Genomic DNA, 116,239 nt, shown 5'->3' with positions numbered 1-116,239 from the left:
AACGGTTTTAGAGTAAGATAATTTTGCTTTGACACCACATAACAAATTTAGAATTGTTTGTGAAGATTTCATGATTATGTGTTAATCCAATGGCGACGTCGAAAATTGCGATATCGCTTCCACCACCGCCTGTAATTGCAGTAAGATACACTGTACGTACATGTAAAATTAACTTTATATTAATTATGAGGTATTATCACAATATTACAATTTCATGTCTATTCAAAACAAAAAAAAAGAATCATACTGAAATATAAAATAATGAAATACAACAATAATAAAAATCGCACAAGGCATTCTTTTGGGATACGTCAACATGTGATGCAGACAACAAAAGGTATTAATCCTTGATTCAGGGACTGCCTTTTGAGGAGAGTGAGAGCAATTGCTCTTTACTGCTCTCCTTGATAAAGGAGAGTGATTTTTAGCTCTGCTTGTTTGACCATTCTCTCCTTACATTCTATTATAAATGCTCTAAACAGCTCTCCTTGAAGGCTCCAAAAGAGCTATTTAATGCTCTCCTGCAAATTCCAAAAGACAGTTCCTGTTGATTAAGTAGACCAGAAGACCTCATACTCAGGAATGTGTGCATTGTTGCTCATAGCGGGAATAATGTGCGTATGTGCTTTTTGCCATACACCTGACAAAGGTCTATTATTTTCATTTTATTTCCAATGGGAATATATTGGGTTGCGACAATTACGTCCACATGCAAAGACCTTTTTAAAGCTAGTATCACTTATAGTCAATTATATATCAATTATAGTTTGATAGGTCAATATAAAGCAAATGCCAAAGGTCACTGTAATTAAAACCAAATATCCTAGCGCCCAAGGATAGATATTGAGGTCTTCGGTCTAATTTCCTAACACAAGACCCACTATATATAGCCCGGTTGGATCGGACCGCTACACATGATATTGTAGGTACTAACATTATTTAGTAATATTATCAAATTAAAAGATGATGTTATTGAACAAAAATACTGATTCAGAGCTTGACAATTCTTGAATTGAGCAAAAGAGTTTCAATGCAAAACCGCTATGAAATAATGTCGGTCCAATACCGAGTTTAATAACATATTCCCTGCCATTTCTCCCCTTTCACATATTCCCTGCCATTTAATTTCCCCCTTTCATATACACTATTTCAAAGTTGTAGCAACACTGTAATATCCCTGTGTGGGAAAGTTGAAATCCATACACCCCCTATGGAAGGCATGACCTTAATCTTCCACACAGGGAATATGATTTTCAAATGGGGTAACCTGAATGGGTGACTCAATTTGAAGTCTATACTCCCTCTGTGGAAGATTAAGGTAATGTCTTCCATAGGGGGTGTAAGGATTTCAGCTGAAATAGCCCAATGGGAGTGCGCTGACCCACTAACTGTCGTCCTCTACTACACCCCTTGAACTCAATGCCGTTGTGATACGCCTAGTAGCAGGCTGTATATGAGGGAACTCTTGATTCAGTCTATCGACGATGGTGGCTATGGAATGCATGCGATCTGTCTGTTTCTGCATCTCGTTATCGAGGGCGCTTTCCGCCTTGCATAGGAGCGTGTATCGTTGTCTTTCAAGGCTTGGTAATATTTGGATTTTTGTTGTTTGGCGACGATGTCGTTCAAATTCTGATGAGAGAAAGGAAGGAAATCATGTTGAGTAAAAAATCATTTATCTCCCTGCAGACTACTAGTAACAAATAGACACAAAAATATCTCTACTATATAATGGTTCACCCCAAGTTCGGTAGTAAAGTCAATGCTTTTTTGCATTTGGACCGCAAATATGACGGCAAACCACCTTTGCCAGCGTGTGTGTATGCTCTGCGCAATTAGCGGTTTTGTGTGTGATTCAACTAGCGAAATACAGGTATGAGAATTGTAATACATTCAGCTGATTTCAGACCTTTCCTTTTCTCACTGTAAAAAAAGCACAATGAACATGAAGTTTTCCCAAAATTTCCAGACTATTTCCCCAACATTTCAGACTTGGTCATTATGAAATACTCTAATCTCAGCTCATCGTTCTGATAAGTAGAGGGTTCATACCACAAAATAGCTCCAATGCCATAAGATTTTACGTACAAAATGAGGGTGCTATTATGGCCAAAAGTAAAATTGCCTCTTGTTACCTCACTTCTGATTAGTGAGTCTCCATATTCACAGACACACTGGCAGAAGATATGTTGGGAAAACAGGATTAAAACCAGAGAACCTGGACTCCCTATGCTGCCACATACAGTAGCGATGGCAGCTATGGGGGGTATTCTGGTCCTTGCAAGCGGTGCACAGGAACAAACAAAAACAATTCTGCATCTCAAGCGTTTAGGTATCGTGTGCAGGTTGCATCAAGTGCATTGCCCAAATGCTCCATGTGGGGGTCGAGTCCTGGTTCCCTGGTTTTAATTCTGTGGTTGGGACTGAGCTTTTGGCCTGATTGGCTAGCCTTGAAATGGAAGATTCATCCCTGCTGTTCATTGTCATCTTACCATCTGTTTAATTTCCATCAGCCTCTCCAGGTCGCCATCTATGGTGTCGGCAACACTCTGTAGTTGTTGGAATTCTGTCTGCTTACCCTCCAGCTGTTGACTCAGCATCTGTTGATGTGATCTCAACTCATGGATGTCTTTGTCACATCCAGCTGCATCCTGAGAGTGGGGAAATACATATAATAATACCAAAAAGATGATGAAATGTAATATTTGATAACTCATAACCTTAGACCCCAGGGGGTACTTACAACAAATGCCTATTATGGGAACGTGCCGCTGGTTAGGGTCGCAAAATCGGCTGTCTGGTATAACAATGGGTCCTTTTTTAAACTGGTATAATAATGACCCCTTTGTTTTCACATAATAGTGGTATAATTATCGGTGTTGCTTTGTTTTGGTTGGTATAATTTTGGCTACATCAAGGCCTGACTTGAATCCCGGAATGCAGCCTTGCGCTGAATTGGACATCGTATTGCCAATTGCATGATTAGCATCCGCGAGTTCGTAAGACTTAGGCTAAAAACGGAAAAAGAATTTGATTCGCATTTGATGTTGATTCTTAATGATGGTATAAGTATGGGTCATTACGTGACTATTGCCACTAGGAAGTTCATTTGTCAAGATTTAGTTCAGATTCGGACATTTTCTGACTATTTCTTAATTTTTCTTAACTATTTCTTTACAATTTAAATAAATTAAATTATTTAATTCTCTCCCTAATAAAATCCTGGGTATGTGTCTGTCAAACTTCTTCAGTTTTCCGGAAGGCGGCACTTCCAAGTTTTAGGTGCTTCAGCTAAATATAGTTATCTCATTAACTTACCTGCTGTGTCTGTTTGATCTTTTTCTTCATCTCCGCCAGCTTCTTCTGGAATGTGCCTTTCGTCTCCACCTTCTGTTTAGTTTTAGTATTCAGTTTAGCTTGAGCACCTCCTCTTATTACGATCGTATCTCGTCGGGACACGGCCTTCTCCATGTCTTGTATAAGCTTCTCCTGCAGTTTCATCAGTTGAGTGTAGCGTACTTCCATCCGGTGTATCTCCGACGTCATGGCTCGTATCTCGCCCTGTCCAACCTCGGAGTCCACTGTGGCTTTCGCCTCTCGCGCTAGCTGTGTTTTCTTCTCCCACAACATGATCTGACGTCTGCAGAAGGAGCAAGGGAGAAATGGTCACTGAATATAAATTTGTACTTGCCCAGAAGTCCAGTTGTATATTTAAGCCTAGATGTATAATGTCAACTTAAGGCACTCATTAAAGAACATTTGAATGACTTATGGGGTGACCCAAATAGCAATGCTAATCGTAAGGGCTCCCCATGAACAAACCAGGACAAATTTGGAACAGCCAGGAGTAACAAAACAAAATAATACTCTTTACGAACTGACTGCGATATACAGGTATTATACTCCATATAATTATACAGGACTGACAGCTTAACATCCCCTCTGAAGGGCAGAGCACTCTCATGCTTCATTTATCCACTTCTACATGAACCATGGGGGGAGCTGAAGTCTAAATTTAACCTACAGATGTTGACAAATAACTCTCCCCCCCCCCAAGTCAATACCCCAGCAAGTTACCACCACCGGGAATTGAACCTGTGACCTTATGCACAAGAAGCGAGTACTCTTACCAATGCGCCACATTCTCCCTCTTCTAGTCTAATGCTCAACTTATATAATCCATAATCATGTGACAATATACATAACCCTGAATCATTCCCTCCCACATACATTTCTATCACTAAATTCTACTTACTCTGCTTCCACCAAGCTGTTCAGAAGTCTCTCTTTCTCCTCACCAAGCATCTCCAAATCATTTTGCATTGTAAGGGATTCATGCTCAGCTTCCTAAAAACCAAACATGTCAATTATAGTTGGTTATGGCTGAAACTTTGCATACACAAAATAGATTATACAATTCCTTAACAGAAACAAAATAGTCTACTCATTTTTACCATTTTTGGTGTACCAAAATTATGTTTTTGATCAGAAATCCTCCAAAAAAGCTGAAAAGACATAGGACATATTAACACCCATTTGTGGATAGTTTTAAGATGTAAACACTGGGCTATTCCATTCAAAATACACACATCTCCTTTGAATAATTTCACTGCCATATCAAATTCCAGCTGCACATCTTGTTCGATCTATCTGGAAGTTTTTGCTAGTTTTTATGTTAAACTAGCGGGAGACCCGCGCTTCGCGCGGGTCCCCGCTAGTTGAGTAAACGGGAGCGGTTAGTAAACGGGAGCGATTAGTAAACGGGAGTGGTTAGTAAACATGGTCAACGGTGATGATAATCATGGTATCTTGGTGTAGATTATTCATCCAGTATAGTAATGAGCATGTTAGCTTGATAATCATATGTTAGCTCCTGTCATATTAAAGAAGCTAAACTTGAATATCCAGACGTGAATATCCAGACATGTGATAATGTTGTTACTCACTCAATCCCTCAGATTTCTTTTGAAACAGCTCGTGACAAAATGGTTGATTTTTACTTTATCCCAACAAACATAAAACATTAAGGGATCTAAAACGAGCGTGTATTGCGTTTCGACAGTATTTTTTGTGGGACATGAGAGCACCTCAGACCTATCGAATTGCATTCTGAATACGAAGCATGTCTTTCTGATACCAAATAATTTTCATTTTTTGAAAATCACAATATAATACAAATTTTATGTCAAATTATAAAATTTGATATTTTTCAAATTTTTGATATATAACAGTCCTCAAGTAAATTATATAAATCTAATGTTATATTCTTAAAGTATATAGTAGTAGGACGAAAAGTCGACGGTCAATTGAAAATTTTGACATTTCATTTTATGGATATAAATTTAAATCCCAAAAAGACCTTTTTTTTTTTTTGGTGTGTTTGGGAAAAAAATCCATATCTTCTTCAATACGAAAGGTCAAAATTTTCAATTGATCGTCGGCTTTTCATCCCACCTACATACACTTTAAGTATAAATCATCAGATTTCTAAAGTTTACTTCAAGTACTGTTAAATATCAAAAATATCAATTTTTAATGATTTGCCATAAAATGTGTCTTAAATTGCAAATTTCAAAAAATCAATCTTATTTGATGTCAGCCTGACATTCTTCGTATTCAGAATGCAATTCGATATGTCTGATGTGCTCTGATGTCCCAAAATAAATACTGTCCAAACGCTCATACCCCAGCCCTTAATGTTAGAAGAGGTTGCTAGGGAAAAAAACGTTTCAATTTCGGGTTATAATGGTATAAAACATGTAAGCAACATGTTTGCTAAAAGTTGCAGCAAAACATTTTAAGCGAGCCCGTGTTGTTAATAGCTAGGCCTACATTAGAGCCAGGATTTATTTGCGGGGCCGCAGAATGTGGACTTTCAAGTTCCACTAAAGTGGGCTCATCCACCCCCTAACATTTAACCTCAGTTTTCGGGCTATAGGCCTACTGAACAGTTGCACGACTCTGTTGGCTACATTTTAACATTCCCTCTGAAAAGTGGACTTTTTTGTAAATCTGTCACCCAATTACCCCCCATTTCATCAGCTTAACACCCAATGATCCCCCCAAAATTGCTTCAAGGCCTTTGCTTTGACCAAGTTTCCAATTCTGAGGGGACACAGCCGGCTGCACGGCGAGCGAAACAACATTATGGTGCTTCGTGGCCATTCAAAAAGGTGGCGACAAAAAACTTCCGAGTGTGCCCCTTCCCAAATTCCAGGATCCGCCACTGACTCAGAGAAGCAGTCAGTCACGCACACATACTGTCTGGGCGCATACATACGTAGGCCTACTCATGTAAGTCAACATTAGGTGCGTCCATACCATGCGCCGCAATGCGCGGAAACCATGTCGCCAAGCAGGTGCGTGACTCGCCACTTACCGCTGCGTGTTGGACATCGCTTGCATTTGACGCGTATGCTGTAATAACCTGACCCATAAGGTTATTCACCTCAACGGCCTAGCAACCCACCATTTTTTTTTGTTATTTCCATAGTGATTGAATAGTTTTGCAAAAATGAACGTCAGATGGTTTAATGGCAATATGTACCCGATCAATGTACGAATAAATCAGAGCTGAAAGTAAAAGCATCTCGGAGCCTGCTTCTGGACAAGATTTAGCGACTTCCTTTTATTTATATAGATTCAGTTGCAAAATGTTGACATTTATAAAATCCAGTTGAATTTGCACAATTTGGCCTAAAATTTAACAACATTGTCTGGAATTTCAAAATCTTCCATACTTTTCCCACTACTTACAGATGAAAATTGTTGGATCTACACAAATGTAAACTGTTGAATTTGGCTCAAAATGGAAAAGCCCATTTACAATTTAACGAAGTTAAAGTCCCATTCAGTGACCTCAGCAAAAGTGTATACAAAATTAAAATTGTTCATAATTGCTTAAAAGTGAAGGATAAGTCATTCAAATTGTCATTTGGTATTTTTGAAATACAAAATTTGGCAAAAAATGAAGAAAGCAGCAGTATTAACTAAGTTGAAGCCCCATTCAAATACATGTAGCTATTGTTGGTATATAAATTACAGGTTCATGTGAAATGCCTCATTTTGTCTTAATAACATACCCGTCTTTCGGCTGAAGCACTAGCAGGTTATGTTAGGACGTCTGACAATGACAGACAAGGTACCAAAATCGGAATTTTGATGATTTTTACGATCGTCCGGATGAGCAAATCACTGAATGGGGCTTTAAAAAAATATGAAGCTGAAATTCTTGAATGTACCTGTTCCCATAACTTACCTTGAGACCTGTTACAAAGTCATTCTCCATGAGTATGTTGTCTTGTTGTAGTCCTTGCTTCATTTTGCCTTCCTTGGTCAGGAGTTGGTTGAGTTTCAGCATGTCATTCTGCATGTTACGGATGTTCCTTTCCACGTCTGTTTGCTCATTCAGCTGAGAGTGTATATCATCTGCAAGGAAATTAAATAACAGAAAGATTTGAGTAAAAATAAAATAGCACAGCAACAAAATTGAGGCTTGTTCAAAATTTTCTATTGCACTCATTGGACTATTCCAATTGAAATCCATACACCCTCTTGTGTATGACATGACCTTACTCTCCCACACAGGGGTGTAGATTTCAAATGGAATTACCAAGTAACCCCATTATGTCCTCCAAAGGGGGTGTATGGCTTTCATTTGGAATAGCCCATTGATATGAAATGGCATGTGAGATTTTCTCCAAACCTGAACCTGATGATGAGATTCCTCTCTCCATTGATTAATAAAACCAACAGACTACTCCCCCCACAGAAAATTTTCAGGGATAAAATGGGGATGCCAAAGAGTTAAGTGTCCTTAAAATGAATTAAAATGGGATCAAAATTGGCTTTGCCCTCTCACACTAAAATCCTGGATAACTATGCTACTGCAAAAAACTTTTACATACTTTTAGAACATTAACTAATAAAACAATGAAGGTAGAAAAGACCCCCAGTTTCTCCCATAACACGTCATAGCTGCTAAATTGTTGGTCTAATTTTGACCAACTTTGAGAAATTTCACCAAAATGATTGAAAAATGCTAAATTTTGCACAAAAAAAAAAAAAAAAAAAAAAAAGCCTGATTTTTGCCCAAATTTCAACCACTATTTTTGGTGAGGTTGATCAAAATTCAAAAACAACAACAAAACAAAAAACACTTCCTAGATATTTATGTCTAGTTTTAAAAATTCTTTAAAAAATAATTTTACTGAGAACTTTTTTGTTTTGTTGCACAAAAAAATTTGGGTAAAAGCATTTTTAAAAATTAATTTGACCTCACAGATGGATTTGTCAAGTCTATGCCATGTATACTGTTACATACTTTAGACCAACAATTGAGCAGTTATGAGGCCCCAACATCTTCCATAATTCCAGGGTTAAGACCAACCTTTACACACTTACTCTCAATCCTGAGTTTCTTCTGATGTAATATAGTGAGTGCTTTCTTCATTGTGTCCACCTCTTTGTTCTGTGTGTCCTTGTCTTTGCTCATCTTGACCAATTCACTTTGTTGACGCAACCAGAATTGCTGCTGGTCGGCTATCTCCTGTGTTTTGGTATCGATGGATTTCTGCAAAGCGTTCACTTCTTGCTCCAGTGGGCCAAGTTCTTCACCCTATGTGCAAAGGACAGGTAAATTGGTAATTTCATAATAGAATACATTCAATTATAGTAATTGTGAAAATATGTGGCTATGCCGGGTGACCACTTGTATTGATTATGTGCATAACAAGACTTTTAAACATTATCAACAATAATGATATCACATCTTGTGTCACTAATCAAATTATCCCAACCTAATAGCCACATCACAAAGTGAATAAGGTATGGCTTCAAAACCAGCCACTGGTTGACCCCTGGTGCCCTGGCTGCTAGCACTGTTGGTTTAACCGCATTCTAGTCACCTATTTTGTAAAATCCCATAAGCCTTTGCGGGTAGACCTCTTGATGTCATCACGCCGATGCCCACATCGTTACTGCGCACTTCACAGCTTTGAAATGCACAGTAATAAGGCAAAAAAAAAAGAAGGTTTGTCTCAAAGCTCACGAGAAATTTAAAAACAAATGCGAAATGCAATAATAGGCTATCATTTACTGAAAACACCAAAGGTCTCGTGATACTTGGTTCTAAAGTTATGAAGTTTTTTGATGTCTATTTTCTTTATGTATTTTATTGTTTTTTACTCCATATTTTTACCTTTATCTCAGTTTCAAATATGCCGCCTTTGGCCCCCATGGACCAGATCGTGTCACATATTAAAAGAGTTGTGATGATTGACACCCTGGTTCAGTAACTTACCCCTTGCTCGCTGACAACAGCCTCCACTTTCTTGTTATACTGGTCAATCAACCCTGCTTGCGCCAATCACGGCATTCCTCTTCACGATCTCGCTCGCTATGAGAGATGATGTCGTTCTTCTCGTGGATCTCCTTGTCGAGTTCCATCAAGGATTTCTTCAGTCGCTCTACTCTCGTCATGGTGTTGGAGAGTTCTAGGGTGTCGCGGGAGATTTCGTTTTCTACTTTGGCCCTCGCTGCTTCCTGTTAAAATAGAATTGAAAACTCTTTGCTTAACAGATTGACTTGCAATGTGGTCTTGTGACAGGGGCAGCCACTTGCTTCCACACCCACCAACTGCTCTTTTAAAGGACATCAGAGATACATCACTCCAACGCTATTGACCCTTTGTTGACCCGTTATTTTTGGCAAATCCTACACCCAAATGACTCCGGGTTTTTTTCAGTAGCCTACAATGAATGACCCCCCTTTTTTGAACAATTAGTCCTCAAAATTTAAATTTTGGTGCGCTTCACATGCATTTTGAAAAAAATAAATGAGTGTTGTCTATTTTGTACTGTAAAATTGGGTAAAAAGCTAATTTTGATTGTTAATGATGTGAAATTTTGGGCGCTCCCATACAAAATCACCCCATTTTTGACATTGCCAGCACTGAATGACCCCCTTTTTTCTGAAAATTTCTACACTGTCAGACCCTTAGTTTTGTACGCTGGTGGGCACAGGTACGTCACTTTCATATCCGAGTGCCCCCCGGGTTGTTTCTGTACAAATGGCGTGGTATGATACTGAACACATGGTATTTTCCAGCCCAAAATACCTAGAAATACAGGACTTTATATGTTTCTAAGCAGCTGGGTACCATACCAAAAATATAACCAATCTGTAGAAGAATATCCAGCCAGCACCTTATTTGTAAGAATATTTTGTCATAATATATTCTTTCTTCCTTTATAAAGTTTTAGTTAATATTTGAAGAGCTTTGTTGCAAAACCCTTACATCCACTTGAGCAATTTTGAGAAAACATAAAAAAATCATCAAAAAAAGTACTGTTACATGGGGATTTGCAACAAAAGCAGTTTTTGGCCGGATGCTTGGGTAGGATGAGCATCCCACCACAAACTGTTTTTGTTGAAAACCCCCTTATATTAGTGATTTTTTTATTATGATTGTTTGATGTGTTCTCGAAATTCTCAAGTGGATGTAAGGGGTTTTGCAACAAAGCTCTTCATTTGTAGCCATGACTGAGATTAAAACAAGGGAAATATAATGGCGATTAAATTACATTCAAAATGATAATAAATTCAAAAAATCCATACTTACAGCTTCTGCAATACGAGTGCGGACTTTACTGGCCATCTTGCGTGCATACTCCGAGGCCTTATCCATGGTGAGTTTATTGCGCAAGGTTTCCACAATCTCCTCCTCAAGTTTCATTTTGCGCTGGAATTCTTGCTCCATTTGCTTGCGCAATGAGTTGAGCTCGTTGAGACGTAGCGTTCGGTCCTGCATGGTAGGGGAGAAGAAAAGTAAATGGTAGCATCTTGTTAATATTCAATGTAAAATTTGACGAAATTTGACAAAATTATACCAATTTTTTGGAAAATTTTCGCTAAAAAGAGTTTGGAAGTTTGCTAAAATATGATGAAAAATTGACACTTTTTTGAGAGTATTTTAAAAAAAAAAAAAACCTTTCTTAAACCAAATCATGTCATGTCAATAAACCAAAATGGCTGAAAATATGCAGCCAGAGTCTGAACTAAATGTTGAAAATGCAGCCAAATCTGCCGAACATCTCTAAACCCTCATATCTATTAAAGGGGCATTTCGTGATCCACAGCCTCATCCCCCCACTTTTCAAAAAAAAAGTTGAGATTTTTACACCACTGGATACCTCTGGCTACATAATGTTTATGTACAAAATATTTCTTGCAGATTAATTCGCTTTTGCAAAGATATCGTGAAATTTGAATTTCGTTCTGGTGCACCAGAACGAAATTACAACGCATTGTCTATGGAGCAGTGTAATACACATAATCATGCATAACTCGCAAAAACGCAAAATCGGAATCAACTGAAATTTTGGAAATAAGCTTTTTTCGTGGATATCTACTGAAAAATGTCATAAAAAGAGGATGCTAGGACCACAAAATCCTCCTTTAAGAACCTCCCCCAGCAACTATGTAATAAAACAACTTACTGTAGTAGCCCTATTAAGTGACTGTTCAGTCTCATGCAACATTCTGCTGTACGTGTTATACTTACTGTAGTAGCCCTATTAAGTGACTGCTCAGTCTCATGCAACATTCTGCTGTACGTGTTATACCTCCCCCCCAGCAACTATGTGATAAAACAACTTACTGTAGTAGCCCTATTAAGTGACTGTTCAGTCTCATGCAACATTCTGCTGTGTGTTATACTTACTGTAGTAGCCCTATTAAGTGACTGCTCAGTCTCATGCAACATTCTGCTGTACGTGTTATACTTACTGTAGTAGCCCTATTAAGTGACTGCTCAGTCTCATGCAACATTCTGCTGTACGTGTTATACTTACTGTAGTAGCCCTATTAAGTGACTGCTCAGTCTCATGCAACATTCTGCTGTACGTGTTATACTTCTGCCTAACAACTATGTGATAAAACAACTTACTGTAGTAGCCCTATTAAGTGACTGTTCAGTCTCATGCAACATTCTGCTGTACGTGTTATACTTACTGTAGTAGCCCTATTAAGTGACTGCTCAGTCTCATGCAACATTCTGCTGTACGTGTTATACTTACTGTAGTAGCCCTATTAAGTGACTGCTCAGTCTCATGCAACATTCTGCTGTACGTGTTATACCTCCCCCCAGCAACTATGTGATAAAACAACTTACTGTAGTAGCCCTATTAAGTGACTGTTCAGTCTCATGCAACATTCTGCTGTACGTGTTATACTTACTGTAGTAGCCCTATTAAGTGACTGCTCAGTCTCATGCAACATTCTGCTGTACGTGTTATACCTCCCCCCAGCAACTATGTGATAAAACAACTTACTGTAGTAGCCCTATTAAGTGACTGTTCAGTCTCATGCAACATTCTGCTGTACGTGTTATACTTACTGTAGTAGCCCTATTAAGTGACTGTTCAGTCTCATGCAACATTCTGCTGTACGTGTTATACTTACTGTAGTAGCCCTATTAAGTGACTGCTCAGTCTCATGCAACATTCTGCTGTACGTGTTATACCTCCCCCCAGCAACTATGTGATAAAACAACTTACTGTAGTAGCCCTATTAAGTGACTGTTCAGTCTCATGCAACATTCTGCTGTACGTGTTATACTTACTGTAGTAGCCCTATTAAGTGACTGCTCAGTCTCATGCAACATTCTGCTGTACGTGTTATACTTACTGTAGTAGCCCTATTAAGTGACTGTTCAGTCTCATGCAACATTCTGCTGTACGTGTTATACCTCCCCCCAGCAACCATGTGATAAAAGAACTTACTGTAGTAGCCCTATTAAGTGACTGTTCAGTCTCATGCAACATTCTGCTGTACGCGTTATACTTACTGTAGTAGCCCTATTAAGTGACTGTTCAGTCTCATGCAACATTCTGCTGTACGTGTTATACTTACTGTAGTAGCCCTATTAAGTGACTGTTCAGTCTCATGCAACATTCTGCTGTACGTGTTATACTTACTGTAGTAGCCCTATTAAGTGACTGCTCAGTCTCATGCAACATTCTGCTGTACGTGTTATACCTCCCCCCAGCAACTATGTGATAAAACAACTTACTGTAGTAGCCCTATTAAGTGACTGTTCAGTCTCATGCAACATTCTGCTGTACGTGTTATACTTACTGTAGTAGCCCTATTAAGTGACTGCTCAGTCTCATGCAACATTCTGCTGTACGTGTTATACCTCCCCCCCGCGACTATGTGATAAAACAACTTACTGTAGTAGCCCTATTAAGTGACTGTTCAGTCTCATGCAACATTCTGCTGTACGTGTTATACTTACTGTAGTAGCCCTATTAAGTGACTGCTCAGTCTCATGCAACATTCTGCTGTACGTGTTATACTCTTGTTTCAGTTGTTCCTGCTTGTTCTGGCTGTTTGTTATCAGTCTTTTCACCGTATTGATATCCCCTTCATTCTTATTCAGCAGGATGGTCAGCGTTTCATTGTTTTCTTGTTCCTTCTGGATGGACTTCTTGTAGCCTTCGATCTCTGTTCGTAATGAGAGGATGGCTTGCTTTTGTTGACTGGAATAAAGGAAAAGAGCAAAGTTAAATCAATTAACGTTTTGTAAATTTTAAGTTCCATATGAGGGCGCACCACTAAATCACTCCACGATTTATGTACCAGTGAAATTCGGTTAAAATAGTCCACCGCTTATTTCAGCTTGTTGCGGCTTTATTTTCTAAATATATTGTCAAAATTCGCACGTTTTCAGCTCATTTGCTTCCGACAAGTGTTTACAAGGAATCTGAGAAAAAATCCCAATATTTTATTTCAGAGGTGAAGTTTTGGCGCGAATTTGAACAACGTCTGGTTTCAAAAATTGATTGATTTTTAGGGTTAAATTTGCACCTTTTTTCTTTGCAGCCAAATAGCAAAAAAAGTAGATGGTCACCAATATATTCTGTTAAAAGAATAATATTCTACATGTGATAAGCTTTAATTTGATACCAAACTTTTTATCTATATTACGTTTTTGCAGTGATAAAACGCCATCCAAACGTGCGTATTTTCCTGTGTAATCCAATGGCGCAATCAATGGTGGTGCGCTCTCTTATAAGCGGCTTTTAAAGTGTGTTGCTATGTACGCGCATTTTTGCAAAAAAACATAGAATATAAAGGGCGGAAGTCTTAATAAATCATTTTATTTCATTCGCAAATGCTTGAAATAACATTTGTGATTAGTTTTAGCAATAATTTGTTTTTATTTATCCGAAAATACAAGTCTCTGACGTTAAGAAAAGCATCAAAAATCTACATATATGAGCGCTTTTGCTATAGATTTATACCAAATCAGAATAACGTATAAAACTTGTATTTTTGCTTAAAATGCCAAAATCAGTAGGCCTATTTTGAAGACAGAGAACAAGAGGGGGGTGGGGGTAATTTGACTCAATTATGTAAATAGGCCTATATTTAAGGTATTAAAAATATTTGTACACACATAAAGTACTTTTCACAATTAAAAAATTAAAATTAAAGAGTATCTTTTTGCATAAAACATTCAATTTTATGTCCAACCTCTGCAAACTTCTTAGTCCTGGCCCTAGCTAGAACCCGGCCTACACCGGATAGGGCAGAGATTTTGACACTTGATTTGGGTTATTGGACCTTTGAGGTTAACGAATCACAGAGGTGCTTTTATGGAAGCGGCTGCTGGTCGAGAAATCCAAGATGGCGCTCAAGTGCCATTTTGAAAATTTTAAATTTTAGTTTTCACTCAATATTCATGTGTAATACATCATTCTATATGTTTTTGCATACAAGGAATCTATTTCTGACATTATTTTTATGATTGAAGGTCAGTATAACATGTTTACATTCAAAATGGCCGCCAAATGGTTGCCAAAAGAGATGGGGTTTTCATTAAAATGTATTTAGACTTCAATATTTTAACTTATTTGATGTTAAAAATAACCATGGGTTGCTGATATTATGGTCAGTTGTCTATGTCATTTCTATCATCTCCTGGATATGTTTAAAATCAAAATGGCTGCCAAAATGGCCGCCAAAATCGCTCTTTTTTCATTAAAATGTGTTACAGGAGTATTATGAAGTACCAGATTTACAATGAAATGGTGCCAAACATTGTGTTCTTTTGTATTCAAAGTATCTCTCTGGTAAAGGGGTAACAATATGACATCAGCATCAATTAATATGATCTCATGGGCATGTAAACATTCAAAATGGCCGCCAAAATGGCTGCAAAAACACGCTGATATAATGTTAAAGGAGTATTTCTATCCAAATTTCTTCCTGCTCATGTGTTTTTACATTCATGAAAGAAACCTAAACCCAAATTTTCATGCAAATCGGACATTCAGTTGGCGAATTATGGGCTATAACATATTTTCAATGGTCCATAGGATTGTGTGTGATACTTTCGTTGTCGACAGAATGAAATTCAAAATCGAACATTTCGCCCGTTTCTCTAGATATAAATTATAAATTTATAAGATAAATTTTCAAGATTCCTTTTGCACATGATCATTATGCACCTAGTAAGGGAGACCGGGGCAGGTTGGCCCCTTTTTCCCCACTTATCTGGAGAGCTCAGTTTGTGGGTTAGGAGGCTCTCAATTTGATACTTGAGAGCTGTTTACTCTAGGTAAATGCTAACAAATTTATATGGCTCTGTGACTTATACAAAAGTTATAGTAGTTGTAGGAGAGAGCGAAAAGAAAATTAACCAGGCAGGGCAGGTTGGCCCACCAAACAGGGCAGGTTGGCCCTCTATGCACAACCGTGTGTTATTGCCATATTTCTTTCCAATAAAACATTCTAAAGTTACAACTGCGGTAAGATATCACCTATCATAGTTCCAAGATAATCAAAAAATAAAATTCATTTTGCGCCATCATGGGTCATTCTTGAGGAAATAGCTAAAATCAAGGAAATAACGTTAACCAATCATCTTATAAAACCCATAACGAAAAACTGAAAGGCTGTGGATAACAATTGTAGTTGACTTTTTTGTTCATTATTAACTATTCTGAGTGATGAATTACTTTTTATGTACAAATTCCCAATTATAAAGAAATATGATATTGAAATATTGCTATTTCCAGTCAAAAAGTGCTCAAATTTTTTTGTACTATACTCCGCCTTTGAACAATTTTATCCATGGAACTGACTAGTGTTGGTGTGTAAATTGTATTTTGCTTCATTTGACACAAAATGGGTGAAAATGGAGAAAGTATGCATAACTCTTGCCCATAAACACAATGGGGGGGGCAACCTGCCCCAGCACAAGTGGGCCAACCTGCACCATAGCCTATTTTTTGTTTTCCATCAAATTCCATAAAACAGAAACAGGATGGAAAGCTTTCAACTATATGGCATTTTAAGCAAGACCCATACCTTCCAGCAACTTACAATTTACATAATGTATTATGTGCAACAATAGTGCTTTCTTTCCTTTCTTTTTTTCTCCAAAATGACCATGCAAGTAGTTTTTAAATTGATAATATTATGTCTCAACTCTCAACAACATGTAATTTATCTGATTTTTTAAGGAAATGGTGCCACATGAGTGCTTTCTTCGAGAACCAAAAATATCTTTGTGGCAGAAGGGTAACGTAAAATATGTCATTCAAAATTATCCCATGGGTAAGTTCAAAGAAATAAAAGTGACTCCCAAAATGGCCACCAAAATATTATTTTTTCATCAAAATCTGTTACAGCGACACTAGGTATCTGGTTTTCAAGGGGATGGTGCCATAAAAGGAGCGTATTTTCCCACATAATCATTATAGCATAGCAGTAATAGGAAAACAGCATGGACTTATGGGTAATTGGGCATGTTTAAAATTCAACTTGGCCACCAAAATAATATTTTGGATGTTGGTGTAACAGTCATTTAAAAGAGTATATTATATTCTTTTAAATGACTGTTACACCAACTTTCAAGATACCAGTTTTTTACAGGAGATGTCATTTTTTCAGCTTCATGGCATATGGTTAACATTCTGTCGTAAAATGATTCTGCCGGCATGCTCATACCAACGGGACCCCTTATATACTAGGTGCATAATGATCATGTGCAAGAGGAATCTTGCAAATATATTCCTTTTCCAGAGAAACCGGCCAACATGTTCGATTTTGAATTTTATTCTGTCGCCAACGAAAGTATAACACACAATCCTATGGACCATTGAAATATACGGTATGTTATAGTCCATAATTCGCCAACGGAATGTCCGATTTGCATGAAATTTAGGATTTAAGATTCTTTTATGAATGTAAAAACACATGAGCAGGAAGAAATTGGGATAGAAATATCCCTTTAACATTATATCAGCGTTCCCATGGAAATATTTAACACAACATCTATTAAAATGCTGTTTTAAATACCATTTTAATGAAAAAATCATGTTTTGCAGCCATTTTGGCGGCCATTTTGAATGTTTACATGCCCATATGAGATAATATTAATTGATGCCGACGTCATATTGTTACCCCTTTACCAGAGGGATACTTTGAATACAAAAGAACACAATGTTTGGCACCATTTCATTGTAAATCTGGTACTTTAGGGTGCATGCCACTAAATCCGCGTGTGAAGCGGTTTCCGGTAAAAGTTTATCACGACTATAGTCCCAACTTTGCATAAAAAATGTGCAAAATCGGTACAATATTAACAATTTTAGTGTTGCAAATCGTGTTTTGCTAGAACTTGTGAATGTGATCTCTACTAATTTGAACAGAAAACGCGAAAATTTGAGTGATGTTTACGATGATGAGCGCATGAACACACGAGGTCAAAACAGCGTTAGCAGTCGGACGAAACACGGGAAAATCGGGTCTTTTTATATAGCGCTATTTTTCTCAAAAAGTAGACCTAAAATATGGTGTCATTTTCAGATATGTTATGCAGAATTTTGTTCTGATTAAGATGATATCAAATATATATTTCAAAGTAAGACGTAACTCGACTTATAGCCTAAAACGTGACCCCTATTTTGCACGTAAAGTCTATGGAAAGCTATTTTGTGGCATGTACCCTTTATAATACTCCTGTAACACATTTTAATGAAAAAAGACTATTTTGGCGGCCATTTTGGCAGCCATTTTGATTTTTAAACATATCCAGGAGATGATAGAAATGACATAGACGACTTATGCTTTGTTGTCACCATAATATCAGCATCCCATGGTTATTTTTAACATCAAATAAGTTAAAATATTGAATTCTAAATGCATTTTAATGAAAACCCCATCTTTTGGCAACCATTCGGCGTCCATTTTGAATGTAAACATGTTATACTGACCTTCAATCATAAAAATAATGTCAGAAATTGATTCCTTGTATGCAAAAACATATAGAATGATGTATTACACATGAATATTGAGTGAAAACTAAAATTTAAAATTTTCAAAATGGCCGCCGGCGGCCATCTTGGAACTCTCGAATTCGCAGCCGCTTTTCAAAAAAGCACCTCCGTGATTCTTTAACCTCAAAGGTCCAATAACCCAAATCAAGTGTCAAAATCTCTGCCCTATCCGGTGTAGGCCGGGTTCTAGCTAGGGCCTGGACTATCTGCATGTTGATAAACACATTGAAATTTGGGTCTTTTGGTGATTCGGAACTGATTTTTAGAGCACCGTTTCTTCCGAACGGAAAGTCGTAGAGGGATGAAATCTTGGGAAATGACTAGAAACTGTCTTTAGTTTACTTCAAAATGTAAAAAATTGGATTTTGATAACTATTGGCGTTTATAAGAGGGCGCACCACCAAATCACTCCACGTTTTATGTACCAGTGAAATTCGGTTAAAATAGTCCACCGCTTATTTCAGCTTGTTGCGGCTTTATTTTCTAAAGATATTGTCAAAATTCGCACGTTTTCAGCTCATTTGCTTCCGACAAGTGTTTACATGAAGGAATCTGAGAAAAAATCCCAATATTTTATTTCAGAGGTGAAGTTTTGGCGCGAATTTGAACAAAGTCCGGTTTCAAAATTGAGTGATTTTTTAGGGTTAAATTTGCACCTTTTTTCTTTGCAGCCAAATAGCAAAAAAAGTAGATGGTCACCAATATATTCTGTTAAAAGAATAATATTCTACACGTGATAAGCTTTAATTTGATACCAAACTTTTTATCTATATTACGTTTTTGCAGTGATAAAACGCCATCCAAACGTGCATATTTTCCTGTGTAATCCAATGGCGCAATCAATGGTGGTGCACTCTCATATCAGTAAAAAGTCTGTTTGAAAAATAAGACATTTGAGAGCTCTTCATATCTTGATACAGCTGAATTTATACTTGATCGTTTTGGCAGTGAAGCGAATCACACGCATGCTAAGTTTTCTGCAAAAGCGATCAAGTAGATTTGGCTTGATTATCTTTACTCAACTGCACACACAGACAGGTCACCTGACACTAAATAAGACCCTTGACAAGCATGAACAAGGTCTCCATTGTAATAATTTTTGACAGCACATCATACAATATTATTTGGCATTCCACGCTCACATTCAAACAGTCCATCAAGCTTGAGAACATCCAGAACAGAGCTCTGAAAATTAACCTTAGGACCAAGTATGTGTCATATGACAATGCTCTTGTTGTGTGAAATCTTGACAAGCTGTATGCTAGGAGGGAGCTGTATACCCTGAATGTTGCTTGTTCTTTGTCCAAGTCTGATCTGACCATTAAGTTGCTGTCTCAAGCAAAGGTCAGGTTCATAGAAGATGATTAAGAAACAATGCCAATTTTAGCCAGCTCCCTCCATGCACCAATAGGTTCATTGGGAGTCCAATCCCTAATTTTGTTGGGTTATTAAATAGTAACCCTATATTGTACCTCATTTCAAGCCATTTCCTTTCTGTGGGAGTGGTTTCTTTCTTTTTTAGCTGCCATGGAGCCTGACCTCACATGTTGTTTATATCTATTCATGATAAATATGCATTTTCATCCTATTTTGGCTCTTTGCTGATGATATATATCTTGTGTACAATGCAACTCGGCTCCGGGCCATGATTTTGCAAATTTGTGCAAATAAAATCATATCATATCTTCATCAAAATGGTATGATAATCTATGGTACAGGAGCAAAATCAAATTGAAGATCTATGATAAATGATTATAAAAGATCATGGCATAAGACAATGGATTATTCAGAAATTATTTCGAGGGGTCATTGATACAAAGACGTAACTCCATTTTGGCCATTCTGAGAAAAATGAGTTTAAAGATAATGATCCACATTGACTTATGTAGTTAAGTCTATGTTTCACTGGCCATTGATTTCAATGGGGTGCTAAATGGAGTTGCTTCTATGTGTTTATTGGAAAGTGCTCATGTGTCTGAACATTTTGATATCAACATCTCATTTCACAAAAAATGGAGTTAAGTCTTTGTGTCACTGACCCCTTGATTTAAGCTCTGACGAAAAAGGCAAACACAGCATAGCTTAGATTATGTTACGTTATGACCTCAGAAGAAGATCAGATCATATCTCATTTGGTAATAACGAGTGGCGAGATGAACGAGCGGTTAAGGCGTTGCGCTGTCGGCCGGGACTATACTATCAGCGAGGGTTCGAGCCTTGGGCTTGCCTTAGGTGAGAATTCTCTTCCTCTTCCAAAATGTTCCTAGTATAAGGTTGGAAATCCTACAATTGTGTTCAGTTACTTTACAGAATAAAATTGTAGAAATTCTCGCCCCCATACACTTCCTAGGTACTTGCAGGTATAGGTAGTGTGTGTGTGTGCGATGTTTTGTGGTTCAGAAGTCACGTAAAGCTGTTGGTTTTGTGTAAAGGAAGAGGCAAACCCTGTGCATGTTAAGTGTCAGAGATATTTGAAAAGAGAAGGGGGACCATCCCCGGTTCTGATATCTGCAATCAATCCTAGGTTCCAGGATCGTGCATAGGTAAACTGTGCATGTTAAGCCTGTGCGACAAAATATTTTGAGGGATGCACGTATATAGGAAGAAGAAGAAGTTACCTGAGTGCTTCATTCATAGCAGCATGTGCCTCATCTCTTCTACGCATACCAATCAGACTGCTGTTCCATTGCTGGTATAACTGCTTCCTCTCCAGTTGAATAGACTGTTGAGATACAAGGAACACAATAGTGTCATCATCAACAAAGTCAATAAATAGTTCATTTTAGGTCCTGAAGGCATCAGATTTCAACTAAGCTATATCTTCATTACTTCCATTCCAACTTGACGATTATGTAATAATGATAGCGTTCGTTTATACATCATACTGTTTACAAAAGAATTGCAAAACTTGAGTAATTTATATTAACTTTGTAAAGTCCTTTCCATCTGTTTTCATTCTTCTGCACACAGTTCAGATTTAGAGAGTCACTCGACTAGGACCCAAATGAAATTTTTGAATAAATTACACAAAATTACAATTTAGCATCCACAAAGGGTAAAACTGTAATTGTTTTTAAAACAGTTTTGCATTTTTGGCAGGAAATGCAATATTTTGGCACAAATCAAAGTGCATTGTTTGGCCTCCAAAATCGTGTTTCTTCCTTATGATCAATCACTTGGAAGAAAGTTGGAGTGCCTGTATCCAAGGACTACTCACCTCAATTTCCATGCGAGCCTCAGCAAGAGCATCTTTTGCAGCTTTGGTTTCCTCTGACTGTGCACTGCACTGAGCTTCATACAAGGCTATAGACTCTCTGAGTTTGTCTACTGTCTCTGTCAGTCTGTCCACATACAAATCCTGCCAAGAAAAAAAGTTTGATTAGAAAAATGTGCTACATGAACAAAATTATTCTTTGCAATGGGCTCTTGCAGTTGCAATCTATACACCCTATGGAAAACATGGAGTGTAGATTTCAAATCGAGTCACTCAACTTGTATTTTTAAGTCTTCACCTCTTTATTATTATTATTATTGTTACTTCTATCATTATATTTGTCACTTTCATTATCATCATTGTACTACTTCCAGTACTCCTCCCCTTCCCCTTGTAAATCATCTTGAACCTCCTCAACACCAGGGTAGCTATTCTCTTCCGACTCCTCTTTTGATTTTGTGTACCAATATTATAAACCAGCTTTGCACAATAGAATTCCCAAGAATCAATTTGTTGAATTCTCAAATTTGTTGAATTCTCACAACAGTTTAAACCCTTTGATGAAAATTGGTACCTGTATTATGTGGCACTTACCTGTCTCTGTTTTTCAAGCTCAGCTTCGGTGACTTCTGCATCTGCTTTCTCGGCTGCTCTACGCATCACGGCGATGTCACCCCGGATGTCTTCCTTGGCGTTACTCATGTAGAACAGATGCAAAGCAAGATTCTCCACTTCAGTTTGAAGTGCAGAGCCTGATAAAAAACAATTAGTCAAGATGATGAGATGATAAAAATATCCATACAAGATAATTACGACTAGACTTTTAGTGGGGTGGGGCAGGGAAGCACAATATCGAGCTTCTCTCGAGACACCCAGAGAAGAAACCTTACACTTCCCATAATGCATTTCTCCCACTTTAATTTGACGAAATGTACCGCAATGAACAGAGCACATCCTGATCTTGCAAAATATGTTTATTTCTTGACTATAGACAAAGTGAAAAACAAATGAAACCTGTCAAAAGTAGTGGGAGTATCATATGATAACATGAGGTGATATATCATGTTGCAAGGGATTCTTCTCTGAGAGATGGCGACATACTTTGTAATAGACGAGGCTAGTAATATTGTGGATTAATAAGGAATTGTATACACGCAGTTAAGCACAGCACCTACGCTAAGTGCACTCTGCATATTGTGTGACTGATGCACGTTTTGTGCATTTGCGCACACACAAAAAAAAATCGCATAATTACCAGTTGAATATAGTATACTTTTACAACCTGCTCATGGGGAGGGGGGTACAAGAGTGCAAAGGTCATGACTGAGGGGCCTTATGCTTTAGGCAGTTTCGTTGATTTTTTTACTTACTTCCAATGGGTTACAGGATTAGTGAAATGCGCTACTGGTCTTGCTTTTGTTATTTTACTTGCTATTTGCCTTGGCAAGCACAAAATGGCTTGTGATTGTAGTAGTCTCAAGCTGTCTAAATCAAAATTTACCTTGATATTGTAATGTTTATTTCTAAAATAATGCAAAATGACAAAGAATGTTACAAACATACTTGCTATAATAACATTCAAAGCATTCTTTATATCATGTGTTCCTCACCGTCTTTTCTTTGCTTGGTGATGTTGGTCTGTGTTGATTTATACATGTTCCTCACTTCATTCAGATCCTCCTCGCACTGCTTCCTAAATTGCACCAACTTAGCCATATCATCGTGCTGCTTCTCAAGCAGCATCTGCTGCCTTGCCAACTCTTGCTGGAGGCCGTAAAGGTTGACGCCCAACTCTTCCCTGTCCTTCAGCTTGTTCTTAACTGCTTCTTTGAGCTCGCTGCGCTCAAGGGTGACTCTCTCTTGGACCTTGACGAGGTGGGTTTTGAGAGCTTGTTGGAATCTTCTCATCAGTGGCTGTAGGTGTTTACGAATATGAAGAGGTTGAAATTTAATGGTTATCAGATTCACTAATGGACCGATTGGTATTACACGAAGGGAAATAGAGACAGGGAGAGAAACAAAGGTGTGTTTTCTCAAAGAAGCTTTCAACACTATGTCAAATGTAACAAGAATTACAGGGTGCATAATTTATATTAGGCCTGGCATTTTCGGGTAATTTTGTACCCGGGTACCCGGCGCATTTTTCGGGCGGGTAACCGGGTACACGAAAGTTTTTTATTTTTTTTTCGGTTTTGTAGTGTCGGTGGACCTAGACCTAAATGCTAGGATCATTCATGGTTGACATTTGAATGCAAAAAAAAAAAGAATTTTCAAGATGTTTTCATATTAAAAATACAAAACATCTTCAATTTTTTTTTTTTTTTTTTTTTTTTTTTTTAGGTCAACCATGAATGATCCTAGCATTTAGGTCTAGGTCCGGGGACACTACAAAACCGAAAAAATAAAAAACTTTTTTTTTTAAATTTCGGTACCGGGAGGGTATTTCCTGCCGGTAATGCAATCTCGGCGGTACCCGCATGCCCGCCGAAAATGCCAGCCTTAATTTATATGCCCCAAACATTTGTGATACTAACACTAATAAACTCAGCTCAACGAGTGCTATTATTCACCGTCAAAGTGATGATGTAACAGGATTAACTACCATAGCAATAGATGAATACAATTTTTGAATATACCGTACTGCACTACAACTTTCAGGTGATACCTATGCATTGAACCAAAGATTTAAAAGAACAGGATTAAAGACCTGGATCGTAATTCTATAGAATACTCATATCATGCTGATCACTCGCACCTGTATGATCTTTGACAAGAGCGGTATTGTATTCAATCTATGATCGCAGACATAATTAATTTGGCTGCAAACAGAGGAATTGATTGTTACTACCACTATATGCATAGTTTTAAAAACTTTGAGATCTTTAGTCTTCTTGATCTTGATGAAAATTCTTCCTTCCGGAGTAAAATAAGTAAAACAAGAAGTTTGTGAGATGATCAGAAATCAATATAAATTTATGTAGATATATCTTTCTTGCAGATCAACATACAACTTTCTCAAACAGTACTTACATGATCCGGATCCAAGACGACCATCTCGTCCTCATCCTCGGATCCTTCAGACCCTTCATCTCCTTCCTCCTCCCCGGAATAAGCCTGTTCCTGCTCTTCTTCCTCCTCCTCCTCTTCGCTATCTCCATACTGGTCTGTGGTTGTGGTATAGGCAGATGGTGGGAAATCTCCACCTCCGCCGCTTCCTGCCCCGGCCCACCTGTTTCCCCCACCTGTTAAGAGAACAAAAAGTTTTTTAGCAAGTGATTATATACAAAATTTGAGATGGTTTCAATTTTGTTTTATATCCTTCATACCTAAATTTAATAAAATTTCCAAGACTTTTATATTTTACAACACAACACCAAATTCTGCCATGGTTTGATTCCTTTTATCCAAATTTACTGGCAACTTAACCAGCGAGTCAATGAGGTAATGCACGACATGCATAAATTGATCTAAACAGCCTCTTCCCTGCACGTATATGATACTCTGTCTGACCAAGTAGTGTCCGCTTGTTATGTATTGTGCATCGTAAGCACCTTCTGGTAAGTGAAACTATCAAACGGCGTTGGGTGATGGTAAAAATATCAAAATGGTAAATCATCCAATAAACTGTTTAGAATTTATACGAGTGATATCATACCAACAGCTCCACATTACGAAGTTGCTTTGTAGTTAAGGCACAGCAACATCAATTCTGAGTTTCCCATTATATAATTTCAGAAAACAAATAGGGTAACTTTTTCATTATTCATAATTTTCATTATCCAACTAATTTTTTCATTAGTTATCCTGTTTGGCTAAACTTGTTTATGGCAAGTACACAAAAGCAAAATAAACACTCAACTGAGCGACTTTTGACCAATCAGTTAAAGCAGGAAACATAGCATCCCCCATTGTTCAAGAAGAATCATTCACTTGTTACTACTCGGGAAGTTACAGTCAGTTGCAGCTTCCACCTCTCAATCTCCTCTTCCCTAGGAACAAAGTTGTTACCATACTTGTTATGGCAAGTATACAAAAGCAAAAAATACACTCAATCACTGAGCTACGAGCAACTTTTGACCATTCAGTTTCCGCAGCAAATATAGCACTCCCCCATTGGTCAAGAATCATTCGCTTGTTACTGCTCGAGAGTTTACAGTCAGTTGCAGCCTCTCAATCTCCTCTTCCCTAGCAACACAGTTGTTACCATACCAACCCATCCAACAATCTCCTCACCTGAGCCTGAGCCACGCCATCTGGGCTCATCTTCGTCCACACCATCATCATCATCTGGTTGATCTGCTCCTTCACTCCTCCTGCTTCCACCTGATGCTGGTCTTCCACCAGACCCTGTCCTTGGTTCATCGGCTACAGTACCTGGTCTACCTGCTGTACCCGTCGGCACTCTTTGCATCTCTTGCTTACCACTCCCTGAATCGGGTCTCTCCTTGCCAGCAGAGCTAGCTCTCCCTGAACCAGGCCTTGATGCTGATGTAGGCCTCCCGCCGGCAGATCCGGGTCTAGCAGCAGATCCGGGGCGGCTGCCTGAGCTTGGTCTGGTTGCTGATCTTTGAGCAGGACTTCCATCTGTTGGGGTTGCTTTGCCTGATGGGGGCTTCTGAGCTGAACCGGGTCTTTTCCCTGATGGAGGACGATCGGGCATAGCATCTGATTTAGAAACTTCTGATGTATCTTTTTCTCGGAACTGAATGGAAAAGACATGATAACATATGATTGCAGGTTATAGGTTGGTCAATTAGAATATATGTCAACACCCAGTGTAGTAATATCCCATTTGACACACAAATGTTATATCAGTATTGCAGACCTGCCAACCTACCGAAGTCAGAATGAGGGACATTGAGACCAAAACCTTGCATATGTACACAAACCAGGTACCGACAAATTCAAAGACTTAAGTTGTGCAATACTTTCAGAATTCTGAGAAGTTTTGCAGGTCTGTATTTATCACAATAGACTAAAGAGATTGTTATAGCAAATTTTAAAGTGACATTTGCATCATTTTCTGTTGTTCTTACATTTAAATTTGCCATCACTGAAATTTTCAGAAAACAGGACTGTCCCTCATTTTCACTTTGGGTAAACCCCAAATGAGGGACAGTCCCTCAAAATGAGGGACAGTTGGCAGGTCTGGTATTGCAGGAGGATGAATATCTGCAATTTAACCCCATGGGACTGGCTGAATTATCAAGTTCTATAAAAGAACTATTTTAGTTGGTTACAAAGAAGCCTATATCACATATTGAGCTAATCAGAGATATGGTAAGAATGGCCTGTAGGGCTGAACAATTATACAGGGGCAAACAAGCAAAATATTCTTACTTCCTTCAGAGCGGCAGCATTTAGTTTTGTAGTCACATCAGCTACTGTGGCTCCTTTGCCTGCAAAAACATCGGAATGAATAATAATTTATATCATAACAACTGGTATGGTAAAGAAACACAAGTGCACATATGCATACATGTATCAGTCGTAGTCCTTGCCCCTATAATATACATATCTTACTTGTCACCAATGCGCTATAATTTTTGAGAAAAATGCAAAAATAGGCACAAAATTGGCCAAGGGTGCAGTACCCCCTTAAAAGGGCTCCGCAATGCTCCTTGTCCATGGGCTCCTGAGGCTCTTGCTATGCCCCTAAGTACATACCTTCTGCTTTGGTTCCATCATCAGCTGCATCCGGGGCTTCTCCTTGATCTGCTGCACTTGTTCTGTTGATTATAATACCATGTTTGTAAGTTTTTAGTTATTGTAGTAATAATATTGCTGTCCAGAGAACAATTGAAGACCTGAGCGCAAGAAGACCGTAAGTCCACTTGGCCCCTCAACATGTATACACTAAAGTTATGTATAGTTTCTTGGGGTTTTATAATGTTTAATACATGTTCCAGGGTGAAAACATCATGAAAGGTTGTGAAAGATTTGTTTTAGCCCCTGAACATGTATAAAACAAAAATACCAAACTATAGGGGCCAAGTGGACTTACGGTCTTCTTGCGCTCAGGTCTAATGTATGATCTTATAGTTATAATATGAAATTGGTTAATTTTTGTCAAACCTGATTTTTTGGCATGATTATTTGTAATGTTTGTTTACACATGTCCCAACCTACCGTATTTCGTCAAATAAATGCCCCTGGGGGCGTTACATTTTCCCAAGGGGGGGGCATTTATTCAAGGTCAATTTTAGAACAATAAAAAACGCTAAAATGACGAAATATGAACTAGAAACACTGACTTCTGGTTCATTTCCGGGTTTCCAATCCAGATTTTCGCCAATTATTGACGCTATTATCTACCATGCGGGCAACTTGGTAAGCTTACTACATAAGATAGCATGGAAATATCGGCATTTTTTAAACATCTTGGTTGAAAAAAGTGGTGTGGGCGTTTATTTGAGGGGGGCGACTATTTGACGAAATACGGTATATAATTTGATCAGCTCGTAATTGGCAGGCTTATAATATAGCGGATTAATATCAAAATATTTTATTAAATTTCCAAAATTTTTGAGAATTAATTGTCTCTTCTCTCGTGACATCTCGCCAGAAGCATCACAACTAATTATACTTTGTCGACTTTCTAAAACACACCAAATATAGACCAGACAGGCATGACAGGTCAACTAATAGCACTCTTAACGTGAGTCTACTTTTCCCGCTGATTACGAACTGATCAAAGTTTAAATGGAATCAGCCAAATTTGTTGTGTTTGTAGGTCAACAGAAAAGTCATCAACTTGTCTGACTTTGTCTTTAAGTCTACTTGTAGATCCATGTATTCATAGTCATACATTGCTTACCTTGGCTTTGTTTTCATATCATTTTTTGTGGTGAAAAATTATAACAATTGTGTAATTAATTACAATCATTTGTAAGCAAAGATTTCTTCATGCCGATGGCCAAGTACAGATGTGATGGTGAGTGCACACCAGAATGTGGTGTAATGGTGACACATACACAGCACTTCTTGGATAGGTATATTCACATTGCTTATAATAGAGGGCGACGTTCAACTCAAAAAGCTCAAATTGCGACCATAAATCATGAAATGGCTTTACTGTACAAAATTTTGAAATTTGGACCCGGAGGGAGCACTATGAAAGTTGTAAGCATCCGTGTGAAAGAAAACACAGGTTTAGGGTGGTTTTGAAAAGCAAAACGAGGATCCGCGCGTATCCGCGAAAGATCCTGCTCGATTTCTCGAAAGCATTTGATCGAGTTCCACATTTGAGACTTCTTCACAAACTTAAGTTTTATGGCATCGAGAACAGCACATATGCCTGGATTGCTGATTTCCTGAACCATCGCTCTCAGCAAGTGATCCTGGATGGAGCCACATCTAGATCATCTCCTGTCCACTCCGGGGTCCCACAAGGCAGCGTGCTTGGGCCATTGCTCTTTCTCCTCTTCATCAATGACTTGCCTGATGTTATATCACCTCAATCCACGGTCAAGTTATTTGCAGATGACTGCATCCTCTACCGCAAAATCCAGAAGGAGGAAGATGCAGCTGGTCTTCAGCATGATCTCGATCAACTGCAGAAGTGGGAGAAAGATTGGTTGATGGAGTTTCATCCCAAAAAATGTCAAGTGCTCCACGTCACCAACAAAAAGATCTACAAGATACCATATAACATTCATGGCCTTACACTTGAAGAGGCAGACTCTGCTAAATACTTGGGCATCAATATCCACCAAAATCTCACCTGGAATCCCCACATTCAGAAAGTTGCTTCAAAAGCCAACTCTACCCGTGCATTCCTGCAAAGAAACATCAATCAGTGCCCTAGGGAGACCAAAGTCCTCTGCTACAAGACACTTCTGCGCCCTGTAATGGAATATGCCGGTGTTGTCTGGGATTCGCACTCCTCTACTTACATCAGGAAACTGGAAATGGTACAACGTAGATACGCCCGCTTAGTCTTCCACGACTACAGAACTACCAGTAGTGTCTCAGCCATGCTTTACCAACTGCAATGGCCAACCCTACAGGAAAGGCGTGCCCAGGCTAAAGTGGAAATGATGTACCGCATTGCTTACGGACTTGTTGATATTCCACAGTCCTACCTTGTTCCAACTGTGATGCTACGTGGGCACTCAATGAAATATCATGTGCCATTTGCCAGGACAAATGTTTACCAACATTCATTCTTCCCAGATGGAATCAGGCTCTGGAATGCACTTCCCCAGCAGCTTGTTGACAGCACACACGGTCGACGTCCTATAGGAGAAATATAAATTGAATAATCCGTTGGTGAGCGACGGGCGAGTGGTAGTGAGCGACAGGCGAGTGGTATTTCACTGAACGCAAGAAAAGGAGTTCTATCTGATTGGCTAGCAATCGATCGCTTAGGTCGCTCAGTAGTCAACTACAAACTCATGCATTCAATTCGATTGAAATCGATTATTCTATTATTGACGAAGATAAAGAGCGTGATAGTGTGTCAATAATGTACATTGTATTGCACCTGGTTTTACCAGCATTCCTTTATAAAATAATTTTCTCAAAGAGTTGAATATTATCAAAATTTTTACAGCGGATTTCAAATGTTTTACATCAAAATTGCAGTTAAACATATCCACAGCAAAATACCGGTCCTCACCAATTAGTACATTTAATATCCAGTTAGTACATTTAAACGAAACCTGTGATTTACGTGACAACAAATAAAATTTTCTTACAATAGAAATATCATATGGGATACTGATATGGTAGGCGCGCAACCGCCACAACGTGGAGCTGCTACTGCGTAGCTGACTTTTTGTTCCGTGGAGCCAAATTGACCAATCATGTTAGAGTTTTTCATTACTCGGAGGTAAAACTGACCAATCAAGTACGACTTACTCATTACGTGAAGCTTAATTTAGTCATTAAGAATTTGCCAGACGAGCTTCACGTGGTTGCAAGATATCCTCGGTCACGATAGTTATGATTCAAAAGTAATTTATGAAAAGTACGAACCGACTTATTATTAAGATGGACATGCACTCACAAGAAACTCATACAGTATTGTACACAACTATATAGCTAGGCAGAGTGGTGGTAAACCATGCACACAATTCTGCGATCTGCAGTGTATCGCCGGGAGCTGATTTGTACATCTTATGCGCGTGGCCTGGAATTCGACCTTCAGCAAACCAGTTCGGATTTACTTTATATACTAGTAGTAGGCCATACATACTGTAGTTACGGTACTGCCCGTTTTCCTATACACACTACTCAGTGCGCTCACCATTGACGCGTGACCTAGTGTATGTTAGAAGGTTTTATGCCATTGCCTATATGAAGTCACTGTGTAAAAAATAACCAGTCAATATTTAAAGTATTCTCTGAAATTCTAGAAAATATAGTTTTGTAACATTTCCTAAATTTTAGCTAATTTAGGTGTTTGGAAATATTGGTACTTTTGTGTTTTAGGAAGGATATGTAAACGACAGATAACACCAAAAATATATGAACAAATTATTTCTAAACTGTGTTAAGTCTGCAAACCATTATGCTTCTCATTTTCAAGAACGCTGGTTAACAATAAGCAGACTATTGTCTCATTTCAAACAAAAGCCCAGACAGTATTGTTACCTTATGCGTTAAGCTTTATAATCATTCACCCAACTGAAACTATAATACCAGCTCATTGTTCATTGCACAGGTAAAACAGACACAAGTGCAGTGTGTATTTAACCAGAGAAGATCTGATGTAACATAGTTGAGCTGTTTTCATTGAGTGTTATCTTGGTTTAATAGCTTTTAATGTGGTTTAAGTCCTTCAAAGGTCGTGGTGAATTCTACTGTAGACATGACTGCATCATGATTATTTTAAAGTCAACAACATTCAACAATATGATCACCGTGATAGTATGACAGTATCAGTACCGTGGGTGTCAGTGATCCTGGCCTGACACAGTAGACAAACAAACAAACACGCCACACACATGGCACATGCATGCAAGATAACATTGACTATACACTAATCAAACAATGGTATTGATCCTGTACAACTGTTTGTGGTTTATTTACATTCGATTCATTTAAAATCCACATAGTAAACATTAATTTTGGCAAGAGTTTTCTCTCTCTGAACGATGATGCATCAACTGGCTCCAGCGTAATGAAAAGATCTAACATGATTGGTCAATTTAGCTCCTGGCGAAAAGTAAGCTACGCGTAGCAGCTCCACGCTAGGCGGTTACGGCCAGCCATATACTGATCATGCGAAAATCGTAAAACATAGAATAGAAACAGTGTGGCCGGCTCTCAAAATCTCAAATTGTATGCATAGCCTGAGTCGCACGGCCTATCTCGAACAAAATAGCTCAAAATCACCATGCGTAGTTGTTGAAAAACGTGAGGATTTATCGTACTACCACGGCAATTTTTAAGACGAAGATATAGGGATGATGATGGTGTGCAGCACCTCCCTGGAATGCTTCAGAGGGCAGGTGCAGTCCGTCCAGCTCCGCTAGACGACTTCCAGTTTTTATCGCACCTTAGATGTAGTCAGCACTGTAAATTTCCTGCACCCACCATGCAAAAAGTACGAATATACGCTATGTGCGGACTGTACTATATTGGAAGAAGAAGAGGGTCTCAAAATACTCATTTTACTGAAAGAAGGGGTGGTTTTTTTTAAGGACGATCCTCGCTTAGGGTAATTTTTTAATTACCAATTATTACGGACATTAGTGGTGACATATTTATCAAGTTATTCGGCACAAAAGAGTGGTTTCCAAGCAATTTTACTAACCAGATTTTTAAAACATCGGAGCCGACTTCCCGGCCGACTTCAACAGCGCCAATTTTAAGCTTACCGTACCGATATCATCACTGTCAATGAATGGCACTCTACCGACACACGCAACGAATAGGGGCAAATTTCAAACCAATTCCTCACTTTTACGAGGGGGTATCAAAAAGTTTTAGAAATCGCCCAGAAGTGAAAGAGCTATATCAATGAAATTTTGTTAGTGCAATCACTGGTCCTTATGTACATTATGGTGCAAAAATGGTCTCATAGGTATGTTTACTTTTTTTACATGTGGCACTAGATGCCAATAACCTGCTGCCCCAGTTACTGCAAATAAACTGCAAGATTGAGAAAATTGAGGCAAGCAGCATTATTAAGATCCTGCTTTTGAAGGGTTGCATACGGACTTGTTGATATTCCACAGTCCTACCTTGTTCCAACTGTGATGCTACGTGGGCACTCAATGAAATATCATGTGCCATTTGCCAGGACAAATGTTTACCAACATTCATTCTTCCCAGATGGAATCAGGCTCTGGAATGCACTTCCCCAGCAGCTTGTTGACAGCACCTCCCTGGAATGCTTCAGAGGGCAGGTGCAGTCCGTCAGGGATATAAAGGGATAGGCATCGTAGCTATTACGTAACACACCGAATGATGTAGTTTAACTCCAGACAACGATCATGCGTTGATATTTACAAAATGGCGAATGATGTAGTTTAACTCGAACAATAGCGTGACGTAGTTGGTGGCGCTGTTCCTATATGCACTTTCACCCTCCTGAGTCCGTCCAGCTCCGCTAGACGACTTCCAGTTTTTATCGCACCTTAGATGTAGTCAGCACTGTAAATTTCCTGCACCCACCATGCAAAAAGTACGCGATATACGCTATGTGCGGACTGTACTATATTGGAAGAAGAAGAGGGTCTCAAAATACTCATTTTACTGAAAGAAGGGGTGGTTTTTTTAAGGACGATCCTCGCTTAGGGTAATTTTTAATTACCAATTATTACGGACATTAGTGGTGACATATTTATCAAGTTATTCGGCACAAAAGAGTGGTTTCCAAGCAATTTTACTAACCAGATTTTTAAAACATCGGAGCCGACTTCCCCGGGCCGACTTCAACAGCGCCAATTTTAAGCTTACCGTACCGATATCATCACTGTCAATGAATGGCACTCTACCGACACACGCAACGAATAGGGGCAAATTTCAAACCAATTCCTCACTTTTACGAGGGGGTATCAAAAAGTTTTAGAAATCGCCCAGAAGTGAAAGAGCTATATCAATGAAATTTTGTTAGTGCAATCACTGGTCCTTATGTACATTATGGTGCAAAAATGGTCTCATAGGTATGTTTACTTTTTTTTACATGTGGCACTAGATGCCAATAACCTGCTGCCCCAGTTACTGCAAATAAACTGCAAGATTGAGAAAATTGAGGCAAGCAGCATTATTAAGATCCTGCTTTTGAAGGGTTGCAGTGCCTAGAAAATTGATGACGAAATGAAAGTTATCTTCGGTGGTGATTGTGATATGTCACTGTCGCTTTTTGGAAAAGGAATTTTTATTTTATCACAGATTTTCTGGGCACTGTAACCCTTAAAATGGAACTTAATCAGGCTGCATGCCTCAATTTTCTCCATTTTGCTGGTTATGCGGTTACATAGGCAGGTTGTGACATCTAGCTCCTGTAAAAAAAGTACACATACTTATATATGAGACCATTTTTGCACCATAATGTACATAAGGACCAGTGATTGCACTGTCAAAATTTCATTGATATAGCTCTTTCACTTCTGGGCGATTTCTAAAACTTTTTGATACCCCCTCGTATATTGTCTGTCCTTGTTTAGGGGTAAAATTTCAAACAAAATCTTAGCTTTAATAGGGTGTTTTTATTTTGGTAAAATCCTTGTTTAGGAGCCAATCTCCCTTATTATGTACCCATCTGTGATACAAAAAAAAATAGAATTTTCTCTAAAAAATAATTTTGGTACATATTAGCACCAACAACTCACATGTAAAATATGAGCGTGCACAGCGCCTCGCTCAGCTTGAAAAATTCTTGAAATTTCAGCCTCTCTGAGCCTTACTTGCAAATGGTAAACTTTGGAGGTGCATAACATCGTGCGCCATCATCATCCCAACCTGCATTTTGCATTTTTTTAAAGTACCAAATGGTTACATTACAAAAACCAAGAAAAAATATTGGGATCTTGATGGCGCACAAAATCAGCAAATCCAATGATTTGATGAAAAGCGCCCTCGTGCAAACTTCAAAGCATCATAACGGGCTGCGCCATCAAGATCCCAAGTCCGAACAAGTTTGAAATTAAAGACCTCCATGGCAAGTTTCATTTTTCAGCAAAATTTTTGGGATTTCGTTTGGCGCACCGAGTTAACAGAGGTCAAAGGTCAAAATTTCCTATTTTCGCACATATTTGCACGCCTGTATTATTAAGCCAACGCCACCTGACTCTCCGAATAGCATTTCATCAAAGAAGAAGTAATTCTCTGCAAGAACTGAAAAAATTAGCTTGGGATCTCCTGATCTTCATATTTTTCTGATTTTTTGAAAATGGACTTTTTGGAGGTCAATTTGACCTCTTTTTCCACTCGCTGCACAATGTGGGCTTTTTACTGCATCACAAAAAGATGCGCCAACAAGATCCCAATTTTATTAGTCATCGCTCTAGCTTCTTTGGCGACCAGTAGATAAAACACAAGCAACAGCTAATTGGGATCATGTGGGCGCACTAATATAAAAGAGGTCAAAGGTCAAGCTTTGTGCCAAAGTGATGCATATTTTGCCTATGTGCAGCACGAAAGTGGAACTTTGACCCGCAATAAAAATGTGCGCCAACAAGATCCCATCTTACTTTTTGGATGATTGGATAAAGGGGCTTATGTATAACTGATAACAAGTAAAAAAAAAAATGGGATCATGTGGCGCACTAATTCAATAGAGGTCAAAGTTCATACTTTGTGCCGAATTGGCATTATTTTGCCTATGTGCAGCACAAAAGTGGAACTTTGACCCACAATATAAATGTGCCAACAAGATCCCATCTTACTTTTTGGATGATTGGATAAAGGGGCTTATGTATAACTAATAACAAGTAAAAAAAGTGGGATCATGTGGGCGCACTAATTCAATAGAGGTCAAAGTTCATACTTTGTGCCAAATTTTTTTTTCAATGGGGATCACCAGACATGTCTCATAGAAACTTGTGTGAGTGCATTTCAGATGATGCTGATTCCATCATGGTAGTTGGTGAGAGTAAAAAAAATTTTGTCAAAATACTTAGTCATATTTTGCAAAATTTGAGTGAAAGGTTGCTAAATTTGGAAACTTTAGGTTAAAAATCGTTTAATTTTGTATGAAGTATGAACTTTGACCTCTATTGAATTAGTGGGCCCACATGATCCCACTTTTTTTTACTTGTTATCAGTTATACATAAGCCCTTTTATCCAATCATCCAAAAAGTAAGATGGGATCTTGTTGGCGCACATTTTTATCGCGGGTCAAAGTTCCACTTTCGTGCTGCACATAGGCAAAATTATGCATCACTTTGGCACAAAGCGTGACCTTTGACCTCTTTTATATTAGTGCGCCCACATGATCCCAATTAGCTGTTGCTTTTTTTTTGTCTACTGGTCGCCAAAGAAGCTAGAAGATGAAAAATAAAATTGGGATCTTGTTGGCGCATCTTGTTGTGATGCAGTAAAAAGCCCACATTGTGCAGCGAGTGGGAAAAAGAGGTCAAATTGACCTCCAAAATGAGGCTAAGTCCATTTTCAAAAAATCAGAAAAATATGAAGATCAAGAGATCCCAAGCTAATTTTTTCAGTTCTTGCAGAGAATTACCTCTTCTTTGATGAAATCCTATTCCGAGAGTCGGGTGACGTTGGCGCGCAATAATACAGGCGTGCAAAAATGTGCGAAAATAGGAAATTTTGACCTTTGACCTCTGTTAACTCTGTGCGCCAACGAAATCCCAAAAAATTTTTGCTGAAAAATGAAACTTGCCATGGAGGTCTTTAATATCAAACTTGTTCGGACTTGGGATCTTGATGGCGCAGCCCATTATGATGCTTTGAAGTTTGCACGAGGGCGGTTTTCATCTAATAGTTGGATGTGCTGATTTTGGGTGCCATCAAGATCCCATTTTTTTTTCTTGGTTTTTGTAATGTAACCATTTGGTACTTTAAAAAAATGCAAAATGCAGGTTGGGATGATGATGGCGCATGCGATGTTATGCACCTCCAAAGTTTACCATTTGCAAGTAAGGCTCAGAGAGGCTGAAATTTCAAGAATTTTTTCAAGCTGAACGAGGGCGCTGTGCACGCTCATATTTTACATGTGAGTTGTTGGTGCTAATATGTACCAAAATTATTTTTTAGAGAAAATTCTATTTTTTTTTTGTATCACAACCCCCTGATTTGGGTACATAATAAGGGAGACTGGCTCTTAGGGCTAGTTTGACAAATTTTCAACATCCTAGCTTTGGGTCATTTTTGAATTGAAAGTCAATTCTTTTGAGAAATTGCCTTGGTGCCCTTCTCGGTGTGTGTACTTTTTTTTCTCTTCACTATTTAATCATATACTACCCTGCTGCTTGACGCTGAGCGGCGTGGCACACACGCATTGCAGACAAACGGACACAATAAAGGCTTGTCATTGCCGTAGGTATGATCATCAAATTTTCAAGTATGATATTTCACATTGAAATTGATTTATTTAGAAAGGTGATTATTTAACTTAAAAAATGAGGGGTCAACCATGTCTGTAGGACAAATATTAGCGAAGTTATGGGCAAATGTAATTTTCCAAATTCTGTGACCATCATGACGGTACCTTACAATGAATTACTGTACAAACAAGCAAGTACATGCAACATTTTTCAGTATGGCGATCCATTTTACAGAAAAGCAAATAAAAAAAAAAAAAATAACTATCACTGTATGATAACTTCTGTATCAAAGTTAGGCATGTTCACAAAATTTTCAAGTAGGATATTTCACATTGAAATTATTTTGTTTAAAAAGGTGATTATTTAACTTAAAAACTGAGGGGTCAACCATGTCTGTAGGTCAAAAATTAGCGAAGTTATGGGCAAATGTGTGTTTTTAAAAAACTGCACTTTTCTGCGCCCATCATTGACATTGACAATGCCTTACACTGACTTACTCACTGTACAAAAAAGCATTTAATGCACCATTTTTTACCACGATGATCCATTTTACTGGCTCAGTTGCCAACCAGACATTATAATTACATAAGTTGCCAACCAGACATTATAATTGCCAATGAAACTTGGCTCAAACCATCCTTTCTGAGTAGTGAAATGATGCCTCCTGGCTTCAACCCCCCAATCAGAAAAGATCGCCCTGATGGATGGGGAGGTGTCTTACTTGCCACCAAATCTGATCTCGTCGATGGTGAAATCCTGCTTGAAGGTAATAGTGAACTAGTTGTCACCAAAGTTGAGATGGTAAAACAACAGCCACTCATCATCATATCAGCTTACAGACCACCAAAGAATGATCTTGCTTATGCTCAGAATTTGTGCCAGTCCATTCGTCAAATTGTCTCCAGCAATCCCGCTGCGACTGTTTGGGTTAGTGGCGACTTTAACCTCCCAGACATTAACTGGGAAAACGATAAGATCGTCAGCCATCAGTATACTATAGCAATTAATAACTGCTTCATCTCTACTTTTAATGACCTTGGTCTCAGCCAAATGGTTGACTTTCCAACAAGGCTCACCAGCACCTTGGATTTGTTCCTGACAAATAGACCATCACTTGTCACTAAATGTATTCCCCTACCCGGAGTGAGTGACCACGAGATGGTCCTCGCCATATCAGACATTCGTGCGAAGCGGCAAAAACCAGCTCGTCGCCAAATACTGCTTTGGAAAAAACCTGACATGGACTGTATCAAGTCAAAGCTAAACGAGTTTGCCGACATGTTCATCTCTTCAAACTCTATTGACACACCAGTCAATGACTCATGGACTCAAATCACTACTGAGCTGCACCGAGTCTTGGACACTATGGTCCCATCTAAGTTGTCCACCACCAGGTTTAGTCAACCTTGGATTAATCGTCACCTCAAAAGTTTGTCTAGAAGCTCACAAAAAGGCCAGTAAGTCAAAAAAGCAGAGTGATTGGACTCATTACAAAGAACTGAAGAAAACAATGCAAAGAGACTGTAGATCAGCATACAATAATTACATTGGTGATATGTTATGTGATGATGTGGATAGTAATCCAAAAGATTTTGGTCCTTCATCAAAAGCAAGCGCTGTGATAGCTCTGGTGTAGCTCCCCTTATGAAGGATGGTACTCTTCAAAGTGATGGCACAGTTAAAGCAAACCTGCTAAACAACCAGTTTGTCTCAGTGTTCACTGATGAGGATACGTCTTCCTTACCTGACCTTGGCAGAAGTCCTCACCCTCCTGTTCCATCCTTTGAAATCAAATGTGAAGGTGTGTAGAAGCTCCTGTCACAGATTAAACCACACACAGCTTGCGGCCCAGATAACCTGCCAGCGTATCTGCTGAAAGAGTGTGCAGAGGAGTTAGCTCCTGTTTTCACCCTGCTCTTCAAAGCCACGCTTCACCAGGGAAGGATCCCGAGTGAGTGGAAGTCAGCAAATGTAACACCCATCTTTAAAAAGGGTGATATATAAAACATAAGCCCGAGAATTACCGGCCAATATCACTCACATCCATTGTTTGTAAAACCATCGAGCACATCATTCACAGCCAAATAATTCATCACCTGGACAACCATGGTCTTCTGGCAGAAACCCAATTTGGATTCAGGAAGAGGCGATCTTGCGAATCACAGCTGTTGTTAACCATCAACGACTTGGCTGAAGGACTTCGTGACGAACACCAGATTGATACCATCCTCCTCGATTTTTCGAAGGCTTTCGATCGAGTCCCGCATGAGCGCCTTCTCCAGAAGCTTCACCACTATGGAGTCCGTGGTCATCTACACTCTTGGATTCGTGATTTTCTGACAGGACGTACACAACAAGTCACCATCGAGGGGAAGAAGAGCAGCCTGGCAAGCGTCACTTCAGGGGTACCCCAGGGCACTGTCCTGGGCCCCCTGTTGTTCCTAGTGTTTATAAATGACCTACCAGAGCATGTATCATCAAGTGTTCGCGTCTTTGCCGACGACTGCCTCCTGTATAGAACCATCGAGTCACAAGATGATATCTCCATCCTTCAAAATGACCTGAACAACCTTCAATGAGTGGGAGAAGAAATGGCTGATGTCCTTTAATGCCGACAAATGTGAGGTCCTGAGAATATCCAACAAAAGAAATAACATCCTAGGAGCCCAGTATACAATTCATGGGTCAGCACTTCGCACTGTAGATGAGGCCAAATACCTCGGCGTTACCATACATCTGAGTTGGAAACCGCACGTCAGCAACATCTCGAAGAAAAGTAACAGCACCCTTGGCTTTTTACGTCGTAACCTGAGGAAGTGTCCACCAAACATCAAGGAGAAGGCATATAAGACCTACGTAAGCCCTACTTTGGAGTTTGCTTCCTCGGTATGGGACCCTCATACAAAAGATCAGGTGGCCCAGATTGACATGATCCAAAGACGTGCCGCCAGATTTGTGAAGTCCGATTACAACCAAAGACACAGCGTAATGTCACAGATGTTGGCAAGTCTCCAATGGCAGTCTCTGTATGAACGACGGGCACACAGCAAAGTCATCATGCTATACAGAATCATCCACGGCCTAGTTGCCATACCAGCAGCCCCACCATATCTTTTCCCATCAACCGAATCAACCAGAGGTCATCAGCACCAGTTCAAGCAACAGCACTGTAGGATCCAATCTTTCCAGCACAGCTACTTTCCTAGTGTTATCTGCATTTGGAACACGCTACCAGCATCAGTGGTCACAGCCCAGTCCCTGGAGATCTTCAGGACCCGCTTGAAGCCACTAACTCTCCGTTAACCAGCTCCACCAGGCTTTTTACTCGCACTCTCCAGCACCAGTTTTGTTTTGGCACCTTTCGCTTGATATTTGTTCCGTGATCCAGCACCTTTGCACCCAAGTGCGACAATCCTCAAGTTGAGGGAGGTACTCACCGGCAGATAGATAGATAGGCTCAGCCTCAGCGTTTGGAAAAAAAAATAGATCAATTCAAAACTGAGTCGGAGGATTGTCCGCAATGTAATAGTGTACATGCATGGTAGGTGCAAATGAGTACATGGAATTACCAATACATCCTTGACACTACATCCTTACTTATGGATCCTGTCGAGTATCGTTGTAGAAGTAGAAGAGTAGTGCAGTACATCACTGGCACTGCACTGAGACTGACATGACTGTGCATGTGGGAGACTGAGTTTGAGTAAGCTTAAAAAAGTTTAATGTTTTGAAGACATTTTTGAGCAACCAATTAAGTATCTACCGTTACTTATCTCAGATCAAAATCAAATAGGAAAGTATATTCTAACTATAAATTACAAAATGTAACCAGTATTGGTTATAACTAGAAAAACACGCATTTACCTGTCCTCTTGGTCAGCCATAATTTATGAATTGACGTTTGTTGTTGCTATGTGTTACAAATGCATTATGGGAGTGAAAATATTGACCTCGTTCAATCATAGATCTTATATTAGTTCATATTTTACCAAATTTTCATAAACTACACATTCATTGGCATAATCTTAAATTATCAAATAATATTAATATTTTTTAAATGTCCGTAAATGTACTTATTGGGTTTGAAAAAGTAATTTATAGACATTAGCTAACATTTTAAGATTAGCAAATCATTAAAATGGACAGTTTTCGCGAAGTTGCACGGCCATTACGGTGTTTTTATACCATAAAAATCTACCTGATAAAAATATACGCAGTTAGTTCAGCTCGTCCCCGGATCGGAGCTCGTCACTCGGTACTCGTCACAGGCCTGATCGACCCCCCCCCAAAAAAACCCTACTGCTGTCAAGTGCCAGAATGAATGAACAGGCAGGGTTTTGGTTTTTTTTGTGGGGGGGGGGGGTGCTGATTCCCAAAAGCGTAAAAAGCCTGATTTTTTGCTCTCTACACCAGGGAGGTGGATAATTTACTGCGTGGGCAATTTAATTTATATTTGCCCTCAAATTAGAGAAAATAATTTACTGGGTGGGCAGCGGTAATTAATTGGATCCAGGCGTTTTGATTTTCGGAAATGTAAACCTGTTGGCGCCTGAGTTATTTTAGCTTTCATCAGGAGCACTCTATAGGCCTATGCTTGTAGACGAGGATTTACGGTATTACCAAAGTATTGCCAAACGGCACTATTTGACCAGATATTTATTAGTAGTTTCAATGTTTACAGGTATTTCCAAGTAATTTCCGGTATCAGAGATGCCACTTTTCCTTCTTTTGCATGAATTCCTTCTTTTATAAAGTCAAAATTTCCGCACTTTTAATATCTTCAAGCCAATTTTAAGGTTTTTTTTATCCAAATGGACACATTATTTCAGGCGGTTTTTTTCCCCACAAAGTTCCAGGGTTTTTGTTTTAGGTAGCCCAAAGTGGCATCTCTGTGGTATAAGTTAGTATTCCTCGGTATTTTCCACCAAGACTGTATAGAGTAAAATGAATTTACCAGAATTTGGCAAAAAATATACGGCCAACCCTGAATTATATTGACCTATTTCCCAATCATAATGAAAAAGTTTTTTAAAATATTATGTATTCTTTCAACATTTAAAGTTTAGATTGATTGCATTGTAGGAAATTATTTTCCTAATTATAATACTATTACCAATTTGTGCATACTCAAAGATTTGAAAATGAGCCAGTATATCTGGCTTAATTTTCAAATAATGTTTCAAGTCTATTTTAAAACATACCTCAGAATCCAAATTTATGGACTCAATGGATTTTGTGTGGAATAATATGAATTTCTAGCTTCCTTTATTTACCATTACCTACTGTATGATAATAATTCCTACTCCGAAGTTGTAAACATTGTAAATGAGTAAATTGGAAGATACATCACTTTCATTATTCTACAAATTAATCATAATGCAAACTTCAAGAGATGCACCATGGTACTAGTTTTATGATAATTATTATTTGGTGCCCACATTTTTGTGAGCAAAATAATTTACTGGTGGGCAATTTTGGGCAATGGGCAAGTTGAATTTACTGGGTGGGCAAAATATTTTACTGGGTGGGCAAATGCCCACCCAGTTAACATGTTATTTACCACCCTGCTCTACACTCGCGAATTGTGATATTTATATTTTGGGACTTTATATACTTTTGCAATTTTTTTTTTGGGGGAGGGTTCAAGTCGCACCCTGCGTACGGGCCTGTGAATGAATGAATGAACGAATGAATGGATGAATGAATTCAGGAATGAATGAATGAATGAATTGTTGAATGAATGAATGAATTGTTGAATGAATGAGTCCCGGCCCCCCCAACTCAACACAAAAGTTGACAACCATGAGCCTGAGTTACCAAATCTTTCAAAAGCCCCTTTTGCAATGATTTTTCATCAAATTTACCCCCTTTTTCATGCAAAATCGAGGACAAAATATGGCCAAAAACAACCCCTTTTTTGCGTTTTTTAATGACTAGAATTTGAAACACCCGCTTTCAATGATTAGAATTTCAAACACCCCTTATCAATGACACTAAATATTGACATAAAATTTCTGGATTTTATCAAAATTTCGCGGACAGTGCAAATTAAATACCCCTATTATGCTAATTTCACTGTCAAATTTCACGGACAGTACAAATTAAATATCCCCTATTTTGCCAATTTCAAGGTCCTTGCTACTGGTAAAAAAATAACCCATTTTCCGCGCAATTTGGTAACTCTCATGGTTGTCAACTTTTGTGTTGAGTTGGGGGGCCGGGGAATGAGTGAATGAATGAATGAATGAATGAATGAATGAATGAACGAACGAACAACTTGAACGAACAAACGCTTGCACGAACGAACGACTGAATGAACGAACGAACGAACTGACAAACGAATAAATGTTTTTACTGTTACGGTGGTCTTTCAAAGCATGCGGGATCTGCTTTGGAAGCTTTTGGAGCCATCTGTATGTCTCAGAGCTTTAAATGGGACACCCAAACACTAGTGCTATTTGCAAATTAGTTTCCTTAGTGTTATTATCAAGTGTAATTTCCATAGCAGGTTTACCGCTTAGGCCTAATAGCATCGATTCTGCGCCCCTCATAATTCGACCCGTATTATCAGTGGGATACATACATGACATCATAGGGCCTACATATACCATTTTCTTATAGCTACTGTAGAATACATGTAAAGTCGTTGAGATTCCAAAAAGGCTTTAATGGGCTGCCGGTAATGAGCGCGCGTAGCGCGCCAAAAAATGTATTATACACTATTTTTTTGGCCATAATCGGTGTAAAAAAGGGCTTTATTGGTGCACTATGCGTGCGTAGCGCGCAAACATTGTGTATGCTCTTGTTCTTTTGGTATTTTCTTGTTTAAAACTTTTTTGACCCCCTCCTTTAGTAACCAAAACTGTTTGACCCCCCCCAATATTTTCCACCCCCCCCCCGCCACCAAAGTATTTATGAACACTCCCTTTATAGCCCGGTAGTTAGCTTTTATTAGTTTTCTTCTGTTATGATATTTAGGGGTGGATGTTCCCCCTTGCAAATTTAGGGGGTGGTGTCTCCGCCCCTCCCGCTTCCTCTTCACCGAGGAAACCAGTCTTCTCTAGTTTATTGGACAAAAAGCTACAAAATACGTGCCATACGAGTGAGCCACGGTTTTGCCGTCTCTGTTCATTCCAGTTATTCAATCATGCCGCATACCACTTGAGAATAATTTAAAATAGCGCCCTCGATCTCTCGAATGAAATAATTATAGAAACACTAAATTTAAATGGACTTCCACGAAATCTGTCCGTTTTCATTTTGGTGAAGCCCGTTACTTTTCTTTTCATGCACAAGAAATGGGAGCTTATGCAATGCTTGGTACCATATGTGATGATCATGATTTTCGCGAAATCAATTTCCAATCTCGGCAATGCGGAACAACAACAACACCTGTTCAGAAAAGCTGCTACTTTAAACCATTCAAGAGACAATAACTAGTAAATTAACACAAGAAATCATAGGATTTCCGGAGCTGTGGTGTTCACTTTTTATTTTTGGTAAGTCGTATTCTAAGAGGAAGTTTTTCGAAGGTAATTGTGATGATTTTTGTTTTTGTAAAATTGTAAATTATTTATGGGATTGATAAATTGCCATTTTTTTACAGATTAGTACAACTTAGGAACTTATACGATGTCCTCATTCACAAACTGATACTATCTGTCCATCGTATAAGACTGTTACCGCACGGCAGCTGGTTGAAGGAATATTACACAGTCAAGAATAGGCTCCATCATTTTTTTGTTCTGATCCCTCCCAGTCTCCCAACAAAACATCAAAAGCGTTGCACATTTACTTACTTAGGGGTGGTGCAATAATTATGTGTACCCCAGGGTGAATTATAGGGGGGCAAAGATTTTTGGCAGGCCAAAGGGGGGGGCAAGCATTTTTGGCAGGTCGAAAGGGGGTCAAGCAATTTTGGCAGGTCGAAAGGGGGCAAGCAATTTTGGCACAGATATTTTGGGCACTGTTTCTATATTACGCCCTAAAAGGCGTGGGAAAAGCGTTATGAACACGTTCGAATATGCAAAATGTCCTGCTTTCGCTTTCGCCGCATTATATGTTAAGACAATTTAAGGTTTTAAATTCGGGTTCCCCAAAATCTTGCATGTGTAAGGGGGGGGGGCAAAGAGTTTTTTTGCACGTTTAACGGGGGGGCAAAGGTTTTTTAGCACGTCGAAGGGGGGGGCAAAGGTTTTTGGCACGGCCAAAGGGGGGGCAAGCGATTTTGGCAGACCATTTTGAGAATTCAAAATTGGGCAGGGGTGTAGTACCCCTTAATTAGTGAAAAATATTAAAATGTTAACGAGGATAAACCTGGAGGATAAGCGGTAGAGGATAAGCGGTAGAGGAGTATGTGCAATCTCTATGAGAAATGTTGTGGAAACATGATATCTTTTTGAATTTTAAATTTTATCATTGCCAAATTCTGTGCTATACATGCAAATCATATCTCAAATCAAAGCTTGTTCATTCATTATTCATATTCAACTATTAGTTTGATCTATTTCATGTTTTCAAGTACTCACTGAGAACCGCAAGTCACAAGATCCACAATTTTTCCCTATTCACTACACACAAATGCCAAGATTTTCAGTCACAACGGTCGTTTTGGCTTTAAATTGTTGTTACTTGAGAATTATACACCCTAAGATAGGAAAAGTATACATTTTTGGAAAGCATTTTACCCAGGGAATCCAAATATGCAGTTAAAATAAATGTAGGACACTCTAAAGAAAATATTTTCAAAAATGTAATCAACATTTGGTGCGTAAAGTTACGTACATTTTCACACCCTGTATCACCACTTTGGCCAATCATAACATAGTAAAAGTATACATTTTATTAAAGCTCATAGTGTTGCCTGCCACAAAATTAGATTACATTAGAGGTATTCCATATCAGTAGCAAATGCAATAAATTATCAATTTTCTAGTAAATTTTTTTTTTCAGGATATCACCCTATATATTTTCTTACACACCCTGTATACCAACATCAATTTTGCATTGTTGGATTCCTTGGAACATTAGCTTTCCAAAAATGTATATAGTTTTGCTGGTGTGAGATGTATAGTTTTAGACATGTATCAATATAAGTGAAAATGAAGACAAATGATCAAAATCAGTGTTTGTAACGCAAATGTGCCCCACCATATGACACGTGACCAAATACTAGAACTTACTTCGGATTTCTGGGTACGGGATGAATTGCGAATCATGAGTCTCCTCAACAGCTACTTTGGTTTCACGTCATACATTCTGTGAAAAAGCGAACCACACTAACTGCTGAGGAGACGGTAAACCGATATATTTATAAAACTTCCACGTCCGGACGTAGTGGGCGAATAGCTCAATTAGTTAGCGCATCATGCTTCACCCGTGAGGTACCCGGTTCAAAATCCGGTATCGGAAGATTTTTTTCCTCTCCATTTTTAACCAAAACCTTTTTATATATTCATTTGAAATGTACATATTGCAAGGGGAAATATATTTTGTTTCCTTTTTTTCTGAAACGGTACGAAAAAAAAACAACAAATATTTTCCGTTCAATACGGGCCGGCATTGTACAGCATGTCAGCATTCGTCATACTGAACGGGAATTGTTGTTGTTGCTTGCCTGCCCAGAATGCAATTCACGTATACCAAGGTATTGGATTGCAAATTTGGCTATTTATTCACATTTACGCTGAAAATGCTCTCGTTTTTCACAAAGCAGCATAAAGGGGCGATATTTGATATTATTATGTAATTTTAAAGACAATCCATATCCAAAACCAATAGGGTTACCCACCTTTAAGACTGTCCTTTTTAATATACGCAAAGAAAGTAGGGCCAAGCTACCTAGTCCTAGAAATGGTCAAATTTTGGCAAGAAATATCTCTGTAATCCTATGTAAGTCCCATATCACATCGTTATCGGCGATCGTGATTTTTGTTTTCTGAAGTTTGGCTGGTACCTACATTGTACTAGCATCATGCACGTGATGTGACACAGCTAAAATAATCGATCGGGGATCATTAAAACGTCAACAAATTTCAAAACACAGAAAGCAGTAAACTTAATGGCGAGCGGTCCGAATTTTGAGCCATACAAGTTTACGTGGTGAACCACGGTTGTTTGATGTATATATAATTGGCTTCATTATTAACTAAATGCAAACTATAGATGGCGCTATTTATCCTAAATCATATTTCTTTATTTGCAAAGGGTAGGTGATTAATACTGCCATTAAAACAGCTGGAATATGTGAAACAAGCAACAAGGAAATTTTATAAACATATTTTATCAAACAATAAAAGGAATTATTTGTATTAAAAACTTGAAAGAGTAATTACCAGTATCTAAATAGCGCCACCAATTTTGTCAATAATAGATACATTTTATATCCGAAAAAGCTGTAAAAATGCTATAAAAGTGAATAATTTTGTAAAAGAGGGCAAATTAAAGTTGAGAATGACTCACAAGCATCTGTATACATTAGCAAAGACTGCTTGAAATTTTCATTTTTTCCCCGAACAATTATTAACTGGAACAATTTACCTGAACAAATAACCCAAATAGAAGACATACCACAGTTTAAAGAAGCTGTAGCCAACCATATCAAAGAGAAGCATCAAGACTAACCAAGCACACCGCACGCACATTCCCTGACTGTCTGACTCCAGGAGGAGTGTTGGCCAGTACTAAATCAAGATCAAGATCAAGAGGATGATATCACATTTAGCTGTTTAAGCCTAAAATTTGGTTGTAAATGATGTTTTGTTTGAAAAACTAATAAATGATCCCATCAAACAACCGTGGAACTAAATTGCCATAGAGTGATTAGCATGCACACATTAGTAATGCTGTTGTAATTACAAATTTCGAACGTTTGAGGACTTGTTCTCAAGTTTCAGTGTTAATTGTTTTCATTATAAAATATAAATGTCACAAAATATTAATATTGACAATAATTAACAACCTGTTTGACCTCTCCAGACCATGCCTAGATAGTCTAGCCCTGGCCTAGTTCCAATAATTGGAACTCACGGCTCAGACCTTTAGTTCCAAGGAGCTACGTGTATCTGGCGCCGCGATTTAACGTGCATTCTTAGTCAGTGGGAGTGGTCTAGTTCGTAGACACATTTCTAATTGGACAATCGCATGATTTCGGTGTCGTCTATCAGGCCGTGAGACGACCCCACGCCATCATGCGCCTTGATAATGCGTAACACGTGTGTAGAGGTGCGCGTATGTATCGCGCTGGATGCATAGACTAGTGGATACCGGCTGCGGCGGCGGCATCCACTACTCAAAATATTGGACCTGCCTGTCGTCTATCACACGGGAGAGGATAGGCAAAATAAAAATTCCCATCGTTTATTCTCTAATTCATCACCATATTCACATGTACATAGTCATGGAGTGGACTTTTCGCTGCTCATAAAAATCACTCAGAAATCATCTTTTTGAATATTTCTTTGGAAATAAGAATAAGTTGAGCAATCACAGATGACATGTACATCAGTGACACATGTTTCTACACTTGAGTATTTTACTAGATACACTATTACTAATGCAAACTTGCCAAAATAAAACGCTGGAGGCACCCTACGGGAGTACCTACAACTTGAGGGTACATGCCACAAAATAGCTTTCCATAGACTTTACGTGCAAAATAGGGGTCACGTTTTAGGCTATAAGTCGAGTTACGTCTTACTTTGAAATATATATTTGATATCATCTTACTCAGAACAAAATTCTGCATAACACATCTGAAAATGACACCATATTTTAGGTCTACTTTTTGAGAAAAATAGCGCTATAAAAAGGCCCGATTTTCCCGTGTTTACATCCGACTGCTAACCACGTTTTGACCTCGTGTGTTCATGTGCCCATCATCGTTAACATCACTCAAATTTTCGCGTTTTCTGTTCAAATTAGTAGAGATCACATTCACAAGTTCTAGCAAAACACGATTTGCAACACTAAAATTGTTAATATTGTACCGATTTTGCACAATTTTTAAGCAAAGTTGGGACTATAGTCGTGATAAACTTTTACCGGAAACCGCTTCACAGGCGGATTTAGTGGTATGCACCCTTGAGAACAAGTCCTTAAACGTTCGAAATTTGTAGTTACTACAAATCGCGCGACCATGCCATATATTCATACATTGCTGTGTTTTCATATCATATTTTGTCAATTTGTGGTGAAAAATGATTACAAATGTGTAATTCGCAGTCATTTTTGGAGCAACGATTTCTTCGTACCGATGGCCAAGTGTGTATATGCACATTAAATAGGTATGAGAGGCAAACCTCAGTTAATAACACACCCGTCAGCCAAAATGGCCTAAACCGGGGCCCAAACACAAAATATATATTTGCATAGAAATTTAAGAAATTTAAAAGAACAGCTAGCTCAAGGAAACCTACATAAATATGTTGTCTGGCTCTGAAATTGGCAATTTTTGAACATCAAACTTTGCCTGTTTTTGTGCCTACATGGTTTACCGAGTCTGTTTATGTGCACAGTGATTTACATCATTGATCCTGCCTTGTTGTTTTTGCAGGTTTAGCACTTTTGTGAGCCTTGGAAAGTTTATTTTTGGCTATCGAACTTTACCTACTTCCTATGCGTACATTTGCTGGTTTTGCCCCACCCCCCTGCATATTGTCTAGTCTGTATTTTACTTGTTTCCCCACATCAAGTTGGTGTACCTTGCTCATTTTCTTTCATGTTGTCTATACTTCACTTGACCCAAATATATGATTTTTTTTGGTGATGAGTCAATCGCACATGGAATTTTAGAGGGATTTTGTTAGAAAAGCTGACTATCATCATGAGACTAAGATCTAGAAACACCACAGAAATGCTGTTTTGTTCTGCTGAATCTCTTTGATGAAAGTCAATCTTTGACAAGATGTAACTTTGCTTAGGAAAGTGCTACTTAATATAAATGACAAAAAGATTTTCAGTTTTGGCTTTCTTTACTCAAGTCAAGGGCTGTAATTTGATGTGGTTTGATGGCAAATTTGAATTCACCTGTCATACCTACATTTTACAAACACATACACATTACCTGTTGCTGTTGGAACTCCCGGTCGGAGCCGGGAGTTTCAATTATAGAGGTTATCCGTGTTCTATAAGCTGCATATCCTATCAACGACTGCTATACCTTGTTTAGGACTTTCAAAAGAAGTACCTGCATGTGCAACCATGACTGTTTCAAAATAGCCCGCCAAGAGTCATGCAGGTAACTCCGAGGTCATGAATTGATTTGTTTTGAATAAGGAATACTACGGGAATCAGCGCCTTTTCTTAGAAGTCACACATGAGTAAAGTGGATAACCTCTATTGGAACTGATAATGGCATTAGGCATTGTGCATGAAATTCAGTATGCACAATATAAAAGAGTATGCACAATCATGCAATGAGATATGCACTGCAGGTGTGAATGATGTGAATAACATTATTTCATTCATATATATTTTCATGACTAAATTAGGGGTTCATTCATATATTTTCATGACTAAATGATTGTTTATGCCCGAGGGCTTTTGAAAGTATGAAAGTCATGCTCATGAATATATTAAACCCCGTTCATACATACGCAACATTCTGCTTGCTGTTATTTTCCTCCACAACTAAAAAACATTCATAACCTCATTAATATGTGGATACGCGAAGCCTGTAATCCAATCAAAAGAAATTGATTGCCTGACCGCGCACTAATCGCGAGGTCATTAATAACTCACAATGACTCCGGACGCGCAACAATGACTTCTGCGCGCGCGTGCGTGTATAAGCTACGCGTTATGGCAATGCACACGCCTACGCGATGCCGTCACGCTTCTGTGATTGGTAGCTCTTGTTGTCGGCGCAAATGTTATATTCGCCTGGTTGATTTTTTTGTAGGGTAGGTTACAACTGGTTATATTAAACAGCGTTTTATGGCATAAAATAACAGAAAATGCCATTTTGATTTGTTCAAAATATTAGAAACGACGGTAATGAATGACAATAATAACTTTGCACCATCTATTTTGAGGTCATTGTGTGAAATTGTCGGGTTTTGTTTTGGGCCTCAGCCCAAAACAAAACCCTCCGATTTCACACAATGACCTCAAAATAGATGGTGCGCAGTTATTATTGTCTAATCGCGTACATCACTCACGCTTTGCGTAAATAGCTCGCGAGCATAGGCACGTAATATCCTACTCGCGAGCGTCCATCAGTTCTCGCACTGCTTGTTTATGACCAGATAAACGTTGTTTATGCCTGCCTATTGACCAATCATGCATGCTGTTATATACAAATGTAGCGTGTATGTATGAACAATTGTTCATACATACACGCTATGTAAATTATGATGTCTACCAACAAAGATGAACTTTCATGCTAGTGACATTAGATTCAGTTAGGAAGGACTCAGCTACAGTACTGATAATTATGAACTTAGGCCAAGCCTTCTAAGCTGCTATATCAAACTTTATAGTCTCTTCATGTAAATGAAAAATTGTTGAAAATTTATATATTTTCTTGATTTTCAGAAATTATACATGTAGTGCTTGCAAAAGTACAAAATGTATCTTCTGGTTAGACTGTAAAAAAATAGGACCAGGAGCCATTTTTTTTACAAATATATTTGCCTTGATGATGCATCAATATAACAGCACAAACAATAGTATGCACAAACTACAGACATCTGATTTATTTTGGATCAATAATGTTGACAGAATTAGCACTGAAAATCAATATTATTGGTTTTCAACTCTTTTAATAAAAACCAGTGCGCAGCATTGATTCCTGAAAGCCTTCATGTACATTTCATGTGCACTCGATTACAGTGGAATTACTGGTTATCATTGAGATTGCTTTTGTGTTAGTGTTGACCAGTACCATAGAATTGTATATTGGCTAGACTGAGTCATCCTATTGGGGGAACCAATCATTATTCTTAGTCAGTGGGAGTGGTCTAGTTCGTAGACACATAATCTGATTGGACAATCGCATGATTTCAGGCACTGAGCCACCTCTGACAAAGCACCTAACTGATGAGCAGGTTAAAGATATACATGTAGTAAATGTCCCACTATGTACCCAAATATCCATGCCACACACAATCAGTGGAAAGAGCGATAAAGTTGGTGTCTGAAGCCAGTGAGAAAGTATATGGGCAGAAGGCAAGGCCTTAGGGATGGTTACATTCGTCAAATCTGCCGATCACATGCCTTAATGCCAGTATTTGAATCAAAGAAAGACTTTCAAGTGTAGTGTCAGGTGACAATAATTTGCATCACCAGTGACATTAAACGTGTTGAAAGGTAGGCCTAAATATACAAGGATGATTTATAAGGTCCAGTATATACACATAAAAATGATTGGAAAGACTTTTGATTTCCTGAAGGTAAACAGTCAACCGCTAATATGAGTGGAATATCATTTGTCATATTTGCTAAAATTTTTGTCCATGAAAATATAAAATTTTCCCATCAAAATTCCTTTAAAAAAAAAATGTAATGTTTATTGGGATGTATCTTCAAAAGTGGCGACGTATGACGGGTTTTGTCATGATGGGTCACATATAAACAGCTACAGATTCATACCTTTTTAAGCAAGTCCGTTAATAATACATCAACCTAATTTTGTCATGGCTATGTTATTAGAAGTTACCCAGTTTTGTGTAATATTTATGCGATATTGATATAAAATTGGATCGATTGAGCCCATATTTATTGGTCGAGCTATGAGTTTTAAAATATTGGACTACGTCTCGTCCAATATGTTAAAAAACTCATTGTCGTAAAGCATCCAATTTTATCATTATTATGTGTTGGATCCAATATTTTTACACACTTGGATCCATCAAAACATAATAATGGTGAATATTGGACATCTTAGCATACAAAGTGTTATAATTTCAGAGAAAAGTAAATTGTATAGACTATTTTCTATAGTAGATGATTAATTTGTGTTTGAAAAGTGCTTCTGGGCGGATAAAATGTACGTTTTGAAGCAACATGTCCTCTCATTATGTATCTGTTCTTTGAATATCTGACAAAATGTGCTTATTTCAGTATATAGGGGAATAAGGGTGGTGGTGGGGTCTGAAGCAGGGACGGATTTAAGCAGTGGCCCGGTGGCCCGGGGCCAGTGGATTTTGCGTCGGGCCAGTAAACTTCCAACAATGCTGGCCTGGCGGGCCACTAGATTTTTGAGCCTGATGTAACACTTACGAGACAAGATATCAGCGATGGTCATATTTACACAATTTTCACTTGAAATTTATATCTTTATTCAATGATTTTTTTGTATAATATTTTAATATATTCTTATTCTTACGTTGCTAGCAAGTTGGAAATATACGGCCGCTTTTTACGATGGTAGTAGGCCTATGTACTAAATTAGCTCTTCCATGCGCTACATAATTATATCTGATGATAGTTTGAAACTTTTGGAACTAAAAAAGGCAGGACTACTGACTGAACTTGTGCTAGTGACTACACTCTCTACATTGAGTACATTCAGTACAAAACAAATTAAAATGTTAAGGTTTGCTTGACTTTAAGGGCTCGGATAGTGATGTTTCCACATATTTTTTGTGAGAGCACATCAGATATATCGAATTGCATTTTGAAAACGAGGAATATCTAATAATTTAGATTTTTTGATATTTGCGATATGATTGATACACATGCATTGTATGATGACAAATGATTAAAAATTGATATAGATTTTTCCCCCAAAGCACCGACAAAAAAGTTGGGTTTTATTTTTGCAGTAGAACCTATTGAAAAAGCTGGGCCAGTAAATTTATTGCAGGGCCACTAGATTTGCCATTTCACTGGCCCGGAGGGCCAGTAGAAAACTGAAACCTAAGTCTGTCCCTGGTCTGAAGATTATTTTTAGCTGCGGGTAGCAGCTCTATAAGTCACCATGTCTCTCCGTTAGTCCGTCCGTTAGTAACAAACGCTCAAAAATGCTGTTACGTCAACATTGTTTGTCGCATGGCTATGGTACTATATGAAATCTACATTAAAATGAAATGTATCAACTGGCCAATTTATTAAGTAGGCAATATCTGAAACATTGATATCCCTGGAATCTCAACAAGAGAGATCTAGATGTATTTTAGACATTCTCTACACTTTTACATGGAAGGAGTCACGTGTCCCATACTCAGGGGCGTAGCAAGAGCTTCGATTTCGGGGGCCCGCATGGACAAGGAGCAATGCTGGGCCCTTTTAGCATCTCTTTTATCAGCCCTATCCCTTACCCATTTCATCTTGGCTTTTGCTCGGGCCCCTGAACCCTTGGGGCCCATGGACATCGTCCACCCTGTCCCCCCACTTGCTACGCCCCTGCCCATACTTTAAGTTTAATCTACTAAATGACCCAAGGGAATAATGGCAATCTGCAATGTTAGGCATGGCAAAGTGCTTATAAGAACTCAAGTGTATGAGGGAGATTTAAGTGCGCATAATTAATGCTGTACATTTACATTGATTGAAATTCAATTTGACATTGTGAAGCATGGCTGTATAATGCTGTATTAAAACAGAGTGGCCAACCAGCAGGCTACATGCAGGCCTTGAGGATATCCAATGTAGCCTGCAAAATCATTTCTTAAAGAAAACAAACATGATGAATAAAACATGAATTGTTAAAGGGCCATTCAATGATTTCCTCATCCAGATCATCGTAAAAAATCATCAAAATTCTGATTTTGGTACCTTGTCATTGTCATTTATAGATGTGCTAACATAGCCTGATAGTGATAGTTCAGCCAAAAGCTGTGTATTTCATTTGAGACGAAATAAGGCAAATTTCATTTACATGAATCTGTAATTTGTATACTGACAGTACAGAATAAAGCCTGGTGATGCGTGGTAATCAGTATAAACATGTTACAATACTTGATGAGTTCGCAACTTATCATTATCTGTCTTTACATCACAATTTTGTCCAAAATAACTGTGTAAGCAAAATAAAACTTAATTAATAAAAATGCTATAAATAGAATAAATGGTGCGAAAAGGATGAAATGATCGCAGCTGCGTTATTAGCTGGCCGAGTGTTACATAGAAGCGGATGTTGTGTTTTATAGTATGAGTAGTTGTGTAACAGCTGTTAAGTGTGCAGGCCTATTCTAGTATAATACATGTATATCTGCAATGGCATAGAATTGACCAATGATGACCTTGTTTGGTCTACAATAGTTCTAGTGAATTCAATATATGCTAACAGACAATTAACATTAAGCTTATGATTTATTCATTTCTTTATTGTGCAGATTTAATTGTGTAAATACCAGTACTGGTGCTTGCATTGTATGGTTTGTAATAATAATTTAGATTCCAAAATGCTGCCATTTTTAATTTATGCACAAAAAATTCATGTAAAATATTTTAATTTGCAGACCATGATACAGTATTTTGTATTTTTAATAGCGAGTATCAACCTTTTTTTCAAGTTTCAAAAAATTTGATCTGCATAATTATATTTTGATTTTTTTTTCACCATGTTTATTTTGCCATATCATTTCCTTGTACCTTTGGTATTCATGTATTTTACGCAATTTTGGGGATTGTTCAATTATTTCTCCTACGTTGGGCAAAAAGAGAGTTTGGTAGGGGGAAAAGGGTGGGGGAAAAAAAGGCTTGTTCTAATGCAAAATTTCCTGCATGCAGTACAAGGCTAGGCTCGCATTATATTTTTTGATGTAGATGTAGGGTTTTATACCTTCATTCCAGATGCTATTCCTATTATGCAAATTAATGCTTTTTGAAATTTAATATGGCAATGCAATAATTTGATCTATGTCAAGAGTTAGATCAAAATATAATTTGGTATAAAAACTTGGGTCATTTGAAATTTTTGTAACGGTTATTACTATCATCAGTGTCTACTGCTAGTGATGTTCAGTGCCAAATTTAGCAGCCTTGTCGTGTGATAAGAAACAAAATATAAAACAGAACTAACAAAAGTACACATACAATTTAATTATATCTTCATTTTGGTGGCCAATTTTGTTTATATCAGATTGCTTTCTGTTTACCATTTATGTACTTCAGTATATTATTAACGCACCTTGGCTTGTTCCAAAAATGCATAATATTAATTTTGATGAATTTTGGGGTGTTCTAGTTCTGCCTTTAAGTTGATAGCCTGGTTACCACTGAATTAAATTCATTTTGCAATTTGCTGTCTTCAGTAGATAACCATTGGAGTGCAGTCTTCTGTACAAAGGACACTCAAGTCACTGCAGCTGATAGGTGTATCCCTTCATGCTCTGCAGTACCATAATAAAACTGTTTGTGCCATAGAAAGTGTACACTTCACTTCACTTCACTTCAACTTTCAATTACTCGCTTATATCAGGGGAGCTTAGACTTTTGTTTGAAAAAATATGATCTCTAAAGTATTGTGAAAATTATCCATAGCTCTCAATATCTTAGCGGCTCTTGTTTATATTTTGTATACATTTGCTATGGAGCATGCAGATATACTTCAATGCATGATGGGATACTCCCTTTAGCTGCTGTGCACTCAAGTTATTCAATAACCGTTTTGTTGCATTCAATCAAAGTTGATCAGTTAAAATGATATTGGGTCAATTTGGCCACAATCTACAATAAAAATTGTTGGATCTGGAATAATTTACACTGTTTAATTTGGTTGGAATTCCGAAAATCATCATCTGGGTCAAATTGTATTAGACCATTTCAACTAAAATGCCCTTAAAGGGAAAAAATCTATTCCTTTTTATTTATATTTAAAAGTGAAAATGATATGAAATGAGGCAGGGATGATTTTTTGAAAAACTTTTAACGGTTTGAAAATAAAGCCTTGAAAATATTCAAGGTAGCAAGAGCAATGTTTTTGCTTTTGGGGATATACATGTATGAATACAAATGTGGTTGGCATGATGAAATTGCTATGTATAATGCCTCGAGGATGGAGTATAAATTAAATAATGTTGTCACAACAGGGGAATTGTTGTATGATAATTACACATTATTTCTATCCAAGGTTATGCTTTAAAAACAAAGAGTTGCATGAATTTGTACTAAGACAATTAGGATCATAAAATAGTATTTGGACAAATCTTTCTTTTTAATGTTATCTGAAAAGGTAATACCTTAACAGTTTCATGCAAAGGGCCCTGCTGTTGGATCACATTTTTGACCTAACCTGCGCAGAACTCTTTAACCCCATGAGAACTACCTGCCGATTGGCCAAAATGAATATTGTGTCCAATTTTGAACCAATCAAGGAGGGTATTAATAAGATCATCTGCAAATGCAAGTCTGACCATAAATAGTTTAAAGCCTAGTCGTAATTGGCAATTGAAGTGAGCATTTCAAGTTATCAACCAATCAGAAATGCTGTTAGATGACCAGTAATGTCCGGGGGGGTTAAGGCTGTGATTCAGGAAATGTAAGAAGGGATCTACTGGTATGTATTACATACATGTACATAATATGTATGAGGATAATGTATGGGGTACTAGTATATATTTTATTGTAGGCTGTTCTGAAGTAATTTAATTGTGCGAGTAATGCAACCATGCGTATGGTAAGAAAGAGTTATTGATGTGGCTCATATCGATAGCACCATACACCCTAGGAACATACATGGCATATTAATTGAGTGAGAAGTAGACTACATGTGAAAGAAAATCTACCCACATGTACTCAATGCTTTGTTGATAAAAGCTCACACTTCAGCGGATCGGATGCAAACATGTAACCCATCTCATACTTCTATGTATTAAAGGGGGTATATGAAAAGATTCCATAATAAATCATGGCTTTGCTTTTGCATCTGACAGAAACTTCGTTAAGAGTTTGCTATATTGTATAACAAAGTCAAAAATTGTACAGAGCTGAATTCATCGACCAGCAAATATATGGCAGTTTTACTCTAAAAACAGTACATTGTTATCTACTGAAGATAGCAATGTACATTGTATGTACTATGTAGGCCTACTTGGAGTAGCAAATTGCTATCATTTGAGGACAGCAAAACATTCAATTGTGCCGAATTGCTTTTTACTGAAGGTAACATGGTACGGTAGTGATTTGCTAAATTAAATTTGTCGCATGTGTACTGAATTGGACATCGGGGCCTGAGATTGGAATTCCAGTTTCCTTTCTCACGAAGTAAGGGCTAAGAGTAAAATTGTACAATTGTGTTTGGGAGTGGCCTTCTCTCTTTTCTCTTTTCCTAGCTATTTTCTTCCATTTCTTGCTTTGTTTATCAAAGCTATCTAGGCCAGCATGCATATGGTCATTTTCACAGTAAAGGGTGTAACTTTTGATTTTTAGGGTCAAAATTTCAAACCACTTAAATATGTTTCTGTTTACTGAAATCATGCATAGGAGCAACTTAAATTCCAGTAAAATAATGTTTCAAGGCTTAAACCTTTTGATTTCTAATAAAAAAATTGACATTTCCATAACATTTTGGTTAAAATCTAAGAAAAAATGTGTTTTACATAAGCTCAGAAAATTATGACATGAAAGCTGGAATACATGTGAAATCCCATTCCAAAGTAAGTCAACAGATATAAGTTACATTTTATACCATGTTTTGCTATGTTTGTAATTGCAGTTTTGAAAATTTTTAACATAAAGTGTCATTTACAATGGAAATTTCCCAACCTTAAACATATTTTTTAAGTTTTAATTGGGTTCCTAAAATAATTTGAATGTAGAACTTCATGTACAAATACTACTTGATAAAAGGAACCTGCCAGCCAAGTTTCACAGAAATTGGAGTTATTTTTAGAATTGGCAATTCAAGCGATTTGTGTTTCGGAGGCTTCAGTTAACAGCACAGGTGAGCAGAAAAGTAAAATATTTGGCTAACTACTGCAAGTTGACATGAAAAAATAGGTAAAAAATATCACAATTACCAATTTTCATGCTTTGCTGAAGTATTGAATTTCAGTTGTGACAAAATTAAATTATCACAGCAAGTCATTTTTTTGTTTCGAGGCTTCATGTTAACAATGGCTAAACACTGCAGAAGTAGTTTTTTGAAAACAACACTGTTGGGATCATCTAAGCTGTTATTTTCTTGTGTGTATTGAATCAATGATTCTATCGGCAGATATTGTAGATTTATAGCATGTTAACTTTTTCACCCATTTGTTAAGTATGGTGTTTTTTGCATGTGAAGCCTTTTTGGGTATCAGTATATTTTTCAAACATTAACCATAACATCAACAATTTTTTTAATTTATGACATTCTGCACATATCAAGTAACAATTACAATGCAGATATCAGTATGAAACACCAATTTAGATATGCATAGATGATAATTAATCTTATTGTTGTTTCGGAGGCTTCATTTGTTTCGGAGGCTTCAATTGTTAACAGAAAGTTTGTATTGGGTCCCATTTTCAAACGGTGATATATATCTCCACGATTTAAAAACAAGTGACTTGAGGATCTACTTTGCTACATTTTGATAAATAGATTGGATGAGCTCTTTTATTTATATTTGCCCAAGCTTGCTGAACAGTTTGTTTCGGAGGCTTTAAAAAGTTAACGGAAAATTGGCTCTTTGAAGTAAAGATTTTATAAAAATTTTAAAATCTTGCAAATCGACTAATTTTTGTTACCCATTTCAAGTTAAGATATCAACTGTTATGAATCAAGAAGAAGTGAAGAAATAACCAAGAATTATGAACCAAAGCTATACCCACAAAGTTTGTTAACAATTGTTAACGGAAAATCAAGCCTCCGAAACGACAAATATCGAAGTCCGGTTCTCAAAAATACAGGGCTGTTCACAATTAAATCTAATGTGGCAGTGTTTACTGAACATATGACCATACTTTCAAGATAAGAAAAATTATCCATGAACTAGCTGAAGAAAACACAGGGTTTTACAAAAATGTTACTGTTTTTTATAGTTTTTCAAAATGGCAATATTAAGTACATTTAAGCCTGCTAAAACTGAACGCAGTAACTCCCAAAGATGATTATGCTACCCAAGGTAGCTGCTAACTAGATGACTTATTGTGGCCAAAAATCATGGAATTCTGTGGCTTTATTAGAACACTATGGATCAAAATGTTAAAAATCCAAAGTTACACCCTTTACCGTGAAAATGACCATATATTAGCCTACACTGGCTATCCAGGCTTGTGCATTTGGGTGTTTATATAAATATGGAGGCCAGAGTGTGACATTGGGACCAAATTTTCAAAATGGGTTAATGAGAATTTTGTTTTCATTATTTTACACCTTGAAACCCATATTTCACAAAAAAATAATCCGCTTTCATGAAACATAATCCCTATTTGGACGGCAACACAATAAAGTGAGACATAAGACACAAATTAACACCTGTAACAATGACACCAAATTGTTTATTTGTCTTGGAGCTATAACAAATGTATAGTTGAGGTATGATAATGATTTGCTGGTTTTTAACAAATGTTATCGACATCTTTACTTTGGAAAAAAAAAAGATCCTTAATCCTTTGACAATACTTATGAAAAATGTGAACTTAATGTCCCAATATTTTGTCAAATTACGACCGATTCGGGCAATTATGTTTCAAAATTACTGTAATGTATACCAAAGTATTATCCTTGCTTTGAAAAGAAGTTTAATAATCAAGGATGCATTCATTAGTGATTGGCAAGATTCAAAAATACTACTACAATGTCATAAATATATCCAATGCTCAATGTTAAAAACATTAACACCTGTAACGCTGACACTGGTGTCACTGTTACAGAGTGACATCATGAACTACATAAGCTATCTATCTACACTACCTATTATAATAGCAAGTCCAAAACTAAGTAATATTATGTGAGAAATGTGTAACTAAACAATATTATATGCTCAGTAATGTAAAATACAAACAAAGTGGCCAGAATTAACTTCTACCTGGGGATGATATAAGTTTCCAAATATTTATTCTAGTTTCCAAATATTTATTCTACAGATCGATGTATGTTGCCCTATTTATTTAACTTTGATTAAATTTCAGAATAGTTGAATACTTCAAAGATTTATTTTCCTCATTGATAAATGTATAGTTATTTTGCTCAGTTTGACTATGGTTCCTCTCAACAAGCCAAGCTATTACATCTTGTGTTATCTTTAATCACACCTGTAACGCTGACACTAAAGTAGTACCGCTGACATAATGTAGTACCACAGAATGCAAGGAAATGCGTAACCACATCAGGGCGGAATTATTTTCACAAGACTATTTTCTGACTGAGCAACATTATACATAATTTGACCTCAGGTGACCCCTGATGACCCCCAAATGACCTTACCAAAATATGGCTCTTAATGGTGACTGTATCCACCAAGTTTTATGCCCATATGACAGTTTTTACTAATTTGACCTCTGGTGACCCCAAAATGACCTTCAAAAAAAATTTGGCTCTAAATGTTGACTGTACTAACCAAGTTTCAAGTCCATATGACAGTTTTAACTAATTTGACCTCAGATGACCTCTGGTGACCCCAAAATGACCTTCAAAAATTTTGCTCTAAATGTTGACTGTATTAACTAAGTTTCATGCCCATATGACAGTTTTTACTAATTTGACCTCAGATGACCTCTGGTGACCCCAAAATGACCTTCAAAAAATTTGGCTCTAAATAGTGACTGACCGATGTGGTCATTATCTGAATCGGCCGATTGACCGATCAATTCCCTCTTTGATCGGCCGATCTGATCACACCGATCACCGATACCCCAACAGTAAACAATGGCTGAATGGACCGTGAGTAAATCTCATCCGTATGCTTACATTGAAAGGGTACTTGTACGCAATGATTTATGTATGCACTGAGCATAAAAAACACTCCCGTATTAATTTAAAGTATTTAATTCGGCCATGATTATGTTAAGTTCAATTTACATTCCCCCTAATGTTCGAGTCCGAATCAATCGATCAGCCCATTTAATATTGTGTGTATAATTTGTGTTCAAGCAAAATCGGCACGCTGCACATAGCTCTCTCCGATTTGTGACAACACATGTTTTGTACTTTGCACCGACCGAATCACAGAAAAAATGTTGACTCGCTATGTAAATTTAATATCGACCCCAGTATGATCAGGACATATGTAATCATTATTATTATCATGTTGACGTCGCGTCAGTGAGAAAAGTTTTAAATATTTAAAGAGAAATTTTAATAAAAACATTTTCTCTTGTCTTGTCCGTTATTTTGTATTTTTTAGTATATTGTAATTCAAATACTTCTAATGGAAAGGGCTTATGAATTATGTTCAGCTTTTAATTAACATTTCAAACATTAATTCATTATTATTTTGAACTCACGTAAAGGCCGAAGTTGACTGAAAATGGACAAAACATATTTTTACAGGTCCCCTCGAACACGAGTAGTGGTACAAGTACGACAGCTGATTTTAACAACAGCTCCATCGACATTATAATAATTTATGCATATATGACGTACTAGGGAATACCTAGGAATTCCCTTCGTGATTGGTTGGTTGTGCAAAGCTATTTACAGAATTCATGTGTTGGGAGATTAAGAGATGAAATCGTCCTCAACAGGATAAGCGCTTGAAAGTCTTGCGATTCCAATATGACGGTCGGACTATTTGTTTGACCGTTTGTTCCCATGGGGGTTGATCATGATCAATCAAAAAATCATCGGGGATCAGCGACAAGTTTTGCCTACTTAATATTACGAGTTCTGCTGCACGCTGTTTTCATAAAATAAAAAAAGTTGTGCATTGGCCTATATCGCGATAAATATTATCTATCAATTCAACTGTATTTCTTTAATCATGGAATGGCAGAAAGTCAGGGGAAAAATAAAATATATGTGATTTCCAACAACTTCATGTCAGAATTTCGACACGGACGACTCTTGAAAAATTTTATTTTTCCAAAAGTGGCATAAATTTTTTTTTTTTTTTTCCAAAAAAGAGGGACGGGCGGGTTACTGGAAACCGAATTTTATTTAAGTAGTAGGCCTACTTGAAGTTGAAAGGTCCACCCGGCCATAAAAGTAAAACAGGGTGGTTTTTTTCGTCGCATTATATATCATATTTGTCTAATTAATTAAATAGCTATCCATGTAGCACAATATTGTGCAGTTGTTTACTACAAAAGTGCAACTTCCACCATGGTGAACACTGAACAGGTATGCAAAGAAAACTAATGGATTTGGAAAGTTGAATTGTCATGAAGCTAAAGGGGGGGGGGGGACAAAATGTTAGAAGTTCAAATTGGATTAAAAGAAAAGCAAATATTCTTATTTGAACATAAACATGATAAGTAATAAATATAATTAATAAATAATATCAATAATTATCAATGCTTTGTAAAAAAAGTGCAGTTTCTATGCACGCAAAACAATTTACCCACCCTATCGCCATGTTTTGACAACAAACACACCCCTCTGGTATCAAATGGTCGAGTCCAAAAACGATATGGGGTCAAGGTTACGGCGTGATAAATAAACTCGGTATTTGTTGAAACTTGGGCATTTGGCTAACAGTAAGACAAAAATACATTACCCATTTCATTCAATATTAATAAAAATAGAACGAGAAAGCACTGATACACAAATACAAATATTTATCTACAAAAACCACTGTAAAATAGCTCATATCGAACACGCCGTAACTATGAGATTTGTGTTATGCCAATTTCAGTTACGGATGAAGTTTTCTGTTACCAACTAGTCCGTATTCGGCGATGATCTGGCCATCTTTCGTACTAAAATGGTGTTTCACAGAAATATTCTGCGAGTCGAATCTCATGAGTTATTCGATCATTATAAAAACAATTATGGAGGGAAATTTCCAAGATTTTTGTCAAGGGTAGCCGAGAAAAATTCAGAATGGCCACACCGTAACACTGACACCAAGTTCGTGTGTTGGAATGTGACATCTTTCTGCGATTTTCTCGAGTAATTCTTACTTCAATGCACTACAACGTTTTGTTTAAAGTCTTGGAACTAATTAAATTCAAATTTATCACTAGAAACGTCACAAAACAATAAACACACATTAAATGTTGTACACCCCGTAACACAAACACACCCGTAACGCTTTACGACACGAAGGCAATAAGCGCGTGAAAAAAAAAGGTGTCTCCACGTGGGTATTTTTGCACACGGTCGTAAGAGGTCATCATCCGGGCCTGTGTATCATGTGACTTTCATTCATAAAGAAACAATATTTACGTTTCTACATCGCAATAAAATCTCACTCCGTAACGAAAGTGAGTGACACCAAAGCCCGGTACCCCAGGTCAACATAAAAAGTGGTAACCATGTGTGTTCTTCCTTTTTTCAAAACCCCCTTTTCACTGATTTTTCATTGATTTTACCCCCTTTTTGCCAAATCACTGACAAAATCAGGGTAAAAAATACCCCCTTTTTCAAGGTTTTCAATGAGAAGATTTCCAGACACCCCTTTTCAATGACTCCAAATATTTTAATATATTAAGTACAAAATGTGCAAGTATGAACATTACTTAGTGTCTGTTGTACTCCCAGATGATCCTGTGTTATTAACTGGGGTAATTACAATGCCTGTATACTGATTGTATAGGCGTACAGCCATACTTTAATTTTGTTTTGCAATATTTGTTCGCACGTTTAACGGGTTATCTAGCCACTGTGTAGATTGAAAGTTGCAGGGTATATAGTATGTATGCGAATGAAGAAGTAGATAGATTTTCTATAATAATATGTCTTCAGGAGAGGAGATATTTCACAAAAATTAAAACACCTAAGTCCGTCAAATGCACGACTAAGAAGCTTCCAAGAATACGTGTAGTATCATAGGCCTATGCACCATTGGGAGCTATTGGGGAATTGCCGCACCTGATTAAGGTCGTTCATTTCGTAAATGGTCTATGATTTTGTGCGGTCAATAGCGGGAGATGGGTGTATTTTTTGTTTGCTTTTGTCTTGCTTTTTGGAAACGCTCACACTGCTATGTTGTGTTTTGCCTCGTTTATATGTCTGTCTCATTAAGGTGGTATTTGAGGCATTGTGGGAGTGCTCTAAGCATGTTTTAAAAATATAGACTAATTGAGTAGGGCAAAGAACACTGATCAATACGTCTTATGTTTTAAGCTAATCGGACATACTGTTTTTATAATTCACACATTTTAAATTTTTTTGTATTGTATTATTTTTATCAATTATCAATGAACCAATATGACTCGAAAGTGCTCATGAATATGTAATAACATTTTTATTTAATAATAGAATACTGGTTTCAAACTTGGTCAAAGTGTTCCTAATGACTTCCAGATAATTAATTAGTTAGTTGCCCTCTAATTTGCATATTTGCATAATTAATTAGCTAATTCTGCAAATTAGCTAATTAATTATGCAAATATGCAAATTAGAGGGCTGCTAGACAATATAATACATAAGAACATATTAGAAACACTTTGAAGGCAAAAGTCTGCAAAATAAAAGTAGCATGAACTTTCAATAGGTGGCAAATAGAAAATTGCATATTTAATGTCTTTAGGTGTTGAAAAGTTTTTCTATTTAAAAGCTGGCAGGGTAACATTTGCACTTAAACATGTTAAATTGAGAGCATTTCATTAGTTTTCGCTGAATGCCAATAATGCGCATATGCCCCCATAATCATGATAATGTCATGTATTTGTCAAGGAGACACTCTTTCCCCTTTCCCATCCCTCCCGCTGGCTGCGCTACTTTGTCTGCACTGATGATGAAAACATTACTTCTTTAGTTTTCGTTAACTATTTAGAAGCCGACAGGGCAACTTTTAAAGTAAGACTACTTAGAACATTTGCACTTGAAAATATTTCTTCATTAGGTCTAGTCAAACAAATCAAACTCAAATGATTTATGTTCAAATTACATACCTTAAAATCTTCTGAAAGTCACAAAGCCATTGACTAATTTCTAGAATATGCCTCAAATACCACCTTAAGATCTAAGCATGACGACATCATAAACTTTTTTATTGTCATTGCATGCTATTTAGCTCTTTACTGCTAGCAACATTTGGCATTTATTGAACATTGACTTCAACGTACCACACCACCAGGTTCAACTAAGTTAGCAGATAAAGGTATAACCAGTTATTGACTTTTCTCCTCAATAAGCAAACACTTATTGATTGGCTTGAGCAAATAGTCCGGGCGATTTGTATTGCACAGGGCTCAAAACTCATTAATGCTAATTGTATCTGAATATAGCTGAACGAGGCTTTGAAATTTGCGATAAAAAATGCTTGAAAATGCTGTTATTTTAATCGATAGTAAAGGAAATGTGTATGGCATTTGTTCAATATTTAATTACCTACTGAATACGCTGAGAATATCTCATCAAACTGAAAAAAAAAGTCGGGTCGGATGGGGCATGAAAAGTCGGGTATGAGAAGTAGGGTCACAAATTGTACCGACCCACCATCTTGTAGACCTATTAAATATTTCTTTAATGTGCATGCATCGTCTGAAAGTTGGAAGTAAAAGGAGGTCGGAAACCAACCATCTTGTAGTCTTAATTCTTTTGGCCAATAGAGCTAAATAGTTACTAAACACCTTCAGAAGACATGGCATGTGTAGCAGTCAGATAGTTGATAAAAAATATTAATGTGCATGAAAAATCCGCAAGTCAGGAGAAAATTATTTCGGAAACCATCTTATAGGCCTATATAATTTTTTTTAAATGCCATGCATCATGCGAAAGTCGGAGAAAAACGAAGTCAGGAACCCGTCTTGTAGGCTTATTCTTTTGCACCAATAGAGCTAAATCATGAAATAGATAACTAAATACCTTCAGAAGCATCTTCATCTAACTGCTACACACATGCTATGTCTTCTGGCGGTATTTAGTTAACTATTTAGGTCTGCAAAAGAATAAGCCTGCAAGATGCTCCGACTTTGTTTTCTCATGACTTTCCCATCGTGTATACAGTGGCACGTTAATATTTTTCTTTAACCATGCATAGAAAACTGCTATATACATACCCAGTACAGTCTTCTAATTGACATTAAACTGTTTTAATTGTTTTTGGAAAACATGAACAAAACCCGATGTTATAGGCCTACAGCAGAATATGATGCACGGTCAAATTAACTACAATGCATCTAAGGGTCAATATTACTTAACTTATGATTCTATGTCAACTCCCAAGAACATGACCTGTGCATGCTTATTATTACAAACTACCGGAAAAATACTACAGCCAATAGACCAATCACGAAAGCAATGTATCTGGTACTTTGGGATAATGAGTATACATCATTCTGCGCTTATGAAATGCATCCATAAAAGCTGAGACGAATATACCTAGGTATATTCTTCTCAGCATAAAAGTGTATAAATAGGGGCAGACATTACAAACTAGCATGCATTCACGTTTTGCAACTCAGTACAGTCTAATTCTAGCTCCGGAGACAGGCGAATATCCAGACCCTCGAACAAAAGAACCAGTACCAAAATACCTATTAGGCTAATCATAAAAAAGTTAACACAAGAAGGATACGCACCAGATAAGTGGTACACGCCGCCTCACTTGAACAAGTACATATAACATTTCCCATAGTCCACCAGTCTATGTAAAAAATCCCCTAATAAAAAAACAAAATAACGCAACAATAAACCCACAGTTCCGCCTTCTTATTGTTACACAGTATTATTGTATACATCATAGTGTACCCCTACTTGAAGCCTAACCGCGAGATACCAACGTTACAAAATAATAAAATAAACCCACTCCACACTCCCCAACCACCATCCTAGCTACGCCTATACAGGGTTCTAAAAAGAAACAAACATCTAACACAACCACGCACTGGCGTTTCACCCACTACCATACCATCACCCAAGAACCAAGAACCTTACACACGAACCGCGAATGCCGAAAACCGCGCAACCCGAGAACCGCTCTAGTTTTAATTGAAAATGAACCAAAGAGGAACAATCCCTCGAAGGATGGAGGCTGAAGACTCGGGCTGAAGACATCGATCGAACGAACCTGTGAAATACCCCTTTTTTTAAAAATTTTGCGGAGACAATGCTCAGAATACCCCTTTTTTCGCGATTTCAAGCGATCCGCGATTCAGTCAACAAAATACTCCTTTTCCGCGAAATTTAGAACACACATGGTTACCACTTTTTATGTTGACCTGGGGTACCGGGCACCAAAGTTATTAAAATCTCAATTTATCATTGAATATTTATTTGATTTGGATTACAGGCACATTCCATATTTTTTTTATGTTAAGGTACTGTCATATTTGTTTCAAAACTCAACTTTTACAATACAGAAAGCTTACGTTTTAAACTGGTGACCGATTGAAAAACTCTTTACACACCCGTAACATTGCTGACACGAAATGTTACGGAGTGGTGTGAAAATCGGCAAAAACAAAAAACACAAACTTCGGCAACATTTGATAAAATCTTGTTGATAATCATAAAAAATGGACCTCTGTTCATGTTTTCATAGCAAACAAGGTAAGGTTTTAATTATTATATGGGGGAAATGTGGAATTTAAAAAATGTCTCTTTTCATGTCACACTGTTTTCACAAAAAATATGATGACTCCATTACTTTTCGCCCGTAAAATTCTACTATGTCAACAGAAGTAAAAAAAAAAAAGTCTTGATTTATTGTATAAATACATCTACCAAAAAAACGTTGACAACGTAAAGAAATCAGCAAGTTTAAAAAAACCCACCTCGGCTCACTTTTTGAAACTTGGTCCCATTTGTAAAAGGTATTGATTTAAATTTCATCATATTTATATAAATTTAAAACATTTCCAGAAGTGTAGTAGGCTTGTAATCTTGTAGGAAACGCTGTATTATGTTGAAATAAAATAAAAACACTGATTTGCTGTTGGTATTCAAAATGGGACCAAGTTTCAAAAAGTGAGCCGAGGTGGGTTTTTAAACTTGCTGATTTCTTTACGTTGTCAACGCTTTTTTGGTAGATTTCTTTTCTTTTATGAATGTAACCAAGCAGCTCCAAGCTTGGAAAGTCATCAGGTTACAAAGTGCTCCATAAAACGAAAAATAGATGTTTGAAGTTGCTGTTCATGATTTATGACAATAAATAATTAAACAAAACTTTATCAGTCGTTTATTTTTAAAACTTGATCGTCACGCGTGACTGAGGCGTACACAATGATCAATATATATTTTAATATACTTTAATTATTCAAGGCAACGTAAATATGTACAGAAAATGTAAATATGAACAACACACACCCAATGTTGACAATGCCACAGAGATACGGTTTACTTCCAAGTTGGAACTGGTAAATGCGCATATATTTAAGCCTATACTACGAAGCGTCTAAATGCCCGACTGGGCAAGATAATCGTGTTTGAATGTTTGTGGTTCTTTATAGCCCTCTGCAGGGCAATCTACTTGGCTATCCAAATTTCGCGGTTTGTGGTTCTTTGTAGCCCTGCTTGGGCCAACCTAGTTGGATATGCCTATTAAGCGGCGGTTATCTGCGATCTTTACGTGGTTTGTGGTTTTAATTTCCCTTATCAAGCACTGCCATCTATCGGGAGCTAATTCATAGTTTAAGCTTGTTGGATATCCATATTTCGTGGTTTGTGGTTCTTTGTAGCCCTGTGGGGCAATCTAGTTGCAAATACAAATTTCAGCGGTTTGTGGCTCTTCATTTCATTTCATTTCATTTTATCGCGGTTTGTGGTCTTAATTTGTTGGATATCCATATTTCGCGGTTTGTGGTTCTTTATAATCTATAGGCCTGTGGGCAATCTAGTTGGATATCCAAATTTCGCGGTTTGTGGTTCTTTGTAGCCCTGCGGGCCAACCTAGTTGGATATGCCTAGTAAGCGGCGGTTATCTGCGATCTTTCGCGGTTTGTGGTTTTAATTTCCCTTATCAAGCCTGCCCTCTATCGGGAGCTAATTTATAGTTTAAGCTTGTTGGATATCCATATTTCGTGGTTTGTGGTTCTTTGTAGCCCTGTGGGGCAATCTAGTTGCATATCCAAATTTCGCGGTTTGTGGCTCTTCATTTCATTTCATTTCATTTTATCGCGGTTTGTGGTCTTAATTTGTTGGATATCCATATTTCGCGGTTTTTGGTTCTTTGTAGCCCTGCGGGGCAATCTAGTTGGATATCCCTATTAAGCGGAGGTTGTCGGCGATCTTTCGCGGTTTGTGATTTTAATTTCCCTTATCAAGCCCTCTATCGGCAGTTAATTTATAGTTTAAGCTTGTTGGATATCCAAATTTCGCGGTTTGTGGTTCTTTATAGCCCTGCGAGGCAATCTAGTTGGATATCCAAATTTAACGGCAGTTGTTGGCGATCTTTCGCGGTTTGCGGTTTGTGGTTCTTTATAATCGATAAGCCTGCGGGCAATCTTGTTGGATGTGCAAATGTCGCGGTTTGTGGTTCTTTGTAGCCCTGCGGGGCAATCTAGTTGGATATCCCTATTAAGCGGCGGTTGTCAGCGATCTTTCGCGGTTTGTGATTTTAATTTCCCTTATCAGGCCCTGCCCTCTATCGGGAGCTAATTTATAGTTTAAGCCTGTTGGATATCCATATTTCGTGGTGTGTGATTCTTTGTAGCCCTGCTGGGCTATCTAGTTGGATATCCAAATGTCGCGGTTTGTGGTTCTTTACAGCCCTGCAGTGAAATCTAGTTGGATATCAATATTCAGCGGCAGTTGTTGGCGATCTTTCGCGGTTTGTGATTTTAATTTGTCACAATTTATAATATTTATTGCAAATATAATTTCAGATTGAACTGTGAACAGAGCCAATGATAAATGTGTTTTAAATGACGAAGATGTCATGATAGTCAGGCATGGTGAAAGCATCTGGATGGTGAAAGTAGGCCTAGGCCTAAATGAGAATAAAAATCAAACATGTTTGTTTGATGAAAAAAATAATATCATAATAGCAATGGATGTTCGAGATTGTGTTATTCTTGATTTATGACAATAAATTGGTTAATAAAACAATAAGAAAAAAAAGTGGTGGGAAGTTTGAACTTGAGCAAAAATTCATAAATGGATTAGAAGTCCAGGACCTTAACCGCTTCGCCACGGGACGACCGATATAACGACGTGTGAAAGTGGAGTATTTATTAATATGAATGTATGCTGTGGTCCGGAAAGAATAAAAGAATTGCGATAAACTTGATTTTTTGGCGAATGGGATCCAGAATTTGTATGTAGGGTATCCAGGAATATACTAGGGTATATTTGAAAGTGAATCTCAAAAGGTAGTGCGACAGTGACAGCCATGTATGGCTGTAACAGTGACGAAAGATTGTGGATATCAGTATGATTAGCTATGATTTTCCACTAATTTTGGCTATGAAATACCGCGTGAAATAGAGCAAGAATGTTTATTTATTATCAAACAATCGGATTGACTGTATGATTGGTGTAACTTTTGAATTAATGAGTTATTAAAATATTACACTTTGGATAGTAAAAACGATTTAGCATGGTTTTAGATATATTTTGTACCCAGCGAAAAATATCATAGAACAATAGCGTTTTGTTTCGTGTAAATATAGTCCCGCGGTGCATCTTCTTATTCTTCTTTATCAGTCGTTTTTTTAAAAACTTGCTGGTCATGCTACCGCGTGACTCTAATATTAGTTAAATGCAATGAAAAAAAATTAGCAAGCTTTTACATTTTTTCTACAATCTTGAGAAATGCAAAACAAGGCCCATGTTTTACTACTGGCCTCCATATTTATATAAACACCCATTTGTATGAGCTTGGAACGGTCCATGGTTTTCCATGGATTAGCATGTGTTCCTCACGGACCAACCTGGGTAAACAAACAAACAAACAAAATGTATGGAGATCCCAAAGTAATGCCCAAATGCTGTCTACTGAAGACTGCAAATTATGAAGACAACTGTTTTATACTGATAATACCAAATTTCTATTTTCTTATATTCTTGCATAATTATAAAGGTCATCACCGATTTTGACTATTACCAAGTTGTAGCCAAAAGTTGTGATGCACAATGACCATTGGCAACTTGGTCACCATTATATCAGCTTATATCAATCAGTGAAAGTGGTCTCCTGCATTAAATTATCCATCATTTGCTATAGTATTAATGGAAGTGATTTATCATAAGCTCTAGCAACCTGTAGGAATCAATCATTTAATGCAACATGGTCATATGTGACGTAAATGGAGAAACAGCCAAAAATATGCACGGGGGTGATTTTTTCACAATTTGAGTTTGTTGCGAATTTGTGATGTTATTAATGTTTAAAATATTGTCTGATAGTTTCAGACCGGAATATAACTGGCATCTTGTATTTTTTGAGACATTTTTCAAGGTAATTCCTACTCTCAACATTGTAAATAATATTTTTAAAGGCCGATATCTGAATTTCCAATTTTATAATGCCATAATTTACAAACTCAATATCTTCGCTTAGGAATGTCCGATTTCATTGGGGAAAACGGTGTTGTGGAGCAAAATATCTCTTTATGTAAGATATATAAAAACCTCAAAATTGATAACCTGCCCAAAAGTGTCTCCTTTTGACATGACATGTCACATATGTGCATCTTACTATAATTTGCCTAATGTTGTGTGTATGCGTGTATGTGTATGCCAAAGGCTCCGTCAGGTTTGATCCGAGCCTAGCCAAATTCGCACAGGGGATGCAGAAAAATATGTCGTAAGCTACCTTCGGTCGAAATCGGAGGTCGAAGGTCAAATTTTAAACTTGGTCCGATTGGGCTGTAATTCATACAGGAGATCAAGGAAAATACGGGGAGTGTCCTAAGCTACCTTCGGTCGAAGTCGAAGGTCAAAGGTCAAATTTTAAACTTGGTCCGATTGGGCTGTAATTTTTATGGGAGATCAAGGAAAATATGGGGAGTGTCCTAAGCTATTTTCGGTCGAATGCGGGGATCACATTTGGTTGAGATCGGTAAAGGATTGGGCTCAAAATCCACGAAAATGTGAATTTTCAAAAATCCACAGTGCCCAAGTCAGTGACCATGGTACATAAACAATTGCACTTGCTGCCTGTGTTCTATAAATAGCTCAGACGCATTCTGATACATGTATGTACTTGAACTTGGTAAAATCTATATTATTTAAGCCAATGTCTTCCACTGTGGGTTTTGAAGGAAGAAAGAAGTAATGTCATCTGAGGTCACAGGTCATCCAACAGGTCATCTGCGGTAAAAGGTCATATGGGGTGAAACAGTATCCTATCAGCTGGATTGGGCTTTAACTTGGTACAATAAATTGGAGGAATCGGTCTCAATAAAAGTCCCTATAGCATTAGGCCTATACCATTTTCATAGTAAGATACCGGCATATTGAGCTTAATAATCATTTACGCGTACGGGTATAGCTCTAGTTTTAATAACAAAGCATTCCTTCTAAATCAAATCCTAAGGTTCTGTTCATTATTATAAGTATTACAAGTCGGGCATGAGAAATAAGAATTCATAAAGCCATGATTTGACATGCATGCCAAATTGATAAGGCCAGATAGGGATTAGTCTGGACATTCATTAGTAATTTTCCAGTGATATACATGTAGTGCTAGCATACAGCGTAGATCTTCAAAATAATGAAGATGTATGCATATGGCAAGATGTACCATTATTAAGCATAAGCAGTCCAAAAAACAATAACAGTTCTAGGCAGCTCAATTTTGACAGTCCTATCTGTGGAAACATGGTATGATTTTGATTGTAGATTTTAAAAAAACCACATTGCTTCATGTATGTGCTACTTTCTACTTTTATTTTTTATTTGTGAAATCTTTATTGAGGGATTTAAACTACTTCAGTGACAAGCACTGCTTTCCAATCAGGCCCTCATACAATGATATTTACAACATTTTTACAGAATATTTACAAAATAACATGATATTTAGTAATTTATACAAAAACATCAATAATAAGTGTGAAAGAAAATAAATGTATCTCAAGTACATGAACGATATAAATCTAAAAATACATACAATATAAATAAATGATTATAATTCAGCAGTAGTAATGATGCTTGTCTTGAATTGATGCAAAGACATAGTTTCAACGTTTACACAATATGATGGTGGCAAATTGTTCCATAAGTTTGCAGTTCTTACAATAAATGTACGTTTACCACTGTTAGAATTATATTTAGGCACAATCAATGTGTTTGAAGAATGACTCCTTGTAATGTGATCATGAGCATTAAAGTCAAATTGATTACAGAAATATTCAGGACACATATTTTTGATACATTTAAAGGTAAGAAAAATCGTGTGATTAGACCATCTATCAGAAAGTTTAATCCAATTTAAAGAATTTAACATTTCATCTACTGGTGTTCTGATATCAGCAAAGAGAATTGTTCTAGCTAATCTGTTGTGAAGTACTTGAAGCTGATATTGATTGGTTGCAGAACAATTAGACCAAACACTGCTGGCATAGTCGCAATGTGGAATTACAAGAGCATTAGAGAGCATAACTAAGGTTTTATGAGGAAGGAAATACTTTGCACGTTTTACAACACCAGTTCTCTTGGAAACATTTCCAGATACATAATCAATGTGTGATGACCAAGACATATTACTATCAAACTTAATACCAAGATATTTGAAAACATCAACTCTTTCAATAATTTTGTCATCAAAGATCTTAAGATCTAACTATTGACCGTCATCTACTGACTATTTTGCCCCTCTTGTTCACTGAAGATAACAGTGATATAAGGAATAAGGATGTTGTTTTCTGCTGAGGGCTTAATATTACAACGTGACTGCTATCTACTGAAGATGACACTGTTGCTTAGTACCATTTGAAGATAAGGTCATTGCTGCTATCTACTAAAGATAACCCTCTTGCTCACTGAAGACACCTGGATATAAGGATGTTGTTTTCTTCTGAGGGCTAAGAAGTACAATATGACTGCTATCTACTGAAGATAGCAAGTACCAGTTGAAAATAAGGATATTGCTGCTATCTACTGAAGATAGCTGGATGTCTGGATGTTGTTTTCTGCTGCAGTCTAAATATTAGAAAAAATTATGACTGCTATCTACTGAAGATAACACTATGACTATTGCTTAGTACCAATTGGAGATATTATAAGACATTGCTGCTAGCTACTGACGATATGTAAGGATGTAACGATGTTGTTTTCTTCTGAAGAGCTAAATATTACATTGTGATTGATATCTACTGAAGATAGCACTGTTGCTTTACCAGTCAAAGATAAGGTCATTGCTGCTATTTTCTGAAGATAACCCTCTTGCTTATTGAAGATATCTGGATGTAAGGAGGTTGTTTTCCACTGTGGGCTAAATATTATAAAATAACTGATACTGAAGTATAGCCTAAATAGTATAAAGTTACTAAAATCTCTTCCTATATTGAAGCAGGCTTTTCAAAGGTACACAATGAAGTTGCTGCATAAGTGATAAGTGTTTTGTTTGTAGTATTTGGTTTGGTTGACGTAAGTCCCGATATGTAATCCTACTTGCTATAAAACTAGTTGTTATAAAACTTATTCTGAGAAATGTGTCTCTGTGCTATGGCTCTTATTCTAAATGTGTGAGACACTCTCCCCACATTATAAGCAGGCTTTTTGAAAAGCTGTTATACATGAAAGTTGACTGCATAATTGTTTCATAGTATTTGATGTGATTGACGCAAGTCCTGATGTAAGAAACGCATTATGGATGCCTAATAAATTCAGAACTGGTCTAGTTTCCAAGAAGTGCAGCTACGTTGTGAGCCACAGCCCACAGCCAGTCACCTGCAACCTATAAGTATATGCTGATAAAGTAATGTTACCATCAGTAATTTCAACCTAAAGAGGAAATTATAGGTCAAGACTATATGTAGTGTATAATTATCCACTTAATCCTTTTGTTGTTTGATGACATTTGAAGTGACGTTAAAATTCTGTAAATTATGCTACATAACATGTATTATAGTGTATCATGTAGTTTTTTAAGTACCGTAGTGCCAAAATCCATTTTAGAGTAATTACTGAAAGCAATGCAAGTTGTGATTGACTGGTTGGTCAGGTGGATGAGCGATCAGTATGGGTGAATTGAGTTAAGTGCTCAAGTGAGGGGGGGGGTGCAAGTTAGAGGGAAGGAGGGGAGGTGATCTTAAAGTGGGGTGTGTGTGACCCAATTGACAGCCTCATCTCCCACTTCACCCCATAGAAATGCAAATTTTGGTGTAAGACAAAAGCTCATTTTTCATACCCAGTATTTTAAGCCTGAAATATGTTAGAAGTCATGTACTCTTTTATGGGCCACTGTGTTACACATTTTTACTTTTAAAATCCAAACCGCTGTTGTGCTCTCTCTCTGTCAGGTGACGCTCTGTACAGTATTGCTGTTGTCGTCACAAGAGTATGCCATCTCACTTGATCTGATGCCAAGTGTATTGTACCTTGCATTCCTTGGTTAGAAAGCAGCTTCATGTCATTAGTCCAAAATGTTGGTGGACGTCACCTTCCTCGTCAACCTTCCATAGCCCTTTGCAAAATTTGGTTTTGTATACCTCAACAATACTTCTACAAATTTATCCAACCCACCATGATGGAAATGAAAATGTAATATCTTGTACTGATCACAAGTTGACTACCGGTACTGGTGAATGACATGTCATGTTTCCTGATAATTGGCTAAAAACTGCAATTGAACTCAAAACTTGATATAGGAATGTTTGGGTGATGGGCCTCAATGTGAGGTAGAAAATTCCATTTTGTTTCAATTAACCACCCACCTTTACATTCCATTCAAAATTTCAAATTAGGGCCCTACTAATTGTGTTAAATTAGGAACACACCAAAGTACATGTATGAGATCATATCCCAACTTCACCATCCTAAATATCATGTATCTGATGCGACACAAGTACCTGTATTCAAATCACGAATAACCTGTCTAGCTGAGTGCCGACTACTACAGGCTGATTGATTGAAAGCAACGAACCATCTTCAAATAACAGGTTTATGTATGTACCAGTGGGTACTGGCTTTGAAATGTAGCTCAGAAAGAGGGAGAACAATCTAGTGGCACCTTATGTGGCTTGTACAATGCTCCCTTTTAAGAAATGGATACACCTTCCCAAAAGGATATCCTGTAACATTTCATTGTACTAACATCTTTCATACAGGGTCTCTGATTGGCTCATTACATGATAAAACATGATATACCCCTCTGAGTAACCAATCAAAATGGTGCTTCTGTATTTTTGTATAAACCCTACTGCCATTCTTACTTTGACTCTGATTGGCTTATTACCCGGTACATGATATAACTCTATGAGTAACCAATCAAAATAATGCTTAGAAGCCGATATATTAGCAGGTAGTGCTCAAGGGGTTAAACACACTCTGTTCACTGTTCATACATAGTCTGCTATTTACTTTTTTGATGAGGTTTGAAATTCACAACACAAAGAATGACATAAAAATGGTGCAGCAAAATACTTAGGCCAAAAAAAAAAAAAGGTTTGTCTCAAAGCTCACGAGAAATTTAAAAACAAATGCGCAATTTTTTTTTTTTTTTTTTTTTTTTTATTCCCGACTTTTTTTCATGGTATTTTGAGAAAAAAGTCTGATTTTCGCCGATTTTTTCTGGAAAAAACTAAAAATTTTTTTTTTTGAAATAAAACAAATTTCCGCATTTGTTTTTTGTCAAATCGTGGGATTTTACAAATGTGCGCGCAAGCTTTGACACGAACCTTTTTTTTTTTTTGCCTTATCAGCAGTAATTATTTGTAATAAATATAGCATAACATCAACAGTGATAGTGCACATTACGATACAAAATAGTTGATTTGTACAGGCTTCCCTAATAGAGCATGAAATGTTTGCATACATGGAAATTTTGAGAATTTTGTTAGTGACAATAGACCCTGTTCACATTAGAAATTTTCTTCATTCGATGAAGATAAGTTAATCTTGATTAACTAATTAAGCATGCATACACATTACGCTGAACGAAGATCGAACGAAGACATTGCACTGTACACATTTCATGAAAATTAACGAAGCTCGAACGAAGCTATCATTTGGATTTCTTCTTTTGAAGAAAACATTTCTCCTCTGTCCACGTTTTGCCCCATGTGTTATTGGCCATGGTTAATTACTTCAATTAAACAGTGGCAGAAGACTCTAAACACACTTTCCAAGCTAATTTTAATTGAATAAGTGGGGAAAATGTTTAAAATAATCCGGTGCGAGATGAATTCAGACAGCATGCAAGGGACAGCTGAGATGCATACGACCTTAGACTTCAGCCGGCGAGGGTCACTTGTCACATGATCACTTTCCTTCGTCGAACAAAGCGAGTGTACACATTGCAAAAGTATTCCTTCGTCGAAACAACCTTTTTAGCTTCGTTGAACGAAGCAATTTTAATCTTCGTCGAATGAAGAAAAGTATGTACACATTAGGAAAAAAGCAATTTTAATCTTCGTTCGAGGTTTGTCGAAAGAAGAAAATTTTCTAATGTGAACAGGGTCATAGAGTTGTGAAATGTTCATGCTCGCAAATATTTCTTTTTCCAATAGGCCTGTAAGCAGTTGCGGCACCAGGAATTTTATTCGGGGGCAAAGTGAATTTCAAGGGGGCAAAATCAACTAATTGTGCATAAAATTGCCGCAAAAGATGGAAATTTGTGTGATTCTGGGGTTTTTGCTTCAAAAGTGTGCCCCTGTAGCGCCGCCACTGCCTGTAAGAAAATGGAAGTAATTCATTGGTAGAGCACCAGCGCAGTCACATTCGGAGCCTTAATTTCACCCTTATACAGATGAGCACTGCATTATAATGCCTCTTTGAAGGTGTCTTCTTGAACTGCATATCTTCTTTGTCTTGGGTAGGCATCAATCAATTCTCTGAGGTCTCTGGACTTAGGACCAGACTCTGGTGGGTTAATTTCATAAAAATTTCATGACGTACAAATGTAGTTCTTTTCAAATGGTGAACATTTTGTGCCTGCAAAAATATTGATAGTTGCTTTATCAATTGATGCAATTATATACACCAAATTTGTAAACATTGATAATAGAGTGGCTAGACGTGAAAGAGGTGACAGTTGATTTGTACAGGTTTCCTAATGCACTTTTGGTTATCAATTGATGTAATTATAGCAATTGACAGTTACGCAGCTGAATACGAACAGTTATTGTCACATAAAAACAATGAATGTGAATGATCAATATCGTATGTATCCATAATAGTGAGCAGGTGTCTGGAATACATATACACAGAGTTACAAATCCATTATTTTGTAGCCCAATTGGGTCACTTTTAAGAGATGTCCTCTTTGACTAATTACATTTCTTGTCTGATCATGTGATAGAATCCAAAAGTTAAAGGAAGTGTCCGGCAATCACAACATTAGGTCTTATATGTTAGAAAAATAATTATCAAGCAGGAATCACATGGTTTTATTTCAATCAAACCCATATTAACCATAAAAACTAATAAAAACAGCCGTCTCTCAACACGCGATATTCAAAATTCCAGCGCCAAATGTTCTAAGAGCAGTGATGTCATGGTTATTTGTGCTCATTTGTCGACAGGCTTCATTGAACTATTGGGACGTCACTGCTCTAGACAATTTCGGTGCGCTGGAATTTTGAATATCGCGTGTTGAGAGATGGCTGTTTTATTTGTTTTATGGTTAATATGAGTTTGTTTGAAATAAAACCATGTGATTCGTGCTTGATAATTATTTTTATAACATATAAGGCTTAATGTTGTGATTACCGGACACTTCCTTTAAGAACAAAATTGGACAACTTTTCACCATTGGCCTCTGTAATTTCCTTTCCCATAGAAACAAATGGTTTAGAGAAAAATTGCGTGACTTTTTTGGTAATTTGACTCACAAATTGGGCTGAAAACAAATGGCAACCTTGAATTTAGGACATGAAAGATAAAAATTACAGGTTACCGGGGCTACAGTACTGATGGTATGTGTACGTGAGAGAAATATCATGTACAAATAGGTGATATTGATAAACAAGGAGCGCTTCCAGATGAGATTGTTTTTAGTTGGAATTGTTAAAAAATTGTGATTTATCTAAAAGATATCATGAACATGTAGATGTAGCTATGAAAGAGACCCCTTTTTTGCCTGAATTTGTACAAATGCCACAATATATAGAAACTTTGTGTAGGATTGATTTGAAGCATATTTGATATCCTTTTAAAAATGAAGCTTATACTTGTTCTTCCGTTCTCTATGCACTATCATTAAGTATGATGTGAAATTTACAACAAAGACAATAGATACTCCTTATTGTGATTCAGTAAGTGATGAGACATCGTCTGACAAAATTGGGTCATATTATAATGTTGCCATGGTAACTGAAGTAGTTAAGTATCATGCTGTTAATTTTAGGTGTTTGTTAAGGATGAGTCAATTCAATGTTGAATCACAACAAGACGGCAGTGCTCAGATTTAACATGTAGAATGAATCAGTATTTCTAGGAATAAACATCATCAGGGTTTTGTTGAGGATGGTTGGCTTTGTGTATGACTATGTATCATGTCTTTTTGGTGAGTCTAAATGTGGAGAAACCATATATTGTTGGTGTCAGAAATAGACTGAGATGGTATTCTTTGCTGAAGGAATAACTTGTTTGTTATAAATTGTTAATATTCTGACTGCTGTAGAATCATAACTTTCCTCCTTTGTGATCTTTCAAGGAAAAGTGTTTCTTTATCTTAAAACTTATTACAGGTAGTACATATGCATAGATGATTCTTCTAATGCCAATTTGGCAAATTATGTAAAACCTAAAATATCACTTTTGTATCACTTGTAACATAATCATTGATATCCTTTTTTTTACCTCGGATTCATTTTTATTTTACATGTACATGATTAATCAATGTAATGACTATTTATCCCATCAATTGGCAGAAGTGTGCCAAATGTGGATAGGTACATATGAAGAGCTTTGTTGCAAAGTCCCTTACATTCACTTGAGCAATTTTGAGAACACATCGAAAAATCATCAAAAAAAATCACTGATATAAGGGGGTTTTCAACAAAAGCAGTTTTTGGTGGGATGCTCATCCTACCCAAACATCCCACCAAAAACTGCTTTTGTTGCAAACACCATAAATCAGTACTTTGTTTGATGACTTTTTGAAGTTTTCTCAAAATTGTGGATGTAAGGGGTTTTGCAACAAATCTTGTCATATATTGAAGCCTTTTTTAAACTGATTTTTTGTTTGTTTGTTTGTTTATTTATTGACAGAATATATACCAAGATGGATAGATAGCTTACATGTATACATGTCTCCAAGAATGGGATGAGGACTTAATCTGCAGTATTATGCTTTGACTGAAATACATACTTGGTCCAACATGTCGGGATTCCTGAAAAAATTCAGCGACTTCCTCGGCTTGTCCGATCCGAATACATGCACAAAGCACCCCCGCCGATGGCGAAATCATCTATTGTAAAAATAATGTTTGCGTGCATCCGCCATCCAACATCTCCACCAACGTGGAGCATTATCCTGGATATCTAACGATCCGAGCGCAAGGTAACGGTACTCTGCAGTCGTCATTGTTGCTAACATGGATACCTAATTCATCCTTGAATAAGAGTCCGTCGAAGAGACGAGTGGTATCATCATCTTCCGATTCCTCACCATGTTTAGATAGGGATAGCAGGGGAAGATTTAGAGGTTATAGCGAGGAACAAAATGAAGATACTGTGAGTAGAGATACGGCGTTCAGTCAGGATTGTTCCACATCGGCAAGAGCAAGTGCTGGAAGAGAGAGTCCTGTTGGATCTCTTCAAAGCTTTCAAGATTCAGGAATTGGTGAAGGAGATAAGGCTAAAGTACCAGGGGATACTGAGGAAACAAATGGTGTAAAATCAAATGGTCTGAAAGAAGAGGGCGCAGTTGTTAAGGAGGAGAAGGAAGAAACGAACAGTTCAAAGAGTCCTTCATGTGAGAATAGTGAAGTGGAAACAGAATCAAACAGTACAGAACAATCAGGGAATGTCAATGATACTGATAAAGACAGTAAAGCAAGTGCAATAATCTCAGAACAGTCCGATTCTGCGAGTACACCTAAGGTTACCGATGAATCGAGTCCTTCACATTCCAGCTCTAGCCCCTTACGATTTGCAAGCAATGATAGCCTGGGGAGGCACAGCGACGTGAGTAAATCATCGGATAGTGACGGTGTGTCTACGGATGCGCAATTAGCAGCGTTGTTAACCAAAGAACATGATAGTATAGATGAGGAGGCCAAAGAGAAGACAAATTCATTAGAGCGGCCATCTGCGCTGGGTCTAGCGGAAAAAGATAAGCAAGAGAACGATGATACGGAAGGACTTAAACTACCAAATGATGATGACAAAGATCAAACACATTCCTCTTCCTCTTCGACAACTCCCACGACCTCCAATCCGGACCTTGGCTCGCTTCCTTCCAGCCCCAGCGACGCATCCAGTTTTGATCCGTTTCTGACACTCTACAACCAAGGCAGTCCGAGTCCGGACTCTGTCGCCACTCCCGCTGCGGTCACCTCTCCAGACGCAACATACAATTTCACTTTCCCGGAGAACTCCGTTTTGTATTCCAGTCCCAGTGGTCGCAAGTCGCCCGACCATCTGCGAAAGATCAACTGTGCGGAGTGTTTTCAGTGGATCTGAGTGAGATGAGATCATTGCGGTTGTTTTTTAGCAATGCGTCGTTCACCAGTGGTCAGCTTGTGATCGCAAGTAGGGAAAGTCAGTACAAGATATTGCATTTTCATCACGGTGGGTTGGATAAATTGGCGGAAGTATTTGAGGAATGGAGATATTGTATCAAACAGAGTAGTAAAAAGGTAGGATATTAGAAGATGGGCTATTCCATTTAAAATTCACACTACCCCTGTGTAAGATTTTGAAAATATCTGCCACAGGGGGAGTATGAATTTAAAATGGAATTGACATTATAGCAGCTCCATTTGAAACTCACTCTCCCTCTGTGGAAGATTCGGATTGAATCTTTCTCATAGGGTGTATGAAATTTGAATGGAGCTGCCTAATGTGTTCATTCCATTTGTAATTCATACTCCCCCTGTGGCTGATATTTCCAAAATCTTACACAGGGGGAATGTGGATTTTAAATGGAATAGCCCAATGCAATTTTTGAAGCAAAAAAAATTCTCCTCAATTTCAAAAAAAAAAAAAAATTGAAACAAAAGCGAAACATGTAGACTCTAAATTTCTTATTATTCAAGGTTGGAAACTGGAGAAATGTACTACCACTAAAAAATAGTGTTTCTTTTTCTGAATCGTAAAGCTGTATGTTTTAATTACTTTTGCTTCTATTAAACAGCCAGCAATGCATAGAAGTAATTAAAATGTATGAGTTTATTTAGCCTGAAAAAAAACCACTTGGTACATATTGTTTCTCCAGTATTTCTCTGGTTTCCAACCTGCATAACAAGTAAATAATAGGGTAACTAAAAAAAAAAATTTAATACCGTAATCGCGTTTTCCTCCGGTGCTTATGTACAGCATGACATTTTCCTGGCAGTGGCATTCTCTTTTCCTTTAAAGACCCATTCAGTGATCCCAGCGCAAGTGTAAAAAAATTAAAATTGTTTATAAATTGCTTAAAATTGAAGGATAACTCATTCAAATTGTCATTTGGTATTTTTGAAATGACAAATTTGGCAAAAAACAAAGAAAACAGCAGTACTGACGAAGTTGAAGCCTAATTTAGATACTGTCAGTATCTAAATTACAGATTTGTTTTAAAACGTCTTATTTTGTCTTAAATACACGGCTTTCGGCTGAACCACTCGCAGGCTATGTTAGCACATCTATGACAATGACAAAGGTACCAAAATCTGAATTTTGATGATTTTTACTATCATTCGGATGAGCAAATCACTGAATAGGCCTTTTATTGTGATGTGATCAAGCAAGATGAGTCATTTGTTATGCAAAGTTTTCGTTTCGCAAAAACAACAAGCTACAAATTTCATCAAAATTGAAATTAAACAACAACAAAAAGCCTGAACAACAAAAAAGCCTGTTCTATGTGCAGACGAACCTTCCAAAATTGGCGAAAATTATATCAGATTTGTATCACTCGCTTCAGTTATAAGCAATATATTGTTAACCCCCAAAACAGCTAATTTTACGCATATAGCCAAAAACCCAAAACCGCAAAATCTGGGTCAGTAGAACAGGTTTTGTGTTAGAGTTCATATTATTTTCATGCTATTGAGACCAATGAAATATAAAATAGTTTAAATCTTCATTTGACTATAATACAGCGTAATACGCCAAAATTGATTTTAAATGGAAAATAACTGGTTTTACTTGATCGCATCACATATTGGGATCATCAGAAACGAAACAAAAAAATCAGTGTTGCCATTCAAGGCTTGCATTATTTTCTGTTTAAATGAGGTACATTATTTCTTCTACATGTTTAACCTTGACGTTCAAGACTTGTTGAAAATTCTTTCAAAAGGCTACCCAGTTACCCGTCCGCCTTAAGAATATGGTTTTTCATCGCCTTATCTTAGTTATAGTTAAACTTGGTTTTGCATTGCCATTGGTGACTGGTTCTTTATGCTTTGCATTCAAACTATACTATAAGGTCATGTTCACATTATAAATTATTTACCCGGGACCCGAGTTAATCCGGGTTGTACCCGGGTCCCGGGTTGAAAAAAATTCTGTTCACACTATAACCACTCTCATGAAGAAAATTGACCCGGGTTGATTATTTTGGCTATAAAGCCTACTGGAAAAATGCAGGCGTGTACATATTCTGTCATTGACTATTACTGGTATAATAACAGGCTCGCGGCCTAATTATGCTCATTTTTTATTTTATTTTCTAATTCCACCTTATGTAATCTTATCTAAACTCCTCAACAAAAGTTTGGAAAGTTTTTTCAAGCATCTGTATCTCCAATTATTTGTGACATATTCATATCGTGTTGCATATCACTGGATAGCTACAATACTCCCTTTACAATGACACCCCATTTGAAACAATAACATTTTTCACGGCTGAGTACATGCCTTGTGATTGTAGTGGGGTCTCAAAATGAATTTGCCAAATTGACCATTATTCTGTGCAGCAAGCTGCAATCCCATAACTTTACAATCTGGGACCTAATGCAATCCTCCAAGATGACACCGCTCGCCCCACATAGCCACGGTAGTCAACGACTACCTACAGAATATGGGAGTAGAGTCAAAATGGCCTGCCATCAGGCCAGACCCGGGGGCCAGACATCAACCCGATTGAACACTTGTGGGACCAGCTTGATCGTGCTGTGCGTGCCAAAGAAGCCCATAGGCAACCACATTGAATGACCTGCGACGAATCATTGTGGAAGAATGGAATTCCATCCCACAGTAACGTGTAACCAGGTCGGTGAGCAGCATGAGGAGAAAGTGCCTGACTAGTGACTATTGTGGCTGCCTGTGGTTTTTCCACCCGCTATTGAGGTTAGTGGCTAGCTTTGTTTGAGCACAGAATAATGGTCAATTTGGCACATTCATTTTGAGACCCCACTACATTCACAAGGCGTGTACTCAGCAATGTGAAAAAATGTTGTTGTTTCCAATGGTGTGTCATTGTAAAGGGGAGTATTGTAGCTATCCAGTGATATGCAACACGATATGAATATGTCACAAATAATTGGAGAAACAGATGCTTGAAAAAACTTTCCAAACTTTCGTTGAGGAGTTTAGTTACTTCTTGTAGCTGTTTTGGGTTAAAAACTCACAAAAATAATTGTTACTTCTTGATTCGATAATACTAGTAATTTGTTTGCATGAATAACTTTCTTATCTCAGGAATAGATGTTTATTGATTTTATTGCCAAAGAACTGAATCATTCTTTTCCCAGTGCAGACAGAAACAATAGAAAGGGAATGATAATGGTTGTGTTTATACTTCTAGTAATGCGGGTCAAACAGTGAATTTCTGTTCACACTACAATTGACCCGGTCATACCCGGTTTGACCCGGTTTTAACCTGCTCATTCCTAGGTTGAAAAATATTGACCCGGGTTGATTTTTTTGAGGTTTTTTCCTGTTCACACTTATAATCAACCCGGGTCTAACCTGGGTTATACCCGGGACCCAGGGCAAAACAGGCATAGTGTGAACACGCCCTAAGATTCCTATTTGGGCCGCTTGCACAGGTACACCATCGCCAAGGTACTTGTCTAGTACACACAGAGTACCTGAACAGAGTTCTCTGTGCTATACTGCTACTGCACAGGATCCACCAGTGGTGGAACTGCACTGGTACTACACTGGTACTCCCCTGGTACTGCACAGTACCAGCCAACGACAGTGTACCTGTGCAGGCAGCCCCAATAGGAATCTTATAGTGTGTGTCAGTCATTCATGTAGTTGGGTTTTATACAATATTCTCTAGAATGGTTTAAGTTATGCCCTTTTCCCCCACCTCAAATTTTACAGCCAATGGAGCAAACAATGTCTACAATGACTACACACCCAAAAGCAGCCAGAGGGAAAGACTTGTTTTTATGACTCTTTGATTCCAATCATGGCTTATAATCTGAATGTACATGTATATGATAGAAAGGTGAACTTGATTATGCAAAATACATGTGCTAGAGAATTAGTTACAAATTACAGAATGCTGCATTTATTTTTGAACTTCCTCAGTGAGTATGAAAATAGCACCAATATTAGAAATGGAATACAGTTTGTTGGTTGAATGTAAAGTAAGGTTGTAAGGGCTTTGTTTTTACTATGCTCGTAAGATCTTCTTGTTTTCAAACAGCAGATATAATTTCTGTATTTTGGTTCAATCCTGTATAGATCAAAGTGGCACTAATGCAGTCCATGATATTTTATGGGGTCAATAATAAAAACATGGGCTTCCACTGGTACCAAAATTGATTGAGAAAAAGTGGGGATGAAGTTGTTGATTAGACCATCCCTAATCCTAACCTAAAACGGAATCTAACACTAATCCTAATCCTAAACCCTAACACAAATCGAAAAAAACCTTTTCCTGAACCCAAACACTAACCATAATCCTAAAACATAGTGATAGAAGGTATTCCAGAGTTAGGCCAATAAAAAAAATTGTTTGCTTGCCCTCAAATGAATTTTCAAAATTGGGTCGGTCGGTCGGGATTTCTTTTTTTTTCCTTTCTTTTTTCTTTTTTTTTATTACTAGCAAACTCTACTGTTTGTATTAATTAAGGCTCAAAATTGGAAAAAATCAGACAATTTTGGTGTCAAAATGATTCAACTAACATTACAAAACAACTAAAATGTTGAACACAAGTTCTAAAATACATTTTTTTTACATCTTCAGAATGCAACAATTTGAAAAGAAAAAAAAACTTTGCAGGAATTTCAAAAAATAGGGTTCGGTATTCTTTTGTACAGTAAATAGAAAAAATCCCACTTTTTCTGATTTCCAAAATTTATAGGGCCGGTCGGTTGAGGGCAAGCAAACATCTTTTTGGGGGGGCCTTACGTCAAGGCAAGTAGTTCAAAGTTATTACAAATTTTTCTGGAGTTCATGCTTTTTTATTTCTTTACCTGCTTCGTTGCATGATTAACAATTTAATCGCTTGCATGCATTTTGTTTTTTTGTCTTTTTGTTCAAATTCGTTGTGTTGGAACTCATGTTCAGAGAGGAGTCGGACTCTCCTTGTTTTTCTCGCAGGCAGCTGGTGACGAGGATGCAAAACAGCTCTACCGGAAGTTCAACATCCTGCAGTCTAGTCTTAAGCCGGCTGAATGTCATCCGGAGGAGGGTATCTATGGAGAGCTGGAGGAGGAGATGCTCTGGTCTTATATGAATGAGAAAGGACAGATTGAAGATGATTATCAACTCAGGAAGGTGGGTATTGCCAATGGGCTATTCCAGTTAATGTCAATACACCCCTGTGGAATGGGCTATTCCAGTTGAAGTCCATACACCCCTGTGGAAGACATGATGACCTTAATCTTTCAAAGAGGGAGTGTGAATTTCAAATGGGATTACCAGAATAGGTGACTCCCCTATGGATTGGGCTATTCCAATTGAAGTCCATACACCCCTGTGGAATGGGCTATTCCAATTGAAGTCCATACACTTCTGTGGAATGGGCTATTCCAATTGAAGTCCATACACCCCTGGGGAATGGGCTATTCCAGTTGAAATCCATACACCCCTGTGGAATAGGCTATTCCAGTTGAAGTCCATACACCCCCTATGGAAGACATGACCATAACCTTCCATGCAGGGAGTGTGAATTTCAAATGGGGTTACCTGAATGGGTGACTCCATGTGAAATCTACACTACATGTACCTGTATGGGAGATTAAGGTCATGTCTTTCATAATGGGTGTATGGATTTAAACTGGAATTGCCCAATTAATATGCCAATATAAATAGATGAGCATATTTTTCATTCATTCGTTATTTATTCAGGTAATTCCTTTAATACAAAAGTACTGGTCTCTCAGAAGGCCCTGATAAACATCATAATCTAGGATATATATCAACCCAAGTTTAAACACTTTAGAATTTAAAGATATAATACAAGAGATACTGAAAACTTTAACTTGATGGGAAATGCTTCGGATATGATTTTGAGAGTATGAAGACGGGGATTATACAGCTTGCAGAATAAAGCTGTGTAATCCCTCAATGAAATCTTGACAATTCTGTCGGTCTGATATGCGGACTATTTCTAGTCCCGTGGCCCAGACTGCGCAAAGCTCAATTGCGAACATGCTAACAGAAACCGGTTGTGAAGTAGGCTACATAGCGATGTTGTTCACTCCAACTTGGGAGTGAAATTCAATTGCAGAAAAAAACAATACTTGGCCATGGAATTTAATTTTAAGTTTGTTAGTATAATTAACGGTAAATCAATTAAGTAATTTCCACTCTGCAGACTTAGGAACTTGTTTGATTCCACTGACTATTTGCGATTTAAATGTACACAACACCAATGACAGCAATCATCAACAACAACGTTTGAATCGACGACTTGTTTTCACTCAACCATGAGTCACATCAACCGAAAGTGATGTGGCACCAACCCACATAATAGCTAAATTTTGTTTGTTTATACTTCACAGAAAAGATATGCCAAATTCTGTCATTTAATATGAAGTAAAGGTAAAAGTTTACCTTTACTTTATTTGTAGACATATCAGGTTGTTGAATGTTCAACATGCAAATATAAGCAGTCCACAATGTGATAGTATACAAATATTAACTGTCTATGAGTGTGATGGTCGAAATATTCCGGCTCGTGGAATGGAACAATACATCTTTCACCGAGTGATTATATTTCGACCATTACATGAATTTAAGACAGTTAATATTTGTTTTATATCACTCATGCATAAATTCTATTACTAAAATACTATTTAAGGTAGGAAATACATTTTTTTATCAACATAACACCATGTTTTGCGGTGATATACTTCACATTTTGGGACCCACCCCATAACTAAATCGGCGAGTCCAAGAGTCAGTGCACGGCTTGGCGCAGGCACACTACGGCAAAGCACATGATGGTAAATGGCAAATGGTAATCAACCAATGAACTGTCTAGAATTTATGTATGAGTGATATAATCATCACTATTTACAGGCTTAATTTTCAATGTTTTATTTTTTTTTTTTAAAAGCAAGATTTTATTGGTGGAACAGTTATGCAAGAAATTTTGTATGTCACTGAATCAGGTTTTAAATAGGCGATATCAGGTTAAGAGAAAAGTTCACCACATGCTCCTGAAACTCACCTTTCAATATTAATTTTTGAATCTAACAGGCTATATTCTTTGGTGGTGTTGATGAGTATTTACGTGCGGAGGTGTGGCCATTCCTTCTTCATTACTACCCCTACAACTCAACAACGGATGAGAGGAATGCCCTGAAAGGACAGAAGCGGGAAGAATATACTGCCCTGAATCAAACAAGGTATGTGCCTGTTTCAAATATACTCCGATCAGCTCTTAATCGGCGGGCCTCATAACATCGTGGATTGAAATAGAATTGTGTACAAACAGCTTGGTGCACCATCTATGCGGACTGCAGTTTGCGTATTGCTTGACTAACGCATGCTTTTGTAAATTTATGCAGGCGTAAGTTGGGATTTTATTGATGTGTGCAGTAACAAAAACCGAATAATACTCGCCTATTACTAGCTGATCATAGTATATTCATCTTGAGTCACAACAATGATTGGGCTATTCCAGTTGAAATCCATACATTCCCTATGGAAGACATGACCTTAATCTCCCATGTAGGGGTAATACCATAAAAACTTGATAGTTAGCATATGTGCTTACTATCGAGCGCTTTTAAAACATGCAAACATGAAGAGCTCCATCCACAAAAGTGTAAAGGGTTTTGAGCAAATCATTGATACACATATTTATGTGTCTCAACCTTATTAGCTTAGTTGGTAAAGCGCACAGACTTTGGTACATTTTCCTGTTTTCAAAAGCGTTCGATAGTAAGCACATATTATGCTAACTATCGAGTTTTTACGGTAATAGATTTAGAATGGAATCATCCATCATCAGGTAGCCCCATTTGAAATTTACACTCCATGTGTGGAAGATGAAGGTCATGTCTTCCATAGGGGGCGTATGGATTTCAAATGGAACCGACTGTATGTGCATGTATCACTAGTCTAGTCATTCACGTCAGTCAGAGGAGGCTTAAAGGCATTCCTACAATGCAGTATGATTGGGAAATTTGATCAATATAACCTAATCTTAAAGGCAAAGTCCCCATTACCACACACACAAAATGGTGATTTTAAAATTGCAGCCAACGAGCTAATAGTTGAGACTTATCACATTAAATTGGATTTTCTTATAGAAAACATTCTCAATGGCCCACTGCATTAATTTTATTCATAAAAAGTCTCAATGTTTTGAATGTTAAATAAAAGGATGAAAACACCAGATATTTGCACACATTCCCAATGCAAGATATGGTCAACTGTGCCACATGTGTACAAAAGCCAAACATATCAAGGTCAGAAACTCCATTGGGTTATGGGAATGTCTTTATACATCCTCTGCACATCAGTTAATTTGCATACAAACAGTGGCAGCAGCACTTGGGTGTCTCTAAATAGATACTGATCAAAAATCAATGGAAAAAATCTTTTTTTTTTGGAAAATATATATTCCTCTCCCCCCCCCAAAAAAAATAATACAAAATTTCCCCCCTCAATGCCTCTCCAGAATGATATGTTAGGCCCCCCCCAAAAAAAATTGTTATGTTGGCGTAACCTGGGCGACCCTATTATTAGGCCCGACCCTACACTTTTTTTTTTTGCAAAAAAATAAATAAAAAACGTTCAACCGACCCTAAAACAAGCAAAACCTTAATTTTTTCGTCGGTGCTCCTCGGAAAAAACGGAATCTTACTCAACCCGGTACCAAACCAGTGTTCGTCATGGCAGCCTCCGCGGCCCGGCTACTCTGACGGATATTCTGTTTCAGTGGTTGATAAATCTGGTTCAAAAACAATATTCCAATCGATTAGAAGGGTGGAAATACACGTTTTTGGTCTGAGACTTTGCGCAGAAACTGTGTGATAAATTCCAACACGGATATGTTGTGCAAAGAGTCCATGCAGCGAGGGCCGATTTTACTTGCGGTGGCTTGCTGTCATGCAATTGTTCGAGCCAATGTAAACCATTCAGTACCTTTCATACAGACATCTGGTATGCAGTTTTGAAGAAGTACAAAGAGTGTTATATCTAAGACTCATACTGGTGGGTACTTCTAACAAACTAATAGGAATGTTTTGTTCAAAAACAGTTCCTAAAAAAAAAAAAAAAGAAGAAATCCCTACCAAACTACCCTATATTTGATCAGCCCGTTACGCCAACATAACAATTTTTTTTATGGCCTTATGCCCTGAATGCAGGTGACCACAAATGACCTCCAGATACTTATATTCTGTAAAGTGGTATAGCCAGAACTTTTTCAGATGGGAAGTGGGCATGTCAACTTTCAAGGGGGAGTAATTTGATAAAAATGGTCAAAAATGGGCAAAAAAGTACAAAAAAGCCCTAAAAAGTGGACAGCATCCTACAGTGGGACCAGGGGGGGGCAAGACTTCTCACTGAGGGAAGCTACCCCTTCCCCCTGGCTACACCACTGATCCTGTGCAAAAATAGCAAGTTTGATTTGCTGGCAAATATTATTCTTTTCTCCTAACAGATGCTGAATAATCATCAAATTAGATGTGAGCAGGTGGTCACAAGCAAGATTAGACCTACCAATTGCATTATGTACCCACCACTGATCTTTTAATTGGTAGAATTCAGTCTAAACTATCATTAACATCAATCTAATTGTTTCTTTTTATGAATAAGATATTAGGTTACATATTTCAGCCAAAAAAACAAAAATAAAGTTCTTAATTAACTGCTTAATTAGCACTTAATTTCTTAACGAGGCACTCATATTGGCCTGTAATGCGTAACAACCGAGCTCATGTAGCCTCACTTATTTGTAATTTTCTAAGAGAATTTGAAGATAATTCCTAACAAATAGGGTATCATAGAAAAGCTAAGACTCTAAGCAATATCCCTGAGGCAAAGATTAAGTTGTGCAAAGATCCATTTTTTGTGAATGATGTTTTTGATGTTGAGTAATGTTATGTAATGGTTTCCAAAGAAAGTGAATGAAAGTTTGTTAAACTCACCCCTGGATGTGAAAAGTGTAAAAAAATCGGCAAAAACTCTATCGTATGAAATGAACAAATGATATAGTTCAAAATAAACATTTTTAGGATGACAAACAAAATGCTCCAGGAGCTCAGAGGAGATGATTTCCATGATCAGTCCACTTTTCAAGACTGACTTTAACAGTGATTACAAGGTTTGTGTCTGCTTAAATTAACTCCTGTAGTTGCAGTATTTTTCTACTGTTGTTCTTAAAACTTTTACACACTAATGAACATGTAATTGGCAGTAAGTACGGAAAAAACAAAGTAGATAGCTCTTTCCAATAATTTTTGACACCATTTTTACAAAGATCAGTCCATTTTTCAAAATGAGAGATATTTAACAATGGACCAATAGATAAAGCATGTAATGCCCTTTGATTTCTATAGTTAACATGGTTAACATGTTTATTATTATAGGCCTACATTATATTTCATTAAATTTCTTATTTTAAATGCTGTCATTATGATTTTCTTAAATGACATTTAAGTTTTAATATCAATTCTAAGGTTTCATGTTAGGAAAAACATAGATTTCTTCATATAGATATAGGTGGAAAAGCTGAAATTGCAGTGTGCATCTTAGTGTATCTGCATACAAGGTCACACTTGCACAATCACAACAGGCATACACAAAAGAATTTGACCATTTCTTTTGTGCTTACCTACACACAAGCAGTGTGTGCTATTTCTTGTTACTTCTGGTTGTTACACATTTGGTAGGTCTGATCTTGCTTATGACCAGGTATTGAATATTCATTGCATTGGATGTCCACAAGTGCTGAATATTCATCAAATTGGATGACCAGAGCTTCTAGTATTATATTGTCAATGTTCTTGCTTATCTTTCTAGGCTAGCCATGGCGCAAGCGGAATATGAGGAGTTTTGGCGCAATGTGCAGTGTACAGTTGATAAGGATGTAGTCAGAACTGATAGAAGTCATCCGTACTCAAAGGGAAGAACAATCCACATATAGACAACATGAGGTAGGGACAAAGTAGTTATAGAGAAGAATAAGGACCCTCGTGTTATGAGCTTTGACTTGTGATCAAAAGTTTGAGGGCTGCAACCCTAGCGGGACCATAGTTTTGTATACTTACTTCATCTCTTACCCGGGAAGGTAAAATAGACTCATTGAGTGAGAGGAGTGGTATAGATGAGTTAACCTCAATGTTTATCAACAAAGACAAGGGACTGGTATATCGATATGCTTGAGTGAACCCCATGCAACCACTACACTGTTCAATAGCATTATTATGATGTGGCAGGAGTTTTAAAAACATGAGCCCTGAACAAAATATGATGCACGTGCATACTGCCAGGCAAAAAACAATGGAAATTGTGATGATGCGTGCACATACTGCCAGGCATTAACGTCAGAAGTCAACTCATCTTTACTCATAGAATAATACAGACCATTCACCAGCAGTCCCAGCACCAGCATCACCCATTAACCAAATGTTCCATAAGGTGCAAGAGACGAAACTGCTATGCACATACTGCATATTTTTTCAGTCTTTTTTTTACATTCAATGTTCCATTGCATAATGCAAAGACATGCAATGCTGACATGATTTGTTAGAAATGTAAGATCAAATGATAGACCCTCATGAATATGCGAGTATTCACAGCATACCAAGCATGGACCTTTTGCCTGTTGGTGAATGGTCTATGGGTAAACGCCACCCTCCCCTTACCCTTTGAAGTTATACTGAGGAGTCTGGCTGTGTAAGGGGAATGGGATGTACTCTAAAAAGAAAAGCAGACACTTTTACAGGAAAAAAAAAGATTTAGTATTTTGTCTGGATATTTTTTCCAGTGGTTTATTTCTTTCCTCTTTGTTTCTTTATATCTTAACCCTAACAGGACCAAGTACTACAAAATACTACTTGATAAATGCGCTGTTTGTGCGTGCATCTCATGTGGTGTGATGACGCAATCCCCCTAAGTGATATATAGGCACGGTTTCGCTCCGATCCCGTGCTTGGCATGCGAGGGGTCTCGGGTTTGAATCCCACCCTGAGAAAACAACTTCTTTCTTTCTTTTCTCTCTTTATTCCTTCCTTTTGTCCCTTCCTGTCGCCAAAAAGCCCCTGGCGGGTTAGGGTAAGGTGACCACTATCGAAACTTAAGTGAAATTTGTGGAAAGCTGTACTTGGATTGGTAATATTTACATAAAAACTGTAACCTGTAACAATATTTGGCAAAATAAGACACCTGTATCAAATTTTTTACATGCAATAACCACTTGAACAGTTAGAGCTAAATATATTCATTTGCTTTTTCTGATGTCTAGAAATATTTTATTGAACTACGCTGTCTATAATCCATCGATGGGCTACAGCCAAGGCATGTCGGATCTACTGTCACCACTCCTAGCAGAGTTACAAGATGAACCCAATGCATTCTGGTGTTTTGTAGGCCTTATGCAGTCAGTACTCTTTGTTAGCTCACCAAAAGATGAGGACATGGAAAAACAATTGGTAAGCTGAAAAGGATAAGCTACCCATAACTGTACCCTACTATAATGATTTCTTTCCCCCAATTGTAAGAGCCCTTGGAATAATCTGTTATCATAATTATAGTCTTTACCTTGAGTTGACTACAAATGAAACAGTAATTCAGCACAATTATGGTAGGTCTGTTTTAGGGCTAGTGAAATCATGTGGATCCTTCTGAAAAGGTGATGATTGTATAAAGAATATTTTGACATGAAAAACTTAAAAAGATAAACAGTAGATCAAAGCAATATAAGAAAATATAAACTTGCAGTTCATACGTAGCGGTTATAAAATGAGAATAATTTAAAATTAATACTTCAACACTACTTGTTTATTTCGCTTACTGGGAGTGCTTTCGAGGAACTTCTACGTCATCAGCCGATGTTGTTAGCTCCGCTGTTTTCTTTTTATTTCGCTTACCGGGAGTGCTTTCGAGGAACTTCTACATCATCAGCCGATGTTGTTAGCTCCGCTGTTTTCTTGGAAACATCTAGAGATCAAAATAACCTGATCAGATGACATCACACTACATGTAGTTGTTGAACCAAATCCTGACAACCTGATCAAACCCAGTGGCACCAGCGGCAGGAATTTTCCAACTTAGGTGACGTCACCCAGTCATCTGATCAGGTTGGTCTGTAGCTGTTTCCAAGAAAACATCAGAGCTAACAACCTCGGCTGATGACAAGGAAGTTCATGAAGTGCTCCCAGTAAGCAAAATAAACAAGGCGTGTATCATTTTAAATTTTTCTCAACATAAAATATTTAAATTTTTGTTACCAAATAACCAAAATGTCTTGCATACACCAAAGATTGTATATCACAGTGTGTCAATACATTTTGATTTTGTTATTATTTCCAGGGTTATCTAAGGAATCTTCTAAAGTTAATGATGCCAGAGTTTTGGGCCCATCTAGAAAATCTCGGAGATGCCATGGATCTTCTATTCTGCCACAGATGGATCCTTCTATGCTTCAAACGAGAATTCCATGAGCCTGATGCATTGCGTATGTGGGAGGCATGCTGGGCACACTATCAGACAGACTACTTTCATTTATTTATCTGTTTAGCCATTATAGCTATTTATGGAGATGACGTTGTTCAGCAGGTGAGTTTATGACCAGCGGTACTCAGCCTTTGTTATAAGATGGGTTCATGTGTTTTCAAAATAGAGGTCGACGTCATAGGGAACTGAAATAGCGTGACGCAGGCTGACATAGCGTGACGTCTTTTTTTGCGTACATTGCGCGATGTACGCCAGCGTGGGAGACTGTGCTGAAGCGAATCCAACCATGCCAATGCACTTGTGATTGGTTAGTATTGTATCCAAGGTTGTGCGTTCACGTTGTAGTTTGAAATATGCGATATATGATCACGGTTGGATCGAGTACAGCTGTTGAAAGCTGTGTTCATTCAATTGATATTCCCACTATAATTATGCGGGAAAAACTCTAAAGAGTTATGATTGTATCAAAACAATTGGATAAGTGGAACCCATATCAGTTTATTATCCTGTATTATAATAAATATGTAGTTAAATCCTGTTATAGACAAGACTAATAACATCATGGATTAATAAAGAATGCAGCAGTTGACAGCAGCACGTTAAAATTTATTTTGTGTGGCCGATGTGCGTTTATGTGAGTTGAAGTGGAAAACAAATCATTTCAATACTTAAAGCTTGAACAAAGTATAGTCTTGTTCACTCTTTTGGGAAAAAATAAACCTGAACATGAAATGATCACAAGTTTGAAACCGTACAAATGAGGCTGTTGTTGTTCATGTAAAATGAATAATTTCTCACCCATGGTATTCAGTTAAAATAGGAACATTTGAAATTGGCATGTACACACAAAATGAGTTGCCCCATAAGTAAACTTTTGTATATAAATAGTGCTAATAAGTAGATAGGTTTTCTCGTCAAGAATTCATAATAAGTTATAGTATTTCTACGAGTATGCCGTCGGTTATCACAGTACTGGTGCAGGCAGTACATGTGAGTGGTTGTAGAAATGCTATAACTTATATATAGTGCTTTTGTCCTAGTGTACTCATTGACATCAAGGCGCTGAGGCATCTGTTTTACACGCATCTATGCATTGTCATAAACAGCAGGCCTTCCATTATTTGAAGCTGCACTTAATGTTTTCTGTATTCCTAATAAACCTTGTGACTTGGGGATGAGTTGAAGTGACCTCCACTTGAGTCTGGTATTGATTCCTAGCTTTAATATTAAAAAGACACATATAGCAGCCAGCAAGTGCATCCTATATGGATGTACACAAATACTGTATAGCTAAAAAGCATTTCAACCCAAGTTGTTGCATTAATGTGATCATTAACCACCTATCATAATTATTATTATTTGTTTTTCCATAGAATCTTGCCTCAGATGACATGCTGCTACATTTTAGCAACCTTTCTATGCAGATGGATGGGACCATGGTGCTGAAAAAGGTAAGAATGGTCAGGTTGTGATCCTGGGTGTGGTGGGTATTTCTAGATGTAAGCTGATTAGGGGTCTGTGTCTATATAGCGCTGCTTCACTGATGATGCTGTGTCTTTGGCCATAGTGAACAGTGATTTACTGGCAAGTGTACTTACACCTGTGTGTATCTGAGAAGGTATATTCGTCTCAGGTGTGTATGGCATAGCACAATATTAAACATCACCATTTTTTCCCTCCTGGATGTGAATTCATTGAGGTTGGTCAAAGTAAAGAGACTACAATTTGGTTCACCTCAAGTTCAGTAGTGAGGTATATGTGCGTGTTTAGCTGGCCGAAGTATTGAACCGCACACATAATGTTAATCGCAAAGAGCATACATGCATGCAGTTTGTCAGCACGCTTGCAACACTAAAAAACGTTAACGTCACTACTGAACCTCGAGTGAAACAATAGGAGAGTCTGGATTCTGGCATGTAAGGGAAAGTAGTTTACTGCTGGAGTTATTCCAGTTGAATTTTATATTTTCATATTTCATATTCATATTTTATTATCAAAAGGTGACCCGAAGGTCAAATTACATGATAAATTTACAAAGATAAAAACAAACATTCAACAATATTTTTTTAAAGAATAACATCTATAAAACACATAAAATGGTATAAAATATGCCTACCAATTGTGCATTATGGTGATAACACACACTGAGCTCTACTAACAGTGTACGTGTATGCACAAACCCCTCTCCCTCTTGGAAATGCTGAAAATGTGGAGGTGTATTGTGTATTCCAACTGGGAGATGCACCCCCACTTTTCAACTGGGGAGATTTTTTCACACAAATCTAAAAGCAACCACCATACTATAGAGGTCATCAAATCTCCTCTATGGCTCAGAGCAAGGATCCCGCTAGCCTTCAATAACTCTGCGTCCGATTGGACGCACAACTGTAAAACCTGGTCGGGAAATGCGCGTCCCACAAAATTTGTGTGCGTCCGTACATGTTGATGTGTTGGGCAACACTCAGGGAATACAATTTTACAAAGCTCCCATACAATTGCCGATATTGCATTGCATTACATCGCAGTTTGATACAAATATTTGACTATTTTGAGTCCTTCCATTTTCCTGATGAGATTTTAGAGATTTATGTAAATATTATTGTCAATAACAAATTACGTGAATGCAAACTTACTGACAATGTACGATAGTTTAGAAAGTTGTATTTTTGCTATCGTGTTTGAGCGAAAGCTTACAGTTGTTCACACGTCTCGCTGTCATACAAATTTTCATTGACTGGTTGACCCTGAAGTGTTGCAAAATGGGAGTGGTTAAATATGAAAGGTCAATAACTTGTGTGCTGATTGGTCCATTGGTCGATGTTGCTAAAATATTCATATATGCACAATGGAGGTTTAGAAAATAATAAAAATATTTATTTTATTTCATGGAAAGTAGATTGAGTAAGCTTATACTTGAATCAACTTGCGTCCGACTGGGTTGATGAAATTTGTTGAACATTGCGTTCAGCAATACAATTTTGTGTCTGGATGCAAGAATTTGCGTCCAGCGGGAGCCTTGGCTCAGAGACCCCATTTTTGAGGTTATCTTCAACTTTAAAGCTCCACGGTTGCAAGAAAGCTCCACAATTCGTCGGTCGCAACACAAAGTGGCGTAGAGTGATTTCCTAAAATTTCCGTTTCCCATAATGGCGTATAGAATTAGAGCTGGCTATTACCCTATAATAATTAATCCTTTTTAACTATTAAAATTACAGTTTAATAGTTTGAACCTTATCTTCAATTTCAAATGGAATAGGACCACTGATAGATAACAGTGGAGAAGTATCGACACCGATACTAGTAGCATATCCTTCAAAAACGTTTCGCTCAGAAACGTATTTTGTCCTTCACGTACGCCACTATGTGTTGCGACCGACGAATTGGTATGTGGCAAAACATACACACCTTCACAGTTTGAATGTGGTTACAAACACCGTTGTTACATTCTGCTGTGCTACCAAATTTATGTCTGTAATAGTACAGTGTGGGCCAAAAACAACTTTACCCAATTTAAAAGGTTCATATCTCAAAATTGAAAAGTCTGCTGCAAATTGTTTTCACATATTCGTAAAGAACGTCTTCATTAGAGTATTTGGTGAAAAAACTATCCAAAATGTATTAAATTAAAAACGTGGCGCTAGTTCTAAATCAAAGAGTCAAAATTAACTTTGTCCACGCAAAGGCTTACTAGCTGTCGCGTAAGATCGCATCACTTGCAATGGCGAGTTCGATAAAGAATGAGAACCACTCAGTACGTATACGCACAAATTTGTTCAGTAATTTTATATAACACAATCAAATAAATCAAACATCAACAATTTAAATGTCAAGCTATGATATTTCGTCATGATATGCAGCTTTCATGCTGCAAAGATAAACATAATTCTCTTCAAATATGTGCAAAGCAAATGTAACCTCAGACATGATTGTTTTGTCATTACGAAATGTTATCTACAAGAAAGTGTGAAGTTATTGAACTTATTGCGTTCGTGGTATGTTCGGCAAGTTGTTGCGTCGACAACTGACTCTGTGGTTATAATTAGCTTTAAGTTCCCTTTGAACCGCTGCAATATTTGCAGCTGAACGACCAGTTCTTGGACGTCCGCTGCGTGCTTTGCATCTATTCATCACACTTCCGAGGTTGTGAAAGTTGTTCGTATGTAGAGTTAGTTATGGTAGGTTTCGGTGGGATCTTACGTTCGGGAAACGAATCCGAAATTGACGCTGCACTACCAAAAAGCTTTCTATTCTTAATTAAGTATACCTCTGCCATAAAAGTCATCTCTTGTGTTGTGAATTTTCTTATCTTGGCATCTTGCAAACCTATTTAGAAACAAGCCGCAGTCACAAAATGCACGAAGGCCTATTTAAAATTCAAAAATCGCGCCAGATAAAACCGTTGTAATTGTGTAATTTTTATGCTAATTGTTGGTCAATGACAGGAGTGAAGTTCGAGTACATGACAAGTAAATGGGGGTTAAAATCGATTGTATTTCTTTCATGCATGTAAAACAATCATCACTTTTCAAAGGCAAGCCAAACGTGTTTACCAATTACATGTATGCCTAACGCATATGTATGCCGTACTCTTAGCAATCGGACACATACCATTGAATTACGTGTGGACAAAGTGATTTTTGACCCTCGGACATAAAACTAGCACCATTTTGTTAATTTAGCTTCTTTTGCTTTCATTTATTCATCACATACTTTTAGAAATATATACATTTAGAATATGTAACAATATTATGAATAGCTCTTCTACAATTCGAGCAACCACCCTCTGAAATTGGGTAAAGTTGTTTTTGGCCCACACTGTATAGGGAATGAGAGTAAAAAGTAACTTGAATTTTTTTCAAGTATGGTGCTATTTTTTTCTTCCTATGCAGGCCCGCAGTCTCTTACACAAGTTCCGAACACTGCCACGCATACCCTGTACATTGGACAAGCTATGCGAGAGGTGCGCCCCTGGTATGTGGGATAGCGGTCACACACCAGAGGTAGAGTGCATCGGATTCCATGAAGAAGGCTATGTATGCCCACATATCAGGTGAAACTAAGCTGGGAGGATGGATGGTATATTTTACAGCTAAACCTTGTCATCATGTGTTGTATATTCCCTCGCTGTTGGAACCTGCAGGTTGTAACAGTCAAGTAGGCCTATGTGCGCAAATATCAGGTGAAACAAAGCTGGGAGGATGGATGGTATAGTTTACAGCTAACCGTGTCACCATGTGTCATATTGGGTTCCCTCTCCATTTCAACCACAAGGTTGTAACAGGTTCCATAAAATAGACATGTGTGCCTATCAAGTGAATGAAAGTAAAACAGAGGTCATGTCATATCGTCACTGGGCGGGAAACACCTCATATGTACTTTTGGCCCTTGAACATGGATAAAGCCTTGTAGGTGTAGAATTTATATTGAAGAGGTTGCTTCATCCATGTTCAAAGGCCAAAAGTACATGCAGGAAACACCTCATATACTTTTGGCCCTTGAAAATGGATAAAGCCTTGTAGGTGTAGACTTTATATGAATGGTTTGCTTCATCCATGTTCAAGGGCAAAAATTACATATAAGTTTTTCCCCGCCCAGTGACGATATGTCATATTTCCCTCTGTTAAACATTTGATATCATGCTAATCATACAGATCAGCTGTTACCATAAGGTAAGCAATTGGTGCGTATGTGTAATCGTGAAAGAAATCATGATGGAGGTCATATCACCATGAGTCCAGTTTCCTTTTGTTAAACCTATGATTAGAGGTTAATGATTGCGCATCAGTTGTTTTGAGGGTACCGTAAAACCCCGTCTACAAGCATATATAGTGTTTTTTATGAAAGCTAAATTATTTCAAGCAAGCGTAAATATACCAATACAATAGACTGGTCTTAAAATAATACTTGTTTATATATGCTTGGATCCGTAATTTATTTGCTCAAACTCCATAATGGCGCATGGATTTACGTAGCTTTCATCAGAAGCACTCTATATGCTTGTAGATCGGGGTTTTATAGTATTGTGAAATATCTAAACATTGTGCTTTGGAACCGAGGATATTCCGAGGTCCAAAGCACAATGTTTAGATATTTCTACAATACCCGAAAAATAACTGATGCAAAGTCATTAACCTCATTCATAACCGCACTTTTCACTTTTTTAATTCAATTTACGTCACATTTTCTTCTTTTAACTTGAAAACAGAACACATTTTTAACTTTATCTGTTGTTTTCCCTGTACAAAATCGAATAGCCCATTAAGGAAATACCGCTAGCGACCAATCACACAAGCACACAATCACGCAATGTCCAAATACGGCGGTCAGAGTCCGCCCAAACTGTTCGAACGTGTAACACGTCACATAACGCGGTCATTGTAGAGCATACTTTTAGCTACGTCACGAGACGCAGTCATTATACTTTTTCAATGACCTGCATTTGCGTCCGCGTATTCAAAGGTTATTATCTGTGATTGGATCGCACTTGCTGCGTATATTAATGAGGTTATGAATATCATTTTAATCATATGCAGAGTAGAAGCTGTGTCAAAATTATTGGTACCAATTCGTCAGTCACATCACATACTGTTCTATACGAAAATGGACAAAAGTGTTTCACATACAGAGCTATACAAAACTGGTTTTAGATTTAGCTGCAAACCTTTTTAATTAATGAAGAAGACACTTGAAAATTCTAATTTTGGTGAATTCTTCATGCCAATTTTTCAAGTAACATTGTGTAACATGGTATTAAAGTTATAGCTCTGTATGTAAAATGATTTTGTTTAAAATGGCATTATTTTTACAGCTCTGTATGTGATGTGACCGACAAAGTTTGATGTTTATTGAAAAGCCTGCCTCTTACAGATGCAACATTGGATACTCTTCAAATGTCCAGAATTTATAGTTTGACATTTTATACAATTAATCTACAACTACTTTAATTTTAAGTTGAATCTTGATGTGATTCACCTATTATCAATTAAAACTGATGGGTATCAATCATTTTGATAGAGCTTTTATAAAAGGTTCCATTTGTGCTTACTAATCACATAATGAAAGAAAGTACAATGGAGGTCATGTCATCATGTGTCACACAGTTTTCATCATGTATTAAACATATGACATCATGTTAGTCGTGCAGGGTATCAAGGGAAAGATACCTTTCTATGATCCTTTCTTATAGCTCACCAAGAAATTTGCCCCCCCCCCGGTTGCTGAAGTTCTGTATACGCGCCTGGTACCTACAATAGTAACAAATCAGACCAGATCCTTTATTGAAATTGATGGAAATATGCATGAAATGCATTATTTATTATTTATATGAATATATTTACTGTACAAAATGAATTACTAGCCAAAATGAATATTGCAGTACTCTGATGTGGAGCATATCTTCGTACTATTTAGCATAATATATAAAACATATTTATTGTTATTTATTTTCTCTTTGTAGACTATTTATGATGGTGCTGGTTTATGTTTGTTGTAAACAACAGAGAATATTAAGTTTATTTGTGAAGCCATCAAGCAAAACGAGTGCTTTTTTTGGTGAAAATATGCTGAAAAGTCCATCAAAATTGGACCTTGAGTCCAGTGTGTAGTTTGATGTGTTTTTGCGAATATTTTCCACTGTGTACTTCTGCAGCATTTAAAATTTGTTGAAAATATCAAGGAGAAAAATGATATGCTGGCATTTACATTTCCTGAAATATGACTAATTTTAAGTTGTTGGAAACAGTGAAATACAAAAGAATTTGATCACTTCTCAAAGAATTTGATCGCTTCTTAAAGAATTTGGTCACTTCTTAAAGAATTTGATCACTTCTTAAAGAATTTGGTCGCTTCTTAAAGAATTTGATCGCTGCTTATAGAATTTGATCGCTTCTTAAAGAATTTGGTCGCTTCTTAAAGAATTTGATCGCTTCTTAAAGAATTTGGTCGCTTCTTAAAGAATTTGATCACTTCTTAAAGAATTTGGTCGCTTCTTAAAGAATTTGATCGCTTCTTAAAGAATTTGGTCGCTTCGTAAAGAATTTGATCACTTCTTAAAGAATTTGATCGCTTCTTAAACTTGGTCGCTTCTTAAAGAATTTGATCGCTTCTAAAAGAATTTGGTCGCTTCTTAAAGAATTTGGTCGCTTCTTATAGAATTTGATCACTTATAAAATTAGACTCGTTAAAACTATTCAACTGGACTCACGGTTTTGAGAGGCAACGGTTTCACACCTTATCCTAGGTGCATCTTCTTAAAGATTTTGATCACTTCTTAAAGCATTTGATTGCTTCTTAAAGAATTTAATCGCTTCTAAAAAATTTGATCACTTCTTTAAGAAATTAATCACATAAAGAATTAATTGGTCAATTCTTAAAGAATTCGGTCACTTTTGCTTGATGGTATCACATCTGTGTATTTTTGTCTTTATGAAAGTTCTTGCAGCCTTATTCAATGAAAATGCAGCAATTAAAATATGTGTAGTAAATTACTTGCCAGTGTTTGACAGAATGTGGTCAAACTAATTTATTGTAGTAATGATGGTTTATCTATATGCCTTGAAAATATGGGAAAGGGTTTTACCCAGGCTCTTGAAACAGATTCATCAGGATCGTTCATAGTTCATTTAATTCAGATCCAATAAAATGATACACAAAATAATATGTCAATTCCTTTCAGGAATCTTGTTCCCTCTGGTACTGGTGTTTCTAGATGGTTTTTAGAACCAAAAGTAAGTGCCAAGAGTTTTGCTAGGTCACAAAGAAAAGCATCCACTTCAGAAATTCACAAATCAGCTATTGTAGAACATGTTGCACACAAAAATCTATTATTGGGTGGGAGGAGGCTCAAGTTATAGATCCAGAATCTGATCTGGATCAGAAGTAGGGAAAGACACCATGAACAAGGACAAGGTTGCTTATAGACTGGACAAAATTTATGACCCGGTCATAAATACTTGGCAACAAGAAAGTTTAGTGACGCCATCAAAACCCAGTTCTAAAAACATCTAGAAACACCAGTATACCAGAGTGAACAAGATTCCTGATAGGAATTGAAATATTTCTGTGTGAGTATCATTTTATTGGATCTGAAAAAGAATCTTTCTCAATGAAAAGGTTATACCCCGGGTTATCCCACCTGCGGATGTAAACCCAGACTAGACTGCTGTAAGGAGAATAGTAAGTAAGCTAACTTAAGACCTGTTCTAAGTAGTGTATTTAGACCTGGTATAAACTTAAACCTATGTACAAACCAGGCTTAATTTTAGACCTGGTCTAGTAGCGTATTTAGACTAGGACTTGAGTCAGATCATTGCACAAAAGAGGTTTATTTTTAGTCCCTGTCTAAAACAGATGCAATTTTTATAGAGTGTTGCCGATTGGTTCAACTTGTTTTGAATTTTTTTCAGCGATCAGTTTTCAGTAATGAGGAAGTTTCTGATTATTTTGTCCATGTTGGAGCTGCATATAAATAGTATTAGGTGTTTTATGGTATTAATATAAGTTGAGGTCAAGATATTTTCTGATTAATATATATTTTGACTCTGATTTCAAGAATTGTGAACTGTTTTGAGTTGAGAATGCATTAGGCCTACAGTTTGTCCACTCTGAAGTACAAAGTGACAACGCTCGCGTATACAGCGCGTAAACAGTGCGCAGTGCTGCGTGTCTGCTGAAGTATGTGTGCCTTCAAAGTCGGCACAATGTGTGCGTCAGCACCGGTACTTTGTACTTCAGAGAAGACTGACTGTATTTATGGTCCTTGGGTGACAATTTTGAAATTGACAGCACCACCGTAGCAGGGACTGCCTTTTGACAATTAGAAAAGAACTGTAGGATGCTCTTCTGGTCTCTTCAAGAAGAGCTTTAGAAGAGCTGTTTGCACATGTAGCCATTAAAGAATACAAAATTTAACGAGTCATCTAGAGGAGCTATAAATCGCTCTTGCAAAAGCAACTTAAGAAGAGCTGTAGAGGAGTGATTGCTCTCACTCCTCAAAAGGCAGTCCCCGCCGTAGTGAAATTTAGTTGCCTTCTGCCATATGTTAGTATTCTTTGATCAGCTGCCTCCAATTAGAGATTTTATTATATATTCCTTGAACATATAATGTGCCATTTGTTCTGAACATGTTGTTATAAAAGTCCACTTTGCATGATACAGTATAGAGATAGTCATTGTGACGTCAGCGCCACCATCTTGTGGGTACGGAGTGCCTTGTTAAGATCACCGCGTTGACAATTGACTGAAGAGGTGCGTCACACGCTGCGACTTCCGCATAATCGGGGGTGAATGTATAACACATGACATGCAGAATGACAGTACCTACAAGATGGCGGATCCCGCAGAAAAGCTGACAGCCTCTATTGTAGTCATACCTTGCAGCAGAGTCATGTATTCATCGTCAAATTTATTGAACCATTTGAAACAAAAACAAATGAATCCTGGGTCACTTCTACAACTTGATTGATGAGCAAAGAAATTGAAACTGGAAGACTTTTGTAATGTCCTGCAAATTATTGTTTGGGAAATCAGCCATATTTGATTTTCACTAAAATGAGCAGAAAAATAACATATTTACAGGTGTTTTTTTGCAATGGCCCCTAAATATTATGATAATAATGAGAATCTGAAATGATAAGCCTTGTTAACCCCCTGAGCACTACCTGCCGATCTAACATTGCCTCTGATTGGTCAATTACGTGATATGTTCACTTTAATCACCAATGAGAATGGAGCTTTGCAAATAAATTCACCTCAATTTTTTATGTGGTGAAATTATTCTAACAATGTTGCTGATTGGGCTAATTAATAATGAAAACTTCTTTTTGGCCAGTCGGCAGGTAGTTCTCATGGGGTTAAGGTTTGTGCTGCACAAGCACATCAACGGTTCGTCTCCATGAGTACAGGGTGTATCAAAATGATTGGTACCCATCAGTTTCCAGTGATTATGGACAAGACTACCACATCAAAATGCAACATATATTATAGGAGCTACCTTATTTATAGACATTTGTTATGAAAAGTTCATAAAACTATAAACTGGTCATTTCAAGAGGATCCAATATTGCATATTGATGAAGCAGGATTGTCAATAAATTCCAAAAACTGATGGGTACCAATCATTTGATAAAGCCTGTATAACCGAGTCCAAGTTTTCAATGTAGTAAGGTAAATTAGTAAATAAGATATATATATTTTTTTAAATGCCTAATTGGGATATACAGTCAATCAAAACGTATAAACTTGTTCTTTAAAATCAAGTTTTCTTAGCAATTAAATATCCCAAGAGAGAAATGTTGGTGCGTTGGATGTTTCTGTTATTAACTTACACCCCTCTGGAATAAACACAAGGCATGAAAAACCCATATGGTAATCTTAAATTTGGCAATGGAAGTGTAAGACCAACTTAACAATATTTTGTTAAAATTAACAGTTGAGTTAATTAAGTTGTGATTAAAAACGTAACCCTGCCACTGAATTGACTTGAAATTGTATTCCATTGAATTTGACTTGAAATTGTATTCCTCATAAATCTTAAATAGAGCACTCTGAAATGATATCATGTCATGTGTTTAATATAGGGCTGCCATCAACATTGACATTAATCACCTTTCTCTCCTTGATTTGAACTTGTGGTGTTAAAAGGTTGGTTTTCATTTTTTTTTTCAATTATTCATTATTTATTAGATCTTGTTCTGCCTGGGGAACAAAGTTTTAGTGATCAACACTGTTTCTCAGTTTGAGTCCAGGAAGTTATTTCTTTTAAGGATGTCCAAATTGAAATATATTTTGCAGGTAAAATGACTGTATATTGCTTATAAGTTGTGTGATCAAGCAAAATCAGTCTGAAGTCGCGCATATTCTATTTTCATTGTTCTACATGATTGTATAAGGCATTTACAAAGCTACATTTTGCAGAAAACCCCATAGAAATCGAACATTTAGTACCAAAGATATGAACAGTTGAAGTGTCTCCAAAACAAAAGACAGCAAAAGAAATGACTTCCTTTGTTTGGCTGTATCTGAAAATCAATATTTCCGACTTTCGACTGATTTTGCTTGATCGCATCACATATAAAAGACACCTAGCATGAGCAAAAGAGGTACATCAACATCATGCAGCAATTCCAGCAGCATTCCTATCGAAAGTAATAATGCATGATTGAAAATCAGTTTGTCTGACAATATAAAATACAAGTTAATGGTATTCAACAGCCATCTACTAGATTGTATGTTTGAAGGTCATCAAAGTGCATTATTGGAATTTTGATGGTGTTCCACATTATTTTGTGCTCATGAATCAAAATGGTGTTTGCCACAGTCCACGTAATAATTATGTCTTTTGTGACATAATTAATATAATGGTTAAGGGGGTACTACACCCCTGGCCAACGTTATGCCTATTTTTGCATTTTTCTCAAAAATTATAGCACATTGGTGATAAGTAAGATACATATATTATAGGGGCAAGGACTACAACTACTGCACTGAAAATTCAGCAACTCAAAGCAAGTAGTTATTGATTTATTGATCAAATATTGCTTTTCCCTCATTTTTGACTGTAACTCCACAACTATTGTCTGTGCAGAAATAAAATTTCCAGTGCAGTAGTTGTAGTCCTTGCCCCTATAATATACATATCTTACTTGTACCCAATGCGCTATAATTTTTGAGAAAAATGCAAAATAGGCACAAAATTGGGCAGGGGTGTAGTACCCCTAAACCAAAAGGGATAGTAATAGGTTGTCATTAGCAACATGCAAAAACCCTAGAAAGTAAATTAAAGAATAACCTTGAGAAGGGTTCTCTCACTGTCAGTTTATTAACAAAGATATATAAAATCTGGCATATTACAGTTATCACCGACAATAAGTTTATTATTTTCTTTACCATAATAATATCCGACTATTCGCCGTAGAAGTGATGATGTAACAGAATTAACTACCATAGCAAAATGAATACAATTTTTGAATATATCACCCTGCACTAAACGTTCACACGGTACCTATGCATTGAGCCATAGATGTTGAAGAACAGGGATAAAGACCTGGATCGTAATTCTATAGATTTTACATATCATGCTGATCACTCGCACCTGGTCATAAGCAAGATCAGACCTACCAAATGTGTAACAACCAGAAGTAACAAGAAATAGCACACACTGCTTGTGTGTAGGTAAGCACAAAAGAAATGGTCAAATTCTTTTGTGTATGCCTATTGTGATTGTGCAAGTGTGACCTTGTATGCAGATACACTAAGATGCACACTGCAATTTCAGCTTTTCCACCTATATCTATATGAAGAAATCTACGTTTTTGCTAACATGAAACCTTAGAATTGATATTGAAACTTAAATGTCATTTAAGAAGATCATAATGACAGCATTTAAAATAAGAAATTTAATGAAACATAATGTAGTCCTATAATAATAAATATGTTAACCATGTTAACTATAGAAATCAAAGGGTGTTACATGCTTTATCTATTGGTCCATTGTTAAATATCTCTGAACAAGCATCTTGAAAAATGGACTGATTTTGTAAAAATGGTCTCAAACATTATTGGAAAGAGCTATCTACTTTGTTTTTTTCAGTACTTACTGCCAATTACATGTTCATTAGTGTGTAAAAGTTTTAAGAACAACAGTAGAAAAATACTGCTACTACAGGGGTTAATTTAAGCAGACACAAACCTTGTAATCACTGTTAAAGTCAGTCTTGAAAAGTGGACTGATCATGGAAATCATCTCCTCTGAGCTCCTGGAGCATTTTGTTTGTCATCCTAAAAATGTTTATTTTGAACTATATCATTTGTTCATTTTATACGATAAGAGTTTTTGCCGATTTTTTTACACTTTTCACATCCAGGGGTGAGTTTAACAAACTTTCATTCACTTTCTTTGGAAACCATTACATAACATTACTCAACATCAAAAACTTCATTCACAAAATATAGATCCTTGCACAACTTAATCTTTGCCTCAGGGATATTGCTTAGAGTCTTAGCTTTTCTGTGATACCCTATTTGTTGGGAATTATCTTCAAATTCTCTTAGAAAATTACAAATAAGTGAAGCTACATGAGCTCGGTTGTTACGCATTACAGGCCAATATGAGTGCCTCGTTAAGAAATTAAGTGCTAATTAAGCAGTCAATTAAGAACTTTATTTTTGTTTGTTTTTGGCTGAAATATGTAACCTAATACCTTATTCATAAAAAGAAACAATTAGATTGATGTTAATAATAGTTTAGACTGAATTCTACCAATTAAAAGATCAGTGGTGGGTACACAATGCAATTGGTAGGTCTAATCTTTGTTATGACCACCTGTAAGATTAGTATTTTTGAAAAGAGGGATATTGTATTCGATCTATGATATGCAGACATACACAGGTGATGGGTGCATCCTGCTTGTAGTGCAGAGCGATACATATTCAAAAATTGTATTCATCTATTGCTATGGGAGTTAATCACCTCTACGGCCAATTCTTATCAGCGGGTAGTACTTTATGTAGTACAAAATGAAAATGTAGCAATATTAGGTGGTATTCACAGAGGAGTTACTTTTTTCTGAACTATATTTAATATGAATGTACTAATCGGCTTATCTCAGTCAATGTTTTCAGGAATCCTGATGACCAGAGGACTAATTTGGTTAATGTGTGTAATCCAATCTTTACCAACATTTGAGCAATTTTGACTTTTGACCTCTGTATGAACTTTAACAGTCTGGATCTAACTGCTAAATATTGATGAAGGGCCAATAAAAATATTTTTCAAATTGGTTGTCTTGAAAAACAAAATCCATCAAAAATAAAACTTAAGACACCAAATAAAGCTAGATTAAGAAAATTGCTTTTGGCAACTGGACTATCATCAGCAAGCCTCAAAGTAAGCAGATCTGGACCAGGAGCCACACATTTGGTAAAAGCAGCTGGTCCTGTGATTATTATCTAGTGAACCAGGAGCCATTTTTAAAGTGCTAAGAGTGATTTAAATTTTAATTGTACACATTAAATGCAAAACCTGCTTTAACTACCAGGCTCTATTAAAAAAAATATGTAGAGCCTGGTTCATATGATTTTGGTGTGGACCAGGAGCCAAAATATTATGATCATGAATTGGGTAAATGGCTCCTGAGTGCCTGCTTAATTTGAAGCTTGATCATCAGATTAAGATTCAGGAATAAAGTTACTCCAATGTTGTGAATGCCAGTCATATCTTTGATATGTTGTTTGTAGGTATTTTGTAGGTAAGGCGACGATAAAAAGAAACCCTGTTTTACGGGCGGACGGACCTTTCAAGTAGGGTCAGCCGGTCGGGCTTTTTTTTGGAAAATGACCCAAAAAATCACCAAAATCTGTAAATAATTTGCAATTTGAGAAAATACACAAAAAAATTTTTGTTCCTGAAATTTCCGAAATTTGGGTCGGCATTCATTTGTACAGGAATTTTTTTCCCCAATTTGTTCAAAATCTGGGTCGGTCGGGCCCATAGAACAGGGTTTTCTTCTTTCGTCGCCTAAATAGATCATTTTTACTAAATTCCCATGTAGAATCTTAGTGTTTTGTGTAGCTGTCCGTGTGTAGTGTCTCTGTGCTGACCGAAACATTAAAAAAATAATGTTCAACCTTGCTGGAAAATCACTTTAGAACAATTCAGGAAGTACACTCACTTTTATACAGGTTATATGGCAATTTTCCCTGGCAATTTTCAATCTTTCCAGACTTTGAACCTGGGACTTCTGGGTTAAAGTTTATATTTTCGCAATACATTACAATTTTCCATAATTTTTAAAAAGCAGGATTCTGAAAATCCATTGATCTTTAAAATATTAAGTTTAAACCTGATGTGCATTTCAAAGTTATTATACTGAGCCTTTTGAAAAATGGACCTGGAATTAGAAGGTCCCTCTGCTGATAGTAATAAATATACTTAGTCCAAGAACGAAATGGGCTATTCCATGTAAAATCTACATTCCCCCTGTGGAAGATTTTGGAAATATCTTCCACAGGTGGAGTATGTTTTTCAAATGTAATTAGTCAGGGTTAATCATTTTGAAACCCATACCCCTCCCTGTATTATACCTTTACCTATATCTTCCACAACTGAGTTTTTCAAATGGAAGGTACCCAACTGTCTATTCTATTTGAAACTCATACTCCCTCTGTGGAATATATCAAAATTTTCCACAGGGGTAGTGTGGATTTTAAATGGAATAGCCCATTGTTGTATTGGTGTAACTTGACCTATCCAAATGTTAATGAGGAAAAAATATTTTTGGTCAGGAAAAAGCACTAGTATTCTCAATCTTGGGTGCATTTTTAGAAAGTGTTAGAAAATACACCCAAAATCGTTCAATTTGGGTATTTTTTGAAAGAAAACATACAAAAAAATCCATCATGAATATATGTGACCATCCAGCACAACTGAGCCCTGAAGTCGCCAATCATCATTTTTGAGATATTCAACCAAAATATTCTGCTTCAAATTAGCTTTAAAATGATGTATATCATGTCTGTAGAACTTGACATTTAAGTAGTGAAAAATCAATAAAACAGTCAATAAATCCTTTGTTTCCTATTGTTTATTGTTAAGTTTAATGGAGCATATCTCAATAGTGGCACTGGCGACATCCAGGCTCATTTGTGGAGGATGGTCACATATCAGTTTTTAAGTGCATATTATGTTCAGATGTTTTTGGTTTTATGTATAAACACAGTTGAATGCAATGTACAACTCGGAAATATCATGTCTCTGTACTGTGTAATGAATGGTATAACCATTACCGTGTATTATGTCAACATGCTTGCTAAATTAACAATAAAATAACTATACTTGGAAATTGAGAAGTATTAGAGTTCACTTTTGTGCATATTTGCCAGCGAAGTGTTACGTGTAATCCGATTAAAACCATGTCAACTGGATCACGCTTTTGAGTTTTGCACCGTGATTCAAATGATCGCAACACAAAGTCTATGGCATGTACTATCAATTCCAAAAGGTGCGTGATCCAGTTACCAACAAGTTACGTAACCACTTCGCTGGCGAATTCTCATTGATTAGGCAAAAAAATGGTTTGTCTCAAAGCTCACAAGTGGTTTGAAAACAAATGCGAAATGGAATTTTTTTTTTTTTTATTATTCCCGACTTTTTTCATGGTATTTGGAGAGAAAATTTTGCAATTTTTCAGGAAAAACTATTAAAAAATCTCACGAATTTACAAATGAGCGCGCGAGCTTTGAGACAAACCTTTTTTTTTGGCCTTAGCCATTTCATTGGGCTATTCCAATTGAAATCCATACACCCCTTATGGAAGACAAGACCTTAATCTTTCACACAGGGAGTGTAATTTTCAAATGGGGTTACCTTAGTGGGTGACTCTGTTTGAAATATACACCCATGATCGCAACACAGTCTATGGCATGTACTATCAATTCCAAAAGGTTCGTGATCCAGTTACCAGCAAGTTACATAACCACTTCGCTGGCGAATTCTCATTGATTAGGCATATCATTTGGCTATTCCAGTTGAAATCCATACACCCCTTATGGAAGACATGACCTTAATCTTTCACACAGGGAGTGTAATTTTCAAATGGGGTTACCTTAGTGGGTGACTCTGTTTGAAATATACACCCCTTGTGTGGGAGATTAAAATAATGTCTTCCATAGGGTGTATGGATTTCAGTTGGAATAGCTCATGATTTCATTGTAGGTTGCTGTCCAGTATGAATGGAAGTGGTTAGAAGTGTCAAAAATGAATAAGGGAACAAACCAAATGTGTGATGAGGGAACAAATCAAACGTTTGATGTGGGAACAAACCAAAGGTTTGATGAGAGAACAAACCAAACGTTTGATGAGGGAACAAACCAAACGTTTGATGAGGGAACGAACCAAACGTTTGACGAGGGAACAAACCAAACGTTTATTAAGGGAACAAGCCAAACGATTTGAGGGAACAAACCAAATGATTTGAGGGTTTGATGATGGAACAAACCAATCGTTTGATGAGAGAACAAACCAAACATTTGATGAGGGAACAAACCAAACGTTTGATGAGGGACCAAACCAAATGTTTGATTAGGGAACAAACCAAACATTTGATGACGGAACAAACCAAACGTTTGATGACGGAACAAACAAAACAGTCGATGAGGGAACAAACCAAATGTTTGATGAGGGAGTTACTCTTTTCGGGTTAAAATTGTCAGCATATCACACTTGTGTTTTGGGAAGGGCAGTGGTAGGCCTGCTAAAAGTACTTTCGAGGGCCCCTGTGGAAAGCAGTGCTTGCACTGATCAGGGTTTACCCTCGTTAAAGATGTCATTAAATAAATAAAATAAAGGTTTGCAGGATGCTTTAAACTTCGTTCCCTAACTCGACATTTTTAAGTTATTAAAATGTTTTGGAACTTTTAAAAAAAATGTTTCAAAATGTCTTAAATTCTGTGATTATGATGATGGTGCTGCTGAAATATAGTACAATTAAATCATTGTTATTATCCCGTAATTATGTAATTCTTTACTTGTTGAACATGATGACAAAAGCTCAGTATTGATATAATCGTCACCAGCATTCATCATCATGGTGATTAATTTCACCCTGTATATGTGACCGTCCACCACAAACCAGCCGTTAAGTCGGCCCCGGTCAATTTTGTTTTATTTCGTGTTTAGAAAATATATATCATAAGCTTTAAAATGGTATATCATTTGACTTCAAACGATATCCAGAAGTGGGGTTATGGTTTGTTGAAATGGTACCTTATTTCGATTCTACTTGTGTCTCTTTTTCCACATTGCTGGTAATAAATAGCAAACAGTCATAATTGGCGGTCATTTCAAATCCTCCCCAAGTCAACGAGGTTCAGGAATGTCCTCTCATTAATAATGGTTGGTTATACATACCTAGACAAAATACAATGCTTTGTAACCCACCACTTGAACAGGATTTTGCCAAAGCAAACAAAGACTAGAGCTATTTAAGAATTATATAGACATAGGCAGAAGCTTATTATCCTCAACAATAGGATTATTGATTGGTTTAAAAAGTGTTTGACTGGCACTAGCAAAATGAGATACATGTCACTTGAGGTACATATGAATACGTCCTTCATGCACATTTTACACTTATTTCAGAATACAATTTGCCGACTTTACGGCTGGTTTGTAGTGGACGGTCACATAATATATTCCAATCTTTTTTATTCATCACTCCATTCATTCATTAATATTCATATTTCCATCAAAATCATCACAAAGAACAGCAGAAGACCCCGGCAGAAGACATACGGAGGAATCAATTATAATTATGATGTTACCAAAAGAAGCGGGGGAGGGAGCCTGAGACACTTCTGCGTTGGTGGTTACGCATTTCCCAGGCCATGCTCTGTCTTACTCCTCTCGTGTCACCCAAACGTTACTTAGGCCACAAAAAGAAAATTGTTTGATTGGCGTAACATAAAAACAAATAAGGTAGGTAGGTCGGGATTGTTTTTACTTTTAAAGCTGTAAATTGCGTTTGATAAAGGCCTTGGAACCTTTTTCTTCCTTTTAAAAAAATCAATAAATTAATAAATCAATAATAAAAAAAAACCTCTAGGGTCGGTCTTAATTTTAGGTTCGGTCGGGTTACGCAATCAAACTATTTTTTTTGTGGCCTAAGTAACGTTTGGGTGGCAGATCACATGAGAGGATTAAGACAGAGCATGGCCTGGGTTAATCAAATTAAAAATGCCTAATTTGAGAAATTATCCCCTTTCAACGAAAATCACGAAAGGAAAGTTTTAACATAAAACAGGATTTTTGTATTTCTAAAGCATTGAGTAAGAGTTTACCTATAATTGTATTAAACTTGAGAGGTTTTTGTCAACATGTTTAAAACAATCTGTTAGGTACCATTTCTAATTATACGGAATTGTAGGTATGATTTTAGATAGAGATGGGATGAATGAAGCTTTAAGTAATACTGCCCACCAAAAACATGTGATAAATAATTCAG

The 116,239-nt window shown here is 37.2% G+C and overlaps 2 protein-coding genes across 2 annotated transcripts; one reads left to right on the top strand and one right to left on the bottom strand.

Annotated features, from left to right (window-relative positions):
• Positions 1–810: 810 nt before the first annotated feature.
• Positions 811–40,978, bottom strand: LOC140164925 (coiled-coil domain-containing protein 40-like). The gene is given in 21 exon segments (XM_072188323.1): positions 811–1,572; positions 1,575–1,632; positions 2,493–2,651; positions 3,319–3,640; positions 4,256–4,347; positions 7,259–7,428; positions 8,404–8,617; positions 9,302–9,365; positions 9,367–9,393; positions 9,395–9,543; positions 10,622–10,804; positions 13,298–13,541; positions 20,969–21,072; positions 21,568–21,708; positions 22,159–22,316; positions 23,175–23,478; positions 24,595–24,806; positions 25,798–26,266; positions 26,905–26,963; positions 27,232–27,293; positions 40,891–40,978. Coding segments are annotated over 21 exon segments (3,399 nt in total). The 5' UTR covers positions 40,911–40,978; the 3' UTR covers positions 811–1,384.
• Positions 40,979–44,386: 3,408 nt separating this feature from the next.
• Positions 44,387–102,240, top strand: LOC140164924 (TBC1 domain family member 16-like). Its single transcript, XM_072188322.1, is given in 12 exon segments — positions 44,387–44,525; positions 81,263–81,426; positions 81,428–82,631; positions 82,634–82,854; positions 87,672–87,881; positions 89,811–89,959; positions 93,588–93,682; positions 93,685–93,721; positions 95,032–95,218; positions 96,099–96,344; positions 97,616–97,693; positions 101,132–102,240. Coding segments are annotated over 11 exon segments (2,646 nt in total). The 5' UTR covers positions 44,387–44,525; positions 81,263–81,372; the 3' UTR covers positions 101,297–102,240.
• The last annotated feature ends 13,999 nt before the right edge of the window (positions 102,241–116,239 follow it).

This window comes from Amphiura filiformis, chromosome 11 (assembly GCF_039555335.1).
Source record: "Amphiura filiformis chromosome 11, Afil_fr2py, whole genome shotgun sequence".
Classification (NCBI taxonomy): domain Eukaryota; kingdom Metazoa; phylum Echinodermata; class Ophiuroidea; order Amphilepidida; family Amphiuridae; genus Amphiura; species Amphiura filiformis.
Note: the sequence above shows the minus strand (reverse complement) of the source record. Positions and strands in the feature narration are given on the sequence as shown.